The sequence below is a fragment of the Carcharodon carcharias genome, chromosome 21 (genome assembly GCF_017639515.1).
Source record: "Carcharodon carcharias isolate sCarCar2 chromosome 21, sCarCar2.pri, whole genome shotgun sequence".
Lineage (NCBI taxonomy): Eukaryota > Metazoa > Chordata > Chondrichthyes > Lamniformes > Lamnidae > Carcharodon > Carcharodon carcharias.
In genome coordinates, this window is record NC_054487.1 from 6,071,607 (window position 1) to 6,202,626 (window position 131,020).

Genomic DNA, 131,020 nt, shown 5'->3' on the forward strand with positions numbered 1-131,020 from the left:
ATGCTATTTATGCAAATGCTGAGGAAAGCACCAGACCCTCCACTATTCCTGTTTTACATGCTTCTCCAATATTTCTAGGACTTGTTCATTTTTGTTAATCACACATTAAACAATGTTTCACCATTAACCTTCTTGCTGAGAGCAAGTCAAAATATTCTTGGGGTTCTGGCCCACCCTTAGAAGATTTTGACTTTGGCACCCAATTTGGCATTCATTGGAATTTACTGTAACTGTCAGACTTGTCTATTTATTGAGTGTAGGTCTCCATCTTTATGTATTTTAAGTGTATAAACTCATCATCACTCTGATACCACTATTTACTTTATTTCCAAATTTGGCCACTCCATAGAAAAGGGAGAGGCATTGTCAAATAACGTGAGGAAACCCATCTTACCTTTAAAAATGCAGCTGTCACCAATATTGAAGAAAATAAACCTTCACATAAAACAACAGTTGGGTGGGTCCAAAAAGTTACTTTCACGGAAGCTAAGGTTTTAAAAGCTACATTTTTTAACATCTTATTTATTACCTTAGATGTCGGCATATAAGTCAACCTTGAAGCATTGAAAAACCCTTCCAAAACGAAGGGATCGACTTATGTGCTGAGTATGAGAGTGAACCATCAGCATTGGTCTGGGTGTTTGCCATCTGTGTGCTCGCCACATGGGGTCTGCTCTGGGTGGGCATGTCTTAAACTCCCTCACAGCTTCACAGCACAGCCTGTATTGTCTGCTTGATCTTTAACCCAGTTATAAGGTACTAGTAAGTAAAACGTCCATTTGTGGAGTGAAAAATGAGGCTGACTATTAATGCAAGTATAGAATGTCATGGCTGGAAAGGAGGGTCAACTTGTACGCTGAGTATATGCAAAAGCTTGATTTTTTGGAGCCATAAAATGGGGTCGTCTTATATGCCAGCTTGACGAATACACCATGATCTATGGTATATATGACTTCTTTGGTGAAAAGAAGTAAATAAATACCCCATAACTGGAATTTGTGGAGATCAACAGCTCTTTTTTTTTCTCTGCCTCCAGTTTCTTGCTTTGCGAAGTGATGTTTGACAGTTCCAGCTTTGCCCTCCAAGCTATTTAGTATGATGAGCTCCAGTCACACCATCCACATGATCCAACTTTGATATTGGCAATCTACATTGTCAGTGAAAATATGATTGTTATTGCAGAACACTGACAAGCTGATACAGGGTTTAAAAAGCTGTTTTACAGACAGGTAATTTGAAAGAACAGTCCTGATGGGTTGAATGAACCTATTCAGAGTAAAAAAAAATTGAATAACTTACCAATGATTAGCTTTCTAATTAAATCATAAAACTGAAAATTGACAGCTACTTGTTTTGCCACATTACAAATAACCAATGTGCCAGAAGCATGGTGAGCAGTGCAAAACAAGGTCATTCAGTTACTATGACTGTGCCATTGACAGCCCCTAATTTGAACAAGCTCTAGCCCCATTTCCATGTTTTTCCTTGCTCTTTACTAATTTTCTTCTTCAAGTATCTGATGCCCTCTAAAATGCTGAGATCGAATCAACTTCAATACAAAACGCACTGCACAAATTCATTAAGTGTCCTCCAACAGCACATTCCAAACCCACAACCACGACCATCTAGAAGGACAAGGGCAGCAGACACATGGGAACACCACCAGCTGGAAGTTCCCCTCCAAGCCACTCACCATCCTGACGTGGAAATATATCGCCGTTCCTTCACTGCCGCTGGGTCAAAATCCTGGAACTCCTTTCTTAACAGCGCTGTGGGTGTACCTACACCACATAGACTGCAGCGGTTCAAAAAGGCAGCTCACCACCACCTTCTCAAAGGCAATTAGGAATGGGCAATAAATGTTGACTTAGCCAGTGACGCCCTGATCCCTTAAATTAATCATTTTAAAACATAATCATTTGCAGTACAACATTAATTCCATTTCTTAATAACACTTTTCTTGAAAAGTTCTAACATCTCTCTCTACCTGTCGGAGTGCTACACCATTGGAGATACATTTTTCAGGTGAGATGTTAAACTGAGGCTCCAGCTGATCTCTCGGGTGAATGTAAAAGATCTCATGGCACTATTTTAAAGAAGGACAGGTGTCCAGGCCAATACTTATCTCTCAACCAACATCTCTAAAGCAGATTATCTGGTCATTTTCAATTACTGTTTGTGGAACCTTACTGTGCGTGCTTGTTTAACCAAGAAAAATCCAGCTACATTTTATAAATTTCATAAAGCTTTCCTATTAAACACAGCTGTTAATTCCCAGTGAATATATTGAAAATAAATTGGATTCTAATTTTAAAACCTTAAGACAAAGTTGTGTGTTTTGTCAAAACTTCTTTGCTTCATACAGAGGATGGAAGACCTGGCAGCAAGGTTACCATATTTTCCACATTGCAACAGCGATTACACTTTTACACTTCAAGACTATTTCATTGGTTGTTTGGGGTGCTCTGGAGTTGTGAAAAGTGCTAAAGAATGCAAGTTGTTTATTTTGTCCTTCTAATACAAATTTTATTACAGATTCACTAACCTGGAAATAAACCCTTTCATAATTTTGAATACTTGCACTAAATACCCATTTTTGTCTCCTGCATATCTCATGATTTATTCAAATAGAAATGCTCTTTTATAATATATCTTATGGAGATCGAACTACAGCTTTATTTTCCACAGTAGTTGGTTTGTGTTTGTGTTGTTTTGGCTTTTAATTTCAAACCTCCACAGGTTAATCAAATTGCAGTCAACACGAAGCCTGGATGAAAGATGTAAATAAGTACTTGTCCCAGGGCATTTATTCTGGCAGAAGCCTGGCAGCAAAGTCCACAAGGACTCCTTGTCATAAGGTCCCAGTTTGTCTGGAAACACTGACATACCCTTTTGCATGTAAATGCTAATGCTTCCTTCACCAGCTGTTTACAGGTTCACCTGTGCAGTGCGCCAGTTGTCTGTAAACAGGTTAGTGCATGGCACCAAACAATCTCAGTTCACATACCATTTGATATTGAAAGGAAGGTCATTGCACCAGAAGCCAGGAATAATTTGGAAAAGCCCAATTTTCAGTGTGCTTTGGTTTCTCCCCAAGTGTTTTTTTTAATGCCAGCCATGTTGCACTGTGCCCACAATGCTACATAAATTAATTTGCTACGGCTTGGTATGGATGTTTACAAGAATCACTTGTATATCTATACTTATGAAATACTGGCATGATTTCATTGTGTGGCAGACTGTTCCACTGCAAAGACTATACAGGGTACATTATATTATACGTGCAAGACTCTACTTTTGCCTGAGAGAATCCTGAGGTCATACTCTCATGCCGCTTTGGCATAGAACAACTGAGTGAGTGAGTGGTGTGTGATGTCAACACAAGCTGTTCTTACAGTTCAGGTAAAACAAAAACAGACAAGTGAAGAGGGCACGAAGTAGTGTGCATTTCTCCACCACGCTGTTTTAATTCAACATTATTACATTTACACAGCTCTTCTTTGTGGCTTTTCCCTGCCTGCTTGATGCTCTACAAAGCTGAAAAAAGAAATCTTTTTATTAAGAGCTTTCATCTCACTGAGAGAGCTTCAAGTAAAAATGCTAGGACATACACTAGACCCACCACCATCTATCAGGAGAAGTTTTTATATTGGATGGAGATCCATTGATAGAACTCAGGCTTATCACTGACCTAGTTTTTCTTGGAATTTGTACGTGTGGGTTGTACATGCTGGCAAATTCACAAAACCCCCATGATCAGTGCAAGTCATTCACTTTGCTGCTGACAAAATAAAGGCTCAGTGTCTTCTACACTGCCACGGTTAGGTACAGCACCTCTCCAGTTCACCCCCCTTATACCACAAAATGTAAACAGATAGTTACATAAGGAATCAGATATTCCCACTAAATGTGTAAAAATCTAATGCCACCTATTCATCATTAGACGACTAAGGATCTTACCCACTGATGGGTTGACAGGGATTTGGTATTCTGCAGTTTTTCATGTTAACAATTACGGAGCAGTGTTCTAACCTTTTCGCTGACTGAACTGTCAGGAATCTAGCCTCACTACTACTCTACATTATTAGGTAGTGAAAATCCCCCCAGTAATCCACCAGCTGAATAGTCAAATGCAGTAAAACATTATCATTGATTTTGTGGCTAATACTTGTCCACTGCATTTCTTTCCTTCATTTATTCTTCTCATTTATAATGAATGTTCAGTATGTATTTATTGGTATAATTATTGTGCTTGTGCCCACGGGTCTGCTTTGCAAGTGGGAACCTCAAAGGCCCGAAACTTGTGACAGGGATAACAAACAAACAAAAGCAGAATACAGCCGATGCTGGAAATTTGCGTCAGAAAGCAGAAGATGCTGGGAATGCTCAGCAGGTCAGGCAGCATCTGTGGACAGAGAAACAGAGTTAACGTTTCAGATCGATGTCCAGGTCACTCAACGGAATTAAATGTCTGGTGCTGAGTAGGAGGCGGGGGAGGCGATTCGATACCCCCGGTTCTGCGCCAGAGCCCCAGACGAATTTCTAGCCCTAATCATTGGTGAGTTAGTACAGATTCAGGGGTATAAAGGTGAAAGAAGGGTCTGTGAGAGGGCGGAGAGCTTAAAGGGCAAAGCGCACACAGGGTTAACACTGGAGTTGGAACTTCCCTTTTTTGTTGTTTCAGGTTGGTTAATGAAGGGGGCGGGGAATTGGATATGGTGCATTTTGCATTGCTGAGGAGAGCAGAGGTGGGTGACCCCCCCCCCCCCCCCCCCCCCCCCTCCTCCTCCCCCCACCTTCAGGGTGTGAAATGAGGTGGTACGAAGTCCAGCTGGAATTTCAGGAGTAACAGCGGCGACACTTTCACATTTTTGACATCACTTGGGCTGTTGCACAGGTGACAGGTGCACAACAGGAAGCCTTTATCACATCATCTCATAGCAACACCCCAACCCAGCTTAGCAACGGGACACACGGTGCTGGCGGGCATCCAACAGCATCACCCGCAACGCACCGCCCTGACTCCTCTTTATTTCCTTGTTTTTAAGTTGTTGAGTTTTTTTTTTTCTTCCTCTTCTTCCCTTTCTCACTCGGTACTTTTTTTGTTTCTTTCTCTCAGAAGAAGGAATGGCTACGAAGCTCATCGGTTTCCTCCTCATCGCCCTGTTGGGCTGCCCGGGGTCCTGCGACCACAAGAGGGATTTCCCCGAGTTACCAGCCCACCGGGCAGAGGTCTTCCAGCAGCTGGCATCCTTCAGGGGCGCATCCAGGGTCAAGAGAGATGCCCCCCATAGTCGCAGTGCCCAGCAGGAAGACTGGTCATCCTCCTGTGCCAGCGGCGATCCCGACCAGGCCAAATTAGACAAAAACACCCACAAGGTGAGTCTATTGTTCATTAACCGTTCAAAACAATCAATCAATCAACAGAAGCCTTGAAGACTTGATTCCCCCACCCTACCAAGTCCTTCCTTCCTTCCGGGTGCTGAGAGGAAACTTATCACTTTCCATTAACCTTTGATCAGCGTTTTAATTCTGATCCTGCATTTTTCTTTTAGTGTAGCCACCAATAATACTTTGAAAGCGGAGTTTACAACCAGAAGGCGTCGTCATTATTTAGGGTGGAACTCTCGATTTCAAATCTCACTCCTTTTGGAGTGAGTCACGCCCAATTTTTGACATCCATACCTGGCCTATTTTGATGTATCTAGGCTTTAAAGTGAAATTAACCCAGTTGCTGTCTAAACAGGTTTCTGTTGTGTCTCTCCCTTGCTCATCAATGTCACTGCTGCTAACTGCCTGCATGACTGAGCACTCAAAAGTTAATTTTAGTTTAAAGGGACTTGTTCAGTGTAAAGTGATGTCCACATGCCCAGCACTTTCAGTCCACGTACATGCCTGTGAATACTGTACGGTCGACAGTCATTAAGTGGAGGGGTTCTGAGAATAGAAAATGGCCCCTTTTTATTATGTATGACCAGAGATGACCATCAGACAGGTTACCAGCTGAAATACCACAGTTGACAAACATAAATCAAGAAGCAAAGGACAAGCAGTTGTATTTGAGATGGTTAGATAGTTTCTTTTTCCTTTGCGTAAGGATATTAAGGGGTATGGAATCAAGGCAGGCAAATGGATTTGTGATACAGATCAGCCATGATGTAATTGAATTGCAAAGCCATTTTGAGCTGAACAACCTTCTTTGGTTCCCATATTTCTGGACGATTGTTATTTTAAATGTTTTTGAGGGGCATTTTGCCCCTTGTAATGCTCAAGACTTCGGATATTTTTGTTTTACCCTGATTTTTTTTCTGCCTTTATATTACAATCTAGTACTCTGAGGTTTTTTTCAGACTGCGATTGAAGGTGAGATGTAAGACAGAGTCCCCTGAATGTTGAATTATGTGGCATGGTTTTGGTATTGTTACCCTAGTTGTTTTGCACGCTGAACTGAGAAAAGGTGCATCTTATTAAGTGTGTTATAATGTATTGTAGGAAACAATTTGAATGAGGTTGCCTGTGTTAGCATCACATGATAAAATGGCCAGGTCAGTGACTTTGAGTTCTTTATTCTGTATTACAAGTAAAATATGCAGTTTAAATAATTAATTCTGATATATCATAGAATAATACAACACAGAAACAGGCCCTTCAGCCCATTGTGTCCATGCTGGCTATTAAGCACCTCTCTATTTTAATCCCATTTTCCAGCATTTGGCCTGTAACCCTGTATGCTTTGGCATTTCAAGTGCTCATCTAAATACTTATTAAATGTTGTGAGGATTCCTGCCTCTACCACCCCCTCAGGCAGTGTGTTCCAGATTCCAACCACCCTCTGGGTGAAAACATTTTTCCTTAAATCCCCACTAAACCTCTTGCCCCTTACCTTAAATCTATGCCCCGGTTATTGACACCTCCACTAAGGGGAAAAGTTTCTTCCTATCGATGCCCCTCATAATTTTGTATATCTCTATCAGGTATCCCCTCAGCCTTCTCTGCTCTAAGGAAAACAACCCCAGCCTATCCAGTCTCTCTTCATAGCTAAAATGCTCCAGCCAGACAACATCCTGGTGAATCTCCTCTGCACCCTCTCCAGCACAATCACATCCTTCCTATAGTGTGGTGACCAGAACTGCACACAGTGCTCCAGCTGTGGCCTAACTAACGTTTTATATGGCTCCACCATAACCTTCTTGTTCTTATATTCTAGGCCTCGGTCAATAAAGGGAAATGTCTCATATGCCTTCTTAATTACCTTATCTACCTGTGCTGCTACCTTCAGGGATCTATGGACATGTACACCAAAGTCCCTCTGATCCTCTGTACTTCCTAGGACATACCATTCATTATATACTCACTTGTCTTGTTAGTCCTCCCAAACTGCATCACCTCACACTTCTCAGGATTAAATTCCATTGGCCACTGCTCTACCCATCTTACCAGCCCATCGATATCATACTGTAATCTAAGTCTATCCTCCTCACTATTTATGACACCACCAATTTTCATGTCATCTGTGAACTTACTGATCATACCTCCTATATTTCACATCTAAATCATTAACATACACTACAAACAGCAAAGGTCCCAGCACCGATCCCTGCGGTACACCTCTCATCACAGGCTTCCAACTGCAAAAGCAACCTTTGACTATCACCCTCTGCCTCCTGCTACTAAGCCAATTTTGGATCCAATTTACCAAATTGCCCTGGATCCCATGGGTTCTTACCTTCTTGACCATTCTGTGCGGGACCTTGTCAAAAGCCTTACTGAAGTCCATGTAGACTACGTCAACTGCACTACCCTCATCTACACAACTAGCCACCTCCTCTCAAAATTCAAATTTGTTAGATATGATGGGCCCCTGTCAAAGCCATACTGACTATCCCTGATTAATCCCTGCCTGTCCAAGCGGAGATTAACTCAATCTCTCAGAATTCCTTCCAGTAGTTTCCCTACCACTGATGTTAGACTCACTGGCCTGTAATTACCTGGTTTATCCCTACTATCTTTCTTGAATAAAGGCACCATATTCACTGTCCTCCAGTCCCCTGGCACCTCTCCTGTGGCCAGAAAGGATTTGAAAATTAAGTGTCAAAGCCCCTGCAATCTCCTCCTTAGCCTCACATTGAGCCTGGGATACATCTCACTTGAACCTGGGGATTTATCCACTTTTAAGCCGGCTAAAGCCACTAATAGCTCCTCCCTTTCAATGCTAATTTGTTCAAGTATATTACAATCCCCCTCCCTGATTTCTACATCTCCGTCGTCCTTCCCTATAGTGAACACAGATGAAAAGTATCATTTAAAACCCCACATAAGCCTCCGGCTCCACACACAGATAGCACCTTTGGTCCCTAATGGACCCTACTCTTTCCCTGGTTATCCCCTTACTCTTAATATATTTATAAAATGCCTTTGGATTTTCCTTTTCTTACCTGCCAGTGCTTTTTCATGCCCCCTCTTTGCTCTCCTAATTACTTTTTTTAAGTACCCCACCGTCCCCCATGTTTCTATACTTCTCTAGGGTTTCTGCTATTTTTAGCCCTCTGTATCTGCTATAAGCCTCCTTTTTATTTTATCCAATCCTCTATATCATTTGACACTCAGGGTTCTCTGGACTTGCTGGTCCTACCCTTTACCTTTACAGGAACATGTTGGCCCTGAACTCTCACTATTTCCTTTTTGAATGACTCCCACTGGTCTGATGTGGACTTTCCTACAAGTAGCTGCTCCCAGTCCACTTTGGCCAGATCCTGTCTTATACTGAAATCAACTTTCCCCCAATTAAGGACCTTCATTTCTGGTCCGTCTTTGTCCTTTTCCATAACAACCTTAAATCTTACAGAGTTATGGTCACTATCCCCGAAATGCTCCCCTACTGACACTTCTACCATTTTCCCGGCTTCATCCCATAAGATTGGGTCCAGTACCACCCTTCTCTTGTATGACTTTCTACGTGCTGGCTCAAAAAGCTCTCCTGGATACACTTTTAAGAATTCTGCCCCCTCTAAGCCTTTCACACTAATACTATCCCAGTTAATATTGGGGAAGTTGAAATCCCCTGCTGTTATTACCCTATTATTTTTACACCTCTCTGAGATTTGCCTATATATCATCTACTCTATCCCCCCCTGACTGTTTAGAGGCCTATAGTACACTCCCAGCAAAGTGATTGCCTCCTTTTTTGTTTTTAAGTTCTACCCATGTGATGTCATTTGAGGAACCTTCTAAGATTCCGTCCCTCCTTACTGCAATAATTGATTCCTTGATCAATAGTGCAAAACCAGCCCCTCTTTTACACCCCCACCCCCCATCACGCCTGAAGATTCTATACCCTTAATTATTGAGCTGCCAGTCCTGCCCTTCCCTCAACCATGTCTCTGTGATAGCAACAATATCATTCCCATGTGTTAATCAATGCCCTCAATTCACCTGCTTCACTTGTAAGACTCCTTGCATTAAAATAGATACAACCCAGCCTTGCATTATTCCCTTGTGCCTTAACAAGTCTATATTTGCTGTGCCTTCCAAACTGACTTAGTTTCTCTTCTATATTTGGCTGTACCTCCACTCTACATCCCATCCCCTTGCCAAATTAGTTTAAACCACCACCCCCCAACAACACCAGCAAACCTCCCCACAAGGATGTTGGTCCCGTTCCAGTTCAGGTTCAACCCATCCTATTTGTACATGCCCCACCTTCACCAGAAACAGACCCATTGATCCAAGAAACTAACGCCCTCCCTCCTGCACCATTTCTTCAGCTATACATTCATTCTCTCTGTCCTCCTGTTCCTCTGGCACAGGCAGTAATCTAGAGATTACAACCTTTAAGGTCCTGCTTTTTAATCTGCTACCAAGCTCCCTAAATTCTTTTTGCAGGACCTCATCCCTCTTTCTACCTATTGTCGTTGGTACCAATGTGAACCATGATCTCTGACTGTTCGCCCTCCCCCTTCAGAATGCTTTGCAGCTGTTATGTGACATCCTTGACCCTGGCACCAGGGAGGCAACACACCATCCTGGAGTCACGTCTACAGCCGCAGAAGAGCCTGTCTGCACTCCTCACTATTGAGTCTCCTGCCACTATTGTTCTTGCACTTTTACTCCTCCCCCTTGTACAGCTGAGCCACCCACAGTGCCATGAACTTGGCCCTGGCTGCATTCTCCAGAGGAAGCTTCACCCTCACCATTTTCCAACCCAGAAAAATGGTTCTTGAGTGAACAGTGCTGTGGGGCTTTCCTAACTACCTGCCTGCCTCCCTTCTTCTTGCCTGTCACCCATTCCCTCTCTGACTGCACTTCCTTATACTGCGGATTGACCACTATCCATTTTACTCTTCTCATTCTTTACAGCCCCGCTCTGCTCAATGAAGTCTTGCTCCTTACAGCCCCACTTTGCTTACTCAGGAGTCAGTGCTGTCAGGAGTGGGGAAGAGTGATTTCCATAAATGAGTGGGATAATTCTAATGATTGTCAGAATAGAACAGACACTGGTGTTGGTTAAGTGAGGGATATTAGCCCTAGGAGGGCTCCCTGTTGCTCTTCAAATAGTTGTGGTCGGGTGATTGGACAGGGAATGGCCTGACGGCAGGTATGTTGTTTTTTTTTAAAACCAAGGAGAGGAAAGGATTTGCATTTATATAGTTGCTTTCGTGATCTCGGAACGTCGCAAAGCACTGTACAGCCAATTAAGTACTATTGAAGTGCAGTCACTATTGAAGTGTAGGAAATACAGCAGCCAAATTGCAAACAGCAAAGTCCCACAAACCACATAAATGGTCAGATAATCTGCTTTTGCAATGTGACTAATAAATATTGGCCTGCTGTACTTCAAATAATGTAATGGAATCTTTTACATCCAACTGAGATAGAAAACAAAGTCTCATTAATGATTGCAACTGATAACTATAATGGCAGCCTCGTGTTCATTTGTGTGTCTACGTAGATAAGCGAACCAGAATAAACCGGTTTCAGTTGAGTACTAGAACTCCATGTTCAAGTACCCAACAATTGAGCACCAGTGTTTTTATCCTGCAAAGCTATCACAGTCTGGTAGCAAGGTCGGATTGTGGATTCCATAGCCAAACAAATTTAGGCTGGGGAAGCTTTTAGCAAAACAGCAGAGGGACTGAGGTTTTTTTTTTGCTGAGACATAGGCTTAAAAATCCAATCTTGAAAGGCTGTTTGTACATGTAGATAGGCTGACTTTCAACTATGGCTGCATCAACATGTATTATTAGGTGACTGGGAGAGTATAGCCATGACCGAGAGTCTTTTGGTGTGTATGTGGAGTGGCTAAAGATGTTTTTCTTACTGCTAATAATATCCCCGATGATCCTGATAATCCAGATGTTCATCAGGAAGTCGGAAAAAGGGCGATAATTTTGATGGAAGCAGGCCCAGGAGTGTAGGCCCAGCTCAAGAATTTGCTCATCCTGCCAAGCTGACAGACCCCACTGCTGTTGGACATTTTGTGTAAGCTTGAGCAGCACAACAATCCAAAGCCATCAGAGATTGCTGAGAGCTAATAGTTTGGCACAAAGAATCAGTTGCCCGGTGAGGACATTGAAGACTTTATCATGGCTTTGAAAAAGCTGACCGTTCATTGTAATTTTGGATAATTTCAAGAGGGAACATTGTGGAACAGATTTACGTGTGTTTTAGAAAGTCAACACATTTGCAGTAAGTTGCGACTTGCCAAAGCTAACTTTCGACATAGTTTGTCAAACAGCATTGTCCTTGACGTGGAGGAATGTGACTCAAGAGAAGTTAGAATTAACCATTGCCAGTCATCTGCTGAAGTAAGCAAGCTGCAGCTGAGCATTCAGGAAGCCCCAACAATGGCAATTAGTAGTAGCAGAGGTATGACCAAGTCCTGTTACCAGTGCTTAGGCCAACATTGTGCACAGTATTGTCCATTTGTGAAGGCAGTGCAACAGCTACAAGAAGAGTCATCTTGTCAAGGCATGCTGAGAGAATGTAAACAAAGCAAACCCTGGCTGGAGGAAAAGAGAGCCACTGCATATGGTTGTTGAACATCAGGTCAATGAGTTGAGACCCATATGATCTGAAGCACAAAGATGTCCAGTGGAAATTCACAGGGCATCATAGATGGAGATCAACATGGGTGTATCAGTTAGCGTGATTCCTGAATCACTATACCATGAGTCAACTTCAATTGGAGAAATAAAGCATAGAATTAGGAAGTTATGAAGGAGAGAAAATTCACATTATGGGAAGTGTGTCCATTTTAGTCACATATAAGGAACAATGTGCAAAACTGCCCATCGCTGGTGAAGGGTGAAAAATGAGCCTTGTTAGGAGGAAACTGGTTAGCAGCACTTAAAGTGGAACAAGCTTTTTCTCATAGAAGTGAAATTTATAATGCAAGATAACATGATCACAAATAACCCTTGGGTGTTTAGTGAAATTGGCCAACTGATTCAAGGATAGAAGGCTGATGTACAGGTTCAGAAGAATGCAAGATCAGTTTACTACAGGCATCATCCAGTGCCCTAGCCCTAAGGGAGGAAGCAAAGCAAGAACTGAAAAGACATAGTGGTGAGTCCAAAGTTAAATGGTACTGTAAGAATATGTGGTGAATATAAAGTAACCTTAAATCAGATACTAGAATGTCATCCATCCAATACTTTGCCAAATATAGTGAATCTGTTTGCAATGTTGTCAGGTCAGATTTCTTCAGAGTTAGATCTGATAAATGCCCATCTGCAACTTGGAATTAGACAATGAGTCTAAGTAATATTTGACTATTAATACTCACATGGGTCTATTTCAGTTTCACTGGTTGCCATTTGGTGTTTCTTCAGCCCCTGGAATTTTCTGAGAAAATTTTGCAAGGAATTTAGGGAGTAGTGTGGTATTTGGATGACACACTTATTACAGTTCCAAACAGGCAGACCCATGCTGAAAAAAGCGCTCCAAAGTTAGTTTAGAAAAGCGTAAAATTTGGGCAAAGGCATAAATATGAAATGTTTCAAAACTCTACAGTATTTGGGTCATGGGGTAGACAAAGATGGGTTACATCCTACCAAGAGAGAGTCTCAAGCAATAAGAAGTGTGCCACACCATCAGAATATCTCTGAGCTCAGATAAGTTTTCGATTTAGTGAATTACTACAGTAAATTCATAGCAAATTTGGCAACCTTATTGCATCCATTGAACAAACTCCTTGAGAAAGGGTGTTCCATAGAATTGGACAAGGAATTGTGACAAGGCATTCCAGTTGTTTAAAAGTAAATTGGTAGATGGTACAGTGCTTGTACATTATAATGTGTCCAAAAAGATTAAGCGAGTATGTGATGCCTCTCCACATGGAGTAGGTGCTGTGATCTCTCATGTGTTGGATAATGGTGAGGGAAGATTGTCACACATGCTCAGTGCCAGCAAGTGAACTTATGCTCAGGTTGAACTTGAAGCACTGCCTTTAATTCTAGGATTAAGAAAATTTTATTAATACCTGTTTGGTCGTAGTTTCATAATGGAAACTGATCGTAAGCCACTGACTGCTCTTTTGAACCCAAGTCACCAGAGCCCACTTTAGCTGTGGCCTGAATGCAGAGATGGGCTTTGATTTTGTCTACAAAAACAAAAAACTGCGGATGCTGGAAATACAAAACAAAAACAGAATTACCTGGAAAAACTCAGCAGGTCTGGCAGCATCGGCAGAGAAGAAAAGAGTTGACGTTTCGAGTCCTCAAGACCCTTTGATTTTGTCTGTTTATCAGTGCGGCATTAAGTACAGACATTTGGAAGAACATTATAATGCTGATGTGTTGTTTAGATCACCAACCCCATCCGAGGTAGACCCCAACAGGGAAGACATGCTTTTCACACATAGATGAGTTGCCAGTCGCAGCAGATGACATTGGTAGAGTAACTCACAGGGACCCTATTCTGGCAAGGGCCAATGACTATACCAGAAGTGTGCATGATCAACACACACTGGGTTTAGAAAGCAGGCCATTTTTAATGCATTAGAATGCATTGTTAATTGATGAAGGTTGTGTAGGGAGCCAGGGTTGTAATTCTTGAAAGGTACAGATTGCAATTGCAATGTAATCTTCATGATCAATGCTTGGGGATGAGCTTGACAAAGAGTTTAGCGTGAAGCTATCCTTGGTGGCCAGGGTTTTATAAGGGCATAGAAGACACAGTGAAACAGGGTAGAGTATGTCAAGCTGTAGAAAAGAAGTAGCCATCAGTGCCTTTGCAACCAGGGGAATGGCCAGCTACAGTATGGCAGAGGCTACACGTTGTTGCCCTTCAAATTCTGAAAAACCAGCTATTTGTTGTGACCGCCCTTTGAAGGGGACTGAGGAGTTTCCAATAACAGCTATCAAAACTCTAGATATTTTGCATAGTTTGTTTTTTGCTTATGGGTTCCCAGAGGGAATTGTCAGACAACAGACCTTAGTTTTGTTCAGAAGAATTTGTAAAATTTATGAGGATGAATGGGGTAAAATACGCTAAAGTCCCACGTATCATCTCGCTTCAAATGGGGATGCCATTTACAAATTGGAAGAAATGACAGTTGTCATCGAACACAAACTGTTTATTCACGGTAACACACCTCACACTACTACCGATAGAGTGCCAGCCGAATTGTTTCTTAGAAAACAACCTAGAACGAGGTTTTCATTGCTGAAACCACAATTGGCAGTTAGTGTAAGAACAACAATCCAGTCAGAAAGAGGATCATGATAGGGGTCGAGTGAGAGAAGGAAGTCTGAAGTTGAACCAGAAGGTTAAGGTGAAAGCAAATCATAAGTGCTAGAACCGGCTAGGATCATGAAAATGTTTGTTAGTGGGAACATTAGGTTTGTACATGTAGATCATGTTTTAAATTCAGAGGTTTACGAAGGAGGAAGTTGGGAAGAATCAAATGAGAATGATGAACTAGATAGTTGGGATATGACTAGATTGCCAACAGTTACTCCAAAAAAAAGTTGGGCTGAAACCAGTTCAGATCCGAGTCAAAACCAGACAGGCATGTCTAAGGTGGAAATTTCAATAGAAAGCCAAGGGCAAAATCAGCCTCTGGAGAAAACTCCTCCAACTCAGGCCCAGATGTGTAAAGGCCTTTTCCCAAGTTCTGAAAGGTTGGGTCAAGAAAGGAGGCATCCTCTTAGGAATACAAAATCAATGGTAAACTTGGATTTGTAAATAAATGAAAAACAAATTTATATAATTTGTATGGAATTTGAACTTTGTGTAACATTTTCATTCAGGAGGGAGGGATATAATAGTTCCCTCGTGTGTGTGCGTAAAATAAATAAGTATAGATAGACAGTTTTAGCTGGGTACTTGAACTCCACACATATGCATTAGTATTTCTGTCCTACAAAGGTATCACAGCAATATTCCCTTATAGTTTATGGAATGGGACTAGAACCGAAAGCCTTCTCATAGTGGCAGGAATGTGACCACTGAGCCAAGGCAGATACTCTAAGATTGTTTGGAGTATGTGCTGCTGTCTTGTCAAATGTAAGTTGGGTTAAATATGAAACAAGTTTGAGAACTTGTCTGAGATTTCTGTCTTCACTAATTTAAATAGAAAATGTCAGTGTAAATACAAAACGAGAATCTTCCTCAACAATATATGATAGTGTTTGGATTGTGTGTTATATAGAGTGTCACACACAGGCTCGTACACATTACAAAAGAGTCAAGAAATTTGCATTATAAACCATGAGAGAAGGTGCTTTTACACATGCTCATTCTGTCACCTTGGGTCATTCTTGGGTCACCCTGGGTTTATGTTACCAAAACCAGCTCCCTTCTAAGGGAGTCATACCCATGTTCTCCTATCAGAATCAGAGGGTTGATTTAGTAATGTAAACATGGGAGGTCTTGCACAAGAGTTCCTGGCTGAAGAGCCAAATATAATTGAACCTAAACAGAATTGAATTGAATTTATTAATGCAATCCAAGCCTATTAACATGTCAATCATTTGAATGAAATGCTGGTCTTTGTAATGATAGACAATCCTAATGTAGATGACTCTAATGGTACCATTTTGTTCTGTTTTTAATGATAGTGAGCAATGGATGGCAGATACTTGACGATGTGATTTTTTAAAACTAAAATTCCACTATAGCATGTATTTTGAGCTGCACTGATATTGGATTCAATTTCACTGCATGTTGTGGTGAATCATACCTCCCAGTGTATCCTTACATGGCTATAACATGTTTGAAGGGCAAGTGTGAGATAAGTCACCCAGAGCAAAGACCACAATCTGTTCAGCACATGACAGATCTGAACATTACTCCCAGCAATGACGATGTGACGAATTGCAAAGCAAAGCTCAGTAGGGTTTCTCAAGTCATCAGAAGCCCAAGATCATGATGCATCTTTTTAACACACATATGTCCAAGCCAACTGATATTTCAAACATGCACACCTTTCTATTAAAATTTTAAAATATTTGTTTTATGTCCCTTGTACGTGTCAGTGACGCTGGACATTTTGAATGATTGCAAGATGGTTCTTCTGAAATAAAAGTTGAAATAATTGGAAAGAAAGAAAGGATTTAATAACTTTCTTACTAATTTTTACCTTCAATTTTTCTTCTTTATAGTTTCATAGTGTGAATTGCCTTCTGGTGCCTAGTAAAATGAATTATTACATAGAATTACATCACAGAACATATAGTGCCCAATCAGACCGTATGACCCAACTGGTCTATGCTGGTGTTTGTGCTCCACATGAGCGTCCTCTCACCCCTCTTCATCTCAGTATAACCTTCTATTCTTTTCTCGTGTTTCACTAGCTTCTTTTCAAAGACATCTTTACAAGACATTCTTATAAAAGTGAATTCTGCACTCAAACCACTCTCTGGGTAAAGAAGTTTCTTCTGAATTTCTTATCAGAATATGAATGATTTATTTAATATTGTTACATAATTCTTGGCAGTGCCAGTGGCTGTTCAGCTACTAAGATAGGACATCACAGCCTTGCCCAATTATGTCCTTGCTAGGAAGCCACATAAACACACCTGACAGAGGTTGCTGGATATTGCTCAGAAGCTCAAATGCTGTCCATTTTTTTTTCCCATCCTATCCCGGGGTTCTTGAGGCTTCTTGTGGTATCCCACAACAGAGATCAACTAGCTTGACACAGATCAAAGATCAAATCTGGGTCCCTCCTGGAAAATGTCAGCCTTGGATCAATGGTAGCATGTTTGCTGCTCATTGAGAATATGCAAGTTCAGAGACCTGCAAGTATAGTACAGTTTAGAGGGAGTGCTGCACAGCCTGAGGTGCTATTTATTTTGAATGAGATGTTAAACATAGACCACCTACCCTCTCAGGTGGATATAGAAGATCCTTTGACAATATTTTAAGCAGAACATGGGAGTTCTCCCCAATATCGCATCCAATATTTACCCCTTGACAGATATCACCAAGGAAGCAGATTATCAGATAATTTATTTCAGTGTGGTTTGTGGGAGCCTGTGTGCAAATTGTCTGCCTTGTTTCCGATGTTACAACAGTGACTAGACTTTAAAAATTACTTCTTTGACTGTAAAGTACTTTCGGACATGCTGAGGTTGTGATAGACGCTATATAAATGCAAGTAATGGCATGATTTTTAACAAGTTTGGATGAACAAAGAAACATGGTATCCACATAGCATGCTACCTTTTAAGGATTTGTGTAAGTTGATAAGATGGTTAAAAAAGAACTGAGAGTTTGGGTTTGTAAATGGTGGCATAGAATGTAAAAGCAAAGAGATTGTGCTAGAACCTTATAAGTCACTGGTTATGCTAGGGTGTAGTGGTCAGTTCTAGGTGCCACACATCAGGAACAATGTAAAGACCTCAGGGTACCGAAGAGGTTTGCTGGAATGTAATTAGGGATGAGTAGGCCTAGTGCTGGTAAATGGGATTAGGTAGGTAGGTCAGGTGTTCCTCACATGTCGATGCAGACTTGATGGGCCCTAGGGCCTCTTCTGCACTGTGTGATTCTGTGATATGAGGAACTTAAGTTATGAGGAATCTTTGGATAAGTTAAAACTGTCCTCCTTGGAACAGGGAAGATTAAGAGGTAACCTAATAGAGATTTTCACGAAGTAGATGGAGAAAAGTTATTGCCTCTAGTAAGTGGGTCAATAAAAGATTGTAGATTTCAAATCTGTGCACAAGGTTGAGAGGGAAGATTATTTTTTTTTTATTCAGAGTATTGGCATCTGGAATGCTGTAGCCCTGTCAACCCTGCAAGTCCTCCTTACCAACATCTGGGGGCTTGTCCTATAAACTAGTCAAGCAACAGCCTGACATAAGTACACTCACGGAATCATACCTTACAAACAATGTCCCAGAGACAGTCACCAACCCCAGGTATGTTCTGTGCCATCAACGGAACAGAGCCACCAGAAGTGCACCAAGGTACTTGGAGGAGGCACTGAGGGTGGCAAGGCACAGTGTTATACAATTGGGAGGGAGTTGCCCTGGGAATCCTTAACATTGACTCTGGACCCATGGAGTCAAATGGTGTCAGGTCAAACACGGGCAAAGAAACCTGCTGGTTACCACCTACCCCACCCCCACCCTCCCTCAACGGATGAATCCGTACTCCTTGATATTGAACACCACTTGGAGGAAGCACTGAGGGTGACAAGGGCACAGAATGTACTCTGGATGGGGGACTTCAGTGGTCCATCACCAAGAGTGGTAGCACCACTGCTGAGCAAGCTGGATGACTCCTAAAGGACATGGCTGCTAGACTGTGGCAGGTGGTGCGGAAACCAACAGGAGGGGAAAACCTACTTGACCTTGTCCTCACCAACCTCCCTGCCTGCCGCAGATGTATCTATGACAGTATCAGTAGGAGTGACCACTGCACACTTTGTGGAGACAAAGTCCCACCTTCACATTGAGGATACCCTGCATCGTGTTGTGTGCCACTACCACCATGCTCAATGGGATAGATTTCAAACAGATCTAGCAACTCAAAACCGGGCATCCATGAGGTGCTGTGGGCCATCAGCAGCAGCAAAACTGTACTCAAACACAATCTGTAACCTCATGGCCCAGCATATCACCCCATTCTACCATTACCATCAAGCTGGGGGATCCACCCTGGTTTAATGAAGAGGGCAGGAGGACATGCCAGGAGCAGCACCAGGCATACCTAAAAATGAGGTGTCAACCTGGTGATTGCTTGCATGCTAAACAGCAGAAGCAGTATGCAATAGATAGAGCTAAGCAATCCCATAACCAACTGATCAGATCCATGGTCTGCAGACCTGCCACATCCAGTCATGAATGATGGTGGACAATTGAATGACTAACTGGAGGAGGAAGCTCCACAAATATCCCCATCCTCAATGATGGGGAGCCCAGTACATCAGAGAAAAAGACAAGGTTGAAGCATTTCAGCCATCTTCAGCCAGAAGTGCTGAGTGGATGATCCATCTCAGCCTCCTGAGGTCTCCAGCATCACAGATGTTAGTCTTCAGCCAATTCAATTCACTCCGTGTGATATGAAGAAGCAGCTGAAGGCATTGGATACTTCAAAGGCTAAGGCCCCTGACAACATTCCGGCAATAGTACTGAAGACGTGCTCCAGAACTAGCTGTGCCCTTAACCTAGCTTTTCCAGTACAGCTACAACACTGGCATCTAGCCAGTGATGTGAAAAATCGCCCAGATATGTCTTGTCCACAAAAAAAAGGACAAATCCAACCCAGCCAATTACTGCCCGATCTGTCTACGCTCGATCATCAAAGTGCATCAATGTTCAGCAAAGTGATGGAAGGTATAGCCGATGGTGCTTTCAAGTGGCACTTATTCAACAATAACCTGCTCACTGACGTTCAATTTGGGTTCAACAAGGGCCATTTAGCACCTCAGCCCATTACAGCCTTCATCCAAACATGGGCTAAAGAGCTGAATTCAAGAGGTGAGGTAGGAGTGACTGCCTTAGGAGCCCTAGGAAAACTGAAGTCAATGGGAATCAGGGGGAAAACTCTCCATGGTTGGAGTCATACTGAGCACAAAGGAAGATGGTTGCGGTTGTCGGAGGTCAGTCACTGCAGGAGTTCGAGGTAGTGTCCTCAGCCTAGCCATCTTCAGCTCCTTCGTCAATGACCTTCCCTCCATCATAAGGCAATTGCTGCTGATTACACAATGTTCATCATTTGTGACTCCTTCAGACACTGAAGCAGTCTGTATCCATATCGAACGTGAACTGGATAATGATCAGGCTTGGGCTGATAAGTGGCAAGTAACATTCAGGCCACACGAGTGTCAGGCAATGCCATCTCCAACAAGAGAGAATCTAACCATCTTCCCTTCACATTCAATGGCATTATCATCGCTGAATCCCCCACTATCAACATCCTGGGCATTACCATTGACCAGAAACTGAACTGGACTAGCCATATAAATACTGTGGCTACAAGAGCAGGTCAGAGGCTAGGAATCCTGCAGCTCATAATTCGTCTCCTCAAAGCCTGTCCACCATCTACAAGGCACAGGTCAGGAGTGTGATGGAATACTCCCCACTTGCCTGGATGAGTGCAGCTCCAACAACACTTATAAAGCTTGATACCATCCAGGACACAATTGGGTTATCTTAATTCACCACCTTCAACATCCACCCCTTCTGTCACTGATGCACAGTGGCAGCAGTGTGTACCGTCTACAAGCTGCACTGAATCAACTCGCCAAAGGCTTCTTTGATGGCCCCTTCCAAACCTATGACCTCTACCACCTAGAAAGACTAAGGCAGCAGATGCATGAGAGCACCACCCAACTGCATGTTTCTCTACAAACCACATGCCATCCTGACTTGAAACTGTATTGCCATTCCTTCATTGTCGCTGGGTCAAAATCCTGGAACTCCCTCCCCAACAGCACTGTGGGTGTATCTATTCCACATGAACTGCAGCAGTTCAAGATGGCGGCTCACCACCACCTTCTCAAGGGCAACTAGAGATGGGCAATAAATGCTGGCCTAGCCAGCAACACCCAAATAAGAACATAAGAAATAGGAACAAGAGTAAACCATTCAGCCCCTCGAGCCTGCTCTGCCATTCAATAAGATCATGGCTGATCATCTCGCGTTTCGATTTCCATTCCCATCTAACCCCGATTAACCTTAGGTTCTTGTTACGTAAGATAATCAATCTACCTCTGCCTTAAAAATATTCAATAACCCCACCTCCACCTCCACTTTCTGAGGCAGAGAGTTCCAAAGTTGCACAAGCCTCTGATAAAACGTCTCCTCATCTCTGTCCTAAAAGGGTGACCCCTAATTTTAAAACCGTGCCCCATGAAAGAATTTTTAAGTTGGAAGTTGATTCCATAAAGAATTTTAAAAGGAAGTTGGGCAGGTACTTGAAGATGAGGACTTTAAAAGCCTATAACCAAAAAGCAAGTGTGTGGTACTACGCACGACTGCTCTTTCAAAGACCCAGCACAGATATGACAGGCTGACCAGTGTCCTTCTGTAGTATAGCCGGTTGTGATTTATCGAGTCATTAATGGCTTAGATGGAGGCCATTCAGCTCCGGGCCTATGCTGGTTCTCTGTAGAAATCCAATCAGTCCCATTTTCCTCATCTACCCAAAGCCCAACAAGTTTATTTCCTTCAAATGTTCATCCAATTTCCTCCTTGAAATAGTTAATCATCTCTGCTTCCACCATGGGTTGCAAGTTCTAGGTCATTACATCCTGCTGCTCAAAAAAAGCTCTAACTCCCCTGCAAATCCTTGCACAAAACCTGAAATCCCCAGTCCTTGTACCTCATCTAATGGGAGCAGTTCTTCCTTGTCTACCATATTGAAACCTGTCACAATCTTGTACACCTCCATAAAATGTCCCCTCAGTCCCCTTTGCTCTCAGGAGAACAAGCCTAGCTTCTCCAACCTAACCTTGTTGCTAAAGTTCCCTATCCCTGGATCCATTCTGGTAAATCTCCACTGCATTCTCTCAAGGACTCTCTCATCCTTCCTAAAGTGTGGTAATCCGAATTGGATGCAATATTCTAGTTGAGGTCTGACCAGAGGTTCAGCATAACTTCCCTGCTTTTGTACTTGATGCATCTATTTATGAAACCCAAGATCCCTAATACTTTACTAGCCACTCTCTCAGTATGTCTATATTACCTCTCCCTTCTGCCAAAATGCATCACCTTACAAATTTGAAGTCTTTCTTGCTTTGGCTCAGCTACTCACTGGAGAAACTGACTGAGCCAGGAGTGGTGTGTTTCACCCCATTATTTCATTACATCTCTCTTATAGCAATATTAAAAACAGTAGATGATTTTACTGAAAAATAATATACTCTGCTTTGAAAGGATTTCGATTACTCTTTGTGTATGTGTATAATGCAAAACAAACCCCTGCGTGTTTGTTATATGTGGACACCGATCACACCTCCATTATGCACGGTTAGTAGATTATTTTTTGTCGGAAATATGGTAAAGCGCTTTGTAACATTTAATACTTTCACCATGAAAAATGCTCGGATACTGGATTAATTATTTTAATTAGAGCTTAGGCCACCTTTAAGTCCTTATAAAGACATTACTCAAGGTTCCGCCTAAAGGTAACTAAAGCCCAAGTGCTCATATACTGCGCTTTCATTGCAACACCTGTCACTATTTCCTTCAAAATTAGCATGTCATAAATCATATTTTAAACGCGGTGTCAATTCTGGTGCAGGTAGTTCTCTTAATGGCTCAGTTGGTAAGAGAGGGTCCAGTGTGGTACTAAGTCCTATGAATCTGAAGGCCGCAGGTGTGATTTTCCCTGCCTGTGCTGACTTACCTGCAGCTGAAACAACAACAGACCTGTATTACATCGCGCTTTTAACACCAGTAATAAAATGTCCCAAGATGCATCACAGGAGCATTGTTAAACAAAAATTAGCACCAAGTCACATAAGATCAAAGAGATGGTATTGAAGGAGAGGGAGAGAAGCAGAGAGTTTAGCAATGGGATTCCAGAGCTTGGGGCCTAGGCAGCTAAAGGCATGGCTGCCAAGGTGGAACTATCAGTGGATGCACAAGAGGCCACAATTAGAAGAGCCCAGAGAGCTTGGATGATTTTAGGGCTGGAGGAGTTTAGAGAGATAGGGAGGGGTGAAACCAAGGAGGAATTTGAAAACAAGATTGAGAATTGTAAAATTGAGGTGTTGCTGGACTGGGATGTAGGTCAGTGAGCTCGGGGAGATAGGTGAACAGGACTTGCTGAGAGTTAGGATATGGGTAGCAGAGTTTTGGTTGACCTCAGTCAAGTTCACGGAGGGTGGAAGCTGGGAGGCTGGTCAGAAGACTAGTGGAATAATCATGTCTAGAGATAACAAAGGCATGGTGAGGGTTTCAGCTGCAGAAGCAGCAGTTGGAGACCTTCAAGTCAACCTCTTAAGCCCACGGCTAAGAAAGGTTGAAAATCTGCTAGGGGTTTTGCCTCAGTATCCTATTTGTGAACCCTTTTTGGAATGTCATGTATGGATGCTGGATAAATAAAAGCTTGTTTTGACTGTGGTGCACTCCATGGTGTAATCGCTCACTGTAATGCATGAAGAATGACAGTTCCCCTGATGATTCAGCAGCATCTCCAGTAAGTTGCTGAGCCCTACAGATCAGGATATTTCCTGGCTCCATCCCCAGGCTCTGCTAAATTCAATGATCTCAGTTCACTTTGAAAAAGAACATAGAAAAATTAGGCAGTCCTAACCATGACTAAATGATGCCTATTAGAAATAAACAATTGTGGACATGAATGAAGCTTAACCTCTGGCTGGGCCATGATGCATTGAAGAATCTGCCAGTGTTCACTTTCGAGGCTTATTCTTCAAGAGTGGCCATTTACAGTTAGGAAACTGTAGAGCTGTAACTCAGTAAGAAGCCTGTGCCTTCAGGAGAGGGGGAGGTAATAAAATTGGTGAAAAAAACTAGATGGGAAAGATATAGAGTCTATGGTCTGTTGCCTGATTACTGACAGTGTCACTAAGAGAAGAAGGGAAAAATTGGGGGAAAAAATAACAACCATTGTATAAAACAAAAAAATAGAGAATTTTAGGCTTTAGGATTCCTTTTTGTGTGGTTATTTGATTCCCACAGTGATGCTTCTGGCATTCTATAAAGGATACCAGGTCATTTGGACACTGGAGCAAGTTGGTTCTTGAAATTCAGATTTAGCTTTCTGGACTAAGTCCCAATCTGAATGTTATGAATTGCTGATTGTCCTTTAAAAATTGGTGAATTTTGAGATATTGCCAAAAGAAACTATCTTCCATAGAAGGGTAGCTCTAGGATTCACGGGAGCATTTTAATATCTTTGGGCCCATTTTATGGCCATAAAACAAACGACATTTAAGAATTTAGGCTAACAGTCTGTGCCAGCTTGGCATGTACATTTAGTTAAATTCTTTAGACCCTTTATTTTTTTTAGGTGTTTGAGGCTCATTTTAATATATCAGGTCCCATGCTACCGATTTGTTTTTTAAGACGTTCAATGGGCCATAACAGAGCCACTAAAGGCCACTGTCAGGTAAACCCTTTATACTTGCCTCAACATGGAACTAGATGGAATGCTTCTCCTGCCTCCACATTAATACTGTGAGCTGCTAACAGCCTGTCCTCCTGATCACCTCCCTTCCTTGATGTACCTGAACAGCACAACTGGCGTCCAAACTGTAAAAAGTTCATCAGACCCACTGGTGTCTGCAGCTCACCGATCTGTAAGGATTGAGGTCCAGGGGCCAATTTAGGACTGTCTTGGGCCTGCCTTTTGTGCCATGTGGTTTCCAGCACAGTGCTTGGCACATGTCACTAGCCTCCCATATGCCATCTGAATACCCCAGGGATACTGAGAACAAGATAAAGGCAGTTGATGTGGATATAGTGGTTGATATGTGATTTTAAAAGATCCGGCATCCTCACCCTTTTCAGTCTAACATTATAAACATCTGTACTGTAAATTTGTGATTTCAGGCTTAATGTTCATTCTGTAATTCTTATCATCGTGGGATATTTTGAAAGGAAACATATTCAATAGACTTGAACGAAATTTCTTTAAGAAAATACTTGCATTTATAAAGTGCCTTTCACAACGTCAAGGTCATCCCAAAATGCTTCATTGCTATTTCGTACACATGGTCTTCAGGTGAAGAAATGTACTTGAGGTGGGGAAATGAAACCAAGGTGTCCAGATGTGATTCAGCTGTCATTTTGGAATCATGCAATTTAGTCTGATGTTAAATACAGTCCCTGCCATTTAAAACCAATCTCGTTCAAATCATTAAATCATCAGGCAGTCATTTAAATTGGGTAAATGGCACTCACCATTCCCCATCCCCAGATTGCCAATTACAAAAATGTTGTTTACAACATGTTAGGTATCCAGCTCTTTCAAGCAGAAACAGATTTTTAATGAGCAGTTCACACCTCAATAGCATGTAATTTACCTTGTATACTTAATCCTATCTCAGTGGTGTTGGGTATAATTTGTGATCCATTGTGATCACAAATAGTGCAGATCACTTCTACATTCATTTTTTATTATAAACATGTAAGGAAGAAATATGATAGTCTGTCATTTTCTATAGCCCTGTTCAGAACTTTGGGACGTCCCAAAGTGCTTTACAGCCGATGAAATGTGTCACTTGTGATATATGTGCTCAGGAAGCTCCCACAAGCTGCAATGTGACAGTGGTCAGACAATCCAGTTTAGTGGTGTTGATTTTGGGATAAGTGTTGCCTAAGACATCAGGGAGAACTCACCTGCTTTTCTTAATTGTCATAATGCGATGAAATCTTTGACATCCACCTCAGACAGTGCAGAATTTCTCAAAACTGCACTGTAGAATCAGCCTGAAATTTGTGCTCAAGTTTCTGGGGATTTTGTACCCATAACCTTCCGACTCTGATACAAGTGTATTACCACTGAGCCACTGCTGGCAGAGTTGAAGAATGGAATTTTTTTTTTTAAAGCAGTCAAGCTTGTCTCCTACCTTGGCTGAGATCAAAAAGCAAGATGAGAGCAGATTAAATATTTCCTCTTACTCAAGAGGAATAATGGCAAGGCCAGATCAAGATCCTTACAATATCATGCTAGACAGGGAGCAGGATAGTTAGCAGCCCCAATGGGACAAGGATTAGATATCCATGACTCATCGTAACAAATGTCCCAAGATAATTATTGGATTATATATGAATCATTCAACATGTACAACAGAAAATCTCATTCACATCAACATAGAGTTGTCACCAATTACAACAGGTAATACTAGATTTAGTTTTGTTATTTATATTAAATAGCAAAATTGGTGTGAATTTCAGCAGCAGAAAAATAAGCTTTGTTGTAGCATGGGACCTTCACTCCAGCCTTGATCTTGAACTTTGATCTGTCCACCCTTTAACAGTATGAATTCCAAGCAATACAAACCTAGTTTGTGTAGTGTCTCCTTGTAGCTTAACCCTGGGATTCCTCCCCAGGTATGGTCTACGAGGATGTCGTCAGGACTGGAAAACTGTAGCTATGAGGGAAGATTGGAAAGGCTGGGGTTGTTTTCCTTGGAACAGAGGAGGCTGCGGGCAGATTTGATTGAGGGGTACAAGGTTGTTAGGGACCTGGATAGAGTGGATGGGAAGGACCTATTTCACTTAGCAGTGAGGTCAGTGACTAGGGGGCATAGATTTAAAGTGAACTCTGGAAGGATTAGGGAGGAGATGAGGAAAACACTTTTTGTCCAGAAAGTGATAGGGGTCTGGAACTCCACTGCCTGGAAGGGTTAGTAGAAGTGAAACCCTCAACTCAAAGGTTATATGCACCTGAAATCCCGTAACCTCCAGGGCTACAGACAAAGTACTGGAAAATGAGATTAGGTTGCGGGGCTTATCTTTTTGGCCAGCGTAGACATGATGGGCAGAATGGCTTCCTTCTGTGCCGTAAGTATTTCTAAATTTTCTAAACATCTATAAAGGAGGAATGTGCAGGGATGTGGGAGAGGGCAGGGAAATGGTGGTATGTGAATTGTCATTAGGAGAGCCAGCATAGATACGATGGGCTGAATGACCTCCCTCGGTGCTTTAACGATTCTATGATTCGATTCCAAGCTGAGAACCTGGCAGAAACAAAACTGAGTTGCACCAGCAATAAAGATCACTGGATAAACTGGAAAAAAACCATGATGAAAGGAAAAATAATCAGTTTGGACCAGCACTAATAATATCACCAGCATGACTTGCACTTTCTACTGGAACACCAGTTCTGAGCTGTTCTTATTTCCCCTTTCAGAACTGGATCTAGCTAGTTTCAGTATTACTGAAACTTCCTCCTGAGCTGGTGCTAGAAGAGAAGCAGCCAAATCTAATTTTCATCTGCAATTTGTCTCTCTTTATTCAAAAATCTCACATGTACAGTGCCTTCATGTCACCAAAACCTTACTCCTTGTCAAGCTTTTGTCACACTTTTGTGCCAACACTAGGCCTTGAGTCTCCATTTATAATGCCATAGGAATTAACAAGTAACACAGTAAATATATTAGGTCTGTGCACATGTGCTGTCATGTTGGTCCATTTTAAGTTCCTATATCCACTTTTACAATGATAACTACCAATATAAACTGTTACAAGTACAAAGTTTGTAGGATTTTTATGATTTGAGACTGGGGGAAGAGGAAAAAAATGAGCATCGATTAATTGAAACTGTTAAGTCACAACTGAGGTCACAATTGAGATAGCAGTGACATCTATCGCAGGGAGAGTTGAGACGTTAAAGCAAATGGATATCTTAGTGAATGCAATTTAAGTAAAAACGGTGCTTGCAGAAGGCTACCTTTTGAAAGTGCTCACCTTCCTTGGTCAGATTGGGGATTTTGCTGCACCATGTTTTCATGAAGCATGGACAGGTGCGACCATATAAGGACTGGCTCAGCACATCTGACCCCCATACAGCAATAGCCAGGGACTTAACAAATTGGCCTATGACATTTGCCCATTGCCACTCAGTGATCACCAAGCTGCCCTGCAATTGAACTTGTAGGGGAAGAAAAAAAGAAACATATCAGTAGCCTGTGTGCAAGATCTGTAAATATGGACTAAATTCCTATACGCAGTGTAGCACAGGATTTACCAGGTTGCATAGATTGGGATTTACATGGTCCCCTTCCTCACCCACAAGTACTTCACGTTCTGCTCTGGAAATCTCTCTCAATATTTTATAACCCTCTCTCCACTTTCTCAAAAAAAGGAAAATATTTAAATAAAACCCAACATTAAAATAGGAATATTAAAATCTCATGCCAAATATTTCTTTTTTACATTAAATTCTTGCTTGCAGTGTGCATATGTGGCACTGGCATGGGCATGAGTTAGACTGGCTGGGCCTATCAACATAGCCTCACAAGGATCTTCCATTATGATAAACACAGGTGGTCATCAACTGATGAAAAAGCTATCAGGCCTAAGGCAACAGCTTCCAGAATGCAGATCATACGTGCATTACAGAGAGACTAGAAATTTCTGCCAAAGGAAATTAGTACCCCTCAACTGCAGAGCCACTGTTTCATGTGTGTCCTCGCTGGTTCGGAGGATGGTGGCTATACACTTCCAAATCTTGGGTTGGACAACTTGGCTTTCTGCTACATGTTCTTTGAATAAGGAATTATATATAACAGCTTGACCTAGCTGTGTGGTTGGAGAGACTGAGTAAACTTTACAGAGGTTTAAAATCAGCACACACAGCTGATGAGCTATCTCAGCCAAGGCTTCAATGATTTCAAGTGCTTATTTGAGCAGGTCCCAAGAAGTTAAAACGTTTCTAAAAGGTGGATGATATAAAGAAAAGATGTTTGACAGATGCTTCTTGTCTGTAATAATGCCACACACAAATAAATCATGTTGAAATACTGCATAAGATATTAATTGCAGGTACGCCTCAATTAGCATGATTAATTCAACTATGCAGATGAATTGCAATTCTATTCTGGTTTCCTGACATAAGAGTGACATTCCTGAATTTCAAGATATCACCCAATTCAAAATTGTTGCTCCTGAGTTTCTAGATTTAGAGAAATTAAAATAAAGCAAGTCTGAAATTCTCAATTTGTTTTTCACACTCATCAATTGAATGGATTAGCATTTTGTGCATAGTTTAAGACTTCAACTATTCCATAGTCTTAACAGCAACTCGCCAAGACTCCTTCGAAAGCATCTTCCGAACCCGTGACCTCTAATGACTAGAAGGACAAGGGCAGCAGATGCATGGGAACACCATTAGCTGCAAGTTCCCCTCCAAGCCACATCCTAGTTTGGAACTATATCACTGTTTTATCCACTGTCACTGTGAGAAAATCTTGGAACTCCCTTCCTAACAGCACTGTAGGTGTACCTACACCACATGGAATGCAGCAGTTCCAGAAGGCAGCTCACCACTACCTTCTCAAAGGCAATTAAGGGTGGGCAACAAATACTGGCCTAGCCAGTGATGCCCACATCCCATGAAAGAATTTTTAAAAATTTCAATAAAATACAGCATAATTTCTCTGACGCATGGAAGCAACTTAAGAACATAGTCGACCAAAACTCGCCTGAATTTCCATTTGAAAAGCCTCAACCGTGTAGTAAAAATACATTTAATAATAGGACAACCAATGAAAATATTAGGTTGAATATCCATGACCAATAACATATAATGTTTCTGATTTTGGCTATCAGTCCATGTTTTTGAGTTGTGCCCTGATTGCCATGTTTGTAGACTGAAGCTGCACCAAAAAGAATGCAGAACTTTTCTTCCCCTTACATACTTGTTGTAAGCTTTTGCCCTATAAAGCAAATTTTGCAAAAACAGCAGTACGTTTATTTGGTCAGTCTATGGAGGCTTGTGGCATGATTGTCAGTTTTCTAAAACAGTTCAATGAATCATTTCTTTCCCAGTGTTTTAATGAAGTCGAGCTGTTGGTAGTAAAAAAACAAATGAAGAAGTGAATTTGCTAAAGGTTAAAAGGATCAAAAAAGTTGAGAGACAGCAGATTTTTCTTGCAGTCCTGCATATCAGGTTAATTTTATATGTATCCACTAAACCTCTCTAGTATTGAAAAATTAATCATATTAGTTTGTATTCCTTCAGTTATATTTTTGTCAGAGAGTTCTCTGAATTGTATAGGTAGAAATCATTTTGTTCTGAGAACTGATGGTGGTGATGTGTGAACTGAGGCACTGGCAATATATTATTGCTGCAGTTTGAACATCACCAAAAACTGGTAAATCAAGGCATCCACATTTTAGGAAATAGGACGTGGGAGAAGCCAACCGAAACTGGGTCAACCATAAAGTATACTACCAGTGCAACCATTACTGGCACTTGTTGAACATGATTCTTGGAGAATAGTTCTATTGGGACAGTAAAGAGCTTTTGAGCATCCTGAGGTTTTGAAAGGTGGATAGAAATGTAAGTCTATCTTTCTTGTGGGGGGGTGGTGGATAAGATGGAGGATCATTTGCTCTCAATTGTTGTCTGATTTATTTGGAATAAAATATGGTCTGGGAATTTGAAGGAAACTTCCTCTATCTCCATATTAGTCATGCTGTGACTCCCACCTCCTTCCTACCCACTGTTACGTTAGCAATATAGGGTGTAATATTAGACTACCACAGGTTCCTGGCCAATTAGCCACCTTCATTATTAGGGAGTGTCGGGCACCAACAGGTTTTTTGAATATGGGTGCATCTTGCATTTTATTTACCATCTGTTTGAATGGTCACAAAGTCAGGTACTGCATGTTGGCAGAACTCTCAGTGAGCACTGGCAGTGAGTGACATCCCCTCCCATATCCCTCACCCCTTTTGGTAGCAAAGAAAATCAACATTTGTATTTACGATTGATGATCTGGAAGTATACTTGCCTATTTTGAAAGAGGAATTAAAGAGCTTACTGACCTGTAATGTAATAACATAATGTAATGTAAGTAAAACAGTATCTGGCTTTACTAACCAACTGAGCCCTCCATATCATTCAGATTAGCAGTATTAACCTCAACACTATTTCTAACGGTTTTTACTGACACATTTAGAATAATGGTTTTCCTGGGGTTTGTTTTCATTCTAAAGGAAGTTGCAGTTTCCTGGGCTATTTTTGTGGGTTCTTTTTGAAAGGTATTCAGCAAGATCACATTCATATTATCTTAAATTCTCCCACAAGTTGTAGATAAGAATTTTTAAAAATAATTCAGTTAGGCATCAACTAACGGTCTCTGGACAGTGCAATATGCAAGTAGCATTGTGACATTAGTCTTGGCTAGTCAGAAGTTTCATAAGATCAGGGCTGTTGTATCTAGAAACAGTTCAAGGAGACTGATCCTTTTCTTTTTCAGCATTGGGACAGCCCTGTGACCAGTGAGTCCTGGGAAAGGAACCTGGATTCAGGCAGGACTTGCAATGGCGGCAATAGTTTAGGAGACTTAGTCATAGAGTCATTATAGCACAGAAAAAGGCCATATAGCCTATTGAGTCCATGCTGGCTCCCTGTAGAGCAATCTAGCCCCATTCCCTCATTGTATTTCCCATAGTCCTGCAGGTTTATTTCCCTCAAGTCCCTATCCAATTTCCTTTTGGAATAATTGATTATCTCTGCTTTCACTATCATTGTCAGCAGTGAGTTCCAGGTCTTTACCAGTTGCATAAAAAATAAGTGCTTTCTCACATTCCCTCTGGTATTTCTTTCCCAAAACCTGAAACCTTTGTCCTCTAGACCTTGTACCATTAGCTAACGGGAACAGCCTTTCTTAGTTGACTTATCTAAACTTGTCATAATCTTTTCCACCTCTTATCAAATCACACCAAGCTTCCTATATGTCTGTCTCTGTCCTCAACCGAAGATCTCTCCTCCCCTCCTCTGCCCCCACCATCCCCACCACCACTGTGGTTGACAGGCCCTCAACCACGTCTGACCCATTTCCCACACTGCTGTCCTCGCCCCTTCTTTTCCCTCCCCATCGGTGTTCACATTCAAAAGATTATCCTCCGACATTTCCGTCAATTCCGGCATGATGCCAGCACAAAACACGTCTTCCCCTCCCCTCCCCTATCAGCATTCCTAAGGGACCGTTCCATCTGCGACATCCTGCTTCACTCGTCTCTCACCCCTAACACCTCATCCTCTTCCCATGCAATTGCAGAAGCTGTAACACATGCCCCTTTACCTCCTCCATCCTCATTGTTCAAGGCCCAGGTGAAGGAGCACTTTGCTTGTACTTTTATACTGTATTTGCTGCTCACAATGCGAACTCAGAACATTTCCATTCAGTCTGCAATCACGACCTTGACCTTCTGGTTGCCATTTCAATTCCCCACCTTGCTCACAAACTCTCATTCCTGTCCTCGGCTGCTGTAATGTTCTAGTCAAACCCAATACAAGCTTGAGGAACATCACTTCATCTTCCAATTGAGCACTTTACAACCTTCGAGACTCGATGTTGAGTTTAACAACTCCAGACCATAAACTCTGTTGTTTATTTTGTATACTGAGTGCCAGTGTGTATTTTTTTATGGGGGTGGGTGTCACTGGATAGGCCGGTATTTATTGTCCATCCCTAATTGTGAAGGTGGTGGTGTCTTGTTCTCATGTTTTGCTTTCAGACAACACTTAATCTGCTACTAATACCTACTCTGGACCAATGCTTTGTTCCTTTACTACTACCATTACCACTTTTTTTTGCCTTTTGTTCCATGACATCTTTGCTATTTAATTTTCCCCGCCCGTTACTCTCCCCGCCCGTTACTCTCCCCGCCCGTTACCCTCCCCGCCCGTTACCCTCCCCGCCCGTTACCCTCCCCGCCCGTTACCCTCCTCGCCCGTTACCCTCCTCGCCCGTTACCCTCCTCGCCCGTTACCCTCCTCGCCCGTTATCCTCCTCGCCCGTTATCCTCCCCGCCCTCTCACCCCCTTTTTATAACGATATAGAACTCTCTTCAGTTCTGAAGAAAAGTCAAATTGGATTCAAAACATTAGTTCTGTTTCTCCACAGATACTGCCAGACCGGCTGAGCTTTTCCAGCATTTTCTAGTTTTATTTCAGATCTCCATCGTCCACAGTATTTTGCTTTTATTGATACTGACCTTCCTGTTCCCAGGGCCTCAATTTTGATAACCAGCATTCTATGTAGTACTTTGTCAAATGTTTACCTAAAATCCATATGAGAAACATCCACCGTGTTTCCCTCATCAACATTTTTTTACTTCATCAAAAAATTCAACTAGATTAGGCAAACACAATCTACCCTTTACAAATCCATCAGTAATGAACTCAAACATCCCCAAGCACCTGTTAAACTGACCAGTATATAGTTACTAGGAACGTCCCGACATCTTTCTTGAACACTTTCCAATCCTCTCTGGCATCTCCCCTATATCCAGGGAAGATTGGGAGGTTGTGGCAAACCCTTCCACTATTTCTATCCCCACTTCCTTTAGCAATCTGGGATGCAAGCCATCTGGATGAGGTGGATTATCCACTCAAAGCATAGAGAGCCTATCAATTTTCACCCCATCCACAACCTCCAATCTCTGCTTCTACTGGTAGAGATGGTGAGAAACTTTCTTAGCTAACACCCTTATGAAGTATTCATTAAGTATTCTACCTTAGCCTGCATCTTTAGCATATATATCACCCTCTTTGTCCCCAATAGGCTCCACCCCACCTCTTACTACCCATCGGCTATTTACATGCTCCGAGGGGTTTGACAGACACTTGGAACTGAAAGAACTGTGGAGGGTAGTTCCAAAGTTTGGGAGCGCTGTGTTTAGTTCTGACATTAGAAAATATTGATAAAGGAGTCAAGGAGTGTGTGAACAATGAGAAGCAATCCAAGGTTCTGGTAGTGGTTGGGGGATGGGATGATGTCACTCTAGAGTACAGTATCTTGAGGTACAGTAAAGTTGAAGGGTTTGGAAATATTTAAAGAACAAAATTTGGCAATATTAAAATTAGAAGGAACAGACTTGTGGGTTAGCAGACCCAAGAGGTTAGTGACCCCACTCTCCCCATCCCCACTCCCACCCTGCCAAACATTAGGCACCAATCTTCCCGCTAATTTCTGCCCATCAACTTCTCCCCCACTCCACCCCCTACCAACCTGCACCTCTTTCCACACCCTTGGACACCTGGCCCCACTACTTTCCTCATTGTGAGTGGGATCTTTGATTTACATTCTCACGTTAAAGCATTTTAGGATAATTTTTTTTGCCCTCTTACATTCTCTTCTTATACACTAGAAGCATAGATGTGAAAAATGTTGTGCACTCCATATTCATCAGTTTACCAGCTTACACATTCTTTAATAAACATACACATCCATTTGGATGAAAACAGTAATTACACCTGAAAGTGCATAAACTACTTCAATTTTTAAATGTAAAAAAAATCTGTTGGTCTCCAAAAGCGGGAGTGGTTTGTTAACGGAATTAACTGAAACTTAAGAGGTTTTTCAAAACCAATCTTTGTTTCTCATTCTAGCAATAATACCTATTCTAATCCCAATCATTAGCTGCCTGCGTATTAGGCTATAACAGATAAACAGGAAGAAGAGAGAAGGAGGGGATGACCAAAAGCTTGATCAAAGTGTTAGGCTTTGAGAAGGATTTTAAAGGAAGAGAATGAGGTGGTAAGGTTTTGTGGGTGGTGGGGTGGTTTAGAGAGGAGAGTCGAAGCAGCTGAAGACTGTGGCATTGAAAGGTATGATGCAGGGAAGGTTGAATTCTTGTTTTGGGATTAGCTCGCAAGGAAATTTTAAAAAAGAGAATAGGATCTGAATGGGATGTTAAATATAATGTGTGGAGTACTCAGATGCAATGAGCAGTATTAGTGAGAGATCAAATATATACAACACAGTTTTGGATACTTAACAGTTCATGGAAGGTGCAGGGCAGGTTGTGAGGTCTGCAAACAGGAGTATTAGCATAGTTGAGTGGCAAAGAGGTGGAAAGGCAGAAGGAGGTGGAGGTGGGCAGTGTTGCCGGGATGGAACTAAGTTTTGGTAATGGATAGCAGTGTTAGAACTGAATTGAGTAAAATGTCATCATCACAACATATCTGGTTCAGTTTCAGTGCACCTTGCTGGAGGTTTGGAATCAGTGGCAAGGGAGGAGAGTTTGTGGCGGGAGGTTAAAGACGATGGCTTTGATGTTTCTAATGTTTTGTTGTAGGAGGTTACAGGACACAAGACTACTTGCGTGCCAAGCAGCATAGGCAGCAAGTGATAGACAGGGCGAAGCAATCCCACAACCAACAGATCAGATCTTAGCTCTGCAGTCCTGCCAAATCCAGTCGTGAATGGCGGTGGACAATTAAACAACTCACTGGAGGTGGATGCTCCACAAATAAGCCCATCTCAATGCAGTAGGAGCCCAGCACATTAGTGCAAAAGATAAGGCTGAAGCATTGGCAACAATATTCAGCCATTAGTGCTGAGTGGATGATCCATCTCGGCCTCCTCTGAAGGTCCCCAACATCACAGATGCCAGTCTTCAGCCAATTCAGTTCATTCCACATGATATCAAGGAATGGCTGAAAGCACTGGATACTGTAAAGGCTATGGGCCCTGACAATATTCCGGCGATAGTACTGAAGACTTGTGCTCCTGAACTTGTCGAGCCCCTGGCCAAGCTGGTCCAGTACAGCTACAACACTGGCATCCAGCTGGCAATGTGGAAAATTGCCTAGGAATGCACAAAAGCAGGACAAATCCAACCTGGCCAATTACTGCCCCATCTGTCTACCCTTGATCATCAGTAAAGTAATGGAAGGGGCCATCAACAGTGCTATCAAGTGGCACTTGTTTAGCAATAACCTGCTCACTGACACGCAGTTTGGGTTCCGCCAGGGTCACTCAGCTCCTGACCTCAATCCAGCCTTGGTTCAAGAGAGCTGAATTCCAGAGGTGAGGTGAGAGTGATTGCCCTTGACATTGAGGCAGCATTTGACCGAGTGTGGCATCAAGGAGCCCGAGCAAAACTGGGGTCAATGGGACTCAGGGGGGGAAACTCTCCATCCTTTCATCATAAGGTCAGAAGTGGGAATATTCACTGATGATTGCACAATGTTCAGCACCATTTGTGACTCCTCAGATACTGAAGCAGTCCATGTCCAAATGCAGCAAGACCTGGACAATATCCAGGCTTGGGCTGACAAGTAGCAAGTAACATTCGTGCCACACAGGTGCCAGTCAATGACCATCCCCAACAAGAGAGAAGCTAACTATTACCCCTTGACATTCATGGGCATTACCATCACTGAATCCCCCACTATCAACATCCTGGGGGTTACCATTGACCAGAAACTGAACTGTATTAGCCACATAAATACTGTGGCTACAAGAGCAGGACAGAGGCTGGGAATCCTGATTAAAGTAACTCACCTCCTGACTCTCCAAAGCCTGTCCACCATCTACAAGGCACAAGTCAGGAGTGTGATGGAATACTTCCCACTTGCCTGGATGAGTGCAGCTCCCACAACACTCTAGAAGCTTGACACCATCCAGGACAAAGCAGCCCACTTGATTGGCATCCCATCCACAAACATTCACTCCCTCCACCACCGATGCACAGTAGCAGCAGTGTGTACCATTTACAAGTTGCACTTCAGAAACTCACCAAAGCTCCTTAGGGCAACACCTTCCAAACCCATGACTGCTACCAGCTAGAAGGACAAGGGCAGCAGATACATGGGAACACCACAACCTTGAAGTTCCCTCCAAGCCACTCACCATCCTGATTTGGAAATACATTGCTGTTAATTCATTGTCGCTGGGTCAAAATCCTGGAACTCCCTCCCTAATAGCACTGTGGATATACCTACACCACATGGAGTGCAACAGTTCAAGAAGGCAGCTCACCACCACCTTCTAGAGGGCAATTGGGATGGACAATAAATGCTGGCCTAGCCAGCAACACCCAAATCCCATAAATTGATGTTAAAAATTAACCTTCCATGATTAATGTCTTGCAGCCCATTCCAGCTTCTTTGTCTGAAAGGGCACATTTGTTATTTCCCTATGACAGTGTCTGGCTGTGGGTTAGCTGACTCATGTCCTGACTTCAGCCACCCTTTTTAGCAACCTATTACAGCTATTGCTGAACCTCTTTGAAAGAAATGCTCCTCTATGTCTTTACTATACAAACGAGATAGAAGGTGGGAATTTGGTTCCTGCAGAGAATGTGTCCCTATGTGTGAATATATATTGTTTCTACATATTTCGAGCTTGACTGATCATCTTAAATTGGGTGTTAGTGTAGCTATTAACATATCAGGAATATGTTCAAGCCTTGCACTTTTTTTTTAATTCCCCAGGAGCTTGGGGAGCCTATAGTTACCCATTGCTTTCTCCATGGCAACATCTCAGCCAATCAGAGTCTACTTGCCAACCAATCAGCAGTCTTATCTCCTGTTGTATAATTTGTTGTGATTGTTTGAAATTTGGCATTCTTGTGTTTGTCCTGATGAGAGAAAGGTGAAAAGTTTCAGCAACGTGTCTTTCTCTTTTGCAGTATTCAAATACAGAAAAAAAAACTGTGAAATCTTGTTGGTTTAAATTCTGAAAAATTCCAGTATATCAGTTTTCCTGTTTCAACTTTTCGAGATCCTGGATGAGCCCCCAATTTGTTACGATCCTAGTGGAGACCGATAACTTTCTTTAAAAAAAATGCAATTCTCAAGGTGCCAACAGAAAGAAAACCAATAGACAGGATTTCACTTTTTGAAACTTTTACTGTAACAAGCTAACTAAAATTAGCACAACTCAAACATGAAATAACAGGTGAAGGATATTTCAAATGAAAAGATAAATTCTACTTTAAATAGTCAAAACTACAAAGATAAGCCTCACATAGCTACAAACTCTCACATTACTTCCCACACAAATATGGCACCTTGTGCAATCTCCCAGTGTGCCCAACTCTGCCTCCACTATGTAGTATCTTTCATTTGCCACTCAATCATTTTGGCCCTTGAGTCAGGTTCATCAGCAGCCATATTCCATCCAAAGACATGGTTCACATCAATCAATCCTCTCTCTCTCTGCTTATGCTAGTCCTCATGCAACACAACCTCCAGACAACCCCCCCCCCCCCCCCACCTCCCCCTCCCCCGATCCCTTTACTTGGTCTGGTGGGCTCTGGCAACACTGAAACAGAAGCAATGGTCTTGTCTAATCCTCAACCCCTTGCTCTTCTTGTCCTACAGTTCCCTGTCCTTTCCAACTGTTTCACACACATGGGAATAGCCTCTGCTCTATTTTCGGAGACCTGCTTCAACAGATCCTCTGTGAAGGATCTGTTCAAAACTGCCAAACAGAAAATTTCCATTTAGAGAGAGAGCCTTGCTAGTTTCCTCCCTCATGAATTATTGGTGTTCGGAACTGCCAGCCACCAGACAGGCTGAAATCCAACACCACCGCAATTAGCTTTTTATTTACTCTTTGCTTCTTAGCTTTTAATTCCTTTGGCAACCTCAGGTCACATGGGCATTTCCTGAAACCCAATGATGTCATAAATTGGGAAACCAGTTAACTCTCTTTCATAATACTCCCCAGTTCACCTTGATCTTAAAGGGGACATTTCACAAAAATACAGGCTTTTCCCAAAGCACGTGGATTATCACAGGGCTGTGCAGATGATATTGTGTAAGTGGATTTTCAAAAGATGTCTGATAAAGTACCATGTATTAGCCTTGTTAGCAAAATTGAAACCCATTGTATAAAAGGGATAATAGAAGCATGGATTTGGCTACGGGATAGAAAATATAGTTGTGGTGAATGGCTGTTTTTGGACTGGAGGGAGATGTACAAAGGTGTCCCCTAAAGTTCAGTAGTAGGGCCACTGCTGCTTTTTAATGTACATCAATGACTTGGACTTGAAGTTATGGGCACAAATTTGAAATTTGCAAATGAAGTGAAACTTGTTTGTAGTAAGCAGTGAATTCGCTAAAAATACACATCAAGGACATAGGCTGGTGGAATGAGTGGATACATAGCAATTGAAATTCAGTGCAGAAATGTATATTTATTGGTAGGAAGAATGAGGACAGCTAATATATGCTGTGGTTACTTTAAAGAGGTGCAAGAATAGGGACCTAGGTCTGTTTAGGACTGTTTAAATTATGAAGGTTTAGATAGTGAATACAGAGAAACTGGCTGAAGGGTTGATAACCAAAGAACACAGATGTAAGATGATTGGCAAAATAACCAGATGTGACACAAGGAAAAACCTTTTCATGAAACTGGTGGTTAGGTTTTAAAATGCACTGCCTGCTAGTGGTGGATACAAATTTAGTAGTAGCTTCAAAAGGGACTTGCATAAACAATTGCAGGGGCATGGGGAAAGAGTGTGGGAGTGGAACCAACTAGATTTCTCTTTGAGAGAATGATGCAGATCATTTGGGCTATATGAATTCCTTCCATGCTGTGCTATTCATTAGCTCCTGACCCATAAGGTTGTGAAATTCTGATTGCCCAAGTCTAAATCTCTGCTTCCAAAATGGCTGTCAAACCAAAATATTACTTTATAATAGGAACGAAATTACGATTGCTCCTGGGTCCATTTATCTACTGCCCTCTAACCTCACTTCCCCTGAAAGCTACACTTTATGGGATTGCATACAGGAATTCAAGGCCAAGACAAAGTGAGGCAAAAATGTAATTTGTCGCCATTAATCCATGATGTAATTTTAAAAATAAAAATTGGAAAACTAAAATTGTAACTTTCAGGTGATCATAATATACGCAGCTCTCATTAACAATAAAGTTGCAGCTTTTTCTTGGAACATCTGGTAGGGTATTTCCACCTCACGCCTCTACAGAGAGCAGAAGCATTGCCTGTTTTACTTTCTTTCATTTTATCAGGGATAATTTTGAGCTATGACCTTTTATTGCCAATGATCATTTAAGTTTTTGAATGCGAATGTGTGTTTTCTTGCCCTTGGAGTGAATAAGTCAATTTTAAATAATCTAGCAGCAATCCTTTCGTATTTAAAAATGAAAAAAGTTCGTTTTTTTTTTCACCCTTGCCCAGCAGGTTACAAAAGAACATGCACAGACACCTAGGCACAGATAAAAATAAAACAATTAAAATGGAATGGATCTCAGTCTCTGTTTCAATGCAGGCCTATTATTTTATAACAAAAACAGAATTACCTGGAAAAACTCAGCAGGTCTGGCAGCATCGGCGGAGAAGAAAAGAGTTGACGTTTCGAGTCCTCATGACCCTTCATGCAGTTACACTGTCAGAAGTGAAGGCTTTGAAATTGCAGATATGCCTTAGCAGTTGCCATGGTTCCCATTGTCAGTCCGCAGGAGGTTGGATTTCTCAGGTAAGCTTGAAAATGGGACCACATAGCGGGAAGAGAAGAGGTTCCTTATTTCTCATTCAAGAAATGTGGTGTGGCCCTTTTTTAGCCTGATTGATTACAGCAGGTCTGTTTGTTGATCCTTCTTCACCTATGTGATGGAGTTCTGTCCTGGTTTGTAGCAGTTTGTTATATTTTAACAGGGAGCAAAGATGGCCACCGAATCAGGTAGCCTGGACAAACTTCCAAGTCATCCTTCAAATAAGGCATTGACAATTGAAACAGCAGACTGTGACTCTTTCTCCCACCTGTGGATTTTAGCTTTTCACAACTTACAGTAAAATATTGCTGAAAAGAAGAGACATGCTGTCTCAGCTCTTTGTCTTGCACTCATCAGGACAGATTCGTAAGATTACCAACAGTAAAGGGAACAACAATTTATATTGCATGAGAACAGAGCGCTGATTGTTTAGCAAGTGGACTCTGATTGATAGACGCATTGCCATGGAGAATGCAGCAGGGAATAGTTGACCACCAAGCTTTTGTTCAAATTCAAACCAGGCAGGTTGGTCAAGGTATTGCCATGGGGAATGAACCAGGGAATGGCTGTCATCCAAGCTTTTGTTTAGTTGAAAAAGGTGCAATGTGTGACATACCCCTTTTGTCTGCAGAGGACAGGAGCCCTGTGTGTGAATATATGTAGCTTCTAGCATGCATAAGTGAGCCGCACTGCGAGCCCCACTGATAATCTTAAATTGGTTTTCAGTGTAATTTCTGGCACAACCAGGATTGTTTAGCAAGTGTCGTCCAATCACAGAATCGCATCAAATGTTGAACACTATGTTTTGAGTTTTGCAAGCATGGTCTGGTTGGTTATGGTCAGTACATTGCCTGTTGCCAACAGCCAAAGGTATAAAAACAAAAAACTGCGGATGCTGGAAATCCAAACCAAAAACAGAATTACCTAGAAAAACTCAGCAGGTCTGGCAGCATCGGCGGAGAAGAAAAAACTTGACGTTTTGAGTCCTCATGACCCTTCAACAGAACTGGGTGAATCCAAGGAGAGGGCTGAAATATAAGCTGGTTTAAGGTGAAGGGGGGGTGTTGGGTGGGGGGAGAGAAGTGGAGGGGGTGGTGTGGTTGTAGGGACAAGCAAGCAGTGATAGGAGCAGATAATCAAAAGATGTCACAGACAAAAGAACAAAAGAACACAGAGGTGTTGAAGTTGGTGATATTATCTAAACGAATGTGCTAATTAACAATGGATGGTAAGGCACTCAAGGTATAGCTCTAGTAGGGGTGGGGGGCATAAAAGATTTAAAAATAATGGAAATAGGTGGGAAAAGAAAAATCTATATAAATTATTGGAAAAAAAAAAGGAAGGGGGAAGAAACAGAAAGGGGGTGGGGATGGAGGAGGGAGTTCAAGATCTAAAGTTGTTGAATTCAATATTCAGTCTGGAAGGCTGTAAAGTGCCTAGTCGGAAGATGAGGTATTGTTCCTCCAGTTTGCGTTGGACTTCACTGGAACAATGCAGCAAGCCAAGGACAGACATGTGGGCAAGAGAGCAAGGTACAGTGTTAAAATGGCAAGCGGCAGGGAGGTTTGGGTCATTCTTGCGGACAGACCGTAGGTGTTCTGCAAAGCGGTCGCCCAGTTTACGTTTGGTCTCTCCAATGTAGAGGAGACCGCATTGGGAGCAACGAATGCAGTAGACTAAGTTGGGGGAATTGCTTCACTTGAAAGGAATGTTTGGGCCCTTGGACGGTGAGGAGAGAGGAAGTGAAGGGGCAGGTGTTACATCTTTTGCGTGGGCATGGGAAGGTGCCATAGGTGGGGGTTGGGGAGTAGGGGGTGATGGAGGAGTGTACCAGGGTGTCCCAGAGGGAACTATCCCTACGGAATGCCGCCGGGGGGTGAAGGGAAGATGTGTTTGGTGGAGGCATCATGCTGGAGTTGGCGGAAATGGCGGAGGATGATCCTTTGAATGAGGAGGCTGGTGGGGTGATAAGTGAGGACAAGGGGGACCCTATCATGTTTCTGGGAGGGAGGAGGAGGCATGAGGGCGGATGCGCGGGAGATGGGCCGGACACGGTTGAGGGCCCTGTCAACGACCGTGGGTGGAAAACCTCGGTTAAGGAAGAAGGAGGACATGTCAGAGGAACTGTTTTTGAATGTAGCATCATCAGAACAGATGCGACAGAGGTGAAGGAACTGAGAGAATGGGATGGAGTCCTTACAGGAAGCGGGGTGTGTGGAGATGTAATCGAGGTAGCTGTGGGAGTTGGTGGGTTTGTAATGGATATTGGTGGACAGTCTATCACCAGAAATTGAGACAGAGAGGTCAAGGAAGGGAAGGGAAGTGTCAGAGATGGACCATGTGAAAATGATGGAGGGGTGCAGATTGGAAGCAAAATTAATAAATTTTTCCAAGTCCCGACGAGAGCATGAAGCAGCACCGAAGTAATCATCGATGTACCAGAGAAAGAGTTGTGGAAGGGGGCGGGAGTAGGACTGGAACAAGGAATGTTCCACATATCCCATAAAGAGACAGGCAGAGCTGGGGCCCACGTGGGTACCCATAGCCACATCTTTTATTTGGGGGAAGTGAGAGGAGTTGAAGGAGAAATTGTTCAGTGTGAGAACAAGTTCAGCCAGACGGAGGAGAGTAGTGGTGGATGGGGATTGTTCGGGCCTCTGTTCGAGGAAGAAGCTAAGGGCCCTCAGACCATCCTGGTGGGGGATGGAGGTGTAGAGGGATTGGACGTCCATGGTGAAGAGGAAGCGGTTGGGGCCAGGGAACTGGAAATTTTGACGTAAGGTGTCAGAGGAATCACAGATGTAGGTGGGAAGGGACTGGACAAGGGGAGAGAGAAGGGAGTCAAGATAACGAGAAATGAGTTCCATGGGGGCAGGAGCAAGCTGACACGATCGGTCTACCGGTCAGTTCTGTTTGTGGATTTTGGGTAGGAGGTAGAAGCGGGCCGTCCGAGGTTGGGCGACTATCAGGTTGGAAGCTGTGGGAGGAAGATCTCCAGAGGAGATGAGGTCAGTGACAGTCCTGGAAACAATGGCTTGATGTTTTGTGGTGGGGTCATGGTCCAAGGAGAGGTAGGAGGAAGTGTCTGCGAGTTGACGCTCAGCCTCCACGAGGTAGAGGTCAGTGCGCCACACAACAACAGCACCATCCTTGTCAGCAGGTTTGATGACAATGTCAGGGTTGGATCTGAGAGAACGGAGTGCAGTAAGTTCAGAGAGAGATAGATTAGAATGGGTGAGAGGGGCAGAGAAATTCAGACGACTAATGTCACGCCGACAGTTCTCAATGAAAAGATCAAGAGAAGGTAAGAATCCAGAGGGAGGGGTCCAGGTGGAGGGAGAATATTGGAGGTGGGTGAAAGGATCCGTTAAATGGGGAGAGGACTCCTGCCCAAAGAAGTGAGCCCGGAGATGAAGACGGCAGAAGAGGAGTTCAGCATCGTGCCGAGCCCGAAATTCATTAAGGTGAGGGCGTAGGGGTATGAAACTAAGTCCTTTGCTGAGCACTGAACATTCAGCATCGGAGAGGGGAAGGTCAGGGGGTATAGTGAATACACGGCTGGGGCTGGGATGGGAAGATGGGGTGGGGACGGAGGGACAGGCAGGGGTGGAGGGTCCTAGATGGGTGTTGGTGTCGATGAGTTGTTGGAGCTTGCGTTCTTTAGCATTTGAGAGAAAGAGAAAAAGTTTCTTGCTGAGGCGTCGGATGAGACGAAGAAAAAGGAATGTGCTGTTTGATACAATCTGCTGCTGTTAGGATGTCTGGCCTACTTACCTGGCATCACACCGGCACTAACATTCATACACCACATTACTCATCAGTGTGATAAGCAACTGTAAGTTGGTTCTTATCAGTTGATGTCTTTGTGCTTGAGGGAAGGCTGCCAAAGTCAATGGAATCTATTTGCATTTATGGACATCTATTCAATTCTGAGGTGTCATTCATGTCTGGTAACGTCCTCTCTTAATTTCCCTCAGGAGATGAGGGAGGTTGTCTTGAATCCACAATAAGTAAGTTAAATAAAAGCAAAATACTGCGGATGCTGGAAGTCTGAAATGAAAACAGAAAATGCTGGAAAAACTCAGCAGGTCTGGCAGCATCTGTGAAGAGAGACAGAGTTAATGTTTCGAGTCTGTATGACTCTTCTTCAGAGTAAATACACTTCAGAGAATTAGATGATCCTCAGACTCCATTTTGAAACCGTCCTTAAAAATCAGTCCAAGGTTCAGAAAGATAATACAGTTTTTAAAAATATGTAATCTTCATGCCTCCACAGGCATAACACTTTTGAGAAAACATTTGACCGCCTTAGAATGTTTGCGATCAAGAAATCTGATAGAAACCTGTGCCCCTCCCCGGAGGGTGGGTGATATTCCAATGTTCTGTGCCATTACTTTAAGCTGACTAATATCGAGGTGGATTAAACACTACATTGAGCAGACACATTGGTCTCACTTCTCGACCATAATTAGACGCAGAGTACAAAAAACTAGTTTTTGTAATTTCATTAGATGGAAAATGATCCAGTACTTCCAATTAAAAAGTCCCCTATGTCTGTGTTTCTTTGACACAGCTGCTGCTTTTCCCAAACCCTCTGTGAAAGTCCTTAAGATATTTTCCATGTTTTAAAGGTGCTACAGAAGTGCAAGTTGTTGTTGCAGCACTAATGTCAGGAAAAGCTTTAAAATAGCTGCTTTGGTCTAGCACGCTTCTGCTCTGGAGAGCTGTAATGTTGGAGTTGCCATCAAATGAGTATTAAACTGAAGCCCTGTCTGCTCTCCTAGTACCTATTAGGACCTTTAACATTCATCTATTTTGAAGAAGGGGGAGGGAGATCCGCTCTGTGTCCTGGCCAATATTTATCCCTCATTCAACATCACTTTAAAAAAAAACTTGGTTGTCATTAGATTGTGGTTGTAATTATTCTGTTATCATAGTTATGATTCTAGTTTAATATGAAGCAATCTCCCTGTTGTGAAGACTTGCAGTCTTCAGTTGACTACTGAAGAAGTCTTTGCCAGTGGTTGACTGTATAGCAGTGTTTTTAGAAATATAGGAGCATGTTTCTGGATTGTTTTGATGGCCATTGGAGCAGGTTTTTGGTCTTTTCTCTGTGAGGGGAAAAGGATAAAAGCCAATATTAGACACCAAAAGGCATTTGAAACGACAAAGGGAAATCTCTTTTGTGGAAAAGGAGAAACTAAGGGGAAAGAGAGAAGATAATTTTTAAAGAAAAGTTACATGAAATTTAACACTTTTTTGAAACACATTTTTATTTGTGCATTGAAGATATATTTCTGACAAATCTCTGATTTTAAGGAATGTTTCATCTTTACAAAGAGGAACTATTTTGCCATTGTGTTAATGTTTCAGAAATGCCAGTTACTCTGCTAGATGTGCCAGGAATTAATTCCAATTTTAGTGGTTTTGCTTGATAAGAGATTTGATTATCTTTCAATTTTCATTTGTTCTTGGGATGTGGGCATTGCTAACAAAGCTAGCAATTATTGCCTATCCTAGTGGTGAGCCAGCTACAACTGAGCGGCTTGCGAGGCCGTTTCAGAGTGCATTTAAGAGTCAACCCACATTAGTGTGTGTCTGGAGTTACATGGAGACAAGACTGGGTAAGAATGGCAGATTTTCTTCTCTGAAGGATAATGAACCAAATGGGTTTTTACCACAATCTGGTAATTTCATAATCATTATTATGAAACTAGCATTTTAGTCTATATGAATTTAATCTCATGTCTCTGGAGCATTAGTCTGGGCCTGTGGATTACTGGCCCAGTAACAATACCACAATGCTACCATCCCCCAATTCACAGAAATGCACCTTAACTGTAACAAGTGTAAACACAGCTAAAGTAAACTGAGGTTTCATTCCCAATCTGTTTTTACCATGCTCTGTGATTTATGACTGCTTCAGAGCTATTATTGTATTCTTTTATTGCAATCAAACTTACCAGTTCAATTCAAAGGCAGCAGCAAATTATATCATACTTGTGTGTTTTAACTAAATGTGTAGTTGCTCTGCTTTCACATGAAATCAGGAACAATGTGTCAAGTTTAACAGACCCATCTCATACCTGGACTGTCCAGGTTCATTTCAAAAGGGAACCATTGAGGAGGCATAGATAAAGGCAAAACACCGTGGATGCTGGAAATCTGAAACAAAAGCAAAAAGTGCAGGAAAAACTCAGCAGGTCTGACAGCATCAGAGCTCTGAAGAAGGGTCATACGGACTCGAAATGTTTACTCTGTCTTTCTTTCCACAGATGCTTTCAGACCAGCATTTTCTGCTTTTGTGTGAGGAGATATAGATGTCATTTGCATCTTGATAAGCTATTTCTCTAGCAGAGTCAGAGGTCTACCTAGACAATGGTTTCTCAACATAAGAACCTCAATATTGATTTTTCAAAAGCTAATTACTGAGACATTATCAGTCCTGAAACCAATAGCCAGATCCAGATAATAGATAAACATCCCTTTTGACATCATTGTGGAGAAAGAAGGTCACATGACTTCAGTGACCACTTTGAAATCTCTATATTCCTTTGAGAACTGAGAAACCCTCAGACTGCTGTTTTAACACCAACTGGAAAGAATCCAGCAGCCCAGCTAACCAAGCAGCAGCCGCCATCTCTCAACTCCTCAAAGCATGTATGATTTTACATGTTCCTGCTCAATGCCTGCCAAGTGGTCTAACCACAGACCATTATGCTGCATCTTCTTTGTTTCAAGGATTTTTTCATGTTGCTGCCTCAAACCAGAAACTCATCTGAACTGAACTCCGCCACAAAGGAAGTATCCTCTGGACTTCTTGGACACTGGAAATGATGTGAACTAATATCCATTTCTGTGGTTTTTTTTTACTTTTGTTGCCCATAGTTGAAAATCTTCCTCTTTTCTATCCCCCCTTTACTGTATATGTGTGTGTGGTTGCAAACACTCCCATGTCCCCAAGTTTGAATGTGAATCTGAATTAATCATAAGCGAGTTTTCTGCCTGTTGTTATTATTAAATTGGATCTCACAAACTGAGGGTTTAGGGAAACATGCCATTGCCTACTTTAAAAATAATTCCAAAACACCTCTGTTTATGGACAGGTGGGGGAGAGGATAAAGAAGTTCAATTTCTCTCTCTCCTATCCATAACAGAGGGATCTAGGCAGCTGAAAGCACAGCTACCAGTGGTGAGGTGATAAAAATTTGAGATTTTGAAGAGGAGCGCAGCTATCTCAGAGTTGTGAGGCTGGAGGAGGTTACAGAGATAGTGAGGAGAGATTTAAAAACAAGGATGAGAGTTTTCAAATCAAGGTAATGCTTAACCAGGAGCCAACGTAGGCCAGTAAACAGGGCTGACAGTAGGTGCGTGGGATTTGGCACAAGTTAGAATAAAGGCAGCAGAGTTTTGGATGACCTCAAGTTTTGGGAGGGTAGAATTTGGAAGGTGAGACAGGAGTGCATTAGAATAATCAAGTCTGGAGGTAACAAAAGTATGGTTAGAGTTTTCAGCAGGTAGACGAGCTGAGGCAGAAGAGAAGAGAAGGCGGAAATAGGAGGTCGTCGTGACAGTGTGGATATATGGTCAAAAGCTCATCTCTAGGTTGTGACATCGAGGTTGTGAACAGTCTGGTTCAGTCTCCGAGAGTTTCCAGGGAAAAAGATGGAATTCATGAAAAGGGAGCAGAGTTTTTGGGGACCGAAGACTGTGGCTTCAGTCTTCTCAATATTTTATTGATGAAATTTCTGTTAATCTAGTATTGGATGTCTGACAAGCAGCCTGATAAATTAGTAGCCGTGGAGGAGATGAGAGAGGTGGTGCTGAGGCAAAGCCTGGTGTCGCCAGCATAGATGTGGAAACTGAAGCTGTGTTTTCGGGTGACATTGCTAAGGAGCAACATGTAGACGAGAAATAAGAGGGGCCAAAGAATAGATCCTTGGGGGACACCAGAAGTAACTGTGGAAATGAGAAGGAAACTGTTGCAAGCTCTGGGTACAATTAGATAAGATTGAAACTAGGTGAGAACTAGGTGAGCGCAGTCTCACTCAGCTTAACTACAATACATAGTCATTGGAGGAGGATGATGTGGTCAACTCTCTCAAAGGCTGCAGACAGGTATAGAAGGACAGGGAGGGGAAGTTTATCTTTGTCACAGGCACATAGGATGTCATTTGTGACTTTGGTTAGAGTCATTTCAGTACTGTGGCAGGGTGGAAACCTGATTGGAAGGATTCAGACGTGGAATTCTGAGAAAACTGGATATGAATGAACAACACATTCAAGGATTCTTGAGAGGAAAGGGGGGAAGATATTAGCTTGCAGGGATGGAGGAATGAGGGTTGACTTTTTTGAAGAGAGTGAAGATGATGGCAGATTTAAAGGAAAGAGGGACAAAACCTGAGAAGAGAGAATATTTAACAATGTCAACTGACATGGGAGCCAGGGAAGTTATGTCATCAGTGGCTTAGTAGGAAAAGGGCCAAGAGAACTGGAGATGAGTCTCATGGTCTTGTAGACCTTTTAGATAGGAATTTTAAACTTGAGGCATTGGTAGATTCAGCCAATCAAGGATAGGGGTGATGGTGTGAGTTAGAATACAGGCAGTAAAATTTTGGATGTGATCAACTTTATGGAAGGTGGAAACTGGAAGGCCAATGAAAACATTGTAATCATTAACCTCAGCTGGAGTATTCTGTACAGTTTTGGGTGCCACATTATAGGAAGGATGTGAACACATTGGAGAGAGTGCAGAATAGATTTACGAGAATGGTTCCAGGGATGAGACACTTCAGTTATGAGGAAAGGTTGGAGAAGTTGGGATTGTTTTCCTTGGAGACAAGAAGGCTAAGAGGAGACTTGATAGAAGTTTTCAAAATAATGAGGAATCTGGGCAGAGTAGATAGGGAGAAACTGTTCCCACTCATAAACGGATCGAGAACCAGAGCGCACAGTTTTAAAGTGTTTTGTAAAAGAAGCCAATGTCAGCTGAGAAAAAACTTTTTCAGCAGTGAGTAGTTAGGCTTTGGAATGCACTGCCTGCAAGTGTGTTGGAGGAAGGTTCAATTGAGGCATTCAAGAGGGCATTGGATGATTATTTAAATAGAAACAATGTGCAGGGTTACAGGGAAAAGACAGGAGATTGGTACTAAGTTAAAATGCTCATAGAGCTGATACAGACATGATGGGCTGAATGGCCTCCCTTCTACACCGTAACAATTCTGTGATTAAGTTTGGTAGCAACTGAGTTAAGGATGAGGTTTTCAGCAACACATGTGCTTGAGGCAGGGTGGAGATGGGCAATATTATGGAGCAGGTGGTGATGTAGATAATATGGGATGAGAAACTTGTTTCAAAGGACTTTGCAAACAGCTGGTTAGAGTGGAACCAGGCAAGGATGGTCCCACTCAGCTGAATCGCACTGAACGGGTATTAGAGGAGGGAAGCCTGAAGCAAAGGTTATACGTCAGTCGAGAAGCATGAGAATAAATAGTGCATCATGAGGATGTCATTTGTGACTTTGATTAGAGCTGTTTTAGTGCTGTTGCAGGGGTAGACTTGTGACTGGAGAGATCGAAATGTGAAGTTACAGGAGAAATTGCGCAGATTTGAGAATTAACACAACATGCATGAGTTTTGGATAGGTTAGGGAGGTTGGAGATGGGGCAGAGTCATATCAGGTCTTGTCTCACCAACTATTTGTGGCATTGGCAAAAATACTACAGATCTGGAAATCTGAAACAAAAACAAAAAAAAAATGCTGGAAAAACTCAGCAGGTCTGACAGCACCTGTGGAGAGAAAGAGTTAACGTTTCGAGCCCGTATGACTCTACTTCCCCCTCTGAAGAGTTATACAGACTCGAAACGTTAACTCTGTCTTTCTCTCCACAGAGGCCGTCAGACCTGCTGAGTTTTTCCAGCAATTTTTGTTTTGGTTGTGTTATTTGTGATATTTACTTGTCTTTTTCTAGTTTGGTTTTATCTATATATTTTACCTAATGTTTTAAATGTTAGCCAGTTTGGGAGTTAAGTGTATTTATGTCAAACAAGATGGACAGTATATTTACTGAGTTTCCAGCTTTAACAATAATTTGATTTCTGAAATGGTTGGCAAGCTTGGGCTTCAAAAGCCAGGAGTTCTGAACTGTTAATGCAACTAACATTGTTGCAATTTAAATATGAGAACCGGCTTTTTATATAATCCTTTTTTGTTCCTGTCTAAGGTAGATAAAAAGCTTTGAAATAAAAACAGAAAATACTGAAAACATTTGGGTCAAGTAAGCATGAGTGGAGTGATTAACAAAGTTAGCATTTCATTGGAAGCCACACTTAAAGCTTTGATAATTTTTTGCAAATTTTCTTTTACATTTCAGTACACATTTGAGGATGATGATGGTTCTACTGTAACATTGGCTTGGGTTGGAGATGGAACTGGGGTAAGTCAATGTTTTGATGTGTGTGTCATAGTATTTCTATGCTTCCCTTATAAAATGTAGCAAACTTTTTATCATTTATAAAGTTAGTGTCTAATAATGTGCTTGTTTTTGGGCACCTTCCATTTTGTATTCACTTGAAGAGTTAACCAAAAGCTGTCTTCATGATGAAGCTCAAACCCACTGTTAGATGATTCCATTCTTCCAGTAGGAAAATTGTGTTCTCAGGGAATGCAAGCCAGACATGGAGCTAGAATGGGATCTGACCTACAGCCCCTGCAAATGCAGATACCTGCCCAGAGCACAGACTTGCAGAATCATCCCTGCTGAGTATTTAAGGTATTCCAGACAGTGAGCCAACATTCATTGTCTCTGTTTACTGCGACGTTGCTAATATAAGAGCATTCAGATTTGCTATCAAAGCCAACAGTGAGTTGCTTGACTGGAGTAAGGAAACCACAACCATCCAACACTTTGGTTTTATGTTCCAGTCTGTGCATTGTCCTATCATGTCCTGCAGAATCTCCACAAAAGCCATCTTTAGATTGTGATTTACAAGATAGGAAATATGTCTCTTGACATGGAACTCGTCAACCATACTAAACAGGTGATTAGCATCAACACTACACACACAAACAATGGCCAGATATATCAGGTTATTCGAGTGGCAATGCATCCATGCAGTCTAATGTCACTCAATTGCATTGTGCTATGACAATGTTGCAAAGCATGCTGTTTGGTTGCTCCATAGTTAATTTGCTAACTATGCTGATATGAAACTAACAATCCTTTCCCTCATGGCTCTGTGGTGGAACCTTTGAGTCCCCTCTGATCACCAAAATACTTCAGTTTCTAATTTACATCCATGATGGGACTCAAGAACCCATTATAAATTTAAGCTAAGAGGGATAGTAGAATTGGAAAAGAAAGCTCAGAAATTACAGAATGAGTGGACCGAAATATGAAAGTGGACAGAACAATAGCAACACATGTATTCTATTAATGTTATTAAAATAGCTTAATGATGGAGTTGACAAAACCCAAGAGTTTTAGTAGATGAGACACTCACAAGGGCTGGATTTTCATGGAGAGGCAAAAAGATTGAGTCAGGAAACTTCCTGAACTTCCAGACCCCTCTCATTTAAAATGGCTTATATTAGCAACGTCGCAGTAAGCAGAGACAATGAATGTTGGCTAACTGTCTGGAATACCTTAAATACTCAGCAGGGATGATTCTGCAATTCTGTGCTCTGGGCAGGTATCTGCATCTCTGGGGTGGTGGAGTTTGGGGGAGGGTGGGTGGTGGTGGACAGGGGAAGGATGGATGAGGCCCATAACTGGCGGAGACAGTTCAGACAGCCACAGAGGTGGGTAATTGCTGAGGTAGGCTGGTTAGAAGGTCCACCTTTCTTTTTGGGACTTCAGCTCAGTTGAATTAAAGGCTGTTAGGCCCTCGAGCCTTCACCCTCTCACCCAACCCCGATATCCCCTCCGTGCCCCCTCATATCCCTGTGCCCTCTAATATATCCCAAGTTATGTTGTTAGACTGACATAAACGCATAAGGGATTGTGTAAACATATTGTGGCTTCATTGATTTATAATAGCACATGAGAACATTTATACATCAATAGAAAGCTTGACATCAACAGCAGAGTTGTGTGTGTTTGTTCTGCTCAAAGGCAACAGTGAAACTGAGACTGGATCACATGGCACACTTCCCCTCTCGTGATGGCATGCTACTATCCCTTAAAGGCATATTACAACACCCCGTGCCCCTTCCATCTGCCAGCCATTATGTTCATACCTCCTCAATGTTCCCCCCTGCATCCTTCATGCCCATTCACCCAGTATGCACTATATATAAAACCAATGAGTCATATAATAACAGTGGCAAGTATTTAAAAAGCTCATGGAAAAAACACACAAAAAAGCCAAAAAGATCTCTGAAAAAACTGCTGTTCTTATAACTTGTAACATTGTCAATAGACGGCTATTTGTAGTATAAATAACAGAAGCTTTACCACAATTTATATCTCTTAATCCTTTCCAAATAAACATGGACACTGAAACACCACATCAAAGAATAAATAAGCTAACATTCCCCTTCAACCTCTATAAGCAGACCCCCGCTGAGCTGACTCCATTAGTGAGTCTTGGAGCTCAGTAAAGCATTCACAATGAGGCCATCTTGGAAAGGTATCAACAGAAACTGATGGCCAGACATCTTATCAGCGTAGTTGCAAATTAACTACGAGCTACTCAGTTTCCAGGCCCTTGGTGTACTATAGTGGAAAAACCTCAGATGGTGGCATTTCCACATCTTTTCTTTGGAGAACTTTATTTTTCAAAAATATACTTTATTCATAGAATTTAGAAAAGCACATTACATGACGATTCAAAGTTGACATTATAAACATACAAACATATGTGGAGTAAGCCATTTGACCCCTCATGCCTACTCTGCCATTCAATAAAATCATGACTGATCTGATTGTGACCTCAACACCACTAACCTGCCTACACCTGATATCTTTGATTTCATTGTAGTCAAGAACCTAATCTACCTCTGGCTTAAAACTATTCAATGACCCTGCCTCTACCACTCTCTGGGGAAGCCGAGTTCCACACACTCACGACAGTCTGAAAGAAAACATTTCTCCTCATCTCCATCTTATTACGTAAGGTGCAAACCAAAATCATCTACTGTATGCTACTCACTACATTTACAATTGCAGTGAATATTTACAAGCTTCATTAGATGTCAAACATACAGCCAAAGGGACTTTACCCAGTTTCCGGCCCTTTGCTGCACCATGGCTGCAAGACATTAGACAGTGGCCTTTGCCATTGAGCCTTTGTGGTGACTGCCCCAAGTTTTGTGCATCCCTCAGTATGTAACCCTGGACCTTGGAATGTGGCAGTCTGTAACACTCGGTCAGGGACAACTCCTTGCATTGGAAGACCAAGTTTCAGGCAGATCAATGAACAACTTTCACTGAGTTAATGGTTCTCCAGCTGCAGTTGATGTTTATCTTGGTGTGTGTCCACGGGAACTGCCTGTAGCGCACAGAGCCATGCATCATGGAACTGCTTGGGAGGAACCTTGACAAAAAGCACTACATCTCTCTTTCCAGACCACTTTAGCAAAGGTACATTCCAGAAGGAGTGGATGATGGTCTCTTCCCCACTGCAGCCACCTTGAGGGCAATATAAACAGAGCAATTTGATAACAGTGAGGCTAGGGTCAATTACTGATGCATAGAATTGAAGGGGGTGCAGGAGTTTGAAACATACAATCAGTACAAGCCTTTATTGTTGGTATAGTTTGGTGTCACAACGAAATAACACCAACTTGTTCTACAGGCTAGGAGGATCTGAATTATTCATGTTGACCTCATGATCTTGAGTGAGCTGCCATTGTGAGTTAAAGAAATGCCAGGAAGTTTCCTGGTCGGCAACATAGGGAAATCAGAGGCAGAGTCAGCCCAAGGATTTTCACAACAGGCCACCAGACTTGTGGTCTTGCTGCCTCTTCATCCTAGCAATGGTGTACGAATGAGTGTAATTGTAGTTGGAGGGAAGCATCTTTATTCTGTGCCACTTGTGCATAAAAGTCAAGTGACGTGGTTGGGCTGGGTATTATGATTTGTACAGATTACCAAATGGTTGATTTTGCAGAATCATTTCACAGTTTAAGTGTACAGGTACTAAGCAAGTGCTGAGCAGTTCCACAGGCAATTATTTTATATTTTGTCTTTCCCTGAAATGTTTTATCCTTTACAGGGTATAATATGAACATATGTTATCTATTCTTTTGATAAGAAGCCAGTTCACTTTTTCCCCCTTCCCTCTCTCTTCATTAATGAGAACAAATCAAATTGGGGAAGCCATAGGATCATTTGGGCAACACCAGTACTCTAGTGCATAAACACTTGAAAAATGAACAGGTTAGGATTATTTTTTTTAGTACGATTGCCTACAGCATATTCACAAATGTGATTTGTCCGTTTTTCCTATTTAATACGAATACAGCTCCTCAGCCTCATTAGTTAAGAGGGTGGGGCAGCTAAAGTTACATCTAAGTCATAACTCTCTAATGGTTTCAAGTGGAACCCGTTTTGGAACCGACGCTTTGTGATGTGGAATGACCAGCTCTGCCAGTTTTCTTCACCTTCGAGAGGAATTATTCATTCTGTTTGTGTTTTTCTTACCCCCCGGGAGAAACTTGTTTGTCTGCTCATTCCTCCGATACTGAAATACACAATTCCAATTAATTTTTTCCTCCCTGCAAGAGTTTTCAGTGTTAAAATAAAGTTTCATCACACAACCTCCTACACTGAGTCCCTCTGTCCCAGTGCACTAGAACTGTGGATTTACCAATGCACAGGGAGACTTTCTGAAAGTCAAATTCAACTTAAGGAACGAATCAGTTGGTACATTCCTGCCCAATATTCCTTTTTATTCCATCTGCCCCCTCCCCTACCCCCCACCATCCACTCCCCCAACTGGCCTCCATGTTTTAACCTCTGATTCATGGCAACATTGCTCAGACTTCTCTTTGCTTTCTATACGCTGTGTACTTTCTCTCTATATGGGGACATATCCCATTTCCCTAAATCTAGAGACCTAAGGCTTAGGGTATTCTGTGTGCATGGGGACTATTGGATTTTGCCCACGTAAAGCTGTAGAACATCTGGAAGCTTCTTGCTGCTTTTCAGGTAGGATCATAGTAATGTGTTAGGGCAGGGCTATCTGGAGCTGAGTAGGGAGGACCCCAACCCCCATGACGGACTTATCCCTCCAGTTTCTACCACTGCACCAGATCAGATGCTCAATAGTTAACAATAACTTTGAATGCTGTTGGCCTGCTGGTGTTGAGAGAGAGAGGGAGAAGTTGATCCAGTTATCCACTTCCATCTCCAAACATGTTTCCAGGAGCCATTCTGACCATAAGTAGAACTTAGCTACACCCTAAGCCTCCTCAACACAGGTAATTATGAACAACTGTCATCGGCAATTTAGAGGTAACTACAGACACACGCAGGTAGAGGGAGTTAGTAGGGCTGATTTTTATTACTGTTGGATTTTAATTACCCCCTCTCCTGCTGACAGAAGCACTCAGTCATTTAAAAGTCTCAGTTCAATTTCCATTCTCCTGGTGATGTTTCAAACTTGCATCTCATTGCAGCAAGGCAGTTTTGGGAGGGTGGGAGTTCGGGTACTGAACCATTGAAGGAGGCATTCGGCCCATTGTGTCTGTGATGGATCATTGTTAGAGAATGTAAAATTAATTCCACTGCCCCGTCCTCTGCTTCTAGCCCTTCATCATCCTCTGCTTCACTGGGGAGGATATGAAGTGCAAAAAACAGTAACAAACTTTCAAACAATGTATAGTATAAAAGGTGGAGGAAGACAGCAGGAACTTTGAGCTATGTTACAAATTCACTTCTTGTTAGCATGCTATGTAAAAAGCCATAAAAGTCCCTGTGAGATTTTTATAAATTGAATCCTCATTTTCTTGAAGGAATGAACACCTGCTTCCTTAATAACTTTTTTTGTGACAGTTTATAAAGCTTTTCTCAGAAACAGTTCCTTCAGTATTTGTGGTTACCTTGCTGGCAGTGAGGCAGTACACAGCATAGTGGCAAGAGAGAATGTGCTTGCTGCTTCTGCTGCTTCTCTTTTCCCCTACTTTTAGTAAAGTTAAATATAACAATTGCCTTGTTATCTGGAAGTTTCCAACTATATTGTACTTGAGCACTAAAATTAATGCACATTTTTTTCAGATTATTCTTGCTTTGACTACTTTCAACTTGCCACTTCTTTGGCTGTTTTTTGGTGGAACTTCACGACTGTACAGAAGGTAAGGCTGAAATCCTTGTATCCTGCAATTCTGGTTTAGGGCTCCATACCCGCAACAGAAAAGGGGGACTGATATAAACTCATGCTCTTCTGAAAATAAGTGGAGTAATTGTGAAAACGTTGCTGTAAGAAGTGAACACAACACAAGAAGACAAGAATTAGGAGCAGGAGTAGGCCATTCAGCCCCTTGAGCCAGCTCCGCCATTCAATAAGATCAAGGCTGATTTGGTTGTGGTCTCAACTCCACTTTCCTGCCTAACACACATAATCCCTGACTCCCTTGTTAATCAAAAGTCTGTCTAATTCACCCTTTAATGTTCAATGATCCAGCCTCCACTGTTCTCTGGGGAAGAGAATTCCACAGACTAATGACTGTCTGAGAGAGAAAAAATCCTCCTTATCTCAGTCTTAAATGAGAGGGGTTGCCATTGACCAGAAGGCTCTAACTTCTGTGGGGTACAAGAGTAGGTCAGGTCAGAGGGCATTCTGTGGTGAGTAATTCACCTCCAGATTCCCCAAAGCCTGGCAACCATCTACAAGACACAAGTCAGCAGCCTGTTGGAATACTACTCGCCTGGATGAGTGCAGTTCAAACAACATTCGAAGCTTGACACAATCCAGGACAAGGCAGCCCACTTGATCAGCACCCCATCCACCAGCTTCGACATTCGCTCTCCACCATCCACAGGAGCTTTTCAAAAATACTTCCTTGGGATATGACTATCACTGGCAATTTATTGCCCATTCCTTGTTTCCCCTTGAGGTGGTGGTGAGTCACCTTCTCAATCTGCTGTAGGCGATGTGGTGAAGATACTCCAAAGTGCTGTTGGGTCAGGAATTTGACCCAGTGGCTGTGGAGGAGTGGCATAATACATTCAAGTCATGATGGTGTGACTTCAGAGGGCAACATGGAGGTGATGGCACTGCCATGCACCTGTTATCCTTGTACATCTAGGAGGTCGCCGATTTGCTGTTAGACTGAACAGCACCACATTTAGTTGAATAAGGGAGATTTTTCCTAAGATCTTTATCAATAATAAATGAGTAGTGATTAACATGCCTATGTAAGTGGTAGACCTGGGTCTAAATTCAACAGGTTCCAAACACAGGCATGGGGGTCAAGTTGCATGATTAACCCACACACTTTGATTGTACTGCAGGCAACATGCAACTTTGTGCTGCCTGTTCATTTTAATAATTTGCAGCATCCAGCCAGTAGTAACTGTGCTCTTGTTTGTCTGATCAACAAAAGGTCAATATCATTAGTGACTAGTGCCTTTTAAATCCTGCCCATACCTCTTAAAAGAGAGGTAGGTTGTGACTGGAGCAGGTGTTGGCAGTCATGTAGAAATTGCACCTGACCTGGGAAGTATTGAATAAGAGTACAACATGGGAGAACATTGGTTCCCAGGTTTCTGGCCTTGCTGGAGGAGGAGAGATGTTCTATATCTGAAAAGGGTCAGGAGGCCCTGCAGCAGCATGTTCAAAAGGCAGTGGGATCAAATAGTTTGTGGGGATCAATGGCAGAAGTCAAGCCCTGAAAAGCTGTCTGCAGTGCCACAAGAGCTTTAAGGACCTCATGCAGTTGGGGTCCTCGTGCAGGGGCTGTTGCTGTCCATGCTCAGATGTGCTCTCCTAGGCAGGCAGAAGTCAGGCACTGAGGCAAATGTACCAGGGTAATTAGTTGACCTCAGTGTGCAATTTGGAATCATTTCATTTAGAAATTTGGTTTGTAATGTTTATTGTGAGGTGGCTTTTATTTTTGTGTTGTGGCCCAGTGGGTGCTGTGATGGTCTGTAAGGAAAAGGACTGCCAATGAATGGGGAATTGGAGTTGTGGTTACTGGGATCTATATGGACAGCCCAGCCACAAAAAGGGCTGAGTTAGTTGACTTGCCTCTCCCTCCTCCTCGTGCTCCCATTTCTTAATTGCTTTGCTGAATAGCTGGTGGAAAAGGCTCTCTTCTCATGATGGTGAGATAGCGCAGCATGGAGCACACCACGGTGAATCTTCACACCCACTTTGTTGAGTACTGCAGGGCTCTTGCAGCCAGCGGGAGTGTTTTATCATCTCACCAGTGGTCTGTTCTATCACATTTCTTGTAGGTATGCTGCACATGTACATGGGTAGCACACTGGACTCATCAGCCATGATTTCAGCTGATATTCCTTGTGGCCCAGTATCTATCCTTTGGTTTACCATGGTGCTAATATCTCCAGCCTGGAGGGAACCAGATGCATAAAAGTTCATTGTATTAGTCACCTTCACAGCCGCTGGCAGAGTGGTCCTTGCACTCCTCTGAGACTGCAGCAAATGGCAGATTTCAAGAAGGACATCTTTACCGAAGTACAGACATTGCACAATGTGTTACTTTCCGAGGCTTAGGTAGGAGAATTGCTCCCTGAACATGATGATTGGATACGGCTTCCTGTCGAGAGCCATCATCTTCTTCATCCTGATCATCACCTCTGTGCATTCTCTCAAGCATGCTGCATTTCAGGAGAATCCTAGCCATGCACTGTGCTGTCTGGGAGCAACTAGTTTGTGCAGCATCTTTGAAGTCAGCAAAAACCCTTTCAGCAGCTGCCACACTACTCCCTATAGACTTTCCCAACTTTAAACAGCTATACAAAATACAAAACACTTATATAATTGAAGCCAGAGCCAGAAGAAATCAGCCAGCAATTAACCTGATGATGCTTCTAAATAGCACAGCTGGGAGCGTGCTTCCTGATGCTGAAAACTGCACGAGATTGACAGGATGTTAGCTGGAATAAAGAGCTTAAATGGCAGTGCTGGAGTCACATCAGTATTGCACATATCTTAGTGCTGCCAACTGCCCACTTTCTTTTGCCAATGACCTTTCATCAGAAATAATGTTTTCGTGATGAATAATTGACCTGAAACATTAACTGTGTTTCTCTTCAGAGATGCTGCCTGATGTGAATTTTCTGTTCTTACTCCAAACAATGCAATGTGTAGGATCATAGCTGAGGTGCTGGAAGTTTATTACCTCAGATCAATTAAGTAAGAAATTTATTATACTATGTAACATAACAACCCAGCCAAAATGACTTTCTTGTGGCTAATTGGGGAAGGGAGAAATCAATGAGTTCATTCTCTGCACCAGTAAGCATTACAACTCCTGCCTAATAATGACTACTGAGGTATGGTCAGGTGCGAATATGACAAACACACAATAATACTGCACAGGAGGGAGAGGGACTCACACACAGAGATACACACACATAGACACACACCCTTAAATCACCTGGACCAGATGGATTACACCCCAGAGTTCTGAAGGAGATAGCTGAAGAGAGAGTGGAGGCATTAGTGGTGATCTTTCAGGAATCACTGGAGTCAGGGAGGGTCCCAGAGGACTGAAAAATCACTAATGTAACCCCCCCATTTAAGAAGGGAATGAGGCAAAAGACTGGAAATTACAAGCTGATTAGCCTGACCTCGGTCCTTGGTAAAATTTTAGAGTCCATTATTAAGGATGAGATTTCAGAATACTTGGAAGTGCATGGTAAAATCGGGCAAAGTCAGCATGGTTTCATCAAGGGGAGGTCATGCCTGACAAATCTGTTAGAATTCTTTGAGGAGGTAACGAGTAGGTTAGACAAAGGAGAGCCAATGGATGTTATCTACTTGGACTTCCAGAAGGCCTTTGACAAGGTGCCGCACAGGAGGCTGCTCAGTAAGATAAGAGCCCATGGTGTTAGAGGCAAGGTACTAGCATGGATAGAAGATTGGCTGTCTGGCAGGAGGCAGAGAATGGGGGTAAGGGGGTCCTTCTCAGCATGGCGGCTGGTGACTGGTGGAATTCCGCAGGGGTCAGTGTTGGTACCACAACTTTTCACTTTATACATTAATGATCTAGATGAAGGAACTGAGGGCATCCTGGCTAAGTTTGTAGTTGATACAAAGATAGGTGCAGGGACAGGTAGTATTGAGGAGTCGGGGAGGCTGCAGAAGGATTTGGACAGGTTAGGAGAATGGGCAAAGAAGTGGCAGATGGAATACAACGTGGGGAAGTGTGAGGTCATGCACTTTGGTGGGAAGAATAGAGGCATAGACTATTTTCTCAATGGGGAGAGAATTCAGAAATCTGGAATGCAAAGGGACTTGGGAGTCCTAGTCCAGGATTCTCTTAAGGTTAACTTGCAGGTTGAGTCAGTAGTTAGGAAGGCATATGCAATTTATTTCGGGAGGACTAGAATATAAAAGCAGGGATGTGCCGCTGAGGCTTTATAAGGCTCTGGTCAGACCACATTTAGAATATTGTGAGCAATTTTGGGCCCCATATCTCAGGAAGGATGTTCTGGCCCTGGAGAGGGTCCAGAGGAGGTTCACGAGAATGATCCCAGGAATGAAAGGCTTAACATATGAGGAACGTTTGAGGACTCTGGGTCTATACTCGATGGAGTTTAGAAGGATGAGGGGGGATCTGATTGAAACTTACAGAATACTGAAAGGCCCAGATAGAGTGGACGTAGGGAAGATGTTTCCATTAGTAGGAGAAACTAGGACCCGAGGGCACAGCCTCAGAGTAAAGGGAAGACCTTTTAGAACAGAAATGAGGAGAAACTTCTTTAGCCAGAGAGTGGTGAATCTATGGAATTCATTGCCACAGAAGGCTGTGGAGGCCAGGTCATTGAGTGTAGTTAAGACCGAGATAGATAGGTTCTTGATTGGTAAGCGGATCAAAGGTTACGGGGAGAAGGCGGGAGAATGGCGTTGAGAAACTTATCAGCCATGATTGAATGGTGGAGCAGACTCGATGGGCCGAATGGCCTAATTTCTGCTCCTATGTCTTACGGTCACACAAATCATGTCACCACCAGATGGCAGCATCAAGCATTGATCTCTATCTATTGCTCACAGCTACAAGTGCCTGACGACTGTACTGTGACAGCGTGGCAAGGAATGTGTGTAGTTCTGCTATTATCCTACTCTCCCACCTACCATGAAACTCTCATGAAAGGATACTCAGGTGGTAGCATATTTACTACCTCTTCTTCCAGCCCAAGAAGGATGAAAGGTTCTCTGCCCCCGAGTCTGGTATCCAACCAACAGAGCTACAAGAGACTATCAGCATTTAGAGCTTCACATGTCATTTGGGGGTAAAGTTCAACATGTGGAGGCACAACACAGGTAATAGCAGACGGACTGTATGACTGGTGACAGATTTACCCTCTACCCAGCTTTACCTGTCCCACCCCCCCTCTACCAGCTTATATTTCACCTCATTTCTATTTTTCCTTAGTTCTGTTGAAGAGTCATACGGACTCGAAACGTTAACTGTGTTCCTCTCCGCAGATGCGGTCAGACCTGCTGAGTTTTTCCAGCTATTTTTGTTTTTGTACAAGTTTATTGAGCCTTGTTCCACACCTCCACCAACAGTGAATTTTATCCACGTTATGTTTTTAATTATTCAATACAATAAAATGACAAAGAAATGAAAGGTAGAAACTGGTGTGTGTGTGACTGTGATTCTTGGGCAGAGAACAGGGGCAAAGCAATACCAATTTAGCAGTGGGTCAGCCAGTGCCCTGGGTACACTGTTAAATTCATTGGGCTCCTTTTTTTTCAATGTCCTCGGCCCCTTGAATACCTCAATGAGGGACTTAGACCTGTTAAAGAGCCTCTCTACAAAATGTGTTACCAATGAACAGGGCAGGACCCACCCTGCTCAAGAGCAGCTCTCCTTACCTCATGTTCCCTACAATCGCACTGCCCCCTTTCCTGCCCCCATATCTTGCTCCAAACTCTTTCCTGCACCCACCCCCCCCACCTCCCCTCCCCCCACACGCATGTCCAAACCTAATTTTTCTTCTGGGGTGGAGTGAGTTGCTTGTCCTGCACTGGTAGCTGACTCTAAATTTGTAGATGAGGCCAGCTCCATTTCTTGATGTTCCTTGGGTTTGGCCATGTGTGCGGAGTCTGGGTCCATCAGGCAATACAAAAATCTACCCCTTTAATCCATCGCCATAAAATATTAAGGAGGTACCAAAATACATTGAGTGATAACCAAGTTACAACTACATCCTGTCAACCTTGTGCCATATAGGGATAAGATTACCTTGAATCATTGTGGTCTTCTGCTTCATTGCATTCGATGGATCAAGTTTCTATCCCTACTGCCAACTGTAAGTTTATGTTTAATTTCTAAACATAATTTCTCATACTCGATCATAAGCATATAGAAAACAAATATATAGACGTTGCAATATGGAAACCGGTCATTTTGAAATTGCATTGTGTGGTAATAGCGCTCAAATTTCTGACATATTTGCATGAAGACCCTTTGCCCACTTAGCTATTTTAGCAGACGTTATTTTACTTTTCTGCATTAACAAACTAAGGAATTTCATACGAGTATTTGCACACTAATTTTTCATACAAATTTTCAAACCAACAAAAACCTTAAATGCTACTTGCCATGCCTAGTTTTCTCTTTTGCTGCTCTCTGTTCCAGTTTCTTAATCCTGCTTTTCCTCTCCATTCATCCCCTTTTCAGTTTTCTGTCCTTCATGTAAGTGTATCTTTTTTCCCCATTCTTTACCTAATGCTTTACATCTTTCTAACTGTTAAGCATTTAGGAGACTGGACTTTGATGTATTAATTACAATTCAACACTGCCTCACCTCCCCTCTCTCTCTCAGCAGGGTAAAGAATGTGAATGATTGTTACTGTCCCTTCTGTTGTCTGACTGAAGGGCTTAGGAAAGGATCATGTCTGTTTTTTATTCATTTGTAATTTATTTGGTGAAGATACAGATAAGTGATGTCCTTTGAATTGCAGTGAGGATTACGGGAAAACATTTGTTGACATCTCAAGCATTCTCAGCAACTATTATATACGGAAGGAATTTGGAATTAACGTAGGACCAGAGCATTCCAAGAAGGTGAGATTTCTTCAAAACAGGTGAAGCAAAAAATGTCCTCTCAACACAAAGAAGGAAACCCTGTGCAATTATTAAAAATGCATTCCTTTGTCTTAAAATGAAAGGTAATTCTGACTGCTGATGAGTCAAGACACATCGGACATAGTGGAAAACAAAGTGGTGTAATAATTCGATCGAGTGATTCTGGTGAAACATTTCATTCTATCCGTCTACCCTTCCATCCTGGCCAGCCGATGCTCTATCATTCTACCAATTCAGATTACCTGCTGGCCTACAGTGCTGACGTGAGTGTCTCAAAGACGAAATCAGCCGAGCTTATTGTTTTTAACTGTAACTGATAGCTGTAAAAATTCAGAAGGCCTCTGCTCAGCTTTCAGCATCAATGTTTGGTGGAAACTCTCACTTTGCTATTTCTTTCTCCCACTGCAGCATGTCCTGTGGCTTTCTCAGAACTTTGGTACAACGTGGGTAACGATCCATCAATTTGTGTATACATACACCTGGTAAGGTTTTTTAAAAATTGGCAATGGATCTTTCACTTTCTAGAACAGATCTTATGTATTTTTTTTGTAGTAGCAGGTTTCTAACATTTTGGAAAATTGCACAGCAGTTTAAAGTATTTTGCCAGTGTTGTGCATTAAATAAATGTGTTCCAGTGCTAGTAATTTTAAGTGTTATCTATTGGATTCTCCCTGACCCTTTCTTTTTCTGACAATGTTGTCTTTTCTCATTGCACTTAAAGACGCTATGACCAGTCCAAATTAATGGACAGAAAAAACCCACCTCCTCCATCAGGCCAGCCCAACACATGATAATTGAATCATCATAAGCAGGCACTCCACTGCACTGTCCCCTCCCCTCCAGTAACCACATAGTACGCTGAGGGAAGTGGGGCAGAGGGAAGAGAAAAATCAATAATGAGAAAGCTACTCTGGAAAGTTCCTTTTCCAACTCCCTCAGGCAATCAAAACCACTCCAAGGTTTTGTTGTTACATTGGAGCAGAAGTAGATCATTCCGTCCCTGAGCTTATTCCACCGTTAAGTTAGACTATGGTTAATCTGAACCTCAGCCTCATTTAACTCCCTTTGCTTCACCTCCCTTGATATCCTGACCTAATAAAACTCTCTACCATCATCACTTAAAAATGTTTCAGTGCTTCATACACAATGAGATATTTTGATCTACAGTGCTCACTGTTATACAGCAATCACTGCAGCTATTTTATGCATAGATTTTTATGATACTGCAACACACATTATTGTAGCTTTCTGACCAGGTAACCTTATGAATCTTGAACAATACAATGTTTTATGCTCCTGCTTGTTCGGCGGTTTGTAAACAAAAAAATCTCAAAAACTGTTGTACGAATTTCAACGAAACTTGGTAAACAGGGTATATCCCAAGGAAGAAATGATTAGTTTTTGGTAAAGGTGTAGACCCCAATCCTGGAATTTTTTTAAGAATCCAATAACATTGGGAGATGGGGCAAATTGACTTTCTTTTCAGAATGTTGTGGGTTGTTTTATTTATGATGTTGATTGTTTTAGAATGTTGTGGATTGTCCCAGCTACTGTGGGGAATTTGTCCTAGCTATCAAAATGTGAGCAGAGTTTTCAGAGCAGGTTGTTAAATATGGATTGCCCTGAAACCTCCACAGTGAGATGGAAGCTCTAAATAATTTTTTCAACTTTGTAGTTACGGAAAATCAATCAGGCAGAGGAAAGCCTCAAGGAAGAACTGCACAATTGTAATAGCTTTGAGTTAGCAGTGTGGCAGAGATATGCCCTCTTCACTTGTTTCTCATGATTTTCTTTGTTTCTTAGGGGACCTGGAAACACTATTTTCTTCTCAACTCACCCCAATGGCATTTGTAAGTTAACTGATTTTTAAAAATACTTCTGTTTGAAACCTGAGTTAGTTCTTACTCATTAATCGTCTCGCTGTCTTTAATTCTCTTTTGTTCTCTCTCTCTCTCACCCTGACTTTCTCCTTTCAATCTCCAACAGCTGTTCTTGTTCTCGGTTGTGAGTAGACTCTCTCTTTTCCCCCTCTGTAGACATGTTTTTCTTGTTGGTTGAGATGTAATTGCAGTGATCTGACATGCATTACTATGCTTTCAGTAGAATTATGATGCTTTTCTTTGTAAAAATGTTGGAAGCTGTACTCAGTCTGCCTGTTATATTTTCATGTTGTTTAGGCAAGCGTCTCTTGGTAGTCCAATGCTACCATAACTGTACACACCATATGATCTTGGACTCAGTGCCCGGTCTGAGCTGAGTAATCTGGTCTCATCCAGCTGAGTGCCACAACATTTGAACCAGGAAAAGGAAAAACTTGGCCTGATTTCCCACTCTTACAATCCAGTGACTCCAATCTTTGGATGGACATGATTAAAAACAGGATCAGATTTGAGTCTGAAGCCCATTACAGGCAAATAGCTGCTGATACTTACTGAGGTGCAAATTGACTTGGCGCAAAACAGACAATAGCGAATCAGCAGCCTGTTTTGCACTCAGCAAAGTCAATGAAAAGAATTGGTTGTGATGGCTGCTGGTTTGCTATTGCCTGGATTGGGCTACTTGCTAAAATAACTTCACTCCCATTGTTTCATTACATTTCTTAAATAGCACTTGTACAGCTACTCGATGATTACCAATACCTCGAGAATTGTACATGAACAAAGGTCAGCACCTGGAAAGGGAGAAACTAGGGGGAAATAAAAGGTATTGAGAGGGTTTTGCTCTGGTAAATACATTCACTTAGCACCCAGCTGGAAAAACTGTACATTTTTCTGATAAGCAATATCTTAATCTATTACCACTGGCATGGCAATGCTAAATTTAATGTAGGATGAATTTATCCACGTTTTCCATCTCAATAAGCATACGTGAGGTATTTAACCTAGACCAGTGAATGTGACCATCCTTATCAATGAAGGGTCAGAAACAGCCAAAATGTAAAAATGATATTTTTCCAAAGCAGCACTGCTTGCTCAAGTCAAACATTAACAGTACCTTTTGCTACAAAACAAATTCTCTTGAATGCATAAGAAAGCTTGAACGTTGATCATGTGTACAGTCAACATAGCTTCCCAATTGCACAAAGTGCACAGGATTGTTTTAAACACATCAGTGAAAGGGCATCAGTGATGAAAGTCGATTGCACATTACGATGAAGAAGCCAACGAACATTTATATTTATAAAAGGACGAATGTTGGCCTGAGCACAAAATTGACAAATCTGGGTAAAGGCGACGGTATTCCTCAGGATTAGAACTCTCTGGTAAGTGTGAACTTTATATTTTATTTCATAAACTGTTGTCCAAAACAATTGAAACAGTATGTAAACATTATCATGAATCTACTTGGTAAAGATTAGGTTGCACTTGTGAAAGCAAGTGAAAAATATTCTGAGCCCAAAAAACCTTGGGGGCTACCAGCATTCTGGGATAGGAAGCAGGCCCTCCAGGCTCTATGGGGGCTGAGACCCAGGAAGAACCCAGGAACATAGGTCTCTGCCCAGAGAATCTCTGATGGGGCTTAGGGTGACCGGAACTTCTGCCTGCCCCAAGCATAGCCTGAGGAAGGTTGGGGGGAGGGAGCAGCAAATTGTCATGCCAGGAATTCCTTCAACTCTTGCATCCATTCTGCACAGCGATCTTAATGCCAGGAAAAACCTCTTATTCGGGTCAGTTTAGAATACAGGGGGTTCCACCTGCAAGTTACAGGCTTGGACATGATTGAAATATAACTGGCATATCCAGGAATATCAGCCTCCTTATAAAGAATGTCGACCTGGATGGTGCCAATTGGCCTCTGAGCGACTTGCCAATGCTGCTTTTTCTTCCTCTTCTCCTGCATTGGTGCCCAGAATATGCCTGGATTTGGCACAGGTGCCTATCAAATATATTTAAATGAAATGATTCTGCTCTGACCCCAAATATTCCAACTGGTTTGGGATTGGAGGTTGGTTGTGTCAGTTCTATCACGTTAGAGCTGGTGGAATTAGCTTGAGGATGATGCAGGGTCCCATGCCCAAACTATTCCACTGTACTTGAACCACATGAATTATTCAGTGCTTCTATGTCAGCAGAATATCTCCTATATTTCCAGTGTGTTGAATGGAATTATTTAATTAATCTAATTTGTGTTCCCACAGATGGAACACCTTCATTTATGGCCGTTGTATTCAGTCCTCGAAGAGTTAACTTATCAGAGAAGGCCACGAAGATATTGGGTGCTGGAATGTAAATCCAACAGCAGCAAATCAGGGATTGTAGTATACTCTGCATTAGAAAGGAGCAGGCAAACCATTATTCTATTCCATGATCATAACTGGGCTGACTCGGGAGTAGATCATATAAAACCAGGACCGACAGATGCTGGTCCACTGGTTTAAGGCTTTTTGTTAGGGGTTATGTGCTGTCTTCTGAACCATTAATGATGCCCATTTCAGTTTGCAATCCAATAATGCCTAGATGTGCAGTCGCACATAGTGAGCAATTCGCACAGGCAAACCCTATCTTTGTGCTGCTCCAATTGCCTCCTTTAATCACCAGAACACCTTTCATGACAGCACTGGGACTCTTATTTAGCTCACCGTCATGCTCCTCTCCATCCACTTTTAATCCAGAGTGGAGAATCCTTTGAATCCCAAAGTTTGGCAGCCAGTGCTGCTTTTTAGATCCTTGAGAGCAAAGTGATGCACGGATGCAATTATAATTGATGTGTATTACTGTAATGGTGGTTTTTGTTTTGAGTTACTGTTGCCCAATGGCACAACGGTCCAGTAATGACTGAAACTATGGTGAAAATGCAAAATTTCCATGTAATAATGTATTATTTTTCTTTTGCTGTCAACTGTAGTTATTTGTATATTTGGCTGGCAAATAAAAGTGAAAAGTGTACCTGTATGTATTTATCTGACCCTGAAGTAAAGAGATTTATTTTCCAAATTTCTCTCTCCAGTCTCTTCTTCCCACCTCCACACCAGCACTTTTTCCCCATTTCCATTTTACATGGCTTGAAACCTTTGTTATTTTGGCTGATTATCCTCCTGTTAGTTTCTGGAAGTTCATGTCATATATGACTTTATTTTGTCCTCTGGTTCCTGGAAGCTTTATAGTGCTTGATTTGTCTTCAAGAAAATCAATAAGGTATTGGCAGCTATTCTATTCACAAATAAAAAAGGGTCATGTATGTTGCAAACTTATTGAAGACAGAAAAAATGTTAAAGCATAATTCCTTCAAATGCATCAGTTTGCTGTGCATGTTGACACTGCATGTTAATCTAGATTTATTATACTGGTTTCATCTGTCTGCATTACTAAAACTTGGTCCGAGTGTAACTTTAATTACCAATATATATAGAATTAATAAATAGCTCATGTGGCAGTGTATTCTTTTCTCTTACTCATTGGGAAATTGTGAGTTAGAAGATTACTAATTATATAATTCTGAGTGGTGCAAACTAATGATCACAGAGCTGCACATGGACCTAAAATTGAAAAAGACTTCTCCTTGTGTTCATCAAAATACAACTGGCAAGAATAATTTAAGCTGTAAATGCTATATTAATTCTGGACATTCTGAATAGCTAACATTTTGAAGGTTACACTTTAGAACTGATAATGTGAGATTGTTTACTTAATGATTTTCCACTGCCAAAGTAACTTATTGAGGGAAGTCCATGGCTTCAAACTCTCATGATCTTGGAGGCAACAGATTTGGGGGTTTATATGAAGAAATGGGCCCAGCTGCTGGGTGGATATATTATAAAGGTATTTTGACCATGTAAATCAGTCAGTTGATTTGAATAACTTCCCCATTATGGTTAGGTGGTTTGTGATCCATAACAAGAAATTATAGTAATGTTATTAAATTCCCTTCAGTGACATTCACAAGTCTTGGATAGTTACAATTATGTTGAAAAAGTTTGCTAAACATCCGGTTGCAATCTTTCAAGCTGTTTTGGAGCCTTCACTTGTGTTGTCCTATGTACTTTATGGTTGATATGTGTAATATTAATCATTCTAAAGTCCTAAGCTAACAGGAATGGTTCCTCTAAAGCATGATTGAGATTCCAGTGATATGGTTAGTCTGAAGTCTCCACCTGAGAATAAAAAGCTACAATATGTCCCTGACACTGACATGACAATGAAGTTTCAAAGCAACTATTTTCTATGTTCAGTATGCATCCAATTTCTTAGGAGGGGCTGAGTCCAGAAAGCCATTTTAACTAAAACATGTGTGACTTCAAAACTAAATATAAGTGAGGTTTATGGGAGATGCAAAGATTATCCATGACTAAATGTTTTAATATCATTTTGCAGATGATAAAGATGCAAGAGGGGTACTGGAGCTAAAGAGGACAATGGATTTTGGAAAAACGTTTACAACACTTCTCACCAAGATACACTCGTTTGGTTTTGCTGGTCGTTTCCTCTTTGCCTCTGTTATCAGTAACCAGGTAAGATAACTACTTATATAATAAAAGCAAAATACTGCAGATGCTGGAAATCAGAAACCTAAACCGAAATTGCTGGAAATACTCTGGTCTGGTGGCATTTGTGGAGAGAGAAACAAAGTTAACGTTTCTAGTCGAATATTACTCGAATAAGTCATATTCGACTCAATGTTAACTCTCTTACTCTCTCTCTCTCTCTCTCTCTCCACAAATGCTGCCAGACCAGTTGAAGATAATTACTTATACCTGAGCCACTTCTCCTTACATTACCAACTCCATGAGTTGAGATTCTGAAGGAGTACATTGAAGTTTAATCAGTGTTCTGATCAGGCTACAATGGAAATATTGTAGACCGTCTGATAGTCAAGTTATAAAGGGATCATAGTGCAAAAAAGAGCATCCAGGCTAGTTGCTAATGTTATGGGGATCAGCTGTGAAGAACAATTATATATAGTATAGCTCTTCAGCCTTGAAAACAGACAGTCTGGAGGGAATCACCTTAGAGGGAAAAATGAAATGCTTCACAGAATAGAAAAATTAATGAAGGGCAAGTATTTTCAGGTATGACAGAAGCAAGATGAGGCAAGTTCAGGGCAGATGTCAGGAATTATTTCTTGAATCTGATGCTGAAATGGAATTTCAGCAGAAGGGGAGTTGCTAAGGTCAGGACTCTCGATTCACTTAAGCAGCAGCAAGAATCAGAAATTGGAACACAATAGGGCTAGTATTTGGGAAGAATAAGATTAAACGGGCATTGGGGCTTTCACCATTAAAGTCTGTCCTTTTGACTGATGCATTCGTCATTCATCTTCTTGAAGGTCCAGGAATGTAATATCCAAGTATTTAGGTGTCAATGCAAAATCTTGCTTCAGCTATTTAGAACCTTGGTTAGACCACACCCAAATACTGTGTGCAGTTCTGGTCCCCTTACCTTGAGGATATATATTGCCATTGAGAGAGGGCAACAAAGGTTCACCAGACTTGTTCCCGGGTTGGAGGGACTGTCATATGAAGAGAGGTTGGGGAAATTGGGCCTGTATTCTCTAGAGTTTCAAAGAAATTCATTGAAACCTACAAAATATTTAAAGAGATAGACAGGGTATATGCAGGTAAGATGTTTCCCCTGTTTGGGGAGTCTAGAACCAGAGGACACAAGTTCAAAATAAAGGGGAAGCCACTTAGGATTGAGCTGAGGGGAAATTTTTTGCTCAAGAGGTTGTCTACCCCAGAGGCTGTGAAAGCTCAGTCATTGAGTATGTTCAAAACAGAGACTGATGGATTTCTAAATACCAATGACAGAAAGTGGGGGCATATTGTGGGATAAAGGCATTGAAGTGGATGATCAGCCATGATCGTATTGAATGACAGAGCAAGCTTGATGGACTGAATGGCCTACTCCTGTTCCTCTGTTTCTAATGCCCTCCTTCCACTTGTCAGAACATCCTCTGTGGTGGACCTTAATGGTTAATGCAAACAACAAAGTAGTTGAAAAAAGCTGAATATATCATTAATAAACTTTCAGCAAGAAGCTCTTTTATTTTAAGATGAATGTAAACAGTTCCCAGATTCTAAAATAGGATATGAACCATGGAATTGTCCGACTTTTTACCTGTATCCCTGATCAAAATGTTAGTGCAGTTTTGCTAAATCTCACACAATGTGAACAATCTGCACTTAATTGGATTGAGCTCACAAAATTGCACTTCTAACCTGAGCTTTAGATGCTTGGAGAAATAATCAGTAACTTCGGACATGAGAATAGCTGGCACTACAGGATTAGTGGATGGGAAATCCACCGGAAACTCACTGACCTCTGTCTCTGAATTCCACAGGTGCACTCCCACTGCACAAAATTTGAGTACAAGTTGGTATAAACTACCCGAAACATTAGTTCATTAGTACGTTGAAGAAGGAGCTGTACAACTATGACTTTCAGCATAGATGTACCTTACTTGGTAAAACTACACCATTTAGAATTAAATGCTGGAAATGCAATGAAGTCCATGCGTGCAAGGTGATTCAGCAGAATCGGAATGTACTTTTCTTCCTGTAAGGATCACTGCTGCTCTGCTGTGCTGATGGAAGATGAGTATTAAGGAGCAGGGTGTTGTGGTTTCCATGCTGGTGTGGAATATTGCCACTGGTAGGATGTGGCCTTCTTCCTGTGTTGCATCATGTGGCAAGTTTCCAGTTTGGGAAAGCATAGGGAAAGCATAGAGCAGAAGGTGCACACTTTTCCCAGAAGAAAAATCAGCAGGCAAATCTCATTGGGTTGCTCAAGGACATCTTGCCCAATTTAAATGTTGGCAGTTTTATTGGAATTGGCCTAAAACATCTTGGTCTTCAGCAGCAAATTAATATTTTGTTCTATCATGTGTAATGTCCGAATGCAAATGTATCTGTACCATGGAGCCACAATATTAATGTACAGATATAGCATAAGGTGGCTAATGTGCACATGTGTAACTTCATAGCCCTCTTCGACTAAGCTTTCAGTCAACTCTCCTAATATTTCCTCCTTAGAATGTTTTCCCCATACTGCATGAAACATCTCAGGATCTTTTCCAACATTAAACATGCCACACAAATGCTTGTTATTGTTTTGTGCCTTTGCAATAAATTGAGACTTCTCTGTCATATAATATTTAGCATTTCAAAATTCTGAATGACATAGCTTTGCTGACTTCTACATAAGTTACAGCTCCTGTAATGTGTTCACATAGTGTCAGATACAATAGTACTTGCAATTATCTCATAAATTAAATCAGCTAAAGCAACACTAATCAAAGCTTGAAATTAATTTAACATCTGTGAATCTTTAAAGTAATGCATTCTATGTATTTTATATAAAGAGAACACATGCAACCTTTAATAAATTAATTTACACATCTAAACAGTGCCTTAAATGATGGTCTAATTTTACTTCAGTAATTCAAATATATGAGGTATGCAACTAAAGTTTATATGTATATCTACATTAAAAAAGGGAACCAAAAGTTTTAAAAACTATTTGAAGAATGTATGACTTAATTTTTGTTTTGCTTTCAGACGCTGCCCAGATCGGTTTATGTATCTACTGATCAGGGTGATTCTTGGAATAAAGCTCAGCTGCCTCCTGTCAGTCATGAACAGGTACATTCAATCAAATATTCAATACCCTTTCAGTCTGTCAATGACTAGAACCATAGAACCATAGAAAGGTTATAGCACAGAAAGAGGCCATTCAGCCCATCTTGTCCATGCCAGCCCGAGGACACCCAGGTGCCTTTCTAATCCCACCTTCCTGCACCCGGCCCATAGCCCTGCAGCTTATAGCACTTAAAGTGCAGATCCAGATACTTTTTAAAAGAGTTTAGAGTTTCTGCCTCTACCACCAAGTTGGGCAGCGAATACCAGACACCCGCTACCCTCTGCGTAAAAAAAGTTCTTCCTCATGTCCCCCCCTACACCTTCTGCCACTTATCTTGAATCTATGTCCCCTGGTTCTAGCATTCTCCACCAAGGGAAACAATTTTATCCTGTCCACTCTATCTATTCCCCTCATAATTTTATACACCTCAATCAAGTCACCTCTCAGCCTTCTTTGTTCTAAGGAAAATAACCCCAATCTATCCAATCTCTCCTCGTAGCTACACTTTTCTAACTCTGGCAACATTCTTGTAAACCTCCTCTGCATTCTCTCCAGAGCTATTACATCCTTCCTGTAATGTGGTGAACAGAACTCCACACAAAAGTCCTGTTGTGGCCTCACCAGTGTTTTATACAATTCCAATATTATATCCTTATTTTTATATTCTATACCTCTGCCAATGAAGGAGAGCATTCCATATGCCTTCTTTACAACATTGTCTACTTGAACTGCTGCCTTTAGGGACCTGTGTACTTGTACGCCAAGATCTCTCACTTTATCTACCCCTCTTAGTATATTCCCATTTATTGTTTAATCCCTGTAACTGTTTGACCTCCCTAAATGTATGACCTCACACTTCTCTATGTTAAAATCCATCTGTCACTTTACTGCCCTCTCCACCAACCCATCTATATCGTTTTGGAGATTATGGCTATCCTCTACACTATCTACTACTCGGCCAATCTTTGTGTCATCTACAAATTTCCCAATTGTGCCCCTCACTTTTACGTCCAAATTGTTAATATATAACACAAACAGCAAGGGTCCCAACACCGAGCCCTGTGGAACACCACTTGAGACAACTTTCCATTTGCAAGGGCATCCATTGACCATTACCCTTTGTTTCCTGTTACAAAGCCAACCTTTTATCCAGTTTGCCACATTACCCTGAATCCCATGGGCTTTTACTTTCCTGACCAATCTGCTGTGTGGGACGTTGTCAAATGCCTTGCTAAAATCCATGTACACAACATCCACTGCACTATCTTCATCAACCTACTATAAATTATTGAGCAATTTCAGGGGATGAAGAATGGGAGATAGCAGGTGGTAGTATATAGATCAAAAATATTTATTTAAATATACCACATGTGACTGTATAATGTACTAACAATTTGTTTGGAAAGGGAATGATTTTTCCCTAGATGCTGTAGCTAGAATTCATCCATCTAACCCCGTCTTTGAGAATGCAATCGCTTTTTTTAAAGTAACTTTTCTCCTACCTTCCCTATTTTTTCTGTTTTTTTAATTATGCATTGTACCCAAGAGATTTGGAACTGTTGTCAAACCATCAACAGCTTTGCCTGCCTTTTCCTGAACTATCTGATCCTTAGGATCATGACAAATATTAAAAATCAATGTGAGAATCATTGGCTTGACCTGTTCTCTCCAATCCCACACTGCCCTGCTTCAGTCCATCATGCCACATGCTTCAGTACTATACCATATTCACCTACTGTAATTCACTTTGCCCCGGTTCTCGTGTCTGACCTTTTATGATATTACCATTAACTACCAGTCAGAATGGAGATCCATTAGCATGCCACCACTGAGTGTAGAAATTATTTTCTACACTTTGTTTGATGATATAAAACAATGTTTGGGGTAAGAATAGAAGAATATGCCCAATTGGAGAGCTCTTTCAGGGAGCTGACCCAAGCAGTGGGCTGAATGGCCTCTTCCTGAGCTGAAAAATTCTATTATTCAATATTTCTTACATCCGGTTGTTACAATCAGATGAGGAGGGATAGATTGTTTCCCCAACTATTCCCACTCCTCGTTTGACTGCAACTGGGATTTTTTTTAAAAAGGACATGCTTGCCAATTCAATGAATGTTGAACTATTCACACGCTGTGACTGTAAAAGATACACACAGGTTTCCTTGTAAGCTTTTAAAAGAGAATCATACATTGTGCTTAGTATCCAATCTTAATAAAAATAATTTAAAAAAATACCCCGACACTCTCTCATACACTTGATTTCAAAGGTACGCACATATGTACACATATGCCCATTCACACACACGTACCCATTCTCACACACGTGCCCATTCACACACACGTGCCCATTCGCACACACGTGCCCATTCGCACACACGTGCCCATTCGCGCACACGTGCCCATTCGCGCACACGTGCCCATTCGCGCACACGTGCCCATTCGCGCACACGTACCCATTCGCGTACACATGCCCATTCTCACACACGTACCCATTCACACACACGTGCCCATTCACGCACTTTACAATGTGGGAAGATAGATAAAGCCGTTATGTTTAACTGTAATAAAAGTTGCTTGTATACAGATCTTGTAGATTGATGACTTGGCTGGTTTCAGGCTGGGCTCAATGGTCCCTCAGGATTCGGTGCTGGGACAGTTTAAAGAAGTTGATGGATGTTTTATATCTTCTTCTGGAAGCTGCAGTTTCTGGGTTGGTTCTTCAAATACTGCCTGCAGCAAAAGGATGGTCAACATCAAGGAGGGCTTGAGCTTGCAGGATGGATGGATGGATGAAGAGAGAGAGAGAGAGAGAGAGAGAATGTACCCATTCAGGAATCCTGCTTCTTTGCATTTCTCCTCCTCCTGTGGCCTGGAAAAAAGCAGTTTCCTAATCACTCCAGCTGTAAGATTTTTAGATTTGGGCCCACAGACACCTAACTAGGCATCAGCTAGCTATAAGTAATTTTTAAGATGGTTTATTAAGAAACAACAGTTTAGATATGATATATTAATTAAACAGAAGAAGTATACGGCCTGTGTGAATGGGGTTTACTGGTTCCAGACAGCTGCCATCCTCTTCCTCCTCATCCATTGGTCCATCTTCCATCTGAAGAATGGTGCTGCCACTTCACCAGCACCTCAGCCATAAATATTTATACGTTTTGGAGGGGCTGATATCTTACCCAACGGCAATCATCTATTTAACTATTTTGATCAATGGATACAGGACAAGTCCTCCACACTGTCAGGGTGGTTACTAGCCCCCTTGTTTGTCATCCTGCTCGAGATCAGTTTTTAGTTTACATCGTGCTGACGGTCATATCCTGGTCCTTTCTAAACAATTGCATAGGAAGGTGTCTTCTGTACCCCCTTATCTATCAGCTCAGGAATGCTGGCATGGTAGTCTGAAATACGACTGTTCAGAGGTCTAAGTGTTTAGAAATCCTGTTTCCAGAGAGAGAATCAATGCTGCTAAAAAATCCTATAACCGTTCTATAATTATGCAGTAAATACATGTTTATTCAATACTCCAATTTCTTACACAGCTGGATTGGTTGGCTCATCACATGTCCCCTTCACCTTTTTTTAAAAAAAAAATCATTTCATCCAATGACCAGTTGATTCCAGGCCTCGAGTTTAGACCTGATTAGATTGTGGCTGGAAGAGTTCCTTTCTCAGCCCGTGTCTACTGTCCTAAGTGATTGTGTCTAATGCTTGTTCCCCACCAACTGAATACACAGTTTGTGAATGAGTCAGGAGATGGCCCATTCATACTCCCCCAAGGTCATTGTCTCTGGGGCTTTCTAAACAGATTGACTCCATTTTAATGGCTTTAGAATTTATAATGTACAGTCATGCACATGTTCAGCCACCTTAGAAGCTGTTGTTTTAATTCATTGAAATGCTGTTTGTGTTTTAAAAGTCAGCCAGTGGTTTTCAGCCCAACAAATAAAGTCAATATAAAACATGGCTCTCTGACATTTTCCTTCAAAAGAGTACTTCTGTGGATCACTTAGCTTCAGTTTTTGTTTAGTTTTGGAAGCATTAGATTCTATTTGCAGGAAGAGGGCATCTTTGAGCTCGTTGAAGCCTGATTTATACTGTCTGGGTTCTTGCAAGCTGATATCATAAGGATTAACAGTGGCAAGAACAGAATTGTATGATTTTAAAATTGTATCCATAGCAGGAACTGTATCTTGTTTTTAGGCTGCAAGTGAATCTGGTCTGCCTTCACTCGATTATTAACTAACTATTCCATTGTAAGGGGGTCACAGTTGAACCTGATTATTTTTTCCCATTCTTTCTCTTTCCAAGTTCAGGTGTACTGAGTCCAACTGTATGGCCCAACGGCTGGATGCTTAAGATCAGCAAACTAAGCACTGACTAGGAATTCAATTGTTTTTCATTGCTTTGTTGATTTTGGGATGTTGCTGTGGGAGGGAATATTTCAGAATAGTTTTCACTGAGCAATATGTGGTCACAAGGAAAGGTTTCACAAATAAGACCCGTCCCTGGAGAAGTTGCAGATGTACCACACAATAAAGAAAGGCTCACAAACATCATTCAATGGAACTTCCCTTGAGTATTTGTTATATCCTCAGTGGGATAGACTGTAAATCAGATCCAAGGCTTGATCTTTCTGATCTGTTGCATCATGTGCTCATTATTCCTCCTGATCCATTTTCTTTGTTCATGGGGCTATCCTCTTGCATTGATTTTGGGTTGGCAATTCCTGTTAAATATTTAAATAATTACCACTGAATATTAATTTTTTACTGTTGCGTCAATTCCATTTAAAAATGGCAATGATGAAATTATCAATTCTCATTTGCTGTTATTGAATTGATATTGATGGTGATCAGTTCTGCAACTGAAAATAGTCACTTTGTTTGACTGTGATGTTTCAAGTAGTCAATATACCTGGGGCAGGATTTAGCCGTCGGTGAGCAGGGGGCGGGGCCTGCTCGCTGACACGCGGTGATGTCGGGTGGAACCCCCGATGTCATCCTGCCCCATTTAAATCTTCAGGAAGGTGGGGGCACAGCAAAATCAGCTGTGGGCCCGCCGACCTGTCAATGGCCAATTGAGGCCACTGACAGGATCATTAAACCAATTAAAGGACCTGCCCGTCCAACCTTAAGGCCAGGAACCCCAGCGGGGTTGAAAGAGAGAAAATGTGAAACCTCATCCAGCGGTGGCATGAGGCTTCATGTAGGGTTTTAAACAGTTTAATAAAGTTATTATGTAATTTATGAACATGTCCCATCTCGTGTGACATTGTCACGTGACGGGGACATGTTAGGGAAATTTTAGTTCTATTTTTAATCTTTTTCAAAGTGTCAGCGATCTCCCTGAGGCTGCACTTAGCCGCAGGGAGATGTGCTCTCTGTCATGTGCATGTGTGAAAGACCGCACTCTCACTGTTAGGGAATCCCCCCCCCACCACCCGCACAGGGAACGCTTAGCGCTTCCCACCGGACATCACGCTGGGAGTGCCTTAATGAGCCCACCCACGTAAAATGGCGGTGGGGCCTGCTTCTCCGGCGGGGATCAGCTCCCCACCTGCTGGAGATTGGGTCAGGCCCACCCACCCGACAGGCAGGAAATACTGCCCCTGGTGTCACATATGAAACATCAGAGCTTGCAGTGGTATTTATCCACATTTCCCAGTGACCTCCACAGCTACATCCATTTTGTACTCTCGCTCTCCACCAGTGGGCAGGGTTTGCTTTTGGGCAGTTCCTACAATTCTGTTTACTGCCCGTACGCATTGGCAACAACCTACTTTCCTGCTCAAACTCCAAGCCTGCTTCCTCCTGCCAGCAAGGTTGTGAGCAACTGTGAATAAGAGCATCAGAAATGGAAGCAGGAGTAGACCATATGGCCCCTCAAGCTTGCTCTACCATTCAGTAAGATTATCACTGATCTTCAATATAAGTTCTGCTTTCCAACCTATTCCCATGTTCCTTCATTCTTGATGAATTTTAACTTTTTATCCAAGATCATCTAAGGTGATAAGAACCCCCCACTACCACCGCCCCCCCCCTCCCCCCACTATGTCTGAATACAAGAAGGGCTCTTCAACATGAGAGGGGGAGGTGTATTTTTAACCCACCCTACCTGAGGAAAACATGGAGGGGGGTGGGGAGAGGGTAGTGCACAATTGCACGTCCAAGGTGCTTTAATTCCAGAATGCAGCTCATTCGATATTTGCCTGAAATGGGCCAGGTTTTAGGCAGGGAGAGGCTGCAGGCAAAGACAAAACTGGTTCCCACCAGGAGGGAGGAAAATAAAAATTGCAGGGCAGGATCCTGGGAGCCAGTCTGACTTCCCACCTTCCCTGGCTGGGAAATATCGTAAATCAATAAAGAAACAAAAAACAATTAATTTATAAAATACATTCTGATCAACCTTGTAAAGAGAACAGATTGTTCTACTCAAAAGAAAATTTATATGGTGCATTGAAAACTGTAACTCAGCTCAGACTACAATCTGGGGAACAATGTGTCATGCAGCCTTTTTGAAATATGGTGTCTTTGAAAAATCAATAATCAATCATCTTAATATTAAATCACTGCATTGACGCAGCTTTCGGATTTATAAACTAGATTTTCCTTCTAATTAGTATCACCAGTCACTTCTGTTAGTGGACTTTGTGTGTCTTATTTCAGAGTTAACACTTTCCTGCCCAATACCCTGACCCAAGGAATACAACAAAGACTTAGTCTGTGCTGTGGCTACTGGAATGTAGCACTTGTCATTCTCCTTTCTTTTTACAAAAGGTGTATTGAATAAGCACTCCACTGAGATGCAGACTTGGAAGCAATAGCTCGTTTATTAAGGTAATATATGCAGACAAGCAACATAAGTATCCTGAGCTTTTCACAGTGTATTTAGGAAATTATATATCCTCACTAAGATAAAGCATCACAAACATACTTTCACTTTAAATGTGCTCCTGACAAACACCACTTATATTTGTTTAACATTTTGAGGCTGATCTGGCTCAAACTGTAAATTGCAGGCAACTTTTGGCTGTTGACTGGAAAATCTACTTCATCTGAGTCTGTCTTGCTATGAACTGCCCCCCTTAAGTGCATTGGATGAAGCCCCCAGCTGTCCTTGAACTGAATGTTACTAAGTGATCAAAGCTGATCAAATATTATCTCATATCCTCAACAGACTTAGAAAACTGTCAATCAAAATCATTGTTCTGGGCTGTTGACCTAGCATTTGATGTGTGACTGGCAGACTTCCAAAAGTCTGCTTCTGTACCTTTGCTGTGCAAACTGAATAGTCACACCTTGGATAATCAAGTGCCACAAAGAGCTGTCTGAGATTGTATCTGGGAACCGATGGCCAACTATAATTAACAGTTCAAATCACCTCTATGTGGGCGTTGATGAACTTGCAAAAATTTTCCACATCTTGAGAGCCTCCTTTTGATGAAGGCGGACATAGACAATGAAATTCATCATTACCTTCAGTGTGCCATTTCAGCCTTTGGCCAACTGAGGAAGAGTATTTGAGGACCAGGATCTCAAACCTGAGACTAAGGTCATGGTTTACCGGGCAGCAGTGATCCCTGCACTCCCAGATGTTTTGAACAATTGGGCAACCTACAGCAGGTACCTCAAAGCATTGTTGGCACCAGTGGTGCCTTTGCAAGATTCTCCAAATCCGGTGGCAAGAAAGACGGTCCAACAGCAGCGCCCTCTCCCGAGCCAACATGCCCAGCATCGAGAGGCTCATCACTTGAAACCAGCTCCGCTGTGCAGGCCATGTCATTGGTATGCCTGACACCAGACCCCTGAAGTAACTTCTCTACTCAGAACTTGGTCGTGGCAAGAGACTCCAAGGAGGATAGCGGAAACATTTATGGATGTCCTTAAAGTATCCCTCAAGAGGTCAAATACTGAAGAAGAGGTCAAATTGAAAAAGATTCATTCAGGAAGGTGCCAAACACACTGAGAGGCTTTGTTGGAAACATGCAGAGACAAAATCAAAGCTTTGAAGAGAGCACACAAACCTCCCAACAGTTCATGTACCTAACCCTCAAGCACCATGGCACCACCAAACCAGATTGTGGCAGAGTGCACAGATCATGCTTTGGAATTATCGGCCATTTTGGAACTCATTGAACCTGAGTGGAAACAAGTCATCCTAGATCCCAAGGAACTGCTTTAGAAGAAAAGGATCGTGAGGAAAATCTAACCGACAAAGAAGTTGTTTCTGCTAAAAAGGATGCTGGGTAGATTTTCAATTTCAGCGATAGGTTGCCCATTACATACACAGCCCTATCTGCCACCTTGCTAAAAATAGCATGGAGTATGTAAAGGCAGTTCATTCATTACCTCACTATATATGTTTAGCTTTGGGAGTGAACCCTTAGCATGCTAAATCTAGCATTACAAAAATGCCAACTTTTTAAAAAATCACATCCATTTTTTAAACAGTTGTCACCTAGAGTATTAACCACACAGTCTTCTTCAGCACTGCTCAAGTGGTCTTTCCCCCGTTAGCACGATACTATATACTGTGCCCCCTCACTGGATAACTTGCGTTCTTCACGTAATATAACCTTGACATTTACCTCTGATTTTGTTCCTTGCCCGAAAGAACCCTTAAACTGATTGTTTCAGCATGTGTACACGTGCCTGACAGAGAACACCTGCTTTTAGAAGTTTTTGTTGTTTCCTGCAGTCTGAATATAGTTAAAATCTGGAAAATTGCCAATAAGCAGTAAAACAAACAGCTGGTCCTATCACACTGTCCTCCCTCTCCCCCTCTCCTACTTGTATGTGTGAGGGCCATATCAAGTTTGATAACAAACTAAAGCTATTCTAAATTAGGACTTCATTTTTTATTAATTGTAGCATGGCCCATCTCTTTCACTTGCTATCTTTCCTCAAGAACACATCACTGTATTGTTGAATTTAACAGGTTTCCTGTATAGGATTATTGTTGTAATTTGCGATGAGCAAAGTAAAATCACAGAGGAAAAAAACTGATCTGCACAAGTTGCACTTCTAACCAAGAGAGTTTATTTCTGTTCAGATTTGTTTTATAGTCCAACGACATGAAGGAAACTAGATAGGGACAAGGCAGTTTGTGAAGATAAAAAGAAAATGTTTTGTGCACCAGACATTTTCTCTCAGTATCTGAAAGAAGAAAAGAGCTTAAAGATAGACAGAGGAGCAGGTTGTGAAGAGGACATGAGCAGTCTGACAAGGGATATAGAAATAGGTTAAGTGAGTGGGCAAAAAGTTGACAGATGAAGTATAATGTGGGAAAAGGTGAACTTGTCCACTTTGGCAAGAAGAATAGAAAAGCAGCATATTATTTAAATCGAGAGAGATTGCAGAATTCTGAGGTACAGAGGTATCAGGTGTCCTTGTACATGAATGAGGAAAGTTAGTATGCAGTGCAGTTAACCCTGGATGTGTCAGACCCTATATGTGGTACTGAGTACAGTATCACCCACACAATGACATAAGAAGGCACATGATCCAGACCCAGGGGTCAGTATGGTGTTGAGCAGAGACTGGTTAAGACCTAAGCATGGATATAACTTCTCGCCTGCACCCTTTACTGTACATATGTAAATAGCTTTAGTAACTAATCAAGACTGACAGCTAACCTACTGAAGACTGTGAAGGCTCCTTTAAGAGACACCATTATGAAACCAACACCCTCCCAACATGCAGGTACAACAAGCGATTAAGAAGGCAAATGGAATGTTGTCATTTATTGCAAGGGGAATGGAATATACAAGTAGGGGTGTTTTGCTACAGTGATACAGAGTTTTGGTGAGACCACATCTCGAGCACTGTATGCTATTTTGGTATCATTATTTAAGAAGGGATATAAATGGGTTAGAAGCCATTCAGAGAAGGTTCACTCGACTGATACCTTGGATGGGATATCAGTCGAGGAGAGGTTGGACAGGTTGGGCCTGTATCCATTGGAGTTTAGAAGATTGAGAGGTGATCTTAATGAAACATATAAGATCCTGAGGGGACTTGACAAGGTGAGTGCTGAAAGGATATTTCCCTTTAAAAGAAACTAGAACTAGGGGACACAGTTTAAAAATAAAGGGTCTCCCATTTAAGACAGAGATGAGAAGAATGTTTTCCTCTGTGGGTGATAAATCTTTGGAACTCTCTTTCCCCAAAAAGGGATGGAGGCAGAGTCAATTAATATTTTTAAGGCAGAGGTAGATATATTCTTGACTAACGAGGGAGTCCAAGGCTATCTGGGGTAGGCGGGAATGTGAAGTTGAGGCCACAATCTGATCAGCCATCATGTTATTGAATGGCAGAACAGGCTCAAGGGGCCAAATGGCTGCCTCCTACTCCTAATTTGTATGTTCGTTTGCACCAGGTCTAAGGAAGGAATGAACCCTAAACATGAACTTGTCTTTCCACCTGATGATGGGCCTCTATGTATTTCCAGCATTTTCTGTTTCTCTTCAATAGAATTTAACTTTATTTCTCAGCAAAGCCTCGCCAAATAAATTAAATGTTCTGATACCTTAGTAAAGAGTAGAATTGGTGCTGAAGTCTTCCCTCCATATTTAACAAAATAGAATGTACTGCATGTGCAGATGTGGAGAGATACAAGTGGTCTTACAGCACTGGGTGACGTAAGTAATCTAACGTGGATACTCTGTTTTGCAGTTTTACTCAATACTTTCAGCAGACAGTGAAATGATTTTCATACATGTGGATGAACCTGGCAGTAAGTAGTACTTCATTCAGTTTTTAAAAAGAATAACTTTGAGTGAATATACAAATGTACTAATTTAATCAATTTGTTTAGTGTGTGCGCATACGCCTATGTGTCCAGAAAGAAAATGGCCAACCACTGACCTTTTTGTGCTAACAATTGAGTAACATAGTCTCTACGTAAAGGTTGCATTCACACTTGTCCTAGGTGTAACACTATGATTAGCCAGATCATTAAACTGAAGAGGTAAAAATTCAATCCACCTCAAAGCAGTTACAATTGGCACGGTTAGGTATTTATTTAATCGGTTTTCATCTCCCCTCTTAATGTTGACTTTTGATAGATGTGGTTCCACAAGTCATGGCTACCCTCCAATATCTCAATCAAGTAGCCATTTTTTCTGGCCATATTTTAACAACCTGCCCATCTGGCACAAATGCGGTAGGCAAGTTGTTAAAATGTTGAATGGGTTCTTCCTGCTGTGATCCTGGCATATCCGCACCTACCACCATCATAATTCCCTTTGTTTTTAGTTGCAGGGTAGGCACCAGCTGCAGGCATGTGGGAGCGTAAAGTCCAGCCAGCAATTTATTCCACATCCCTGGAAAGAAAAGGAAGGTTGGTGTTAGGGTGGTAGTAAGAGGGAATGAGTGGAAGATTTTTTTTTTGATAAGGTGATGTTGGCAGTCATGAGTAATGTAAGGATGGTGCTAGAGGACAGTGACTGGTTGATGGTTTGAGGAAGCATGGGCCTGAAGTTGGGTGGTCAGGTGCTAAGAGGATATGGGATTTAGGGAACATATTCATGGATGAGCTGAGCATGCTGAGAGAATATAGAGTGTGGATCATTAAAGGTTTTGTTCCACTGAAAATAGGAGAGAGCTGGACAATGAGGGATGTTAGGGGAGAAACAATAGATATGTTGATGATCAACTGAGCAAATGGGCAACTGGCATGACCTATGTGCCCTGGCACTTGCTCCTATCAAATCACTGTAAACAAGAAATTAATGAACTAAAGTTCAATTAGGGTACAGTGGCACATGTCTGCAAAGTGCTTGCCCAGTGTGCCCATGCATAGATGAAAGGCTCCCGAGGGTTTCTTTACCGTCAGCTTCTCAAGTGCCAAAATGCAACTAGTATAGCACTGTGTGCAGCAGTGAACAAAAACTCAACAAATATCGCTTCATCTTAGATGCTGATATCAACTGAGCACATTGCCTTTTCAGTATCAGAAGTCAGGGATCAATGCGTGTGGCATTTAGCTGTGCTGAAAGCTTTTATGTGGAGACCCTGGTTTATCTGTGAGATTCAAGGCAAGAAGAAATGAAAGTAACCACAGGATTAAGAGCTCAATAGAAAACAGTCATTCTTCAATAAAAAAACACAAAATGCTGGAGATCAGGAAGCATCTGTGGAGAGAATATACTGCTGAGTATTTATTTCCAGCACTTACCATTTTTATTTCAGATTTCCAGCATCCACAATATTTTGCTTCTGCTTTGCTGTTGTTCTACACTTGAATAATGACACTCACACACACAAGAGTTCTCAGCAAATCTTCCCCATTTTTACTGTGACTAAGGTAGCTTCCTTGATTTATATGTGGATGTTGTTGCACTTCCAATAAACTGAGGGAGGCTTCACTGATGGGAATTTTGAGGAGGCCCCATCTAACCTTTGCTGTTCAACAGGCATATTTTTAAATGGAAGATTTCACACATGACAGCTTCACATTTAATATTTCTTTTAGATAATGGGTTTGGGACAGTTTACACTTCTGATGATCGTGGAATTCTATTCTCCAAGTCCCTGGAACGTCATTTGTTCTCTGACACGAGCGGAACAACTGATTTCACAAACGTGACATCGCTGCGTGGAGTCTACCTCACAAATGTGCTTGATAAAGGTAAAACAAATAATCATTTCCTGATCTGAACAATAAAGTAAAGCTTGGTTTCTACTCCTAAGCTAGCCTGTCTGCCAATATTTTGCAGCATTATGGGCAGCCCTAAAGTGAGTGCTTGCAGTGCAACGCTGATTTGCAAATTTTTTGCAGAGATTTAAATTTATCAGATTTGAGTTAGTCCTGTTCATGGGTACTTGGGTTATTTGGGTTACCCGGGAATGGCGCAAAGTGTTTTACAACAACTGATTAAGTATTTTTGAAGTGTCATCCCTGTTAAAATGTAGGAAAAGTGGTAGCCAATGTGTGCACAGTAATGTCACACAAACAGCAATATAATAATGATCAAATTACCTTTTTTTACTTAGTGATGGTTGAGGAATAAATAGTGGCCAGGACAATTGGAGAAAATCCCCCTATTGCTCTTCAAAGTAGTGCCATGGAACCTTTGCGTACATGTGAAATAGCATTCAGTGCCTCTGTTTAACATTTCATCTGAATGACAGCACCTCCAACAATGCAGCACTCCCTGCGTGCTTAAGTTTGTGGAGTGATACTTGGGTACACAACCTTCTGATGCAGAAATGAGTATGCTACCATGGGGTCATGGCTGATGCTTAAAGAGGACAGTAACCATATTTTAAATTTCCTTTTGATTCAATATGTATTGGTAGATTTTAACAATTTACATTTCTGTTTTGGAACAAGAGCACAGTTGCGTAAATATTTTTCTATCATGTTCGCATACAGTGTGAACTCAATTATCTAAACTCCCAATAACTGGAACTCTCAACTATCCAGAATTTTCAAACGCGGGTTGAGATCATTGTTTTGTATAATCTGAATAAAATGCATTTGTTTATTTTAACCAAATCATCACTGACTCCAGTGGCTGAATTTCGATAGGAGCTATCCACTGGGAGATCATCAGACGTGTTGGATCAATGGCATAAGCAATGATTTACACTCTTTCTCCAAGAGTTTAGTCATTGGGCAGAATTTAGCCCATGATTGGCGGGTGGGCCCCACCAGCTTGGCAGCGGGCATACAGCCAACCCCTGCCGCTGAACCGGGGCCTGCCACCATTTTGTGTGGGCGGGCCAATTAAGGCCCACCCAGTGGCCTGCCCGACAGGAAGCACCTGTGCACCTCCTGTTCCGTGGGGGGAGGGAATCCCCATCTGTCAAAGTGACAATGTCACACGAGATGGGACATGTTGATAACAAACTCATAAAATTTATTAAATTTTTACAAAACGGTAATGAAGCTTCATCCCGCCAGTGGATGAGGTTTCATGACTAATCTGCAGCCTGCTGGGTCTCCTGGTCTGCCCGCCAGCCTTAAGCTTGGACGGGCAGGGCCTTTAACTATCTTAATGAGCCTGTCAATGGCCTCAATTGGCCATTGACAGGTCGGAGGGCAGACAGCTGATTTCGCTGTCCGCCCGCCTTCCTTAAGATTTAAATAGTCCGAGATGACATTGGGGATTCCTCCCGACATTGTCCCGCATCATTTTCCCCTCGGCGATTTAGGGGTGGGGCCATTATTTCAAAAGCTCTTGCATGCCCTCGCACTCCTAGTATGCAAATGACACTCTGTATATCCCATAATATCTTAACTCCTCGTGATTTCCAGACTTTTCTCTTCAGTGCTTCCACCCTTTAACCATCAAACCGTCACTTTCAGTGATGCCATTTGTGCATCCCACAGCCCTTGTGAATACTACCAGAACCCTGTCACACCTTTTGCCACCCTGCCCCAAACTGTGGTCCACTGATTGGTCCCAGACTTCAGCGTTGCAATGTGGTACTCCTGCATCATGTCTCCCCTTCACTCCTACTCTCACCAAGGCCATGGTCTCTAATGCCCACTCCCTTCCATTTTCTAATCAGAGACACGTTGGAGATAACCAAAACAAATCAATAGAGGAAAATGGGGTACAAAAAAGTGATACAGAACCATTGAGAACTAAACAATCATACAGTAACCACAGGAAGCAAAATATCTGACAGCCACAGGAAGGGGGGCGAGAAAGAGAGAGGGGAAGACAAATGGAAGGAAAGCAACAAAGAAATAATCATAAAGAAAGATCTTACATTTATGTAACACCTTGCAGGCCTCCAAGATGCCTCAAAGTGCTTCACAGCCAATGGATTACTTTGAAGTGTGGTCACTGCTGATATGTAGACAAACGCAACAGCCAATTTGTATACAGCAAGGTTTCTCTGGCAGTAAATGAAGTAAGTGGTTAGTGGTGCTGGTTGAGGTTGAGCTACCCAATCATTTTCCAATGATAATCACAAAAGAAACCAAAAAATCCATTTACACGAGATAGGAAAATTGCCCTTGAAATTTACTGTCATCAAAATGTTCAAAATATAGTGGGGGCATATGCTAGGGTGTCCATCTTTTTTAACTCACGTACCCCAATACACATCCACACCACCTGATCTGGCTCCAGCCGTTCACCATTAGTCCAGTTACCAGCAGCTTTGTTGCTCGGGCATCTTGGCTTCAGGGCCATTTGCTCTCCAACCTGATTTTACATGTAGGGTCTACCCTGGGAATCTGATGGAGGTTTGAGAGGGGATGGGTGGATTATATGCACTGTGCCCACCAAGTGTGATCTCTGCATAAATTAAAGTCACTCAGGTGAGTCAACCCCACCAACTAGTTGAAAACGGGAGATTTGACATCCCTTCATGAATCAAAACCTGTCTTATCATATACCCTGCCCAGTTTATTGACTGACCCCAGGGAAGCTCGGGACGATGTGGCTACTGATTTGAACTCACGCAGCCTTTAATAATTGGGGTCTTAATTCAAGGATAAGTTTGGTGAACCAGGGACACTTCTGGGAATATTGCTAGGAGACACAATATCTCAGCCGGACACTGTCTCTGGACAATGGGAACATGTCACTCCAACGTATTTGTGATGACTGCTCTCTTGGAAAAGGCTCTTGTACAGATGTCCAGCTTCTGCACCAGAAACAGGTGCTGGTCCTTCACAAAAACTCCTGCTTTAGGCCCTCTTTAGTAAACTTGTTCAGTAAACTCGATGTAACAGCCCTGCCATTGCAGAATAGCATATTCTCTCAAATGATCATCAGCAACATCATGGAGTATCTATTAGTGTTTAATAATTACTCTTTCAACACATTTGTAGATAACAATATTCGATCAGTGATTACATTTGACAGTGGAGGAGAGTGGAAACCTTTGAAGAAGCCAGAAAATAGTCACTGCGTTGCAACAGCCAAGAATTCAGAGATGGTCAGTAGAAAAATTTGTTGTTTTGGAGAATCCTTTCTAGTGCTTCACTGGAGTTTGTGGGATTTGGTGACCAAGGGACTCTTCTTGGAACATTGTCGCTTCTCGTCTTCTCTCCCAGTCCAAAGAGTAAAATCAGGACAGGTGTAGCTATTAGCAACTCAGTGTCAAAAGACTGGTCCTGATATTGCAGAGCTTGGCCAACTCTGGCCTCTGCCCTCATTCACCCAAAGTGTCCAGACCAGAGACACATTCAACTCCACAGTTACTGTATCTCTGCTAAGAGCTGCCATCGTCTGCAACATCTGGACCATCAGATGACTTGTCCGTCAGGACACCTCACAGATGTTTCCCACACATTACAATCATGCAGTGCAATACAGTACAGCACAATGTCAGCCAGATGAAACTGTTCCAAGGGCTGTACTTTCAATACCCAGATTTAGATGCTGGTTGATGTTATTTGTGGAAAATACCTGCTTTCGTGGCACCTTACTGAGTCCAGAGAAAGGAGACAAAATTCTCGTCTTATTAAGATTCAATCTGATCGTTTGATATTTGGCACCCATATTAGAACAAACAGAGCTTTATAGAAACAAAGGTTTCCTCTTCAGACAATATGTGAGAGTCTTTTTTTATTTTTCCTTTACTCGGTGTCCCAATAAAGGTACTAAGTAACTGCTTGACTGTTCTCCTGTTGAACTAACAGCTTAGGGTGCTGTTGTATTGCTACAGCCTTGAATGATCCAGTCCATGTGCTGAATATGATCACATAGTGTTCTTTGGTGGGGAGTTGCAGGATTTTCTCACAGAAATATGTCTGTCTACATTGTTGTAAGGTTTGTTTGGTGCCTCACTAAGAGGTCTGGAGGCTTGTATGGTTGAACATAAACCATTTCTTAACCCATTTCTATATCCATATCCGAGGTACTGTCTCCATGCTGGCTCCTTCCAGACTCTTCTACACATAGTCTACCATCATGTGATATTCTACATCACTACATAGCGATACTTTTCTCCTGTCCCACATTACCCCTTGCACTGCCCGAACAACCTTATGCTACCCCCCCCCACCCCGCCTGTATTTACAATACAATCTTCTTGCTACCCATTCTCTCCCCACCGCCCCACCCACCCTCATGTCTCTGACTTTATAAATTCAGATGGTCTGGAGGCTTGAAAATTCTTTCAGATCTCATTCTTGTCATGTTTGGAGTATTGGTAATCTCAATTGTTTAGGGTTGACTTTGTCAGTTTGGCATTGAAATTGTAGTACTCTCTGGGCAGGATTTTACCCCCATCAGGGGGGAAGTTGAAGGGCGGGCGCAGACAGGCCCACTTCCTATCGGGGGCCGATTGTGGGCACGGTGCCATTTTACGTGGGTGGGCCAATTAAGGCCCACCCAGCATGACATCCACACGGAAGCGCTATGCACTCCCTGTGCGGGCGGTGTCAGGGGGGTGGAGGGGGGGGGTGGGGGGGGCGGGGGGGTAGGGGGGGGTGGTGTGGGGGGTGTGGTTGGAGGGTGGTGGGGAATCCCAAAATTGCACATGCGCATGAAAGAGTGCACTCATCTCCCTGAGGCTAAGTGCTGCCTCAGGGAGATCGGCTCTAAATGTAAAAAAGCTAAAAGTAGAAAAATAAAATTTCCCTGACATGTCCCCTCATGTGACACTGTCACATGAGTTGGGACATGTCCATAATTTTTATAAAAACTTTATTAAATTTTTAAAAAATCTACATGAAACCTCATCCCACTGGTGAATGAGGTTTTGTGCTTTTTCTAATTCCCATTGGGGCTCCTGGTCTCCCCGCCAACCTTAAGATTGGATGGGCAGGTCCATTAATTAGTTTAATCAGATGATGTGGAATCTGTGTGGGTAGAGTTGAGGAACTGCAAAGGTAAAAAAACCATAACAGAAGTTATGTACAGGCCTCCGAACAGTAGTCAGGATGTGGGGCACAAGATACACCAGGAGATAGAAAAGGTGTGTAAGAAAGGCAAGGTTACAGTGATCATAGGGGATTTCAATATGCAGGTAGACTGGGAAAATCAGGTTGGTAGTGGATCCCAAGAAAAGGAATTTGTGGAATGTCTACAAGATGGCTTTTTGGAGCAGCTTGTGGTGGAGCCCACTAGGGAACAGGCAATTCTAGATTTAGTGATGTGTAATGAGGCAGATTTGATAAGAGAGCTTAAGGTGAAGGAACCCTTAGGAGGAAGTGACCATAATATGATAGAATTTACCCTGCAATTTGAGAGGAAAAAGCTGGAATCAGATGTAACGGTATTACAGTTGAATAAAAGCAACTACAGATGCATGAGGGAGGAGCTGGCCAGAATTGACTGGGAGATGAGCCTAGCAGGAAAGACAGTGGAACAGCAATGGCAGGAGTTTCTGGGAGTAATTTGGGAGACACAGCAAAAATTCATCCCTAGGAAGAAGAAGCATACTAAAGGGAGGACGAGGCAACCATGGCTGACAAGGGAAGTCAGGGACAGCATAAAAGCTAAAGAGAAGGCATATAATGGGCGAAGAGCGGTGGGAAACCAAGAGATTGGGAAGCCTACAAAGACCAACAGAGGACAACTAAAAAGGAAATAAGGAGGAAGAAGATTAAATATGAGGGTAAACTAACCAGTAATATAAAAGAAGATTGCAAGAGGTTTTTTTTGATATATAAAGGGTAAGAGAGAGGCAAAAGTTGACATTGGGCCGCTGGAAAATGACGCTGGAGAAGTAGTGGTGGGGAACAAGGAAATGGCGGAGGAACTGAATAGGTACTTTGCGTCAGACTTCACAGTGGAAGACACAAGTAACATCCCTAAGTTCAAGAGAGTCGTGGGGGCAGAGGTGAGTATGGTGGCCATTACCAAGGAGAAGGTGCTAGGAAAACTGAAAGGTCTGAAGGTGGATAAATCACCTGGACCAGATGGATTACACCCCAGAATTCTGAAGAAGATAGCTGAAGAGATAGTGGAGGCGTTAGTGGTGATCTTTCAGGAATCACTCGAGTCAGGGAGGGTCCCAGAGGACTGGAAAATCGCTAATGGAACCCCCCTGTTTAAGAAGGGAGTGAGGCAAAACATGGGAAATTACAGGCTGATTAGCCTGACCTCGGTAGTTGGTAAGATTTTAGAGTCCATTATTAAGGATGAGATTTCAGAATACTTGGAAGTGCATGGTAAAATCGGGCAAAGTCAGCATGGTTTCATCAAGGGGAGGTCATGCCTGACAAATCTGTTAGAATTATTTGAGGAGGTAACGAGTAGGTTAGACAAAGGAGAGCCAATGGATGTTATCTACTTGGACTTCCAGAAGGCCTTTGACAAGGTGCCGCACAGGAAGCTGCTCAGTAAGATAAGAGCCCATGGTGTTAGAGGCAAGGTACTAGCATTGATAGAAGATTGGCTGTCTGGCAGGAGGCAGAGAGTGGGGATAAGGGGGTCCTTCTCAGGATGGTGGCCGGTGACTAGTGGAGTTCCGCAGGGGTCAGTGTTGGGACCACAACTTTTCACTTTATACATTAATGATCTAGATGAAGGAACTGAGGGCATCCTGGCTAAGTTTGCAGATGATACAAAGATAGGTGCAGGGACAGGTAGTATTGAGGAGTCGGGGAGGCTGCAGAAGGATTTGGACAGGTTAGGACAATGGGCAAAGAAGTGGCAGATGGAATACAATGTAGGGAAGTGTGAGGTCATGCACTTTGGTAGGAAGAAGAGGCATAGACTATTTTCTCAATGGGGAGAGAATTCAGAAATCTGGAGTGCAAAGGGACTTGGGAGTCCTAGTCCAGGATTCTCTTAAGGTTAACTTGCAGGTTGAGTCAGTAGTTAGGAAGGCAAATGCAATGTTGGCATTTATTTCAAGAGGACTAGAATATAAAAGCAGGGATTTGCTGCTGAGGCTTTATAAGGCTCTGGTCAGACCACATTTAGAATATTGTGAGCAATTTTGGGCCCCATATCTCAGGAAGGATGTGCTGGCCCTGGAGAGGGTCCAGAGGAGGTTCACGAGAATGATCCCAGGAATGAAAGGCTTAACATATGAGGAACGTTTGAGGACTCTGGGTCTATACTCAATGGAGTTTAGAAGGATGAGGGGGGATCTGATTGAAACTTACAGAATACTGAAAGGCCTGGATAGAGTGGACGTGGGGAAGATGTTTCCATTAGTAGGAGAGACTAGGACCCAAGGGCACAGCCTCAGAGTAAAGGGAAGAACTTTCAGAACAGAAATGAGGAGAAACTTCTTTAGCCAGAGAGTGGTGAATCTATGGAATTCATTGCCACAGAAGATTGTGGAAGCCAGGTCATTGAGTGTAGTTAAGACCGAGATAAATAGGTTCTTGATTGGTAAGGGGATCAAAGGTTACGGGGAGAAGGTGGGAGAATGGGGTTGAGAAACTTATCAGCCATGATTGAATGGCGGAGCAGATTCGATGGGCCGATTGGCCTAATTTCTGCTCCTATGTCCTATGGTCTAGTTACTCTGTCAATGGCCTCAATTGGCCATTAACAGTTGGGTGGGCGTGCAACTAATTTTGCTGAGCCCCCGCCTACTGGAAAGTTTAAATGGCGCGCGGTGACATCGGGAGTTTCACCCAACATCACCGCGCGTCATTTTATGTGTTGGTGAGCGGGCCCCACCCCCCACCACTGGCCACCAGGAAAATCCTGCCCTCTGTTTCTGGCAGTTGGTTGCCTTCATTTGATTTGCTTTTTGCGCTCCTTCAAGTTGAGTTTCTCTTTATCCACAACGCTTCTGCTTTGTTCAGACATCTTGGGTTTGTCCCATTCCTTCCTAAGGGAATGTTCACTCTGTTCATTCCTAGAGTGGCCTCAGAATTTCTTTCTCCGTGGGGTCCACCATGATGTTGCTGGACATTGACGTTTCAAAAATGGAACCTTCATTTTTACTTAATTGACAGTTTCAACCAAATATTTGTTTAGTTTCTTATTTTCCAAAATATTTTCAAGCTTATGAAACTTTTCATTCAGCTCAGCAACTACTCTGGTGACTTCAGTTGTCTTAGTTTTGAAGTTATCTATGAACCCCTAATACAACTTCACTTGGGGATTCAGTTCCTTTCAGATTCTCTCTTCCTTGGTCACTGACTGCTCCTTAGAGTTTTCCAGTTCACTCATCAGATCTTTGGTCTGTTTCCTAGAATTTTGCTTTGCAAGTCTGGATCTAGTTTTCCGCACTGCATATCCCATCTTTCACGTTCTTCTTCAAGTGTCCTACTTCCTGTGCTCTCCTCAGTTCTTGCTTTTCATTAGCAAACTCATCTTTCATCCATAAAAATTGGTTCCCTACACTGAACAGTTTTTCCCTTAGCAGAGCCTAATTCCCATGTACTATCCGTCAGGCTTACATTCTTTAAAGACACTTGTGCTAATTGTTTCTGGTACTCTTCATGATCTTTTGTGAGAGTTTCCACTTTCTCTTGCAACTGTTCAGCTTTTTCTTGGCATTCTAGGTTCTTGATTTTCACTTCAGCCATTCGTTTTCAACAACTCAGTGCTTCTCGGTAATGTGAGGCATCTCTTTTAGTTCCTTGAGCTTCAGTGTTAGATTTACATTTTCCTATAATATTTCTCTCTTCTTTCTCTGCCTGCAGCAGAGCTTTGTCTTTACCCTTCATTTTAGTTTCACTTTTGGCCATGTCTGTCTCCAACAAAGTCTTAACATTTTTCAGTTCTATAATCGTGCTATTCATGGCTTCATTATCCACTCGCAACTTGGAAAGTTTACAGCTTTTCCTTTCAATGCCTCCTCTTTCCCATTCAGCTGATTCTTCAGCTCTTCAGTCTTTTTGCTGTACCTCTTAGCTTCCTCCTGAAATATAGAACGTTGCTGAGTTTTCTCTGCAAACCAGTTCTTCAATTCTCTGAGTGATATTAAATTAATTTTGCTTCTTTGTAATTTTGCAGAGCAACAAAGTTTGATCTAAAGGAACCTTATAGTGTGTGAAGGTTTTTCATCAGGTTTTCCTTTTCTTTGTAAAGTTTGGTTGCTCCATCTTGAGTTTTCTAGTAATTCAACAGAGCCTCCTTGAGTTTCTTCTACTGTTCAAGACAGTCTTCATTTCTTCTTACTACTGTACTCTTTTTGCATTTGATCTTGAAGGACAATCAGTTGTTCATTCATTGTTGACCACTTGCCAACTCAACTGCGCTTCAGTGTATTGTTTTATTGCCACTGATAGCTCCAATGCTGTTTTTGCTGAAGAGGTATTCAACATCATGTTTAGCTCCTCATATTTTTCCAGGGCTATGTATTGATTCTTCAAAGAGTCTTTCAGAATAGTGACATCCTTGAGTACCTTTTCTGCCTGCTCTTGTGTCTGGCTGTATTTCGGGCTGCGTTCTTCCAAATTCGCTTTGATTTGAGCATTTTCCTGTGGAATAGCTTCATTTTGTTTCTTTTGGATTCTGCAAGACAGTTTTCCTTCATTCGCAGTCAGCTGCTTGCTCCACACGGTCACCTGCTGTTGCAGTTTGGGTAATGTGTCGACATTTCAGAAAGTTCTATTGTTTAAGCCTTTTGGCTGCTTCTCAGCCTCTTCGTTTTTCTGCACTAAACTCTTCTGCTCGCGCAATTCATTGCACTGGCCTGGTCTGCAACCACCTTGTGTTTTGCTTGAGTACTGTCTCCCTTGTCCTTGGCTCCCCTGTCTCCCTCTCCTCACCCCTTTGGTGCTTCATTGCTGGTGTTCTAAACTTCTTTTTTAAGGCCTGTGTTCTCCACAACATAGAGTTTGGCAAAGGCTTTTAATATCTCACCAAATGTGATTGAGGATTCATCCATATCTTGTTTTAGGATTACTTCATCTGCAAATATACCAAACAAGTATAAAAACATATTAACTTGTACATTTTCCTGATTTCTTACTTAATCCTGATGTACTCCTGTAATCTAAACATTTTCTTCACCAAGACTCTCTGGTTTGGCCCTTGCCTTAGCATAAACTGGTCTGGCAGTTTTAATTTACTATCTGTGGCTGTTTTTTATAACAGGTGGCTTCTCTTTCAATTTTTTTTCTCTTCAAAATATCTCCATAGCTGCCATTTTTTCCACACTTTGATCTTCCGGTGATCCGTTGGGTTTTGTTGGGCTCCAGCTGCACTGATGGGGCTTTTCTTTTTTTCAAACTAATCGATTCTCCAGAAAACGTCAAAACTAGTCACTTGGGCCAGCGACCAGCTCCCTCCAGGCCTGGGAATCAACTGGACAGCGCTTGTTTTCTTTTTTAGCTCTGGCTGCAGTTTTTTAAAACTTTTTTTTCCTTCACTCGATCCCGGTGACCACATGTTGTGCTGTTGTCTGTGAACCTGTTGCTGCAGCTTTCTTGCAGTTGCACCGTAGAATGCTAGTGATCCTCATTACTGCCTACTTTAAAAAGTAAGTTCTGCTTTTTTACTGTATTTTGCTCATCCTTCTTGTGATTTGACCATGTCCCTTGACTTTGCGTTCACTCAGGTTTTTCCTTTCATCCGCACAGTGGATTATTCTGCTTTTCAGCCATTTTTCCTTTTTTGAATTTGGTTCAGTCTTTTGCGATCTAGCTAGATCCCTTGACTCTATGTTCCATCAGGTCTGGCAATGGACCTCAACATGTCCTGGTGGAGTCCTTCAGCCTTCACATCTGCAATGGAGCTTATTTTTTGGTGATCTCCAACCACGTCTTCAATTTACACACAGTTCACTCAGGTCAGGCTTCAGTTTCTTTAGTTTTTCATGCTTTGAGATTCTGGATTCCTTCTCCAGCTTTTCTGGGATTTTGGGGCCCATCCTCCACTGCCATTATGTTGTAAGGTTGTTTGGTCTCTCAGGAAGAGGCCTGGAACATAATCCATTTATTGGTAACCCATAACTATATCCATCTCCAAGGTGCTGCTCTATGTGGGTGCTCTCTTTCCAGACTCTTCTGCACACAGTCTACCATCATGTGACTCTCGACATCACTATGTCAGCAGTACTGTTTCCCAGTCACACATTAACCCTCGTTCTTATTAAACACCCTCTTACTACATGTGTGCACCCATGTGCCTACCTGTGTGTATTTACTTCCCCCTTTCTTGTTTCTCTTCAAGTTTCTTCTCCATGTGGTGCACCATTTCATGACTGAATAGGGAGACAGAATCCATAACTGGTTTCATTGAGTGGTTAATTCAACCCTGATTTCTATTCCCCACCTCTCCCTTCCTCTCAAGACCTGTAAGTACTTTGCTTTTTCTTGCTGCCTTTGCACACGTGCCAAATTGTCAAATTAGGGATTACCCACACGCAGAATCACTAATGTTTGTTGGTTCCTTCTGTCCTGTGGTGCATGTTGGTGCATTATAAATTATGCTGTCAGGCTTCTCAAAATAAATAGAACATGTGTTGTAATATTTGCAGTGTCTCTCATTATTGAGCAACAGTCTCTCATTTTGGTTAAAACACACACCTTAAAACTCAACTCTGTCAGCTTTTGTTCATGCTCTGTGAAGTGCTTAGGATGGTATTATGTGTTAAAGACAGTATCGAGGAGAACTGAGACATTGACACTGTTGTTATTGTGTGAAGTGGTTGCTCGATGAGTGGAATTAGGATATGGGCAACAGAGTTTTTGATAAGCTCAAACACTTGAGGGGAGGAGTATGGGAAGTGGGTAAGGAGAGCAATCAGTATATATGAGTGAGAATTATAATAAGCATAAGTTAATCTCCTGGAGTGCAGTCACATTCTCACGAGACAAACTGGACTTTGATGAGTGACAGACTAATTCGGATAGCAATAAAACAAAACTTCAAATTCACCTGAAACGTCTTGAACTCAGTAAGTGTAGCAGAGTATTTTATGACTAGCCTTTTCAATGGTTTTGTTGAATTTTATGATGGTTTTCTTGACCTACCTGGAGCAGTATTACGATCTCTAAGGACCAAAATAACCAAATTTACAGAATGACCTCAAAATGAAGGAATTATCATCAAGTTTTCACTTTTTGTGACTTTTACTTTAACAGGCAAATTATACTTCAAATAAGAAGGTAAATTTCACTTTAAACAGTCGATACATCAAAAATACATCTTACGCAACCACAAGCACTTGCATCACTCCCTGGACAAATGTGACACCATGTGCAATCTCAGTCTTTCCGACTCAGTCGATTCAGCCCTCGAGTCGCAATCACCGGCATATTTCATCTGAGGCCCCGAGATACAGTGGTACCAAAATGACTCATGTCTACCAAACCCCCCTCAGATGGATTACATCAGTCTTGATGGCATTGCTTTCCAAAGTTCCTTTTTCCAACCAACAACATCCAGTTCATGATCTGGTCCTCTGATACAAGCTCTCAATTCTTTTGCATGCCTGAGTTATTCCCACCCCTTTTTAGGGTTCAGTCCCTTTAAGCCTTCCTCTTACGTCACTTCCACAAGAGCTTCTGTTTCTGTTTTTCTTCTGACTGCCAAACAGAAAACCTATCTTTTTGTAGAGCTTTGCTGCCTTCTCACTTGAATTCTGCGTTCCTCTGCCTCTGTCTGCTTTCTCTTTGTGTCTATCTGTACGCTGATCACCTTCACCCTCCGGCTTTCCTGCTGGAAGTTTTCCTTTGTGTCTGGCCACATAGCTTCTTCGTATCTTAACTTCCTTCTTATTGATACTACTGTCAGATCAAGAGTTGCCAAATCACATGGGCCAATTATTATTCAAGACAATTACAATTCATCCCTTTAGAACTGATGCAAACTCTTAAAAGTCCTTTTCCAACATTCTTAAAACAATTACAGCTTGCACAGATATTTTAAAGAAATTACAAATTTTCCTTGCAGTACTGCTTCTGGTGAAAGTGTCACAGAAGGTTTACTTAAAATCATGAACTCCAGTTAATGAATTTTCCTCCTTTCCCCCCTCATGGTTTCCCATGTGCATAATTGTATACAAAGCTTTCAATGATTGCCCTATGGCAATGGTTAACAAGTTTAAATGTCCTTCGTTTTAAGGTTGTAAACAGTTTACTGGATGGAAACAATCCTCAAAGCAACAGTGAGGGTAGATGAATGGTCAGTTAGCATTTTCTACTGGTTTTAAGTACCCTTTTTGCTCACATCTGCTTTATTGATAAAATTACAGAGGTGAAAATGTGTTTAAAATGAAACTTCCTACACACTATAAATAAGGTATTAGTTAGCCATCTCTTGCAGCTCTTGTATTTTCAGATTTGTCACATGTCAAAGCAAACAAAGAGGGATCCAAAGCCAACCCAAAAGATGAATTTTATGAGCTGATTGCCAATATTTCTGCAATATTACTTAAAAAGTGCTCGTCTTTGCTTCCAGTGTAATCTTCACATTCATGCTGCATACAGCATCTCCCAGACCCTGGATGTCCCTTTGCCCCCACTCAGTGCACCAAATGCAGTTGGGTTGATCTTAGCCCATGGTAAGTCATCCTTTTAGCCACATTCAGCTATTATTTATATCTGTCAACTTATCTCTGGATTGCCCAGGAAGAGAAATGCTTTATCTTTGTGAATCTATTGTGATTCCACAGGTAGTGTAGGAGATGCCATTTCTACCATGATCCCAGATGTTTATGTATCTGATGACGGAGGGTATTCATGGTCAAAAGCGTTGACTGGCCCACACTATTATGCCATTCTTGACTCAGGAGGCTTAATTGTGGCAGTGGAATCCAATCCCGACAAGGCCATACAGAATATAAAGTATGTTGCTTTTTCTAAGTAAATTATTGTATGCTCGTTTATTATATACTGACATCTAATTTTTCACAGCTGAAAGATATTGAAGCATTGCAGTGGAGAATGTTGGTTTGAAAGAGGATAGCGATGATGAGACTTTATCATGGAAAATAAATGTCTGAATGCATGTTTCGAGCAATAAGGTGAAAATTTGCCATTATCAGATTGTCAGCCTCATACTGTTAAAATTGATCCCTAACTTTTCAAAACCTGAGCTTAAATTTGTTCCAGTCCAACTGATCTGGGTAAATGAATTGGTTCACAATCCAATTATCCTTTCTATTTATCCTGGCTGACAGACATTGTCCATTAGCTTATATCCACGTTTGTTTCAGTGCAGTTTGTTTGTATAGTTTATCATCAACTGTACCCTCTCATACATATTAACACCTTTAATTTTTTTTTAAAAAGGTACTCAACTGATGAAGGGCAATGCTGGAAAAGTTATAACTTCACAAATGAGACATTTATATTTGTGGGGCTTGTGTCAGAACCAGGAACCAAGTCAATGAATATCAGTCTCTGGGGTTACAGCCACGAAAGCATTTATTTAACAACTTGGCTGTCAATAACTATCGATTTTGAGGAGCTCCTAACAAGAGACTGTAAGTTACAACTAAGTTTATTGCTCATTATCTTACTCCTATGTAGCAGTCCACCAAAATAATGCAAGGCAGAAAGGGTCAGGGAGTTGGAGGTGGGGGGTGGGGTAGTTGGGTCAATCTGTCATACTGCCCTTTGGATGCTTACATTTCCACATTGAGAAGTGGCTCCTCCCTCTCTAACTGACAATACCTGTCTCATTCCGTGCTATGTTTGATGTACTGTGTGGTGCTGTGAGCCCTCTGATCATTTCCTGATTTTTGTTGCTGGTGAGTGAGCTGTGATCATTTGCTGCTCCCTATTATATCTTCTCTATGTGCAACAATGTTGAGTTTCCATAAGTCATTGCTGAAAGAATCTTCCAGTTGTTGAAAACGTCTTCTTTAAACTGGAACGTTTTCTTCGTTCAGGCCAAGAAAAGGATTATGTCAGGTGGTTAGCTCATTCCACAGAGGCTGCTGAGAAAACTAACGGCTGCATCTTGGGATATAAAGAAACATTTCAGCGACTCGCAAAGGCCTCTGTTTGCAGAAATGGAAGGGACTATGTTGTTAGCAAAGACCAAAGTTTATGCTCATGCACTATGGGTGATTATATGTGGTATGTATCATCTCAGCTCGTTCAATTAGTTTCACATGATTGAATTCTGTTATGATTTTTATATATTTTGTGCTATCACCTTACTATTAAGTTAAATATGGAAATCTGGTTATGTAACACACCATTGATATCAGCTAGTAAGCAATGGTGTTTGTTTGAAAAACTTAAGTCTTCAAAATCCAACATTTTCAATAAAATTCTGTTCAGTAACTCCTCTAAAATCACAAGAGTTAACCTCTTTAGGAAAGATCAATGCATTTTCAAAAGGGATATTATGGAAAAATTGCAAGGTCCCCTTGGTGTGACAAAATCAAAAATCAATTTATAAAGAGTAGCTTCAGGATCTTATTATACATTTACACATGTGGAGGAAATCATCTTCTAGTATAACTAGGATTCTTTTTAGGACTTGCACCTTTTGTCAAGTCCAGGCCTAACAGGAAGTACAGTAGGGCTGGGATTTTGGCTTGCATGCCGTTTTCATTACTGTTGACATGATCTGAAAACCTTTCATATGTCTCTGAATTAAGTGGGTGTTCTTGGCATCTCCAGGTTATATTTTCAAAACTTGGGAAAATTACTTAGAAACTTGCTTGCCTGCTCAAGAGTGACAGGGTACAGCAGGTGACAAAGGCACAAAATAGTGCTTTCAAATTCTGCACCCTGACTTGTATCTCTACCTTGAATATCAAATGATTATTGTATGGAAATGGGAATGATGCTTTTCCCTACATATTGAAAATGAGTTCATTATTAATCATGGTGTTCCCATGCCCTCGTGATTGTCAAACTGTGGGATAAGTCGCTTTTATTGTTGAATAAAATAGATAATTTAAAGTATTTGAGTTAGCGACAGAACACTGCCTTCAGTGTCCACAGGAACGAAATTTCAGCAAGTATCAATGAGCTTTAAAAAATATTTTTCCCTTCATTCCCACACAAGTGATTTTGGATACTACCGTGTAGAAGATAGTGATAAATGTGTGGAGCAGCCTGACTTGGCGGATCGTGTACTGGAATTCTGCTTACAAGGAAAAGAAGAGCTGCTGAAAACACAAGGGTGAGCTATTTTTAACATGTGTCTTTGGTACTTCATGCCCCGATAGTTGATGCAAGTTATACCTAATTAGTACACAAGTTGGCTCAGATGGACAATTGTACTGTGCTCAGTAGGAGATGATGATGGCTTTTACTAGTCTGGTAAAGTTTCCTAATCTTTTAGGACCCATAAATGGCTGCTCATAAATGCAGTTGGAAACAACGTGGTGACAACAGACAGACATCATTATTTAAAAACAAAAAACTGCGGATGCTGGAAATCCAAAACAAAAACAGAATTACCTGGAAAAACTCAGCAGGTCTGGCAGCATCGGCGGAGAAGAGAAGAGTTGACGTTTCGAGTCCTCATGACCCTTCGACAGAACTCAGTTCTGTCGAAGGGTCATGAGGACTCGAAACATCAACTCTTTTCTTCTCCGCCGATGCTGCCAGACCTGCTGAGTTTTTCCAGACATCATTATTTGATGTACTGTGGGGAGACAGCACCTACACATGATGGAACCTCTAGGAATACACCCAGAGTTGGCAGCCTTAGGAGTGCAATGTCTGCTGTTAATGGGTCAGATGGATTTCGATAGCATTAACTTGTAAAGCAAATCAGCTTTACTCATAAATGATCCACAGGCCTTGTTTATTCCCTCACAGAGAAAACCCAAAACTCATCATCTTCACACAAAGGATGTTTACACACCAAGATTGCCCTAGCAAAAGTGAACTTCTGCTAAAGGCACATCTATCTGAATATGTCAAACTGACTACAGTACAACTCTCTGTACATACTGCAGCATCAAGAGTTAATTCTTTTTATAACCGTCAAATTTCTCCTTTTTAAGTGTTAAAAATCTTCACTGAGCAACAGGAATGTGGCTATTCTTGTTTACAACAACAGGCCTGTGATTATTTCAAGTTTTTTTTATAGAACAGTTCAACAGCAAATCTACCAAAAAAAGAAAAACGACTTGCACTTTTAGATAGTGCCTTATATGTTTACACAACACCCTCCAAGCACTTGAAAGACAATGAAGTACATTTGAGGTGTATTGTTAGAAAGGAAATGGGTGTTATCTCTCATATATCTATTTGAATTTGAAGACACAAGGTAAAGAAACAATGGCCCACACCTTCTGGTCTCCAGATAACTTCACGGGACTTCCCCCAGAAGTTTGAACTTCCAATGGGAAATTCCCCTGCTTCCCAGGACCCTCCAAAAAAAAAGTCTCCAAATCTGAGCTAGTGTTGGAGACTTTGGACAGTTCCAACTTACTAAACTGGATAGCTACCCAGGAAATGTTAGACAGAAAAAGCTTAGTTTAACTCCTAGGTAACTGTACAATTGACTGCACCCAACCCAACCTGACCCAACCTCACCAACCAATTCAGCCCCCGACTCCCCTTGACCCAATCTCACCACCTGGCTCCCACTGGCCTGACCCTACCCTCTTCCCTTGACTCTACCCCGCCCCGCCCCACCAACCCAACCTGACTAGCCCCTACTGCCCAAAATATCTGACCTCGTCACCCTACTCCTTACTCTCTCTACCCCTTAGCCTGACTACCCAGCTGCCACCCTATTCCTTTATCCACCCTACCCTCTTACCTCACCTCCTTACACATTTACCTTCTCTCTGTAGCTGTTCAAAGAAGCGTTGGAACACTTAAACTTTTTACTTACCAGAATATGGCAGCTAGTGCCATAAAAAGAGGGTGCGGCTTCTGCACGGATTCTCTCCGCTGTTCCCTCTGATGTTTCCTGCACCTAGTCAGCTTTTAAGGGTCCTCCTTTGGACGATTGCCCAGAATAATCAGAGGAAGGTAAATGGATGTTTTTTTTTTGGCCACAAACAGGTGCTCCAATCCTGATGTTAGTTGTGAATGTCACCCATTTCAGGCCAAGGACAGGGACCCAACACGAGAGGAAGTATTCTACTCTAGAAAGCCAGTTGAAGGATAGAGCTATCTTTACAGTTTTATATTTATTTACAGAATTACACATTACAAGTATACATCTCTAAATCCAACAACTGCAATTTTTAGACTGTGTCTATTTATAGGGGGCTCCATGCCCAGCAGCTGCATACAGTTAAACACCCTTAATATACAATTCACAGGGAGCAGCAGCATCTGGATTGCATATAGCTGGTGAGACAGATTCTGATTTCTAACACCTATGAGACTAGAGGTAAAATGTTGGAGAGAAAGACACAAACGGAGAAATAGAGCAACTTTTTTACTCATTCTACTTTAAAATTCAATTGATTTTAAAAATAAATGTAAACCAAGTCCTTTTGAGGCAAACAGATAGGGGAAGGCGAGAAGGAGAACTGATTGAGGATAAGGGTGCCTCTGGTTTCTCACCACTCACAATTGGCGGAAGAATTTGGGAAGGTTATGGATGGTTAAGAGTGAGGTGATTGATAGCAGAGCAAGAAAGGAGGGAGGATACAGGCATTGAATGGTAATTTAAAGAGGAAGTAGTAGCGGTAGTATGAGCGAGATAGTATGTATTAAGGGAGAGTGCATATTATAAACATCATAGAGGCAGCAACATTGCTATAAAGTAATTTGGAATTCATCTTGTAGCAGCTCGGACAGCTCACCTTTTGGCTTGTCACTGCAAAACTGGGTGACATCCACAACAAACATTGAGCTTGCATGTTAATGAGAAGTACATCCACTCAGGATTTCACTTATTTTCTATACATTATAGTCAGTTAATGCTTATAAATACAAGTGCAGTCAAACAGTCCTATGGTCAGATGTTTAAATTAGATCTGGTTACATGAAATTGTTTATTTATCATCTGACATGGGCTTTTTCAGCCCATTTGTAATGTTGCTCAGAATCCTGTGAATATGCTCATCCAAAGGCAGAGTGTTAATGACCCACGTGGGATGTTCCTAAAGAAAGGGAAGCTTCTTACTTTTACTCAATGTTACTGTGTGCCAAAGTTGAAATTTTAAGCATCAAAAGCTACAAGTTTGTGCTAAGATTTGTTGTACAAGTCCTGGGATCAGCTTTGAATTATAACAAGAGCAAGTGCTGGAAATACTCAGCATCTGCCGAGAGAGAAAGGTAATTAATATTGTAGCTCAATGATCTTTCATCAGAAATCTTTCTGAAAACAAATGAGAGCTTTTCGCTCATTTTAATACTTAACCATTTAGGCGTTTACATAATGGAGCACATTCAAAGATTGTAAAGAAAATGACATGATTCAGTAACAAATCCTTTAATCAGGAGAAATAGACAATTAACTAATGTCAGTATCCTTGTTTAACTGCAGCAAAATGTATTAGAATACCTCTAACTTCTGTAAATTGGATTAGATATAGACCTTTTAGAATGACCCAAGTGCAAGCAGAAACAAGGAGTCCTGCTCTATATCAAAGCTGCCAACAATTGCAGCAGATTTTCTTTCCAACTTTACGTGTTCTGCCTTCAACTGACACTGGATTCTCCTAGTAAGAAGGTTGTGTGTTATCATTGGCTTGCTTGTAAGGTGTGGTGTCTCTCCTCCTGATACATGCATTTTGAGTCAGCGAATAGACTCTTATTTCTTTCCAAAGTAGTCTTTGGTGGCAAGCATGTTGTTACTTGTAGTCCACCAGCAGTATGGTCAGAGGCATCGAGCCTTCCCTTGGAGGTAGTTACCTTAAGAGTTTTTGGGAGAAAATAAATGTCTTCCACAAATAGTGCTTTTGCTGGGTCCCTTATTTTGATTTGGGCCATTGGTCAAGCTGTGAATCAGTCTGCACTAACCTACAATGTACTTTTATCATCACTACTTTTTAAGGTACATATAGGATAATGATCTTGTAACACAAAATGTTTATTTCTTTGGGTTTCTGCTCTACCCAGCATGGGAAGTTCCTGTTTTTGAGATATATCTGAGCCATAATCATCTGTAAGAGTAGAACAGGCAGGGTGATGAACAACTGTCTCAATACCGCTGGTTCATGATCTCCTGCCAGGAGACTGAATGGACAAAACAAAAACAGAATTACCTGGAAAAACTCAGCAGGTCTGGCAGCATTGGCGGAGAAGAAAAGAGTTGATGTTTCGAGTCCTCATGACCCTTCAACAGAACTAGGTGAATCCCAGGAAGGGGTGAAATGTAAGCTGGTTTAAGGTGTGTGTGTTGGGGTGGGGGGCGGGGGTGGGGGTTGGATGGGGGGAAAGAAGTGGAGGAGGGTGGTGTGGTTGTAGGGACAAACAAGCAGTGATAGAAGCAGATCATCAGAAGATGTCACAGACAAAAGAACACATAGGTGTTAAAGTTGGTGATATAATCTAAACAAATGTGCTAATTAAGAATGGATGGTAGGGCACTCAAGGTATAGCTCTAGTGGGGGTGGGGGGGAGCATAAAAGATTTAAAAATATTTAAAAATAATGGAAATAGGTGGGAAAAGAAAAATCTATATAATTTATTGGAAAAAACAAAAGGGGGAAGAAATAGAAAGGGGGTGGGGATGGAGCAGGGAGCTCAAGACCTAAAGTTGTTGAATTCAATATTCAGTCCGGAAGGCTGTAAAGTGCCTAGTCGGAAGATGAGGTGTTGTTCCTCCAGTTTGCGTTGGGCTTCACTGGAACAATGCAGCAAGCCAAGGACAGACATGTGGGCAAGAGAGCAGGGTGGAGTGTTAAAATGGCAAGTGACAGGGAGGTTTGGGTCATTCTTGCGGACAGACCGCAGGTGTTCTGCAAAGCAGTTGCCCAGTTTACGTTTGGCCTCTCCAATGTGGAGGAAACCGCATTGGGAGCAACGAATACAGTAGACTAAGTTGGGGGAAATGCAAGTGAAATGTTGCTTCACTTGAAAGGAGTGTTTGGGTCCTTGGACGATGAGGAGAGAGGAAGTGTAGAGGCAGGTGTTACATCTTTTGCGTGGGCATGGGGAGGTGCCATAGGTGGGTGTTGAGGAGTAGGGGAACCCTACGGAATCCCTACGGAATCGTTCCCTCCGGGACACCCTGTCCACTCCTCCATCACCCCCTACTCCTCAACCCCCACCTATGGCACCTCCCCATGCCCACGCAAAAGCTGTAACACCTGCCCCTTCACTTCCTCTCTCCTCACCGTCCAAGGGCCCAAACACTCCTTTCAAGTGAAGCAACATTTCACTTGCATTTCCCCCAACTTAGTCTACTGCATTCGTTGCTCCCAATGTGGTCTCCTCTACATTGGAGAGACCAAACGTAAACTGGGCGACCACTTTGCAGTCTGTCCGCAAGAATAACCCAAACCTCCCTGCCGCTTGCCATTTTAACACTCCACCCTGCTTTCTTGCCCACATGTCTGTCCTTGGCTTGCTGCATTGTTCCAGTGAAGCTCAACACAAACTGGAGGAACAACACCTCATCTTCCGACTAGGCACTTTACAGCCTTCCAGACTGAATATTGAATTCAACAACTTTAGGTCTTGAGCTCCCTCCCCCATCCCCACCCCCTTTCTGTTTCTTCCCCCTTCCTTTTGTTTTTTCCAATAAATTATATAGATTTTTCTTTTCCCACCCATTTCCATTATTTTTAAATATTTTTAAATCTTTTATGCTCCCCCCCCCACCCCCACTAGAGCTATACCTTGAGTGCCCTACCATCCATTCTTAATTAGCACATTTGTTTAGATAATATCACCAACTTCAACACCTATGTGTTCTTTTGTTCTTTTGTCTGTGACATCTTTTGATGATATGCTTCTATCACTGCTTGTTTGTCCCTACAACCACATCCCCCCCACTCCACTTCTCTCCCCACCTCCCAACCATCCCCCCCCACACCACCCCCCCCCCCCCACACCCCCACTCCCCCCACCTTAAACCAGCTTACATTTCACCCCTCGCTTGGATTCACCTAGTTCTGTTGAAGGGTCATGAGGACTCGAAATGTCAACTCTTTTCTTCTCCACCGATGCTGCCAGACCTGCTGAGTTTTTCCAGGTAATTCTGTTTTTGTTTTGGGTTTCCAACATCCGCAGTTTTTTGTTTTTATCTTTTACAACTGAATGGACAACCTCTGTTACTTCGTCCCTGAGATGGATCATTTACTACTGGCCAAGGACTGTCCTAGCTGCCCAGCCAAAAACTAACTCAACTCTTTTCTGCATGGCTGTCAAATACAGGCAATAGGCAAAACCACAACTTGAACCTATATCTCAGCTGGTTGAATAACAGACAAACCTCTGCTTTCAAGTTGTTCACACTGTTCTCTGTGAGACATCAGATATTTCCTGGTTGGTTCTCTGGTTTTTTTTTTAAGTTAATAGTAAACATATATAATTATTTAAGATCAACGTAAACGATTGTTTACTCCATTAATTCTTAAAGGTATCGAAAAGTCCCTGGTGATAAATGTGAAGGTGGTTTCATGCCCAATCGATCAGAACAGATGACAAACGTGAAATGTGAACAAGTATTGTCGCTGAAAGATCCTGTAAGTAAACTGAGCTGCATGAGAAAGGGACAACTGATCTATTTATATTCTTTGTAGCACACTGGAGCAGATTTTGACTGAAACATTAGGGCCAAATTCCTGGATACGAACTACACCCCCCACCCCGCCCCCCACCCACCCCCCATGGAGCCTCTCCCACCAGCTTAGCAAATTGTGGGTGCATTGGATACAATATCATGGGCAGCAGAATAATACATTGCAGATTGTGAGGTCAGATTGCCTTTCTCTTTTTTATATATATTATTGTATGCACATAGTATCATTAACCTGAAGCCAGAGATTTACAAGCAGGTGCAGCTTCACTTTGGCCCAATCAGTTTATAAGTCAGAAGCAGTTACATGAAGTTAGAGCAGCAACAAGGTTAGCAGTTAAACATTGCAATCACAATCCAAACAGGATACTATCTGTGAGTAGCACCAAAGTAGAGCTGCTCGTCTTTATTGAAAGTTCACCGATTTTTTTAATGCTGCAAGTCCTGACCCACCAGGACCGATTTGACGCTGCCCAACCACATTTTGTTTCTAATCCTAGTCATTCTATGTGGCCCCTAGAGCTAGTTTTTTTTCAAAACACCAGTAAAACAGTGAAGTTGGAGTGGAAGATTCTGCAAAGAGCTACTCCTCCAATCAGAAGCCAGTCCTCTCCCAAATGTGGGAGTAATTGGAGGAACAATGAACACCAGCAGTGATGAGTTTGCTGAGGAGACGGTTTCTTTTGGGGGGAGGCAGAGCATGGAGCCAGAGTGCCAGGACCCAGCAGCCTGGGAGCGAGACACTGCAGAATCCAGTTTGGAGGAGGTGGGTAGGGAAAAGGCTGACTGATGTGTGTGTGTGTGTGTGTGTGTGGGAGATTGAGTGAGAGAGCATGTATGTCTGCCTTACTCCAGTCTCCGGTTTCTCACTCACACTCACCACCACACACCAACACATAAACACACCCAGTCACAGTGAGTAAGATTCTGTGAGTACACACACTCTGATCCTCTCACACTCTGGTCATTTTTATTAATTATTCTTTAGTTAACTTAACAACTTATTGCTGTGACATTGCTTTATTTTTGCTCAGCAATTGTTTCTTTTCTTAATTTTTTTTTGAAATAAGTTTCAAGTTGTGCCATTTTTATCTTTCTGAAATATGTTCATTGCCCTTGAGTGAGGACAAAGTGGAAATGTGGTCCCTCCAAGTGAAAAGGTTGGGCAAGCTTGGTCTGTCTTCTCATACTACATATTCTGCTGTTAACTGATCCTTTGAAAAGATCAGCTGCATTTTGAACCACCCTGCCTAATTTAATTTTTTATTTTTTCACAGAGTGTGAGGATTGCAGGCTAGACCAGTATTTATTGCCCATCACTAATTGCCCTTGAGAAGGTGGTGGTGAGCTGCCTTCTTGAACCACTGCAGTCTGTGTGGTGTAGGTACATCCACCGTGCTGTTAGGAAGGGAGTTCTGGATTTTGGCTCAGCGACAGTGAAGGAACGGCGATATAGTTCCACATCAGGATGTAGTGGAGCTTGGAAGGGAATTTGGAGGTGTTTTGCAGAATTTCCCCTTGCATTTGCTGGCCTTGCCCTTCTAGGTGGTAGAAGTCACGAGTTTGGAAGGTGCTGTCGAAGGAGCCTTGTTGAGTTGCTGCAGTGCACATTTTGGCTGCTACCAATTTGGTATTCAGATACAGATTAGTTCACACTTTTTCATCATTGAAAGACATTTGGATGTAATTGTAGGATTTTATGGTATCACCAGTTGGTCATAAAATTTAGGTCTATTTCAAATTTTAGAGAGGTGATTTTTTTTCCTCACTGAGGCCTATAATAAGATGGCAGTTTAGTGTTTCTATTTAACTCTGCTGAGTTTGCTGATACTTTGTTAGATGTCTTCAGCCAATGGTCACTGAATAACATTTTGAATCCTGTTTTCTTCCAATCCATTTTAACTGCTCCCAGTTAATGTTTTATTATACTTTAAGAAGCAATCAATAATTTGAATTGGCTATCTCCATTGAACAGCCCACTTTATTTATGGCAGTCAGCAATGTGGGGGTTAATTAACTTGTGATTCATGTGTAGAGTTGGTGATGCTCTATAAAATAGATGAATGTTTTAAGCAATGATTTTGTGAAGCTGTCTGTGGAGGGGAAGATGTGTGACAATGGTAACAGGTGAAATAAGCCATAACGTTATCAATTAAATGTCAGCTTGTCACTCCACCATTTGATCATATGATTTAGGCTGAGATTCCAATGCAGCACTGAGGGAGTGCTACATTTTTTTTTAGAGATTACATCTTTCAGATAAGACCAAGCACATCTCAGTCAACCACCACCATCTCAAACCACCTGTTCTGGTGGGTTGGGTCGAAGTTAAAGAGTCACAGCAAGTTTTTGAAGAAGTATATCAAGTTCTGGTGTCTGACCTACATTCCTCTCTCAGCCACCAAAAACACAAATTCACTAACAATCCAAGATCATCGCGGTCGATGAGACCTTGTTGTCTGCAAAATGGCTGTTGGCCTACATAACGGTGAAATATTTCAAAACAGTAAAGCTCCTGAATTTTCTGCAACAACCTAACTTTCAGTTTATGCCAAAATTTAAGCCCAAATCTTCCCATTGGGAAGTAACTCCAAAGTTTCATCTCATTTAGCCTATGCAGGAAGGTAAAATCAGTGTAAACAATCGGAGCTCAAAGAGAGCGCAGGTCTCCATGTTCCTTCTTTAATTTCCATGCACAAAGAGGAGTTTAAAGAAGAAATCCATCAAGCCATCATTTACACGCAAAAGGCACAGTACATTTTTTTTAAAATGCAATCATGGGAAGTTTGTCAATTTTTAAGTTCTGATGCAAAAGAGATGATGCGTATAGGGATCAAGAAAATCTACTTTAGTCCACAGGGAGGCAAAGTGAAAAAAAAGTTCTATAAAAGATCAGAAATATGACTTTGGGTTTTATTGTTCTTAAAATGTTACACACACATTTACAGCTACATTCAGAACTATATCGCTGAGGAAATTTGGGTGAACCATATTTTTGTGTGGGGGTTGGGGAAGTGGAGCTAGCTACATTAATGAGAGGGCACAGAGCTTAGGCAGAGTTTTCACAGAATCAGCATAAAAGATTGAGGAAATTCAGGCATAGCATAAAATGGCCATAGATCACTTATGCTGCATTTCCCTCAATCTTGTCTATACACTGTGCTTCCACTATAGTTCCAGCGTAAGTTTCAGCAAAACCTAGGCTAAAATGTTTTGGGATGTTCCTGAAAGATATGATATGGTGCTATATAAATGCAAATTCATTCTACATATGTGTAATTGAAATAAATTTCAACTGCCTGAATTTTGTAAACGTTGTATTTATTAACAGTTATCCAAGATTACTATCGGCATCATAGTTATAAGTGTATTGGCAGTATCAGTGCTGATGATGACAGGCATTATCCTTATTTTCAAGAAATATGTGTGTGGAGGAAGGTAAGAACCTAAAATCTAGAACTGTTTTTCCTTGTTGTAGTCACATTTATTTATCAAACCAAAAGAAGTGAAACTAGCCCCTGATGTGCAGCATTTCAGTTATGCATTTCATTTTGAGCAGGTTCAAAAAGCAACTGCTTAGTTCAATAGAGATTGCAGCAAGAAGCAGTGTTGTTCTGACCACTCACCATCTTACATTCAGCTGATGCTGAACTGTGGAAAAGTGCTGCCATTTCCAGCTCACGGAATGAGTTTCACTTTTGTTTTTACCTATTTGGGAAGTTCCTGTTCATGTTAAAGCAAAGTTGTGAGGCAAATTCTCAGTTTACACTAAGATAAAAGCAAAAAACTGCGGATGCTGGAAATCCAAAACAAAAACAAAAATACCTGGAAAAACTCAGATGCTGACAGACCTGCTGAGTTTTTCCAGGTATTTTTGTTTTTGTCTCATTTACAATACCTGTGTCGACATGAAAAGAAACTAATCAACATAAGCAGGGGAGTTGGCCACAGACTACACGACCTATAAACAACTGAAGAGCTTGCCAATCTTTTTCTTTTACTTTTGAAATGTTATTTTAGCGTGTGTGTACTTTACTTGATGACTCAACAGTTTTTTACTTGCCAATGTACCTTTTGCATCTGTATCCAATTAGCAGCAGAATATGCAACTATCTTTTTATTTCCTAGTTCACATTGTGGTCATTGGATTTTAGAGGTTTGATATAGTATATTTCTCAGTTCAATATGTGTGAAATTACTCAAAACAGCTGAACTCTCTCTGCAGGGCCTTGGTCTATCGTTATTCAGTTCTGCAAACCAATACCGATGAAGCCTGCGGTGCTGATAACCAGGATAGCAGCAGATCAAACACTGAAAGAGTTTACCATGATGATTCTGATGTTGTGAGTACTTCACCTATTTTAAAGTGTGTTAAGTGAGTGAACCCATGGTGTTTCATTTACTTTGTATTTATCTTTCATCTTTTTGGTCCCTTGACAAGGCACTATTTGGCCTTTCCCATTGATAGGCCTGAGTTCCCATTTGTGGTGGTGAGTCCTTGTAATCTTATTGGAATTAAACCCAATCAGTAGAAAAATCACATCCCCTGAACCGAGTTCCCCTTTGCGGTGGTGAGGCCTGATTGTAAACATATCAGAACTAAGGCAATCAGTAGAAAAATCACATGCCCTGCCCTTCAGCTTCATAGACGATGAGGCTAAAAATCTAAATTATGGTAAATTGTAGAGAGAAGAAAGTTAAATATTTGAGCACCTTGTAGAAAAGTGGGAAGTTCCAATTTCCCATTTCTATTCTGGTACTAAGAGCAGCTTCGTTAATGAGGGAGAAAACCTGAACTGCTGATGTGATCTCAAAGATGCCCCCACCATACAAAACAATCAAGAAAATGAACAACAGTATTCAGTCCCTGTTTTGGAAAGGAAATGAAAGGTGTACAGCTCAAAGACTGTCTGACTGCAGATGTTACATATGAAGAATCAAAAAATAACTGAATCAAGAATGGATCATTGGAGTCCCGGGCTGTGTTTAAACTGGTCTACAATCCTGGTGGCAAAGATTGAAGTCTCAATTGCCGGCACCTGATTGACAGTGTCTGATTGGAAATGCAATCTCTGTTAGGTAAAACTGATCTTTAGCATTATTATAAAACTGGATCATAGCAAATGGAAAGCCTGATTTCTTTATTATTGACCTCAAAGTGCAGAAAAGGCTACCTATTCACTATGAGCACACGTCACCAACTAAAGACTAATTTCAGCCCCTCTTTACTCAGGCTTATGCACAGAGCTGCTCGCCCCTGTATTAACTTGTAAATGCTTTGACTGTCATCTTTTATTAAAACACTTTTTAAAACTTTGCTTATGTTTATGTGGTTCCCAAGCGGTCCAGTGGAGACCATGAAAACATTTTAAGCACTGCATACTTTCATGTACCATTGAACCCAGGCAACGTGAGATAGGCTCCCCGGTGGGTCTCACCTGAATGCTGAGTTAATACTGTCACTTCAGCATCATCAGTAAAAAGGAAATCACTTCATAGTAACTTGGAATTGGCATTCGTGGATCTGCAAACCTGCTTTCCTCAGTAAACTTTCTCTTGGGATATTGTGCCCAAATCTTACACAATTCCCAAAGTACAGGAGGGATTTTCAATTTTCACTCAAAACAGTTGAGCTGGCGGAGCACATGAGGATGACAAGAATCATATTCTGATTTGGGCTTCTTTGGAAAGCAGTCAGTTATAGAATGGCTGGTCTGATATTGAACCTATCAAAAGGTTAAGCCAGGATGGGGGCAGTTTCTAATCACAGGTCAGCACTGAGCCACAGTATTTTTGCAGAGCCAGGGCCACAAAAATAAAAGATAAGAGATGTGGGATTCTTTGGAAAGTGGCCACCAGCTGTCACCTTCGCCAGTATTAGGCCACTGACCACCTGTTATAATTAGGTGGAGCATACACAGTACACTCTCCTCCCACGTGTACTTCATAATTGTTATTGAGATCCTACAACTGTTCATGATCACAAATTTGCACAATTAACCAGCCTTCCACCTAAACCAGACAGACCTGATGTATTGACGGGCCTGCCTGAAAATACTCCAACCCTGAGGCCTTGGCATCCAAAATGTGGCTTAATGTTCATTGGTTCATTTCAGCACCCACCCCACCCCCCAACCCCATTTTTCTCCACAAACTGTCCCATTATCCAGCTAGATTTCGGTGGATGCCAGTTGAAAATCACTTCTCAACCTGGAACTCGCTGCCTACTATGAGTGGCGAAAGCGGAGATGATCAATGATTTCAAAAGGAAATTAGATAGGCACTTGAGGGAAATAAACTTGCAGGGTTACAGGCATACAGCGAGGGAATAGGACTGACTGGATTGCTCTACAGACAGCTGACATGGACTTAATGGGCCAGTGGCCCCTGCTGTGCCATAAATGATTCTGAATCTGTAATGTAACATAGAGTCATTGTCAGCTTTCACAGAATTGTAGCTGAATGTTTCCAGTCCTGTGACTGAGCAGCGACTCAAAGCATCTAACGGAAAGATGGCCTGCATTTCATTCTGATATCACCTGCACATTTCGGAGCTACGGAGGTGATTTTCTACAGGAAGAGGGCTCACCTCATGCACCAGAATTTGAGCCATTACCTTGTGGTTTCCTTAGCAGATGAACAGGAGAATGTGTGTGGGAACTCAGCCTCCATGTGTTCCGGCAGCTACAGTGACCATTTCCATTCCCCTGTCCCCTGTCACCCCATCCCCATTCCTTTGTGAAACTAAGAACTCAATTGAAATATTTTTAGTTTCTCTTTAATTCCTGTTCCATCATGGGATGAATTCCGGGCTTTGGGAAAATATCAAGGGGAGTGGACTAACGGATAGTTCTGTCAAATAACCGGCACAGGGTGTTTGGTCCTCAAGTACTGGATCAATAAAAAGCTAGTCACAAAACTAGTGAAAATGTCTTATCAGGTAAATTTTACAAAAGACTAGGCCACAATTGAACAAACCTTACCATATTGAATAAATGACTTACATTATCCCTCTGACTCGTTATTTATTTATCACAGAAATGGCACTCTAATGTACAAATCCTAAGTTCTTGGTTATGGGATGCTCAAAGGAATGGGGATGGGGTGTCAAGTAAATAGCTGCCTATAGAGTAGCTTGGGCAAATGTGAGCTGAAAATCATTCTGTTTGTCTTGGTTTCCTGCGTGTAAATATTCAGTTAAAATATCAAACACTTTTTTTTCCCCTTTTACCTCCTAGGATCTTCTTGAGTAAGCCTGTACTTGGCCTGGATAATATGAAAATTATCATTTGCCAACTTAAATCTGCAAAATGGACTTTGACTCATCAAGTGATAAAATGTGCAAAATGTTGCCTGCTGCCCTTGGCAGTGCCTCCTTCCTGCTAGACAGTTTCCTTTGCCATCCATTGCTGTTTGCAAATTTAAAGCAAGTTTTTTTTGTGCCTCTGCTAATAAAAAATGGTGAAAGTATAATTCCTTTCATTGTGTGGCTATGTTCACAAAAGCAACGTGTGTGGAATCTTATTTACAGGATAAACTCTATGTGGCTTCTTGCCACTTATAGCCAGTGCAGGTAGCAAAACAGTCCTGCCTGACCAAATCATTGGATGGGGCAGGAGGAAACCCACAGGCAGCTGCAGCAACAATTTCTCCAATGTCTGCAGAGTGACTCCTCACTAAACCTACCCTAATATGTGGCTCTTAAGTTCACTGATTATTTCAACTGGCGGGGGGGGGGGTATTGTGACTGGCCAGAAACAATAAGAGGGGAATGGGGTTAAATGTTTATCTTCACTGCCTGGGTTAATTTTCTCAAGCGGAGCTAATCTGATTAACATCCCATCTGAGCAGGTGAAAGGCTCCATTCCATCAGATTACTGCCCAGTCCGTGGAGATGGAGATGGACCCCATTAGCCTTCACCTTGTGATGCAAGAGGCTCCCCTGGTGATGCATTTACCTTTATAAAACCAAGGAAAAGTTGCACTCTCATTAACTGCTTTTCAGGGAGCAATTTTAACTGTAAGACCATAAGACATAGGAGCAGAAATTAGGCCATTCGGCCCATCTAGTCTGCTCCGCCATTCAGTCATGGCTGATAAGTTTCTCAATCCCATTCTCCCGCCTTCTCCACATAACCTTTGATCCCCTTACCAATTTCAGCATAAGGGCTGCAATATTCGTGGAAATTGCCCCAGTCTTCTGTTGTAATCTTGGCATGAAATCAGTAGAGGCCTCTCCCAATCCCAAGAGAAATGGTGTAAGTGGCCAGTTTCTCTAATTCTTCCACTGGTGTCCCACTGAAATCAGAGCAGCAGATGCAGAGATTCAGGGCAGTAATTTTGTCTTAAATAAAAATTGTTGTTTGTTTTATTGTGAGGCAGAGTAATGGTTGCTTGTTTGTTCCTTGTCTATGATTGTTTTATTTAACGCTGTGCTGCATCTGGAGTAGAAATTCTTCTTCTTTGTCACCCAGAGCAAGTGATAGTGCATCAGTCGCCCATTATACACCCCACCCAGTTTTCACTTCCACTGGATCTGCTATTGGCCATTACCAACTGATTTCCATTCCATTACCACCCAAGAGGAATTTCTACTCTTAGTGTGTCTTGGAGTTCTAACACACACTGATTGAATATATTTTATTGAAATAGATTATTTAGGTTGCATACAAATGCTTTGATCAGGTTTCCAGATAGATAAAACAGCTTTGTAATCATCCTTCCTCAGAACCTCCAGATCTGATTGACCAGCAGGAGAATTCCTCTGTACAAAATACATTTGAAAATATTAAGACCTTAGGTTTCTTACCCCGAGGGTTTCTAAACTCATCTTTGCTACACCTGTTTCCCCTCTTCTATTATACCTATCTCCTCATCCATAAATTGTACTTGAAAACTTTAACACCCTTTTAAAATTAACTAACAACTCTGCACGAAGTAATTACTTAACTTCTGAGCTGGAATCTTGTAAATAGCTTATGACGGTGGAATGTTAACTTCTCTGATTAGATTACTCGGCCAAAGTTCCCTTCATCACCATTTCTCATGAGTCATCCCCATTAAATATTTTTCACATTTTTTAGTTTTGATAAGGATTCAATTGCCAAGCTGAAGTATAATAAAGCACCTTGACTGACATCTTATATAATTTTATGGAAAGCGCCAACTCTACTTGTAAATGTATACTGAAACAGTGGCCTATGTAAAGCTATGCACACTAATGGCTGCAGACCTTTCAGACAGGTGAGGCCTAACCAAGCCAGCTCATTCCCATGACAACAGACTCCTCACACATCCAACAATACCTGAAGCTAGGACACAGGCCAGTCATCTCCTTGCTATTTTTGCATTGTTTTCCCAATGAAATGGCAAAAGAAAAACCCAATGGATGATGAACTGCCTGAATCAGAGGGTATGTAATTGACCATCGAAAGGCAGAATCGACCACCTCGCCAAGGCTGAGGGGCAGGTACAGCGTCCTATGTTGTAAGTCTAGGCAGGGCACTTGACAAGCGACTATATAAGACTTTGTACTGGAAGATGCCAATGGAATACAAGCAACTGAAATTCTACAGTGGCCTGATTCTTTGAGTGTTTCTGGGAAAAATAACCTTGCCCTACATCAAATTTTGTATTTTTAAATTAAAGCAAATAATGTAAACAAAAATGGCTGAGCTTCTGAATCAGGCTATCCAACCTGAGCAGCAAAAGGCATTTCTTCACTCAGTTCAGAGCTTTCAACGTTGAAAGGATTAAGCACCAGGGTTGCTCGAAAACCAACAGAATCACCACTTGTTGAGCAAGTTTCTTTTAACTGGTTGATAAAGGTTAGGGAAGTACTTTTCCATTGAACAAACAATAAATATGAAATAGTTCAAGGCTTCACTCAATTGTTGTGAGGACTACAGTGACAAACTTATGCAACAAATTTCATAAGGTTCATTGTAGGAATATGATTTCTTGTTCTATAATGGAATTTATAGAAATTATTTTGTCAACATGATATGTAACAGGAGAATTATTATGTAAGTGTAACCTGAATAAGATAATGTAATATTTGGAAAAAAGAAATTGGGAAACGCAAAAATATTATGTTTGAATCCTGTTAACTGGAGCTTCTATTGGAAATGGTGTTCTTCCCTACCAAGAAAAGCTTCTCGATCTTGGGGAGGACATGTCAGAGTTCCAACTTGTGTCACAAAACACCACGACTGCGGCACTGCAAGTTGGCCAGTTCCTGCCATTCTCCAAATGTCATATTACCTGGAAAGAGAGGCATCTGAGTGAGGCAAATCCTTGGAGCTGAACTTGTACCAGCTTGGAGTCAGGCAATTCACTACCTAAAGATCTAGATCACCTCATCCACATTGGTTTAAATACAGATTTTGAAGAGGGGGTTTTGATGATGAACAGTTGGCGTTTCCAGTTCTTAACTCTGTACAGTCGTGTGGATTTTTTTCTAATGCTGTGAACTTTTATCATTTCTGAAGTAATTCAGGATAATTTGGATGTGGTATTTGTGCACATAAAATGGTGTTTGTTCAAACTGAAAGCTGTTTTGGCTGGTAAATTAAGTCAATGAAATTATGTTGACTTTGCAACTGCTAAATAAATTCTGCTTTGTTAACTACTTATGTGTATGATTCTCTTTGCAATGACCCTTTATAAAGAAAAGCAATTGTATGTTCAATGTCAGTAATTGAAGACCAGGTAAACATGTTTCCTGTGTCAGTATCTGTCTTCACAGCTGTGACACAGCAGTAGCACTTTAACCCACAACCTTCTGATTCAGAGGCAAAAAACCCACTCGAATCTTGAGCATATGACCAAGGAAGGCTGAGACCTGAGGGGGGCACTATATTGTCAGATGTGCCTTCGATAGGTTTGATTTTTAAACCCGGCATAAAAGATTCAATAATATTATTCAAAGAAAATCAAGGATGTTCTCCTGGCTGTCCTGGCTAATAATTATCCCACAATCTGGTCATTTGCTGCTTGTGGAACCTTGTGAAAATTTGCTGCTGCAATTCCCTAAATTTGAAACAGTGACTACACTTTGGGTGGGATTTGTGGGCGAGACCGGAAATTCCACTCAAAGTCAATGGAATTCTGGCTGCCTCTCCCGATTTTTGGCCCTGCCTGTGGCGGGCTGGAAAATCCCAGCCTTCAAAAAGCATTGGTTGTAAAGCGCTTTAGGTTATCCTGAAGATGGGGAAAGCATTATATAAAAGCAAATTATTACAATAGTTTCTTAAAAGGGCTTTTTTCATTATCACTTCATTGATTTCTGGAGCATATCTCGTCTGTGGTGCGAATGTTCAGTCCTTCCTGCAGGAAAAAATTGTGCCGTGTGCAACAGCTCCTGTTATATTCTTCGGTACCTATACCAGAGCACCGATAAGTGCCCCCTGTCCTTTCCAAGTACCGGAAGTGTGATTTCAACACCTTGATTGGCCCCTCTGTTAGAAAGATACTCTCAATATTTTTGAAGTGATCCTACAATGTCATATGCATATTTAAACATCAAAGAAGCCAGAAAAAATATTTAAAGATCTTTTAAAAGTAACTTCAATCTTGCTAAGAATCTTTTACATTGAAACATCAAAGAGGTCAGTTTTTATATTGGTAAACACATACAGAATCTCACAGCGCAGAAGATGCCCTTCAGCCCATCGAGTCTGCACCGACACGTGAGAAACACCTGACCTACCTACCTAATCCCATTTGAAGGTATTTTAGAAGTTACTATAATCTTGATAACCTGACCTTGAAATAAAGAAACCATTTAAAATTAATAAAATGTTGTATAAATTTAAAAATCTTTTAATCACTTAAATCTTGTTTTTTTAAAAAAGTCAGATAAATAAAATCCATTTTAAAAAGTCTGATAAGCTATTAAATTAGAAGTGCATAAAATTTAGATGTTAAATCTGGAAGTTCCCTCCTGCTGCTATTGGTGCCTTCCTGGATTGGTTGATTGACTCCAAAGCAGGTTTCACATTTACCAGCATCAACTCCAGTGTAAACAGCCTTAAGTCCAGTGTTACTTGTGGGCAATCAGCTGCAGTTCACAAAGTATGGGTTCCCTGCTGCTTTACAGAGCAGCTCGGTGGGACCATCAGCGGAGGCTCCTTCAGAGCACAATGATGCACACTGCAACTTCCAGCTTTCTGGGTAAGTATGCACAATCTGGAAATTCTGTTGCCATTACAACCCTCAGTAGGGGTGAGTGTCTCAGCCACTATTGAGTTCACAAAATCTGGGCCATTAAAATAAAGTATAATATTTCAGTGTAAAAAAAATTACCCTAAATCTCACTTGCAACTTAAACAAAATGAGCATTTGAATTGGCCTAATATTTAATTTTAGAATGGGTTAATTATTTACATATGTGCCAATATTTATAGTCCACACAAGCCTCCTCCAACCCTACTTAATCTAACCTAATCTCCATCCCATATCTAATAGTTTAGGTCGTTTATGTTGGAATCACAGAAAAATTGTTCACTTTGAAGTATTTAAATCCTAAAAATATACTTGTTAAGAGCATCAGAAACTGGGCTCCTCATGCAGGTTTATCTCTAAGTGCTGAATATAGTGTGCAATAAAGTATTGAACCATATGAAGCAGAAGTGTCCAGGTTTCAGGCTGTGCTAAGCTAGCTCAAAATGAATGGGAGCCACAGTGAAGATGCTGTAGTTAACGTGTGTTGTTGGCTAAAGATATTTAGTCAGTTTTCTACTTCTAACCACCACCTAGTGACACTAGGCTGTAGAGCCCAGATTTCCCGTGTTGCAGTCCTGGGACAAGACTGGACTGCATATCCACCAGTTGCACAATCCTAAACTGCAAACTTCAGCAATGTTACAAATGTGAGGTTTTATAAGATTGTAGTGTTTTTGGACTGTGCCTTTAATTTAGAATAAAATGGAGGAATGAAGGGGTCATATGACCTGTTCTGAATTCTGCTGATGACAAGGATAGACGGCTTCATTGTTAAAGATTAAAGGGAGGTCCAGGTTGTTTTACTGGAAAGAAGGTGCAAGATATTTGCACCTGTAAACGATGACCAGAGCAGCTGTGCTGACAGTTGCATCTTGCTGCCTCTATTGCTTAGTTCTCTCTTGGATTCTTGCAGACTGACCCTGCCTGTGAGGTTCAGTGATATGGATTCCTCCCCCCTCAAAGCCCATTTGTAGCAGCATCGGATTTGGGGGGTATCAGAAAGATGCGCTAGGGAATCCCTCTGGGAAGTTCCCAGGTAAGCGTTTGCACAGCAATTGCCCAGAAGTGCTGACTTCCTCTGGACGATTGTGCTGTGCTGGGAACCATCTGAAAATGTGATTTAATGCGGCAAATTTTGGATTGTTACTCAGGAAAAGTTAGAAGAATTAAAACCTCTTCTAACTTCTTAGTAACTATTGTAAAGACCCAGACCAACCCCCCCGGGATACTCCCCCACACCCTCAACCACCACCCCCACTCACCCAAACTCCGATAACCCCAAAACCCTGACCTCTGACACCACCGCCCCACTGATAACCCCTCACACCCGACCTCCGACACTCCCCTGAGCTCCAACACCCCCAACCTTCCCGAACTCTGAACCCCCATCCCTACCCTCAACCTCCGAGAGATCCCACCCCGTCCGACCTCTGTCACCACCACCCCTCCCCCACCGCTCCACCCAACCTCCGACACCCCCATCCCCCCATCCCTGACTTCTATCATCACGCAACCCCCACCCCTGACACCGCCCACTCCGACCTCCAATGCTCCCCAGACCCCCAACATCCGGCATCCCCCAGCCCCCCTCGACCACCATTGTCCCACCCACCTCTGACAGCCCCCAGCCTCCCAACCTCCGACACCCCCCTGACCTCCAACCGATGCCCCCCTCCCCCCAAGACTTCTGACCAACACACACCCTCCCTCCCCCGCCCCCCCAGACCACCCCAGCCCACAAATCCTACAAACCTGCCTTGGACACTTGCCATCTCACTGGCCTGTCGATTTTCCTGGCCCTTTAAACTCACCTGCTTTACAGCAGCAAGTGCTGTATAAAAAGGGGCATATCCTCATTGAATGGGCTGGAGCTACACTTGGCTGGGGCGTGTGTGAAGTCTTTCGATGCAGGCCCCAAGCAGCACCGGCGAACGGAAGTGTCGATGTAGTTTTCAAGACCAGGTACGTTGGAATTTATTTCTTCTAATTCCTGAAGACCAGCACTTTCCGACAGCTGTGAAACTTCTGTTAGTGTGGCTTTATCTCGGATTTGTAAGCTTCTTACTCTGGAAGAGATCTTGCTAAAGAAAATAGTCTTCCATACAAAACACATTTATTTACACGCTATTTACAAAGGAGCTACTCACTCTGATGCTGCTCAGTCATCCTCCCTGTGTATGACATCACTGTGACATCGCTACTGAGCATGTGCACAAGGAGCATCAGTTATTCGACATCTTCCCCCAAGTTCACTCTTCCCACAAACTGTTAACCTCATTTACAGTGTCCATCCACACCATCCTCCCCACCCCCAATAAACACCCTCCTCGTCATTTTCTCCAAAGGCATCAATTCCTAACAGTGTTCTTCGTTCTGTTGGAGGATGGGCAGGGAGTATGTCTTATCGTCTCCTTGGATGGAGTGGGATAGCAGCTTCTCACAACAGTTGGCTCCTGGATGTGACTCTTACGATGACCTGAATGTAAAGACGTTGAAGACCAATCAAGGAAAACTTGATTCAGAAGAGAACCCTCCAGGATGCAAATGATCACAACTCGTGGCAAAGGCAGATGACAAACTGAGATTCTCCCTCTCACCACCTTCTGTGTTGTATAGTGAGGAAAGCACTGGCTTGACAAAATGAAGCACTTTGAGCTCCTGTGAAGGACATAGCAGCTGAATCATTCTTGTGATGACAGGAGAAGCATTCAATGACTGAGCCAGGAATAAATCTGGTAGATTAAAAGAAAAACAAAGAACATCCTGAATACACTGCTGGAGACAAGGAAAGGAGGACTTCCAACTACGAATTTCTCTTCCCAGGTAATGGTATCACTTCCACACCAGCTTCAGGGTGAGGCTTCTCCACTGCAGACAATGAGATCTCTGGGCCAACTTCAGAAAGTAGGATTGTGCCATCATCAACAATCAAATAAACTTCAGGACTGAGATCTACAGGGAGTTCCTGCGTAATACTCTGGTCTGCAGACACGCTTGAAAGTTCAACATCAGCTTCGGGCGTTTTTACTACCAGAGTCTCAGTAGCAATAGGATAGCCAGCTAGTGCCAGGACTTCTGCAGTAATAGTTTTTACTACCAGAGTCTCAGTAGTAATAGGATAGCCAGCTAGTGCCAGGACTTCTGCAGTAATAGTTTTTACTACCAGAGTCTCAGTAGTAATAGGATAGCCAGATAGTGCCAGGACTTCTGCAGTAATCGTTTTTACTACCAGAGTCTCAGTAGTAATAGGATAGCCAGCTAGTGCCAGGACTTCTGCAGTAATAGTTTTTACTACCAGAGTCTCAGTAGTAATAGGATAGCCAGCTACTGCCAGGACTTCTGCAGTAATCATTTTTACTACCAGAGTCTCAGTGGTAATAGGATAGCCAGATAGTGCCAGGACTTCTGCAGTAATCGTTTTTACTACCAGAGTCTCAGTAGTAATAGGATAGCCAGCTAGTGCCAGGACTTCTGCAGTAAGTAATAGTTTTCACTACCCGGTCTCAGTAGTAATAGGATAGCCAGCTAGTGCCAGGACTTCTGCAGTAATAGTTTTCACTACCAGAGTCTCAGTAGTAATAGGATAGCCAGCTAGTGCCAGGACTTCTGCAGTAATAGTTTTCACTACCAGAGTCTCAGTAGTAATAGGATAGACAGCTAGAGCCAGGACTTCTGCAGATATTTGCTCTGTGACCGACTTCTTTGTCTAATGCTGTTGTGTCATTTCTAATGTGTAAACCCCTCCCTGGCAGTGCTGGTTAGCTGCTAATAGCTGGGTCTGTAATTCAGCCTTCTTTTTTAGGTGGTTAGACTGCTCCAACTTGTGCTTAATTTTAATATTTCCAAGCTCCATTTGATGCTTGACTTTAAGTTTTTCTATGGTACTCTTCAGCTGTCGTAGCTCTGTAATTTGGGCCTCTGTTTTTTTATTGAAGGAAGGCTTGAGTACTTCCATGGCTTGCTGATAAGATCCAAGTGGGAGCTCCAGTTTATATTTGTACAGATTAACAACCTCTGAACTTTCACTACTGGTTTGATCCAACTTGGAGTTAAGTGTCTCATTCTCCCTGGGTAGGTTTTCACTGTGATTGTTGTTTCATTTCATCGATGGGCTCAGTGAAATAAGTAGACAGAGTACCCTTCATCAAAAGGGTAATTCTCAAAAGAGACAACAAAGGCTTCATGATACAAAAACGGAAAATGCTGGAAATACTCAGCAAGTGTGGCAGCATCTGTGGAGAGAGAAACAGAATTAACGTTTCGAGTCTGTCTGACCCTGGCAGTGCAATCACAGAGTGTAGTAAGGTCTGGAACCTCTTCTTCCAACAGATCATCTGCTTCTGCAGCGGCTTCGTTCTTCTGCACTCTTTCTCTGAAGGAGCAAATTAAGGTCTAAAATATCATTTTGCGAGTGGTTACCTTCATTCTTGGTGCATCCTGTTCCCACTTCTTCTAGCTTGTCCCCAAAGAGGAGTGAAAGATCTGAAATATCCTGCTGTGGTCCCTGGTGTTGAATAGATGATGGTTGCAGTGTCACTTTATTCAGCCATGAAACTCTGTGAGATAACACTGAGACACTAGCTCCTGTGTCTACCCTGAATTCGGTCAGATGCCATTTACGTCAATGTCAGAGATCCAATACTAGTTTGGATTTTTTTTTGATTTCTCCCAAGAAGGTGTTTTCCTGATTGTCCAAGTCGTGAATTTCTTGAATGGCAGTTCCTTTAACAGATTTGTCCTTCTGTCTTGTGAATGGTCTAACTTGCCGCAGCAATGGTCCCTGCACAATTCAGGCAAAGCATTCTTCCCGCCACAGCTGAAATGTTGGAAAATGGTGGCTGGTGCCTTTAAAAGGTGTTTGCTTGGTTGGTATCCTGCTGTATTTTTGGTTTTGCAACCCACAAATTGAATGACTCCATTTGGCTGTTCTTGGGAAATTTCCCTTGCATCTCTGACAAAAGCTTTAATTTGTCTCTATTTTCAGCCTGTCCGGCTTTGCTTAGATTTAAATCTCCCTGAGATCATGAAAGATTCTCATCTAAAGTACCAACGACTATTCTATCTCTGATCAGGTCATCTTTTAGTGTTCCATACTCTCAGTTTTCACCAAGGCAGTACAATTTATTGGTGAATGAGTCAATCCCTTCACCCTTTTTTTGGCTCTGTTGATTAAACTTCGCCCTCTCAAGACAATATTTTTACAAAGACTGAACGATGAGTCAAAGGCTGTGATGACATCCTCCTCAGAGGCTGTCTCTTTATTCACTCCCTCTCCGGCCAGCACATCATCTGCTATGCTCCCAACAGTGTATAAGCAAGTGTTAACATGGTCATTGTTCTCTTTATTAGCAAGACCCAAGGTCTTGCAGTAATGGGTAAAACGTCTTTGTCAATTTTGCCATTACTCAGCCTGCCTGGGGTCCTCAATACTTAGAAAGGATTCTGGTAGGGAAAAAGTACAGTAGCTATTTTGCATCCTGATTTAAGGTTGTCTTTTTTCCCACTGCTTGTCTTACCAGTTGCAGTGCTGCCCTTATTATGTTATCATCTCTGGTGTAGTTGTTGGGTTGGCCTTGAAGTTCTTCACCTGCTGACCTGCTCTGGCGCTTTGCTTCACTTGAGGTTTTTTCTGCCATTTTCTATTGTTTCTCTGTGGGTTTAGTCACTGCTGCCACCACCTGTTATTGTGGGTGTTATCTCAGGATTTGTTGGCTTCTTGCCCTAAAAAAGATCTTGCTGGAGGCAATGGCATTTTATTCAAAACACCTTTATTTACATGCTAATTAATCACAATGGTTAAATAAGACCAGAACACGCTGGAGCTACTCTCTGAGATGCTCCTCAGTCATCCTTTCTGTGAGTGTCATCATTGTGACATCGCTCCTTACGCACATGCTCAGTATTATTAAGTTAACTCTTTAATCTTAATAGGACTGAAATTTTCACCATCAGCCAATGATATATCGAGCCTTAAGTTTAGGACACACTAGCTACACAGTGTCTCTCAGCTGACCTTGGGGCATGAAATGTAAACACTGAAGTTGAACATTTTGCCTAGTTTCAAGCCTGTGACTGAGCAAAGTACTGTCAAACTTTGCATCCCAGTTTATTTAATTTGAGACTTTTTAGGTAATTTAAATTATTGTCTGGCAAATAAGTGGTTTAAAAAGTATGTAGAATGCTCCTGGATATAGCAACTGCATACTTTCAAACTCATACAATGTCCTGCAAATGATCAAATTCACCATAGTCAAAGGACTAGAACAAGTCAGAAATCTATGACTCAAACTGTTTCAGTATTAAAGTGGGTGGGGCAAAACCCAAAGCTGTGCTGCTTCTAAGATCACTGATTACAACTGTTCCAATAAATAGTTGAGTAAGTTCACAAAGCAGCGTAGTGTGCAAAAGATGTCAAAGGTCACAATTTTTCAGGAAAATCTGGAATAACCTTGAGTTATTGCCCAAGTAATTTGTATTAGTGATATCACAGAACATAGAATGATACAGTACAGGAGACAGCCATTTGGCCTATTGTGCCTCTGCTTGGTCTTTGAAAGAGTTATCTAATTAATCCCACTCCTTGATTCTTCCACATAGCCCTGCATTTCTTTTCCAAGGATTTATCCAATTCTATTTTGAAAGTTATTATTGAATCTGTTTCCACCAACCTTTCAGCCTGTATTTTCTAGATCACAACTCACTGTATAAAAATTTTCTTCCCCATGTTCCCCAGTTTTTATTTTGCCAATTATCTTAAATCTGTATCTTCCACCTTTTGATCTTCCTGCCAGTGGAAACCATTTCTGCTCACTTATTTTATAAAAAAAACCCTTAAAGATTTCTCTTTAGTCTTCTCTGTTCTAAGGAGAACAACCCTAGTTTCTCTAGTCTCTCCGTGTAACTCAAGTCATTCATCCTGGTACCATTCTAGTCACTCTCCTCTGCACTCTCACTAAGGCTTTTGTGTTTCATTTCATATTACCTGCTGATTTATTCTTATCCACTCTCATCGTCCCTCTTATTTCATTTTTCAGTTCAGTACTTTACATAGTATCATTCCCTACTGAATTATGAACTGATAATTATCATAAGCACCCTTTCTCGGTTTCATTTAAATCTTTCTCTCTTTCACAATCCTGGGGGATCAAATTTTAGATGCCCACTCTTTCACCCTCATTGGAACATATCTACTCTGTGCCCAAACTATCTCCTCTGAAGGCTTCCCATTGTTCACTTGATTCGCCAGCCAATCTTTGAATCCACTCCATCTGGGCCAGGTACATTTTCAACTCACTGAACTTTGCTTTCCTCCAATTGGATTTGTTCACATTTGATTTTTCCTTTTTCTTTCCCATAAATTTTCTAAATCTGAAATAACGATCAATTCATCCTTCAAAACCAGGTCCAGCACTTCTTGCTTTCTTGTTGGGCTGGAGTTATTCTGATGGAGAATGTTCTGATAAATGTTGCAGAAAGTCTTCCTCTCTTTTCTCTTTACACTGTTATTAACAAAGTCCCCAATTACCTCTACCCTAAAGTTCTTGCATCTTTCTCTAATTTGTCTGAAAATGTGCTCCTCTAACTCCTCTGTTTGATGGCCTGTAGTAGACATCTTTATTCTTTCACAGGATGTGACCTTCAGTGGAAAGGCCAGCATTTGTTGCCCATCCTTAATTGCCCTTGACCTAGGGGCTTCCTAGGCTATTCTAGAGGGCAGTAATATTTGCAATTGAAAAATAATAAGCATGAACGTTACATAGAATAATGAGTCTTTAATGAATAACTGCAACAGCAAATACTGTAATAACTGCTCACTTTGCCTTATCAAAATTGTGACTGATTTTAACAGAGTTGTAAGAGTTGAGATAATGTGGAGTGAATAATGAGTTCCAAATGTTCATTCTGTGCTCAATATACAGATCAATTATAGCACTGTGATCCTTTGCAAGGACATTCTGACATTTTGGAACACTAAAGGAGCAGGGTCATAATTATTTTATCGTGTAATGCTCCTAAGGGGAGGCGATGGCATAGTGGTATTGTCACTAATCCAGTGACCCAGGGTAACGCTCTGGGGACCCGGGTTTGAAACCCACCATGGCAGATGGTGGAATTTGAATTCAATAAAAATCTGGAATTAAACGTCTAATGAAAGCCATGGAACCATTATTGATTGTTACAAAAACCCCTAAAGGGAAGGAAATCTGTCATACTTACCTGGTCTGGTCTACACATGACTCCAGACCCACAGCAATATGGTTGAGTCTTAAATGCCCACTTAACAAGGGCAATTAGGGATGGGCAATAAATGCTGGCCTAGCCAGTGACACCCACATCCCAAGAACAAGTAAAAAAAAATGCCACCAACAAGGTTACTATGTGCTGCTGTTATGTTCAGCTACAGGGTGAGCAGGAGGTCTGGAAGGAGGTTCTGTTGTGTGCTCACTGGTTAAAGTAGATCACACAATACATAAGTAAGTGTATTGTGTTTCAATCAACATGTTTATTATAACACGCCTCAACTACTTAAAAAAGTATAGCAGGTGGACTTACTGTGGTTTACAATAAATTCTATTTCATGGTTTACACAGGGATTGAACACTGGAGGACACACCAAAAAACGGTGAGTGCTGGAAGTCTGAAATAAAGACAGACAAGGAAATATGCAGTCATTCTTGCTGCATCTGTGAAAAGAGAAAGAGAGTTAATGGCCATGATTTTCAATTGCTGATGGGAAGGGGTGCGGGCACAACTAGAAAATCATGTTCCCAAGGGACAGCACAGGATTCCACCGCCTTTGGAATACAATGCAGTTTTCAAGTGGAGGGCTAGAGTGGGGGAACACCACCACTGGGAAGATCCCCTCCAAGTCACTCACCATCCTGACTTGGAAATATATCACCGTTCCTTCACTGTCGCTGGGTCAAAATCCTGGAACTCCCTCCCTAACAGCACTGTGGGTGTACCTACACCACGTGGACTGCAGCGGTTCAAGAAGGCAGCTCACCACCATCTTCTCAAGGGCAATTAGGGATGGGCAATAAATACTGGCCCAGCCAGTGAAGCCCACATCCCATTAATGAATAATAAAAAGTGGGATTTAGGTCATTTATCTAACCACAGACATGTTGCCAGTTGAGAATGCATCAGACTAATGAAACTAGTCCCAAAACAATTGGAACTCCCAGAGCACATTATCAGGCTTGAATTTGTTGGGCTCTGACGATGACACAGAGCCCTGCTGGAGTGAGAGCAATTGTATTTGCAAATTTGGACACAGATCCTAAAGTGCTGAAGAAAATTATGTTGCCCATATCCTAACTCACACCAAGTCCCATTCACCCATCGCCTGTGTTGGCTCCCAGTTAAACGCCATCTCGATTTTAAAACTCTCAACCCCATTTTCACATCTCTCCATAACCTTTCCCCTCCTTATCTCAGTAATCCCCTCCAGTCTATGAATGCCTCCCAGCTATCTGCTTCTCCAATTCTGGCCTTTTCTGCATCCTCTAGTTTAATCGCTTCTCAAATAGCCATCATGCCTTCAGCTGCCAATTCCCTAAGCTTTGGAATTCCATCCTTAAACCTCTCCACCTCTCTGTCACTCTTTTCTCCTTTAACTTCTTTAAAACCTACCACATTTTGTCATCTACCCTAACATCTCCTTACGTGGCTCAGTGTCAAATTTTGTTTGGTAGGACTCCTGCAAAGCATCCTGATTTTCTACATCAAATACAAAATAAAAGCTGTAGTCCTGGTACAAGAATCACTTAAAATTAACATACAATTTATTTACATCGAGCAATTAGGAAAGCAAATAGTAGGTTAGCCTTTATTGCAGGAGGTATTGAGTATATGAGTAAGTCTGCTGCAATTATTTCGAGCTTTGGTGAGACCATATGTAGAGTACTGTGTACAGGTTAGGCCTCCTTACCTAAGGAAGGATATACTTGTCCTAGAGGGGGTGCAATAAAGATTCATTGATTCCTGGGATGAGAGTTGTCCAGTGAGAAGGGATTGAATCAAATGAAGATATAGGCCCGGATTTCCTTCTTCGAGGCAGGTAGTGGAGGTTGGGAATGCTACCGGCTTGGGCCTCCTGCCCTGGGAGAAAATGCCCGCACGGGTGGGATTTTCATTGCCGGGTGGGGTGTGGGCTAGAGTCGGGCCGGCCGATGCAGGAGAAAGGGGCAGCCGAGTGGACGGTGGGACTTTGTCCCCGTTAA

At 41.9% G+C, this 131,020-nt stretch overlaps 1 protein-coding gene across 1 annotated transcript; it reads left to right on the plus strand.

Annotated features, from left to right (window-relative positions):
- Positions 1–5,048: 5,048 nt before the first annotated feature.
- LOC121293294 (sortilin-like) lies at positions 5,049–119,199 on the plus strand. Its single transcript, XM_041216194.1, has 21 exons — positions 5,049–5,379; positions 50,728–50,790; positions 56,575–56,651; positions 63,461–63,563; positions 63,668–63,847; positions 63,993–64,066; positions 65,388–65,434; positions 69,896–70,032; positions 73,078–73,161; positions 83,839–83,899; positions 85,640–85,795; positions 88,961–89,067; positions 99,402–99,504; positions 99,616–99,787; positions 100,235–100,428; positions 100,837–101,026; positions 101,970–102,086; positions 108,411–108,516; positions 111,901–112,007; positions 112,795–112,912; positions 115,808–119,199. Exons 1-21 carry the CDS (start codon positions 5,128–5,130, stop codon positions 115,820–115,822), a joined length of 2,463 nt encoding a protein of 820 aa, XP_041072128.1. The 5' UTR covers positions 5,049–5,127; the 3' UTR covers positions 115,823–119,199.
- The last annotated feature ends 11,821 nt before the right edge of the window (positions 119,200–131,020 follow it).

Coding starts and splice junctions, on each gene's coding strand:
- LOC121293294 (XM_041216194.1), top strand. CDS start 5,128: ATGGCTACGAAGCTCATCGGTTTCCTCCTCATCGCCCTGTTGGGCTGC. Junction 5,380..50,727: donor TAGACAAAAACACCCACAAG/GTGAGTCTATTG, acceptor TTTACATTTCAG/TACACATTTGAGGATGATGA. Junction 73,162..83,838: donor CTCCTGTCAGTCATGAACAG/GTACATTCAATC, acceptor TCTGTTTTGCAG/TTTTACTCAATACTTTCAGC.